The following is a 144,179-nucleotide window of genomic DNA, read 5'->3' as shown; positions in this document are numbered from 1 at the left end:
CTCAGGTTAAGTACTTAATTCGTTCCGGAGGTCTGTACTTAACCTGAAACTGTTCTTAACCACTTTAGCTAATTGGGCCTCCTACTGCTGCCGGGCCGCCGGAGCACGATTTCTGTTCTCATCCTGAAGCAAAGTTCTTAACCCGAGGTAATATTTCTGGGTTAACGGAGTCTGTAACCTGAAGCATATGTAACCTGAAGCATATGTAACCCAAGGTACCACTGTATATTGCAGCTTCTATAGCCTACATATAGTAGGGGTATTTAAAATGAGAGTCGTCATAGTGTCCTCTTTTGGGCTCTTCAAAATATAGCAACCCTATCCAGGCTTCATGGGGATTTGAACCCGGTAGCCTCTATCCAATTACCGCCCAGTTTCGAATCTTCTGTTCCTGGGTAAGGTGATTGAGAGAGCAGTTGCTGAACAGCTTGGTGGGTTTCTGGATGAAACATTGGCTCTGGATCCATTCCAGTCCGGCTTCCGCGCTGGTCATGGGACCAAGACGGCTCTGGTTGCCCTAACAGATGATCTTCGTAGACAGCTGGATCGAGGCGGGTCGGGGCTGTTGATTCTTCTAGATCTGTCAGCAGCTTCCGACATGGTCGATCACGAACTTCTGGACCACCGCCTTGCCGATGTGGGGATCCAGGGCACAGTCCTTCAGTGGCTGCGCTCGTTTCTCTCTGGTCGGGGACAGAGGGTGGTGCTTGGGGGGGAATTGTCATCGCGCCACTCCTTGGTGTGTGGAGTACCTCAGGGTGCGATACTCTCCCCGATGCTTTTCAACATCTTTATGCGCCCCCTCACCCAGCTTGTTCGGAGTTTTGGGCTGGGTTGCCATCAGTATGCCGATGACACCCAACTCTATCTGTTGATGGATGGCCATCCTGACTCGGCCCCAGACACACTGACCAGATGTTTGGAAGCTGTGGCTGGATGGTTACGTGGGAGCCAGTTGAAGCTAACTCCTTCGAAGACAGAGGTCCTGTGGCTGAAACGGGGCGATATGGGATTGGGGGGGGCAACTCCCATCTCTTGCGGGGGCGCAATTAGTGCCAGCACCGTCCGTTAAGAGTTTGGGTGTAATCTTCGACACCTCCCTTTCCATGAAGGCGCAGATTGCAGCTATAACAAAGGCGGCATTTTTCCATCTCCGCCAAGCTAAGCAGTTGGCTCCTTACCTCTCTAGCCCTGACCTAGCCACTGTGATCCATGCGACGGTCACCTCCAGACTGGTTTATTGTAACTCGCTCTACATGGGGCTGCCCTTGAGACTGACCCAGAAACTCCAGCGGGTGCAGAATGCTGCAGCGAGACTCCTTACGAGGTCTTTGCTGCAAGATCACATTCACCCGGTGCTATACCAGCTGCACTGACTCCCGGTGGAGTACAGGATCAGGTTTAAGGTGCTGGTTTTAACCTTTAAAGCCCTATACGGCCTAGGACCCTCGTACCTACGGGACCACCTCTCCTGGTATGCCCCACAGAGAAACTTACGGTCTTCAAATAAAAGCATCTTGAAGGTCCCAGGCCACAGAGAAGTTAGGCTGGCCTCAACTAGAGCCAGGGCTTTTTCGACTGTGGCTCCGATCTGGTGGAACACTCTGTCACAAGAGACCAGGGCCCTGTGGGACTTGACATCTTTCCGCAGAGCCTGCAAGACAGGGCTGTTCTACCAGGCCTTTGGCCAGGGCACAGCCTGACTCCCTCCCTCGGCAATCTTCGCGGAGCTCTGGCCCAATGGTTGCCAGTGGCTTCAATTAATTAATTTTATAATGAATGATTTTAGAGTGTTGTTTATGCTGTACTTTTGTACTGTTTTATTGTTGTTAGCCGCCCTGAGCCCGGCTTCGGCTGGGGAGGGCGGGATATAAATAAAATTTATTATTATTATTAGTAGTAGTAGTAGTAGTATTAGTATTATTATTAGTATTATTATTATTATTATTATTACACAATATTGGCTAGCTCACCTGGACACTTTTATTATATCTCATTTATCAAGGAAGACCCACTACCCCTCTATCAAATACAGACATTCAACAACATCCAGATACTGTGTGTAACAACGAGTATTTTCTGCTGTGACACTGTGATTGTGGAATGACTCCATGAGGTAGGGGTGTCTGTGATCGCTTTACCTGTCCTTTGGTAGGCAGCATAATGTTCACTGAATAAAAAAAACAATTTCTCACAAAAATGTATATATCATACATGCATTCACAATTAATATCCATCTAAATAGCCACTCAATAAATATTACTTTATTCATATTGCATAAATTATGCTGAAGACTGACATTTTATGAATTTACTGTTGTTTGTTTAATAGTTATAACATTTTTTATTCTTGCTGATTTTTATATTAAGTCTCTTTTTTAAAAAAAGTTTGTTTCTTTTCACATTCCCTTTTAAAAGGGAAAAATAGGGTAAAAGGACTTGGAACTAATTAGCATTTGTAGAAGGTTTTCTGCATTCAGCCCTTTTTGTTTTCAAAAGAACAAGAGTTTCATGAGGACCTGGGGATTTATTCTTCGGTTGTGGGCCCCAGCACAACATCCCTCTTCAGTATTCCTACCAGCAGATGACTGCAAAGCATCCTGCTTTTATTGTGGCAAATTGTCATTACCCAAGTCAAAGGAATGAAGAAACAAAAATAGATAAACATGACAAATAAATTTCCTGCTCAGCAAGTTATTCATGTTGACAAGCTCTACAACATTTATGACTTTATCATAACTTTTACCTGCTTTCCATATTTCCATATCTTTTCTTCTTCTTCTCAAGATTCAAATGAAATTCCTCAGATAGGTATCACGTTCCAAAGTGGAAAATATACAGCAATAATACATTGTCAGAATGTGCTGTCTGTAGAGGTTTACGACATACAAAATGATGGTTTATGAAAAGCAGACGGCTCTGAAATGTGTGGTGTTACAATATTAGCATAACTTAGATGAAAGCTGTTCTCAGCCCAGATGCAAACACAAACTGCACTATCTGAGGTACAGTTCACAAAAACTAAGAAGCTATATATAACGCAAGCACATAAAATTACCTTATGCCCACCTAGATGCCAAGCCAATATGCTTATTTAGAGCACTATACCTACCATGTCCATCTGAATGGGTTGCCCCAGACACTCTGGGTGGCTATATATATATATATATATATATATATATATATATATATAAACATTAAACATTTTTTTTAAAACCTTCCCTATACAGGTCTGCCTTCAGACGTCTTCTAAAGGTTGTATAGTTACTTAACTCCTTGGCTTAGAGGTCATACAACTCCATATGTTCCAACATGTCTCCACTGAAAACAGGGAGATCCTAAGGACAAGCAGGACATTCTGGGATCAAATCAGGATCCAGGATGGCTTGTGTAAATCCGAGACTGTCCTTGGAAAACAGAGACACTTGAAGGGTCTGTATACCTCATTTTAACGGGCTTAATGTTTTATGTTGGTTCTGCAGAACTCTCATCACCCAGGTGCCATTTATATTTGTGGCAAACCGTACATTTTTATTGAAATAGGAGTTAATCGCACTAAATGCAATGCCGACATTTTAATGGGAACTTTGATGTCATGGGTTGCTATCAAAAGCCTTTTGCACTCAGCAGGAGTGTTTCTGGACAGATTAGCAAGGTTGAAATCAATTTTTCATGTTGCTCTTGGTTTCCTTTCTTTTTTCCTTTTTTTCCTGACAAAACCTCTAGTGGAAGAACCAAATGGGCGCAATCTAATTGAGGGCTGGTAACTAGTTCAGCTCTGGAAATAATTGAAGATATTTTTACCATCACAATGCACAGTTTCTTAAGCTTTGGCGGGGGGAATTGCTCAGAACAGAAGCACAATAAATATATTATTCAAAACTGTAATTTGCAAATACTGTTATTGAGCATTTGCCAGATATTTTCCAAGTATGCAGGTATTTGCTGAATATTCCTTGAATACTTGTAAACTGGTGGAGTTTGATTTCAGAATTTCAGAAAGAAAGCTACGGGGGTTTTCTTACAAGGACAGATGTTGCAGTTTGGGGATCTGCTCCATTTCCCTACTGGAAAATCCAAAAGCACCTTTTCACAGAAGCTGATGAAATTCAGAGGCAGAAGAGCTGTGCTTTAAGTAGATTGAGCAAGCAAATATGTCCAGGAGTATTTGTGCTCAACACCGCAGCAATGTCATTTTACAATACACACACACACACAGAGAGAGAGAGAGAGAGAGAGAGAGAGAGAGAGAGAGAGAGAGAGAGAGAGAGAGAGAGAGTCTCCTAACATCCCCCCCCCCCGGGTCTGGATGACATTTGCAGGGAAGTTCACCCTTTCTGAACCATTACATTTTCAGGGTAGGGAGAAAAATAGAATCACTTTGATGTGTAGATGGATTCAGGCCTGCCCCAAGACCAAGATTCAGCTCAAAAAGGAGTTATTGGAACATCAGGAACAAGAACAAGGCTGAAAAGGGGCAATTGGAGTCCAGATGGGGCCCAAATCACCTCCTAAGAAATAACTTCCATTTCTGGTACAGAAGTTGCCAGTTGTATATCTCCTTCATATTCTAAACCCTGAATAGACATAGCTCCAGGATGAACTAGATGAGGAGGAATTGGCTGTGTGCACTTAGACAAATTCTCCAAACACTACTCCAAAGAGTCTGAAAACAGATTCTTTAAAAATGTTGCTCTTGTTCTTTTCAGTAGTTCTTTTCTCCCCATTCTGCAGATGAAAGGTTTCTGTAATCTCCCAGTATTGACTGTCCCTATTCTTCAACCATGCTATTAACTACTATTATGTCTTCTCAAGCCAAACCATGTATCTGCCTGTCTGAATTTTATCTGACACTCCTGCCAACACACTGTCCAGTAAGTAGTTCTCATACTGGGAAATGTGTGGGCAGAAAAGGCACTCAGACAGAAGATAAACATAAGTGAGGTTCTCTGTGCAGTTTAAAAAGGACTCTGTTTCTGACATGTGGTTTGAGTTTTAATGCCAGTGAGGAGTGTCAGTAATAATGGCTCTAACGGGCAAGTGCCACATTCCTATTAGATTTCAGAAGTTTGCTGTTTTCCCATTTGCTTTAATCTACTGCTGTCATTTTTCATATCCCTGACTGTGTTCAAAGACACAACAGGAGCGGCAAGCCCCAGCTTTCAGAACAGAGAGGCTTTTGAATTTAGATTTTATTATTATTATTGCAGTTGGAAGCAAGCAGACATTTAAATGAACAAAGGGCCAGTGGAAACTGAATCAAAAATAATTTTTACCCATCCAAGAAGATTCCCACCACTCCTGAGCAGTGCACATGGGGGCAGGGCTAGCCGCCCTCAGCTAGCGTCCCAGGGGGGCGGGGCAGCAATGTCGCTACCCCTCAGGGATGACACCTGGGGCAGGCCGCACTCACCGCACACCCCTTCCTCTGCCAGTGCTCCTGAGCTGCTATTTGTCTAAGTCATTAATTGTTTAAGCATGGGGATCATCTTCTCATCAACGTGCTAAACGTACTTGGTTTGAAATGGCTCATCAGTCAGTCAGTCTCGAAAATGGAAAGCAGTTACATCTGATAGGAAGGCATCAGCTGTATCTAGGGGAAAGGATGTAGCTCAGTGGCAGAGCAAATGCTATGCATGTAAAACACCCCAGGCTCCTCTCTGGAACCTTGGGGAACCACTGCCAGCCCCTGTCTATTGGGAGCAAGGCAATTTGTGGCTCTCCAGGCCTTGCTAGACTCCAATGTTAAGGAAAGGGTTTATTGGGTTAATTTCACATGAGTTGCTGGCTCATTATTGCAAATATTAATACTGTGCAGTTTGAAGCAACTGGAAGCATAAGAACTGACTCCTTTTGGAAGAAATCTTCATGCAGAACAATGAAAATATTATTCAAACTTTAACTCGCAGAACTTTCTTCGTAACAGAATTAAAATATCAGATGTACCTCAAAATTATCCATACAATATCTTATGCTGTCCAGCACAAGCTCAGCCTCTTAGAAAATATGAAATAATCCAAACAGACCTACAAGCAAAGGTCACTTTCTGTCTTTAGCAGCTTCCATTTCACCTGAAACTGTTTTCCTCGAGAGCTTCATTTACATCTTCACTCCACAGTCTTGAAACAAGACTCCCTTCAAAAAGGAGATTTGCAGCCAATACCTCTGTCACCTGATCTAAGGTTACAACACTCGCATGTTAGCAAGCAGAAAATGACAATTAGTTAATTATCAACTCAGCAAGAGCTCAGAGTGCTCTTCTTGCTCTTCCAAAGCTTCAATGGAATCTCCCCATGTTAAACCTTTTCACCAATACACAGGCATTCCCATGTCAGTGTCAATTAAACCAATTATACCTAACACTCATGCCCCCACAATGTACCTGGCTGAATCTGGTGACTTTCTTATCTATGTTACTGGGGAGATTTGGCAAGTAACTTTGTGTATAAAAGGGCTCAGGTCACAACCTACAGTGTGCATTGTGATGGGATATTGCAGGATTCATGTGAAGGCTTTTTGAAAAGATCATCCGAGAAGAAGTTGAAGAATTGCCAGACTTCAGAACTCAGAGACATCTGTCAGATGCAGGACTCTGAGCAACTGGACCTAGAACATGCTAATGGGCTTTGGCTCAGGAAGGACTTTAAAGTACAGTTATACCTTGGGTTATGAACTTAATTCGTTCCGGAGTTCCATTCTTAACCCGAAACCATTTTTAACCTGAGGTGTGCTTTTGCTAATGGGGTCTCCCGCTGCCGCCACGCAATTTCCGTTCTCATCCTGGGGCAAAGTTCTCAACCCGAGGTACTACTTCCGGGTTAGCAGAGTTTGTAACCCAAAGTGTTTGTAACCCGAGGTACCATTGTACACAACCCTCTCTGGGAAGAGGGGGGAGGGAGCCTTCGTGTAACCTGTATATAGTGTGTGTGTAAATACAGAGTGTGTGTTTTGTGTGTGCCAAGTAAAACAACTTCTAAAAACAACTGTTTAATGTTGGTGAGCTTTACCACTTTACTGAAGCTCCCATGGCACGCACACAGGGAACAAGATGCATAAGAGGAAGATAAGCACACACCCCCAACATCCCATTCCCACCAGCCCAGTCAGCATTGCCAATGGTCAAAGAAGATGAGAGATGAACAACAGGAAGCCCCATCCTGTTGTAGACAATACTAAATTGGATAATAGTATGACACAGCATCAAGCAATTTCCTATATACCAAGCCTTTTGAAAATTGGAGCATTACATGACTTTTTATAAATTGCTGTTATCTCTCTTTTCCCCCTCTTCTAGGGAGTGTTTCTTTTCCTTCTCTTTTCCAGTTCAGACCCAAACAGAAACAAAGGGCACCATCCACTGAAAAGAAGATGCCTACACAGCTACCATTAATTCATTTTACAGTGATTTCACCCTTGTTGAAAGCTTCATTCACTTGTTGAAAGCTCCATAGCCACAGAATCCATTGTATGCTATTGTACAAGTTCTGTGTGTGACCTAGTTGTACAAAATCATCCTGGAATTAAAGGGAAATGGGTGGCAGTAACTAGCTGCTACTGTGTATATAAGAAACTGTAGTCTAGGTACTTCTAGGAAGACTGCCATTTCTATTCTTTGTCTTATATGCACAGAAGTAGGACAAGGATATGTATGTGTAACCCTTGCTTCTCATTATCCTTACCTCTAGTATTCTTCCAAGTAATTTTTTTTTTTTAAAGACAGCAATGGACTCATCCCTCAGCAGTAATCTGTGCTTAAATTCTTAAATGAAACAAAAGGTTCTGGAGCTGAGGTCTGCCTGCTAGCTCTGCAGCAGCGCCCAGACCCTGCTAATCTCTTCTGCTGCTTTGATGTCCTACTCCTGCCCACCTGAGGCAGGTGACAACTGGGTATAGAGCATTTCCAGATGTACTGCCCCAAGAGGCCCATACTGTTATCCTTTGAGCATAAAGCAAAGTGACCGGCAGTTTACAATATGACTTTTTTATTCTTTCAAGCATAGAGTTCAGATTTATCATTTTAATAAAACAAAAATTAATAAATAAAATAAATGTACCTACTTAATATGGTGTGTTTTTTTGTTTTGTTTTTTTTAAGGAGTATCCTGCATATCTCCTCCCAAGTTGCCAGAACTAAGGACTCAAGAAGACTCCTGGTGGAATATGTTGTGCACATTTCTGGAGGTTAAGTGCTACAGCTATGTGGGTTTCCATTTTGATCCGCCACACAACAGAAAGGAGTACAGTGGTACCTCGGGTTACAGATGCTTCAGGTTATAGACGCTTCAGGTTACAGACTCTGCTAACCCAGAAATAGTACTTCGGGTTAAGAACTTTGCTTCAGGATGAGAACAGAAATTGCTCAGCGGCAGTGCGGCGGCAGCAGGAGGCCCCATTAGCTAAAGTGGTACCTCGGGTTAAGAACAGTTTCAGGTTAAGAACGGACCTCCAGAACGAATTAAATTCTTAACCCGAGGTACCACTGTAGCAGCCTTCTTACTTTCAGTAGACCTACCATAGCTGATCAAAGAGCTGAGTCAATCCAAGATTCTTGTATTTGCGTGCAATACTTTGTTGTTGTTTTTTTGAAACACACACATACTTTGAGGACATAAATGCCGTATTATATACTTGCTGTGTCTGGGAAAGGACAAAACGAAAGCACTCTTATATTACATTAACTTTCCCTCTGAAAATCCCGGGAACTGTAGTTAATGGTGCTGGGAAATGTATTTTAACTCCTCCCAGCACACTTAAGAAAGTGCAGTTCCCAGAGTTCTTTGGGGGAAGCCGTGACTGTTCAAGTGGCATAAAAGTGCTTTAGATGCAGGGCTTTTTTCCAGGGGGAACTCACCAGAGCTCAGTTCTGGCAGCTCTCCTGAACTTCTCAGGCAGATGCCATTGCCATTCTAAGAGAAAAAGGGAGACATTCATGGTGAGTTCCAGCACATCTTTTTTGAGAAAATGAGCACTGTTTAAATGTATGATAATGCAGATAGATAAAAAGCACCACATGCACACACAAAACAGTAATTCTAACTAGGGAACTTTAGACCAAATAAAAGCTTCCCAGAAGCAGAGTTGTTCTCACTCCTGGTTTAAGCTGATATGTTGTACTGTAGCATAACAAAGAGGTAATCTTATGAGCCAGTTCTTAGCTTATCTGTCCTAAACGGAAATAAAATGGAACTGTTTTATTGTGTATGATTCCCATTGGAAGTCTTCTTAAGCGCTGTAAGTAAGTTTAATAACTGTAAATCTTCCATGATACTCTCAGAAATGTCGTCTTGGTATTTTGGTATTCCTCAATGCCACTGTTCAATGTGGCTTCTTTATTAGATAAGGGAATGCATTTCCATTTAACAACAAACAGGGCATGGAACAGTACAGGCTAGAAGAAAAGGCTCACCAGAAATCAAGGAGCATAACTTTAAAAAAATAAAATAAACAGAAGCATTTTCTCTGCTCTTTTTCCCCCTCTCTCAATGGGAAGGGGCTGGTTTCTCCTCGGCCTGCTTCTCTTCAAGGAACTGCTCTGTCTCTTTCTGTTCTTATTTTGTCCTGGCTTTATGTGATAAGAATTGTATCAAACTAAAAGCTTTTTAAAGAAACTCCCAAGAGACTGTCAAAGCAGAACTTAGCTGTGTGACTGCAGGGTTTCCTGAGCACTGCTTCGCTGAAGAGCTTTTCTGTTCTCCTATCGTTCTTTGATAGTCAGTTCCTAATTTTCTTCCCTGTCACAGTTGTCTTAAGCAAGACCAGGAATTAAGCGGGAATGGGATTTGTGATAATTTTGACAATAAAGAAATAAATAAGGCCCAGCTTTTCTGTGACTGTCAAAATTGTCTTTTTGTCTCAAGGATTCGTTTAAAGGAGAGCCAGGACTCTTGAGGGCATTATTTTTTAGGTCTGTTAAAAAGAGTTGTTGGAACAAATGCACAAACAGGCATGGTTCCAATGTACAGCAAGACTACAAATGTTAAAAAAATGTTAAAAATGTCAAAAGGCCATCTTAGTGGTATTATCATGTTACACATCTGAGAATGGGGGAGAAAAGCAATATTGCATTATAATGAGAAACTAACCGATTTGCACTTCTCAAACCAATATATAAACCAAAACACAGTTGTCTTCTAAAATTCACACTTCTCCAAGTTTTGCAATGTAGTTCTCCAGCAAAGTAACCTGTACAAAAATGTGTACGAAAAACGATCCTTTATGAAGTGGGAAGGTTTCAGTGAGGCAGGCTATTCAACAGAAGAGAGATCTTTCAGGACCTCTTTACATCTAAAAACAGTGCTTTCCTAGCTCTCCAAGACAGTGGGCTACTGGTGTTTACTGAGAGGGAGAATGGGGGAGCAAGGCATTGAGAGTTTGGCACTGTTTGGTGTGGTAGAGAAGGAACATTGGATCGGCTCCACCACTATGCATAGTGGTGGTATCCCCATGCTTCAGCCCTCTGTTTCAGAACACACCAGTGGCCCAATATTGGGAAGCCAGAAGAGGAATGGGCACCAGCAGCACCGCCTCACCCACCGCTGCTGAGCATGCTATTCCTCTTTGGTGGGGTGTGGAATCTTTTTCACTCTATAAGGGTCTTTCAGAGTATTCCTATCTAGATATCTTCCATCCAGTTAAATATAAAGAAGGAACAGCGGGCTTGCATCAGATATGCTGGTAATTTGTAGGTAGCACATAAAGGGCAAGATTTAACAAGATAAAAACACATGACCAAGCTGCATGTTATGCTTAATGCACAGTGCACAGCTATGCCTCTGGTTTGCCTTTAATTAATTATGGGCATGGTGGAGGTTGGCTGTTATCACAGCATGCAGAGAAGGGAGCCCAGGTGCTTCTTGGAGCATGCGGCAGGTGCTGGGCTTTGAAGCTTTGCTTAGCAGCTTTAGGCTACAAAGCGAGAACGAAAATATTTGCGGCAAAGGCTGTTCTCAGATGCCCTCCTCAAAATGTAAGCAGTCGAACTGTGCAAGGGAAAGGTTTGCAGATCAGCTGACAAAACTGCTGATCTGTGTTCTCCTCCAAGCACTAGTTTAAGGGAAACAAAACAGAAGTTAGTTTCAAATTGCAGAATGAACAAACTCCTCCATCCCTAAAAAAAGTAGGAAGTTCCACAAACAAGATGTCCCAGTTGCAATGGACCTCTCACTAGTGGTGGGCAGGTAAGTCTATTTTTGGTCCATGTCAGTTTCATGGGCATTCGTTCATAAATCCATTCCATCCCATTTCCAGATTAATTGGTGAAATTTAAATCAAAAGTCTGCATACACACACATTGTATTTAAATACATATTTTATCTCAACATGTTCACTTCTAAAAGTATATTAACCTAAAACATACACTTAAATAGATGTTATCTGAAAATAGGATGTCAGGGAACTGACTTCGGAGCTAGAGGTGGAGGGAAGGCTCTCAAATGATGCTGGAGAAGGGCCCAGCAGGGAGAGAGGCAGCTCAACAGATGGGGAAGCAAATCAGCGCAACACCAGGGATAAAGGGGGGCAGATGGGGGAATCGGCGACAGGGCTCCAGGACTCTTCACCGGACACCAGCGGGGAGAGCACAGGTCCTCCGCTACCCACGCCCTCCCTGCGCAGAAGACGTCCACGCAGGGAGAGTAGGAGGAGACTTGGCGTCAAACAACTTTTATGTTGGAAAAGGTTTAAGAAACGCCCACTGACAGATTCTGCTAGCGACTGAGGCAGACACGAAGTGAAGGGCTGTCCAGACAGAAAGGTTTAACCAGGCAACATAGCCAGGAGAGGCGGCAACTTACGCACGAGCAACCCATACTCATTACATATGCATTTTAGTGTTTTCTTTTCAAAAAAATGAGAATTTGTCTCCATGAAATGACCTTTAATAAGTACAAAAACGCAAATCATCTGCTTGGAACTGAGGTTGGGCTTTCTGGAAACCTCCCCTGTTACAGGCCAAGCTGATCTTGACGATCTTCTGAGGAAATCCTGGTGGCCATTCTACAAACAGTGTAGGATGCAGGTGGTGCTGTGGTCTAAACCACTGAGCCTCTTAGGCTTGCCAATCAGAAGATCGGCTGTTCAAATCCACGCAATGGGGTGAGCTCCCGCTTTGTCCCAGCTTCTGCTTGGCTGAGACAAAAATAAAATCATTCAGATATAGAGTTAAAGTACATACCTGTGCCAGGAAAGTGTGGTGCAAAAGGAAGTCAAGATGAGTCCTTTGTGATAACACAGAAGCTGGCCTTCTTCGTGATTTAGTATCCTACAGAATGCCTCCCTTTGGTAATTTGTGAGGTGAAGAAAGTAATTACCTTTAAGTGCTTTTTTAATCAAGCTTTCCTGGACTCTACTAATGTTTATTTTATTTTATCCTTATTCTTTATAGACTGCTCAGTTTTATTTGTGATCTACAACTGCCTTTTGTTTTTATCTCATTTTTATCAAGTTTTTTAGGAAACTTTATTGAAGGATGCTGTCTTTTTATGGAGCTTCTGAATAAACCCCTCAGAGATTTTATTACGTGGCATGCATTTTGCAAGATAAATAAGCGACGTGTGTACTCAGCCACTGAGTACACCTCTTTCCCATTCGTTTTATACCGTTCTGATGGCACAACACAAAGGGAAGGAAGAGGCAGTAGAAATTACATGCCAAATAGCTTCCTTGCCTTGATGCCTGCAGAGGGAACAGAAAGTCTTCTGTGGAACCAGGGTTCAAAGCCCATAAAGAGAAGGAAAGAGTCGGGCCAGGCTGGGAAAGGAATCCCACTGCAGGGGAAAGCTGAAACCAGAGGAGAATTTAGGGCAGTGTGAGTGGTGCGGCTGCACTGGGCACACAACTAAGTGCTACCCCAGCTTTGGGACGGAGGTGGGAGGGCTCTAGGACCCTGCCAGAGCCTCACACTTCCTTCCCAAGGCCAAAGCCCAGCTTAAGCCAGTGCCATAAGGATGTCAAATGTTGACCTTGCACAGGATGGCATATTGCCAGGATCCCAGGATCCCCAGCACCAGCAGATCCATCCTCCAAGCTATGCACTGCCTACTGCTGGCAGTGACAGCTTTGCTACAATCCTTGGAGACTGGATCTGCCATCTCCTTGTACCCCCCCCCATGCCGCACACAATGCCACCTCTACAGCAGCCTCTTGGTGAATAGGAGGCACTGCTGATCTCCTCTCACTGCGAGGGAGGAAATGGCAGGGTCTGCCCTCTGGGGTCTTCTGGGTCTGCACCCGCTTGGTGTGATTTAGAGCGGATCTCTTTCCCTCCCTGCCATATGATTCCCACTTCAAATATTGGGTAAGGTTGATTTGATTCCCTGCTCCCTGTTCCTGATGTAGGTCTTTATTCCCTCTTGTTCCTAATGTAGATCTTCACTCACTCCTACTTCCCTGGTGGGATGGGGAATGCCATTTTGTGGTTCTCCTCAGGTGTCCAAATGTCTTGGGCTGGCGCTGACTACATGAATCACCATGGTCAACTATAGCCAGTTCCCAGCAATTCACCAGTCTTTGCATAGCCACCACTCCCAAAAATGGAATCGCTGCTCAATTACCTTTCCTACCCCCCAGGCATGAAATTTTTCCCCCTCCTCACCACACCATGTTATTTCTAAGCTTTAGAAGTGTCAAAGTGACTCTGCAAACACACACACACACACACACACAGAGAGAGAGAGGGGGGGAGGGAGACCTCTTATCTGCTCCTGCTAGACAACTGCTATACAACAGCTACCCACAGTTGTATAGCGCAATGGCTGCAGCCCTACTGAAATTGTTGTGCACTGCTCACACTTTTCATGACACACCCATTCCCTTGTCTATTTTCAGTGGAAATCTGTTATGTACTAAGCTTGGCTCCTAGAACAATAGGCAAGTAGGATCCTAGAATGCAACAACTGATTGGCCTGCAGGAAAAGACCAATCAGGCTCCAGGAGGGAAGCAGAATCAGCCAATCAGATGGGACTCATTGTGTAAATAATGTATATAAAAGCCTGAGGCTTGAGAGGCAATTCAATCATTGTTTTACAAGCTGCAATAAAGAGCATGAAATCACTACAGGGGTATATTTCAAAATCATAGATTAAATCATCCATTCTTTGCTTGGAATGCTTCATCATATTCATTCTCCAAGCAGATCAGTCTCAGACCTGTAATTAGACCAAACTGTTCAATGGAGAAGCCTTCATTGTGTTTCCCACAATAGACATAAAACAATTGCTTCTGATTATTCTGCCTGTGCTCAACTTTTGGGGTTGTTCTGTGAGCATCCATCCTGCTGCTGCTGTTTTTCCTGCACAGAGCAGAACTCTTTATCCCCAGTAAATCTGAATAAGTCATTTATTATTTACTTTCTTTGGGGCATTTTGGCAAGTGATTATATAAACATCTGCATGGAGGAGAGGAGACAAAAAGTTGCTCTGGAGTCTGTAAACAAATTAGTGTTAAGGAAACTATATGTGGGCAGAGAAGCTTTTATTTCTGCCTTGAGTAGATCATGCTTTGGTCCAAATAAATATATTGCCAAACTGCTTTATGTGTATGATGGGGTCCCCCCCATGACTGCCTTTGCATTTTTTGGTATGACAACCATCTTAGCTAAGGAAACTAATGATTTGCAATTTCAAAACCCTAAGCCATGTTCTTCTTTCTTCTAACATATTTCCTCAACAGTACAGGATAAATGCTATTGCTATGTATTCCCATTATTTCTCTCTGTGTAGGGAATCGTGTCACAATACCTCCATAACTGTACTTAGATGTGCTGTGAGGAGATAGATATCTTTGCCATACTCTGAAATCTTGTCCTTTATAGGACTCTGTCAGCTCCCTAACTGACAAATTTAAAAGGCCAGTTAGCTAGCTGACAGGGAATATTGCTGCAAATGTATTAGCTGCTGTTCTTTTATGGGAAGGGGGGACGGTGAGAAGCTAGCACCTTTGCCTTCCTACATAAAATCAGACATGTTAACGGGGACATTTCACTGAGCTGCAGGCAAAAGGGCTATCTTGATGAAACCTTTGTCTGATCATCTGTCTACTACGGAGCTGAGCTGAAATTTCTCATAAGACACATTCTTCTGAGAAAATTTCTGAGATTTATTTTGTGGCTGTGGCTACCATTTCCTCCCCACAATGCCCTGGGACAACAATACAAAATGGTAGCCAGATTGCGAACACAGTGGCTGTTGCTGCCTTTTGAAGTACCTCCACACACAAAGGATGACAAAAAGGCTTTGCTTGTTCCACTGCTAATAGTGATACAATCCCCAAGAAACTATTGGAGAATTTCTCTGCTGCCTGGATAAATGGTTCACCCACATTCTCTACGCAAAACAGGGTGGAGAATTTTGAGAGGTCTTCTATGCACACTTCTAGAAACACAAAAGGTATCCCGGCTAAAATTGAAGTATTTAAATCAACAGCATGGATGTTGTGCCTGGCTGAAAGGGTACAATTTGTCTGAGCCAAAAGAACTTGTTCTGAGATGATTTCACCTTAGCATATCATCTTAGACTGTTAGCTTTCCTTATTCCTTGAGTCACACTGGCATCTAGTGGTGATGGGTTGAGTGGATTCAACTAAGCAAATAAACATGAGCAAATAGTAATGTTCAAGGGTGTATATTTTATGATGGGTTTAATAGCACTACTGAGTAGAGCTGAAGTTATTAAAATCTGATAAGAGCATCAGAGGACAAACCACAGATGATTCAGATAGTTGCAAAAATTATAAATGTGCAGCCTCCTAAGGATTCTTCCATGGAAGTCTCACGGAAGTCACTGGGACTTCTGAATACTGTATGCTGTTGGTGGCAAGGAAAAAAATATAAGTATAGAAGGAGAAATCCCTGGATGCCAAGATCCAGGTTTGAGGCAAACACTCTTTGGTGAGAGAACCCCAGCAGAGACTTAAAATCACAAATTATGCAGCAGTAAAGCATGGAAATATAGGGTGTTAGACCTTTAAAATATGCCCTTTTAAGTTCCTCCCAAAGTTCCCCTCTTCCTCTAGCATAAAAGGATGATGCATCTGCTAAGTTAAAAAATGGTTTAACTTACAAACTTTCCAAAGGTCAGATTAATGTGCTTTTCCATACAGCATTCAGGAAAAAAGTTGCACAGGCAGTAAAATTTGGCTTAGTTACAGCGGTGAAAGTTCCTAAATTATTGGTACAGGAGCTCAATGAAGGCTTGCTAGACTCATGTAGTCTGAGCTTGGAGCAATGAACTCAGAACCTCTTCACCCTCTGAGCTTCTAAGGTAGACAGAAAAGGAACAATGGGTTGGTTATCCCAAAGATGTATGGTTAGGATGGACATGGAACTGCTAGAAAACAGCAGGTTAAGTTTTACCTATCGATTCTTACAAATAAAACTGCATCACCCCAGTGAATCTCCCACATTACAAAAGACCACTTAACAAGTCTCCCAAATGAATGCCTAGATAGCTTTGACTGTGGGGAAACAGGAAATATTTTTGTGAGTAATCACAGTAGCACACAGCAATGTGCTACTAGTGACACCTGGTGGCAGCATGTTTTATTTCAAATTATAATGAAACTTCTCCCATCAGAATGAACATACAGTACTGATGAAAGGATCATGAAATTTGGAGAAGCGGAGAATGAAATCAAGCCACATATATTTAAAAGAAATATTGGCCACTGGTATTGTACTCTGATAGGGTCTTGCATAGGAAAATTTACTGATGTTAAAATCAGTGTTGACATTTTAAATGCAGCTTAAGTGGGTAGATAGGGAGATACAAACGCACAATAATTTCTCTAGCTTTTACAAATGATCTCTAGCTTTTACAAAATTCATCACAGACATGTTTATGCAGAAGTAAATTTGAATGTTTAGGATTGGCACCTGTAGGTCTGAGATCCTACTAAAAGGTGGTATAAAATTAATAGATTTTTAAAACTATTCCCCGACTCCATTTTAAAAAGAATTTAAGGGCAACATTTGACCAGAATTAACTACATTCAAGTCCCTTTTTCTTATAGTGTGGAGTTCAGCACACATTAAAATTTATCCGTAGAAAAGCGAATATTTTGTTTTAGCTCAATAGAACCTTTTAATTTTATAGTACTGCATGCAATGGATCAGTGGTGTATTTCAAATGAAATCTGAAGTTCCATGTGCCAGACCTATTGATTTCATTGGAATTTGTCAATTTTTTCCAAACCTTCCCTGGAATGGAACCAATATCACAAAATTACACTCATGCAATTTGCATGTGATGGGGGGGAGTAAAGGGTAGCTATTTAAAAGTTATTGGGCAGTATCCAGCATCATCCCCAAATCTGCTTTGGAGGGAGGTGAAAACCCCAAAACAGAGTGGGCACACAGGGAGAGAAAAGGGATGGGGAGTTTTGTTGTGAGCCAGAAGTCCTTGCACTAGTAGAACGACTTCATTAGGTACCACCAAGAATTATTTTGCAGCTCATCATTTTCATGATGTCAAAATTTTGTGTATTTCCACACTGGGACCTTTGGGTGAAATGGTAGTTGAATGGTGGACAAGCACAGGTTATATCTGGAAACTGTACACAATTATTTAATGAACTTATATCCCTCCTGAAGGAGCCCAGGACAACAACGATTGCTCATATGCATCTACTATCCTGTCACAAGACCAAACCCAGCCACCATTTTGCCACATGATTAGTGGATAAGCACAACACAAGATTGGTAAAGAAGAGTCCTCTTTCTTTGCCAACTTAGCTTAGGCCCTTTGAAAGCGTGAAGACTTGGGTCAGATATGAAGTTGGTACACATGGAGGTCAGTTCCAAATGTTTAGTCTTTGTGCAGGGCTGGCCCTACTATTAGGCAGGCCACAGATGCTGCTGCTGAAGTGACAGTGAGGTGCTGGAGCACATAACTGTGTGTGCCACTTAGCTTACTTCAAATTAGCGTGCCACTCTCAGGTGTTCTGGACAACACTGTCCCAACATCAATGTGCAAAGTAAGATTCAACTACCAGTCTAGTTGGCATCTGTACGCAGAATGGGGAAGACACCATCTTCATCTCAGACAATGATATGCATTGCACTGGCCTTCTTCCTGTGCTTCTTCCAGTGCCAGATTTACGTATAAGCTAAACAAGATATAGTTTAGGGCCCCACTCTCTTGCCCCCCCCCAAAAAATATACTTCTTAATTGTATTTCACTATTAATATAATTCTTCTTAATTGCATTTCAATTCAACAATTACTTTGATAAAATATATATTTTGTTATGTGCAAATGGCTTTAGATACCTATTAGGTCCATAAATTACCATATAGCATATATTCAACACAAAAAACAGTGACAATTTGTTGTTGACAAAGACCAGCTGGACATATAAAGCGCCCCATTACCTTCAGTAGCTTAGGGCCTCATCAAACCTAAATCCAGCTCTAGCTTCTTCCATCATTATTTTTCTTTTATTTGGAGAAATGATTATTTATCTAAGATGCATATGAATCACCCTTCATTAGAAATGATTCACAAGCAGTTCAGAATGATTTCTGTGTGTGTGTGTATATATATATATGTGTGTGTGTGTGTGTGTGTGTGTGTGTGTGTGTGTGTATATATATATATATATATATATATATATATATATATATATATACACAGTGGTGCCCCGCAAGACGAATGCCTCGCAAGACGGAAAACCCGCTAGATGAAAGGGTTTTCCGTTTTGGAGGTGCTTCGCAAAACAAATTTCCTATGGGCTTGCTTCGCAAGACGAAAATGTCTTGCAAGTTCCTGCGGGGGGTTTTCCCTCCCCCCCCCTTTTTCCCAAGCCACTAAGCCGCTTATGAGCTGATCCTAAGCCGCTTAACAGCTGATCCGCTAACCCGCTTATCAGCTGATCCGCTAAGCCGCTTAACAGCTGATCCGCTAAGCTGCTTATCAGCTGACCCGCTAAGCCCGCTAAGCCGCTAATGGGCTTGCTTCGCAAGACGACAAAACCGCAAGACGAAGAGACTCGCGGAACGGATTCTTTTCGTCTTGCGAGGCACCACTATATATATATATATATATGTGTGTGTGTGTGTGTGTGTGTGTGTGTATAGTGCTGATCATACTTATCTACCAGACTCAGCAGTAATCAATTTCTTCTTCTTGCTATTGCCATTGTTACTTTTCTTTTTGTTATTCCTGTTCTTACTATGATATGTATTTTGTGTTTTCATCTTGTATGTATAAACTGTCCTGTGATCTTCGGATGAAGGGTGGTATGTAAATCTAAATAATAATAATAATAATAATAATAATAATAATAATAATAATAATAATTTTGCCATCTGTCTTCAAACCCTTTAACACAGGGTCAGCAAGTTACACAAGGCAGATGCATTGCTCAGCTCTGGCATCAGTATGCCAGAGACCTTACTCTCAGGGTGAACATGTTGGAATCAGCCCAGAGTTAACTTGGCAGATGGGTATAAATATTGCCTTTAAAATGACAAAGTAATATGATGTAGCTCCAACTCATTAAACCCATGGATGTTGAAATATGTCTGCAGAACCTTGCCTGCCCTAATCACTTTTCTCTGGAGTGTTTTTACCAGTTTTCTCAACCTATCTATCCTTCATTAGACATGTGGCCCATCATGTCTGCCTTAGTATAAACTGAATAAATTTATGTCCCAGTGCAAGTGCTATTTTTAGTGGTCCCTTTGATTAATTTTTATTGATTTCCACTTTTGTGTGAAATTGCTTTAAGGGGTAAAGTGCAGTTCCTTCTGTGTTGGAGCTTTGTGTTAACTAATGATGGAGTGATGACTCACCGTCTAGATACGGAAGGAAAACACCCTACTTGAGATTAGTGATGGTACATAATGAAAACTTATCCTTTACTAGACAACAGTGACAAAGTCATTAACTGCAATTTACAATATCCTTTTAGCATAGCAATGCTGACAGCAGCATAAATATGACTCGCGGCATTTGTTTATTATAACGGTAATGCAGTATGAAGGCATATCGGTATTGCTCAGCAGATGCAAAATAAATTGCTGCATATGGAATTTTAGTTTATGGCTCAAAGATGTATTTCTCAAGTGCTAGTAATATTCAGAGTACTCAATACAATGCAGCAATATTCAGAGTGCCTATTTACACTCTTAGAGTGCACACTTCTTAAAAGCAAGTATTGACTGTAAAGATATAGGTAAGCTGGCATTCATCAATAGCTAAATTGGAAAATGACTGTGATCACGAACAGGATTAAGGCAGATACCCAGATCCAGCTAGAAGCAACTGAGAGCAAACTTCCACCATTCCTATCCCCAATGGGAAGAAGAATCATACATGCAAATCAAAGTGCTGTTCCCAAGATTCCCTTTCCCAATGAATGGTTATGGTAATAATAATAATAATAATAATAAATTTTATTTATATCCCGCCCTCCCCAGCCAAAGCCGGGCTCAGGGCGGCTAACAACAATCAAATAATCAGTCAAATAATCACACAATCTAAAAATATTTCATTATAAAAATTAATTAAATCAAATTGATGGCAACCAATTAAGCAGAATTATGTGCAGGTTGCCAGAGGAGGGAGTCAGGCTGCGCCCTGACCAAAGGCCTGGTGGAACAACTCTGTCTTGCAGGCCCTGCGGAAAGATGTCAGGTCCCGCAGGGCCCTAGTCTCTTTTGACAGAGCATTCCACCAGTTTGGAGCTGCAGCCGAGAAGGCCCTGGCTCTAGTTGAGGCCAGCCTAACCTCTCTGAGGCCTGGGACCTTGAGGATGTTATTATTTGCAGACCGTAGGTTTCTCTGAGGGGCATACCAGGAGAGGCGGTCCCGTAGGTACGAGGGTCCTAGGCCGTATAGGGCTTTAAAGGTTAAAACCAGCACCTTAAACCTGATCCTGTACTCCACCGGGAGCCAGTGCAGCTGGTATAATACCGGATGAATGTGCTCTCGCAGCGAAGACCCCATAAGGAGTCTCGCCGCGGCATTCTGCACCCGCTGGAGTTTCTGGGTCAGTCTCAAGGGCAGCCCCACGTAGAGCGAGTTACAATAATCCAGTCTGGAGGTGACCGTCGCATGGATCACAGTGGCTAGGTCAGGACGAGAGAGATAAGGGGCCAACTGCTTAGCTTGGCGGAGATGAAAAAATGCCGCCTTTGTTATAGCTGTAATCTGCGACTCCATAGAGAGGGAGGTATCGAAGATTACACCCAAACTCTTAACGGCCGGTGCTGGCACTAATTGCACCCCCGCAAGAGATGGGAGTTGCCCCCTCGATCCCATATCGTCCCGCCCCAGCCAGAGGACCTCTGTCTTCGAAGGATTTAACTTCAACCGGCTCCCACGTAACCATCCAGCCACAGCTTCCAGACATCTGGTCAGTGTGTCTGGGGCCGAGTCAGGATGGCCATCCATCAACAGATAGAGTTGGGTGTCATCAGCATACTGATGGCAACCCAGCCCAAAACTCCGGACAAGCTGGGCGAGGGGGCGCATAAAGATGTTAAAAAGCATCGGGGAGAGAATTGCACCCTGAGGCACTCCACACACCAAGGAGTGGCGTGATGACAATTCCCCCCCAAGCGCCAGAATATTTCTCTTTAGACAAGCTCAGAAATAAAGTTCAGGGGCTCACAGAAACCTACTTCAAGTGAGAGGGTTGTTTTTAGAGCCCTCAAGTTCTAATCTGGCTTAGATCAAAATCTGAACCAGGAAAGAATCATTGATGCCTTACCCCATCAGTTCTCGTTTTCCCAATTTCTTCCTATCTCCACCCAAACATAGTTCCAAACCTACTAAAATGAATGGGCCAAAATTGGCAATGCCCATTAATTCCTTTGGGTCTACTCTGGGTAGGACTAACATGTGATATAACCCCCAATCTATCACTACAGATCTTACTTCCAGTGTTGTTATTTCATTACATCTCACCATTTAGGTGAAAAAAATGGTGAAAAAATACATATATAGCATATAAGAATTTGGGGGCATGCGTTTAAAAAAGTTTAGACAAACGAAATCTTTGTTTATTTCTGTTTTCTTTATGATTTTAAACTATTCCTAGTGGTGGTGGGTGATGTACTCATGAACCTGTTCTACAATTATTGTTGTGTGTGTGTCTTCATGTAAACTGTTTTGGACGTTTGTGATGTGTGACTGTTTAGCGGGGAATGTTGCCAAATATTGTCCTGTTTCAAAATGCAACCCCACAAGAACAAGAACATTCTTTGGCATTAATCACAGTCAAACGGGCATGGCTGTATAGCAAATGTGGCACTGCATTAACTGAGACAGCCTTTGAAAATATCCAGGGGGGCCACTAGGGGGCGTATCGGAAGATGGCTGTCAATAACATCTTTCCGACCCACACGAGGTAATTTGGAGGCTATGATGGGGGTAATTAGCCTCCTTAACCCCCCCCCCAGGATTGTGGGGGGGGGATGGCCCTTGCCTGCTGTGCCCTATACCACCCCCGAATTTGTGGGGGTGGGGGGCACTAGGCACAAAGCCCTCCTGTGGGATTTCGGCACTCCTCGAAGCCGTCCCTGATTCGCGCCACTAGATGCAAGAACTTCAAAAGAAACAATTTGGATGAAAGGAATGCACATATTTCAAGAGAGAAGGGGGAGTAAAGACTGCTAACAGAAGAGATCTCTTCTGTTACAAGATAAGAATAAAACATGAGAAACAAGATAAGAATAAAACATGAGAAGATACGCCAAGACAAGGTACGGCAAATGACTGAGGGGGGAGGGGGAAAACTCTCCCTACTTTTCTTATGTGATTAAACAAGAATCCCCTCCCCTCACGAGTCAGAAATGTCGTGTTAAGGACTTAAGCTGTGGATTTAAGGCTGTGTGGAGATAAACTTTCGAACCAAAGCACGTTTTAAGAAGAGCATGGAAAGTGTAAGAGCTTTGAAATGACACAGTTAAAAATGCCGTCGCCATATTGGGAAGTTCTGTCGGAGGTCTTGAGTCTGGGAGGAGAGAGAGAGAAATAGAGTTGTTTATATATTGTGGTTAAACTCCTCAGTGGGACTCAAGCGACAGTTTTACGAGACTATGATGGATAGAGCGATGTTATCTATGAAGGAGATGATATATGGAAACCATCTCGATTTGAGGATTGGAAGAATGGAAAATTCACACAGGACTATTATTACTATTGGTGTTTACCGGCTTAAGGAGACTATCAGAAGAGATCATAAAGAAAAAAGAGAAAATATATGAAGAAGATGTGATGTAGAAACAGCAAGATAAGATGGGATAGAATTATGAACTCTGTTTGAACTGATTTGGACTGATTGGGACATTAACGCAGCAGCAAGAAGATGATCAGAATTCCCCTTCGGATCTTGAAATATGGGTCCCCCCAACAAAATTTAAAAATTTGGCTTTGTAATTCGGAATTTATGTGATATGATTTAATTTGATGTGATTGGCCAGTTAATAAAAATTATTTTTTTAAAAAAAAGCCTTTGAAAATATCCAAGTTAAAATGGTAAATTGCCTCAAATCGCATTTACAAAGTGAAACTTGGATCAGGATTGACTGAAATGAAGAAACTGTCCCAGCTATAAAAGAGCAACCCTATCCTCAATGTACACCATGGGTAGGCAAACTAAGGCCCGGGGGCTGGATCTGGCCCAATCGCCTTCTAAATCCGGCCCATGGACAGTCCAGGAATCAGCGTGTTTCTACATGAGTAGAATGTGTCCTTTTATTTAAAATGCACCTCTGGGTTATTTCTTTTAACAGGGACTCATTGTTTTGTAAAGAGTTAATAAAGTTTGCGTGCCCTATAACATTTCTCCAATGAAAATAGGGGTTGTTGTTGTTGTTGTTGTTGTTGTTGTTGTTGTTGTTATTCTCCACCCATTTGGCTGGGCAGCTACCAACATATATAAAAACATAATAAAACATTAAGCATTAAAAAAAACCTTCCCTATAGAGGGCTGCCTTCAGACGGCTGGAGTGTCAGATAACTCCATACCCTCCAACATTTCTCCAATGAAAATAGGAACGTCCTGAGGAAAAGAGGGACATTCCACAATCAAATCAGAAACCAGGACGGCTTCTGTAAACCTGGAACTGTCCCTGGAAAATAGAGACACTTGCAGGGTCTGAGTTTATTTTATGTTTATGGACATCATGGATTTTGAAAGGTATTAATATTAGAACAGCACAGTAACCACTGTGCTGTAAGACACATCTGAAAAGAAAAGTTGGGCATCACATTGAATCTTCACGTCCCGACAATTGACAATTTCTTCAGACAACTCTAAAGTAACAAACGTTGCTCCTGCACAATTTCTGCCATGAGTCTCCAGTGTCAGTGTATGAACCATCTGGCAAACTCCTTGGCTTGTACATAGATGTAATGTTCAGTGGTGCACCAGAACAACTTCCACTGTCTGCAAACAAGAATAATCCCAGCAGCCCTGAGCTCAACCCTGTTAGATGATTACATGGCCACAGCCCATTGACTTTGGTCTGAGAACATAAGCCCAATATAGACCTTGGAATAACTCTTTTTTTACTCAGTTTTTAGTTATTTTGTGGCTTCTAGTGAATAAATCTCCCTTTGCTGCCCTGTCAGGATGATCTGCGTTGACAGTATTGTGATAACTGACACGCTGCCACTGCAGGAAGCATTGTTCATACATACATGTGGACCTCAATTTAAATAAGAATTTGGCAAGATCCCCATGTGCAATGAGTTGTTGTTGAATGGGGTGAACTCCATATCAATAGACAGTTACTTCTGAAACCCATGTGCAGAATAATTATGCAGAATAACTGCTTTTTAAAGGAGACATGTATTCAAAGGCTGCTGACACAGCAGAGCCCAACTTTCCACGTAATGCTGCTCATTAGATCAAGGTCATGGTTTCAATAAATAATCACAGCAGCTGCATATTCCTCATGAATGCACCTGTGGTTTGGAGAGCATCTGAAACAAATATTCCACAGCTCCCACCTCTTTCTCTGTGGTCCCCCTGAACAATATCCCTTCACTTTACCAGCATAACCCTCGTGCAGCAGAAGGATGTAATCAGACATGGAAGGGGGACGGACCTAGACATGTGTCTATCTGCCTGACACAAAGCTGAAAATGGCACCCCCTTAACATGGGAAGAACTGCTAATTTCAATTTAGAGTCCAACAGATGGAGCCCCCCCCCCTCTATGATCTTCGTAAAAGTCATGGTGGTGGCCTTGGCCCAGTAGACCTGAAGGAGCATCTGCACCCCCGTCATTCAGCCAGGCCACTGAGGTCCACCTCCGAGGGCCTTCTGGCAGTTACAGGGAAGTTGCAGGGAACCAGGCAGAGGACCTTCTCAGCAGTGGCACCCTCCCTGAGGAACACCCTCCCATCAGATGTCAAGGAGATAAAGAACTACACAACTTTTAGAAGACATCTAAAGGCAGCCCTGTATCAGAGAATTTTTAATGTTTGATGTTTCATTATGTGGAAGCCGCCCAGAGTGGCTGGGGAAACCCAGCCAGATGGGTGGGGTATACTACTATTTGTTAATGTTAATGTTAATGTTAATGTTAATGTTAATGTTAATGTTAATGTTAATGTTAATGTTAATGTTAATGTTAATGTTAATGTTAATGTTAATGTTAATGTTGAAGAGGATAGCGCTAGTAGGAAATGACTAGAAGTTTCAGTGGTAGTTGCTAAATTCCGCTTTTAAGAAGCCTGGATTAGAAGTGGATTAGAGATGGAGCACACCTTTTGGGAATTGAAGGTGGCTTGGATATGAGCCCCACTGCTCATGATTTCATGAGTATCACTACTCGGAACAATGGGGAAAGAGGTGCTGATTACCCAGCTGTCTGTTGTACCTGTTAGAGGCAAAGCAGCCCTGCTAGGACAGAGAAATTGGCAATTATATGTCTTGACTGGAGAACAATTTCTGTGTGTTGACTGCTGAATTCAATTTGCCCTTGATCTTGTTCAATAAATGCCATGATTGTGTCAAGGAGTCTGCATGCCAGTGATGCTTAGCAGACAAGGAACCCTCACCTTGTTACTCCACTGAGTTGTCTTCATGCTGGGGCAGATATAATGGAAATGTAGCAGATAGTTTTCTACTACAATACCTCACTGTGGGATCTGAATTTTGCCCGTTGTGTTAGCCAAGTGTCTGCTTCAGTTTCAAAAGTGTTTACCTGAAAGTACACCTTATGCTCATAGATTTTGCCAAGAGTGGCAATGGTTACTGGGGGCCAGGAAGCCCTTCCATTCCTGCAACCCTCCTAGAATGCTTGCTCCATATTTCATTGGAAAAGTTCTATCTCTTCCGTGGGTACTGCTCCTGGCTCCTGGCTGTGAATCCAAACTGAATCCATTCTGCTAGCTTGTATGCCCATTGGTTTGAAAACAGGACCCAATATTACATTGTCAGCTGAAATGATCGATAAGAAAAACATCGTACTGCAGCTTGACAGCACGATGACAGTTTTATATGCTGCTCTTCCAGTAATTAAATTGCTGTCAGCTGGAAGGAGTGGCGTTAATTGCCCAGATGCTTGTTGCCAGTTGTGAGTGTCCCAAATCCTGATTGAGCCAACTGGCTTCGTTCTTGTTTCTGGCTTTCCCTTCGATGTGTCCTGGCTTCTCTTCAAAACTGCCTTAGTTCAGAAGCTGGAAAGGAACTGAAGCTGTTTATGGTTGCATCCTTGACTATGAAGGCAGATTGCCAGGGACTCCTATACTTTGGGTCCAACTGTGGGCCACTGTGAGCTTGTATCTGTATGGAAACAAAGGGTAAGAAAATCAGGATCAGTTAGTGGGTGGACTGCTGAACCCTTCATACTTCCTGTCAAGTTCCAGCTCCAAGCTTCAGTAAAACTAGCCATCTTTTCCTATGGTGGTCATGTGTTCCTCTGTTGGGTTGGGATGCAGAGAGAAAACAATACATAGCCAGGCCTTCAAGCACAACCTTGCTTGATTACAACATAACCAGACTGAATGGAAAACTCCTTGTGTGGAAGAACCACAGGAGTCAAATCAGGGCAGAAAGCACTAGCATTAGCCTACAGAACACCTGCTTTATTCTGAAATATTTCTGTTTGAAGTGCAGGGTGTCAGTCTCCTATTGGAAGGGCTCTGTATTTGAATGGATGTCTGGTCCAAGCCCAGTTTAAAGATAAAGAGCCTTAAAAGGGAGAGCAGAAGCAATTGAAGTTATTCACTGACAGTCAGAACCTGGACAGGAGACTGAACAGGATGAGATGTGCTGTATTTCTATTTAAAATATAACTCCCTTTTGCCAGAGACAGTATCTGTGCTTCACTTGAGCCATCCAGAACTCTGAAATGACCGCATTCTCACTTTGACAGGCGATTTATCTGACTGTCTTTGGATGACAAAGTATTTTGTTCTCTTCTAAGTTTTTTAAGTGTTAAAAGTCCATAACATTCAAAATGCATCCATGCAATAAAGTTGGAATGTCATCAGAAATTTGTTTGGCTATGATGTCTACACACACTGTGTGTGTGTGTGTGTGTGTGTGTGTGTGTGTGTGTATTTGCAGGGCCATTTATAGATCGGTGCTTGTGATTATAAATGTAACTGTTTTCCATTCAAAAAAAGTGCCAGATGTTACTCTTTGAAAATATTTCTTCACTGGGAATTTATTTTAGGTGTCCTTTGAAGTGGTCAGTTTCTGTATGGCACATTTTTTAATCAAGAAACATTTTTAAACAAGCAGGGCACTTGGGTCTTGTTTCAAAATGCAGCACCACAGACAGCCATAACAGTAAAAGTCAGCTTCTATCTTAACAATATACCAGGATATACACAAGCACTGTAAAATAAATCAGTACACAGCATGTTAAATGTGCTATAACAGCCTAACCATTTCCTGAGACAATTATTTCCCATTTCCCATTCTAGTTCATTTACAGAGAATGCAAGCCCATGCGTGGGGTTGGAGGCCGCCTTAAGCCCACAATCCTTATTTTTATTTTTTGCACCCATGGTATGATTCCAATCCCACTTTGAAAGTGTCTATAAATAGTCCACCTGGAATAATTTAGTACCAGAAGGCACTCCCTATCCAAAATGTATCTTGGAATCTCACTGGAGAATGTTTAACATTTGGATATTCAGGACAGAATTGGATTCTCTTGTAAAAACTGATCAAAGAAGGCAAGTTCTCTAACCAGGTGCCAAAATGATTTATACGGTCAAATTACAAATTATAAGAAACATGGGAAGGTTCCTCAAACAAACACTCCATTTCAAACTGACAACTCTGTATTACAAGGTTAGTATTACAGGTGCCAGCCAGATGTTTTTGACAATGACACCCATCACCCCAACCAGCATGGGATGCTGGGAGTTGCAGTTCTTAATATCTGGCTGTTGGATACCCCTGATGTATTATGCAATGTGGCTCACTGCCTGTCCTGATCTCCTTAAATTGAGCATTTCCTTGTCCCTACCAGTAGCAGCCAATGAAGCGGAGTTGAAGGTAGGGTACTGACATCTCGGCAGCTCTTGAAGACAAACATTGCCCTAATGTCCTGACTTGAATCTCCAGCTTCAATTGTTGCCTTAGCTGTTATACTGTTTTAATGGGCTGGTTCATTATATATTTTAATTATGGGTGTTTTAATGTAGTTGTATTACTATGTATTTTAATTGTCGGCAGTTATACTTTTATAAACTAGTTTTATTCTTGTTATTTTGTTGTTTATTTTTATTTGTTTGTGAACTGTCATGGTATTGCTTCTTGAAATGAAAGATGGTATAATAATAATAATAATAATAATAATAATAATAATAATACTTGTGTGTATATACTGTGTGTGTGTGTGTGTGTGTTACATACATTGAGAAACATTTACTTATTTATTGAACATTTTCTTTTAAAACCAAGCCATCTTTATTCATACTGCTGGAAATACTGGTGAAATTGCTGGTGCAACATATACAAACTGGGTCCCAAATGCACAGCTCAGACTCTGAATTGGGAGATCGTAATTACAGTACAGGGCACAAGAGTTCCAGCTTCAAAGCACATGAACTAGCTAGATGCTTTTTTGTAGTACAGTCGCACCTTGGATCCCAAACGCCTTGGTACTCCCGAACGCCGCAAACCCAGAAGTGAGTGTTCCGGTTTGCGAACATTATTTGGAAGCCAAACGTCTTAGGGGGCTTTCGCTTCCTGCAGCCAATCAGAAGCCTTGCTTTGGTTTCCAAACGTTTTGGAAGTCGAACGGACTTCTGGAACAGATTCCATTCAACTTCCAAGGTACGCCTGTACAATGATAGCTCATTAGTAGAAGAAGGTTAGGGCTAAACAGGAGAATATGTTGATAAGGAACCCAGAAATCCCTAAGCCAGAAAGCGTGGGTGCTCTGGACCGGGAGTTGACAACCAAGCGCTGTGTGTAGATCCTGGCCTAATTTCATGCAAACAAGAGAGAAAAAATAGGGGGAAAGATGGCAGGAGAGAGAGAGAGAGAGAGAGAGAGAGAGAGAGAGAAGGAAATAACAGAAAGCGAGAAAAGGAGTTCCTCTGTCTTGTCTGGATGTAGCTCAAACTAGCCAAAACCATTTCCCTTGAAGTCAAACCTAGATGGAAGATTGTTATCTGAAATAGCAATCACCCACCAAAAACGTGGAATCGGGATGGTTGTCACAAGGAAGCACCCCTAGCTTTCATAGATGATAGAACTAAGCAGAAGGACTTGCAGTGTGCACTGCGGTTCTCAACACATTCACTGATGCCCTTGACAAAATATTATGATCTACATTGTACATTTCCTCTTCCTACTAAGACTTACCCTGCTGTGCTGTTACATTTCAACGGGAGGTGTTATGCTCCTACAACAGTTAAGATTGTATGCCCCCTACTCCTCTGTGCCCTTCTGGTTAGTGCAAATTGATGCAAACTACTGAACACTACCAGGAGTTCAGTCAGCCTGGCTGTAGGTAATTTGTACTTGTCAGTCAAGCATAGCAAGAGAGAAGGAAGTATGAGCTGCAGCCTGAGGATAAAATTTTATTCTTTCGAGTTCCCTTTGGGTTCTATCCATTGCAATGCAGAGTAGGCCTTTTAAGGGTCCTGCGACAACGGATCAAAATAATATTGATTTTATCTTGAAAGAAGATTACAATCAAGCTTTCTTAGTTCAATGTTATCCCACTAGAGTGGGGAGGTCTAAGATTTCGACTGCCCAAGGTAAAGAAAAAGTGATTTCCAAAATGTGTATAAACTATTATTAGAATGGGAAACAAAAGATCATAGCTGGTAAAATCAACTATGATTCACTGGGCAAGAGACCTAGGTCATAGTATAGAGATGAGTGCTTGGGAGAAACTGTAGGAAAAAAAGATTTAAAATTTACAGCATGTTTCACACTGAAGGAGAATTTTATGAAAATGATATATAGGTAGCATCTGACACTGAGTAAATTAGTTTCGATGTAAAAACTGAATCAAATATCTGCTGGAAATGTAAAGAAAAAGAAGGTACTTTGTATCATATGTGGTGGACATGCAAAAAGGCTAAGAACTTCTGGGAAATTGTATATAATGAGCTGAAAAAATATTTTTCTTTTCTTTTAAGTATAATTGATGCAAGTATATCTAGGGATCATAAATCTCTTTTTATGTATGCAACTACAGCAGGCCTTAGGTGTATGCCAGTGATGGCCAAACTTGGTCCTCCAGCTATTTTGGGACTACAATTCCCATCATCCCAGACCACAGGTGCTGTTAGCTAGGGATGATGGGAGTTGTGGTCCCTAAACAGCTGGGGGGGCCAAGTTTGGCCATCACTGGTATATGCTCAGAAGTGGAAGGAGGATACAATACTGACAAATGTCAGGTGGAGGTATGGCAGATGAAGTTAACAGAATATATAGAAATGCCAAGATTGACAAATAAAATATCAGGATTAAAAAGTATGCAAAGAAGATTGGAAATGCTTTTTAGATTATTTGGAAACTTACTGTAAACATATTAAAAAGTTAACAGTAAAAGAATAAATTCAGCAGTAAGAAATATTGAGATATAAAACTGAGGAAAAAATAAGATATGGGGAAAATTAGAATATGGAGTGGAAAAGAAATTAACAAAATGAACCATGGAAGGGGAGTTAATATCAATTGTGTGTTTTGTATGTGAAGTACTGTTAGTGTTTCAAGTGTAAAAGTGAGAATGAAAAATAAAATATTTTTTTAAAAAAATATTTTGACTGCCTAGGAACCTCCACAGGGTTTAATATGGCACTGCATGACTGTTTGAAGTGGTAAGATTAAACCAGTATCTGTATAGTGCAGATGGAACCGAACTTAGGTTATACTGTGGGAAGCTGCCAACTCAGACAGACTTAAGGAATGTTCCTATAAACTCCCCTTATATGGTGATGAATTAGAGGACTGCACCCTGCCACTACTTCCATCTGCATGTTGTCATGCCTCCTACCAGTCAAGTGTTCAGCCAGCATATGATGAGTCTGTACACACATGCTAACATTTGCACATAGAGATCCTTCACAGGTATATGTTGGTTTGCATGTGAACATGGTGTAGCTATTATTGTTGTTGTTGTTGTTGTTGTTGTTGTTGTTGTTGTTGTTGTTGTTGTTGTTGTTGTTAAAAATGTATACCGTCCTTCATCCATAGATCTTAGACAGTTCACAACATAAAATTAAAATATAAAAGACACAAAATACATAATAAAAATAAGAACAAAAAAACCCCCAATAATCCCACACACTCAGTCACTCTCATGTCCACTGGATGTGTGGGGTTGGCAACTGAATGTCCCCAGTCATGCACAGCCCACTCTGCTGTTCCCTGGCAACCATTTGGCCCAATAAAGGTCAGGGCTGCTGCCTCACTCCAGTGCTGCACCAACACGATAACTGAATGGAGTTATTTTAATACTGTACTAGTTGAAACCACCTTGAAACACTCATCAAAGCAAGAGCCATAATTGTGATGAAATGTAGCTTCGCACGCATGTTCTCCATAGGCACAATCTATCTGAACGGACAAGCCGAAAAGCTAGTGGTTCTGTGAACTGGCCTGCTGCCACCTTCACAGTCACCACCCCAGCCTAGGGCAGCTCCTTCTCTCGCTATGAAATATGGGTTGTTACGGGAATTATTTGCTCTCAGCAGAAGCCACTGACTGACAGGAAGGCTCTCAAGCTTCAAGGTTTGCCCTACAGCATGCAAACATGCTTCAGAGGGAGCTTCTGCTAATGCTTAAGGCTTCTGGTGGCGTTTCCCCCATGCTGGGAGATGCCACGAGTGGGAAGAGAAGAGTGAAGCAGCTATCATGAACAGAACAACAGACACATGCAGTTTCAGAGTCTTGACAATGCAGTCACCACACACCCCTCATTCACAATCTGGAAATGGCAGAGCATCTTCTCAGGTGGGCATGTGATGTGCCCTACCTACAGAGACTAGTCCTCTTTTTGAAGGTCTGTCCTGTCCAAGTCCCACTGAAAGAAACAAAACCATAAGAACAGAAACCGGAGATGCCTTGAAGTTGTCCAACTATTAGTTCATGGACAGCAGACTGAGCAAGCACACTGGTCCCCTGGTCACAATCTTCCCTGCTAGGGTAAGTTATATTTCTATGTAAATTACCGCAGATCTTTGGTCCCCCCTTTTTAGTGATGCATGGAGCTGGGGCTGATGGGAAGGGTGATGGGATTCCCTGCTATAGAGAAACACAGAAACACAGTTGTGTGTTTCTGCTCTCACAGGTTCTAAGTATTTGTGTCAACTGTATACATTCTGAGCTTAAACACTACATGGTGAAAGTTAATTAATACTTCAAAGAGGTCTTTGGACAGTGGACACTTCTACAAAGATATTAAGCATCTTGGATAATGACCAGGACTGCACATTTTTTTGAGTCTATAGTTTGCTATCAGCTTCAAAGAAATAGAGGCCAAGCAATTAGGCCTTTGAAATCTAGAAATAATCACAGATAATTGCAGATGCAGAGTAATAAAGGGCAATGATAATATCTTGCACTGCCTGGAGCTTTCCCTGGTAGTATCTCAAGGAGGTTTCAATACATACCGTTCAGAGATGCACTTTACAAAAAAGAAAATTAGAACACTTAAATTGTACAGTCAGTGGGTATGAACGGTAGATTGAAGCATGATAGGTGTTTATAGATGACTGCTTTACCACACTGCTAGATGAGCCATAATGATGATGATAAAAAGAATATCTGTACCGCATGGCAGGATGAAACCTCTTGAAGCATTCTACTTGTGTGAAACAGCAGCATGCATTCAGAGAGAACAGTGACTAAACACTCTCCTCCAGGGGTGCCAACTTGAATGGCAATGTCCATAAACATTTTGGGGGGGTTGACACCTCAAATATTTTGTGGGGGAGGGTGTGAAGTGACCTCGGCCCCTAGGAGTTGGCTCCTATGTTCTCTTCCCATTGTCCTCCCCACACAATTTTGAATTCTGAGTTCTAATAACACAAGGATCTCCACAAGTGCAGGAGGCCCCCTGAATGAGATGTTTCTCATTAGGGCTGCCATACGCTCAGCAAAATGGCGTCCAGGTGGATTATTGCTTAACCAGCAAAATGTCCAGGAAAACCTGGACATATGGCAAGTTGGGCTATTTTATTTAAAAATTTCTGGTAAAAAAAATCAAAGAACCCCCCCCCCCTAAGAAAGCTCAACAATTTTGACATAAAAAAAAGAAAATATGGCAACCCTATTTCCCATTCCTCAACTTATGGAGGGCAACAGTTAAACCACAGAGCCTAGGACTTGCCGATCAGAAGGTCGGCGGTTCGAATCCCCGCGATGGGGTGAGCTCCCGTTGCTTGGTCCCTGCTCCTGCCAACCTAGCAGTTCGATAGCACAAAAGTGCTAGTAGATAAATAGGTACCGCTCCAGTGGGAAGGTAAATGGCGTTTCTGTGTGCTGCTCTGGTTCGCCAGAAGTGGCTTAGTCATGCTAGCCACATATCCCAGAAGCTGTACAACGGCTCCCTCAGCCAATAAAGCGAGATGAGTGCCGCAACCCCAGAGTCGGCCACGACTGGACCTAATGGTCAGGGGTCCCTTTACCTTTGCCTTAGCACAACTCAACCACACTCTTTCCACCAGTGTGTTGCCTTTTCATGCTCCAAAACACCTGATTGAGCCCTCGATCGGGTAAGAGGGCCTGTGTGCAGTCCCAGTTTGAAATCCTTGTTGATATTTTGCCATTTCTCACACTACCATGTTTAGTAGCATTTTCATTCACCCAAACCACCAAATTGCCCAGATGTTTAAACAGATGCAGGAATTTGACACGCACACCCACCCACCCAGTGACGTTGTATAGTGTAGTCTGGCATCCTTTGATGTAATAAACATCTGTGTCTCTAAAGCTAATCCCATATAGTAATTTGACTTAAGTAATATTAAATTTATCCATGAGAACCACAATAGTTTTGCAGAACTCAACTAAAAGACCTACAAATAAAAATTCCTTGCCAGATGCCATTGATTACATCTGTCAAGCGACAGTCTTGGTTTGTTTGCTAAGGGAGAAGGAATATTGGGCATAATGTGAGATCATCTTCTAAGGCCCTCCTTCGTATGCCTTCTCTTCGAAAGGTCTGGAGGGTGGCAACACGAGAACGGGCCTTCTCTGCAGTGACTCACTGTCTATGGAATGCTCTCCCCAGGGAAGTTCGCCTGGCACCTTCATTATACACCTTTAGGCACCAGGCAAAAACATTCTTCTTTAACCAGGCCTTTGGTTGATCTGATTGACATCCTATGCCCTTTAAAAATGTGGCTCCTTTTGGGGGGAGGGGCGTTATTGTGTTGTTTTTATTTTGATTATATATATTGTGGTTTTTATATTGATCTTTTCTATGAAGCACCTTGAGACCTCCAGGTATAGGGCGGTATATAAATTCAATTAATACTATTGATGATGATGATGATGATGATGTGATGATGTTTGAGGAGTATTATTTCAATGAAATTTGCAGTGGATAACCTTGTGGTCAGCTGCATGCTTGATTCCAGTGAGACTCCAGCCACATGCAACCTTAATTTGCTCAGAGACTTACATTTGCATGTGTACATTTAAAACTGCATATGCAATTTTATTATTATTATTATTATTATTACTTATTAAATTGGTGTGCCACCCTTCATCTGTAGTTCTTAGAGCAGTTCACAACATAAAATTACAAAATAATTGTTTCATGGCCTGTGCCCTGCATATTTTATTTCCCTAGCAATGTTCCTGATGAAGTGTTTGGAGGAGAGGGGCTTAGAGAAAGAGCTGGGATACTTGTAGGTAGGGACTGTTGTTGTTGTTTAGTCGTTTAGTCGTGTCCGACTCTTCGTGACCATTTTTTACCATGAACCCCAGCAAATTTGTTAAGCATGCATGCAATTATTGATAGTTTTCCTAGCAACTTAATCTTTTTGCCTTCCTAAATGAGCACAGTACACATTTTACAACTCGTTTTCCCATATTGGACCATATGGGTATGTATACATGTGCATATGCACATACAAAAGTAATTATTTTTAACAGACATTTATAGTCAGTTGGGCTGTAATCCAGAGAACAAGATGGAAACTATTTAGTTAATGACTTGGGTATTTTTGGTTTTGGTTTTCAAAATCATCCTCATAGTCTAAACTCCCATGATGGCTTCCCCAACATATTGAGAGTTAATATGCACAGTTTATTGTTTCAAATTATAAGAGAGATGTGATGAATCCCCAAATACAGCACTGGTCACTTTTGAGCCAAGAAAGTGTTCCAGGATACATTTTGTGGATGCTCGTGGATTTTAAATGCCAGCAGTCCAGTAGGTTTTTAATTACCAGTTTAAAATTGTGGATGGCAAAGGATGCAGGAAATATATATATTTGTGCACATATGGGACTTTTATTTTTTTTATGTGTGTAATTTTGCATTTGGTAAAGAATGGAAATAAAGGAAGTAAAGCCTGTTTATAGTGGCTAGCATCCAATCCAAGGGTAGCTTTGAATAAACAATTTTGAACACCAGTTCTCCTTATCATATCACCCATTTTTAAAGCTTCTTTCCAGTTCCAAATGGTTTTCATAAAGAATGAGGGCCTGCTTTTTTTAAAAAAGAAGCAATTTTTTTTAATGGCATTGAGCATTTGCAACTAAATCTATAGTTCTTTGGATCCTGAAGTTAATTTTCTTTTTAAATAAGCAACACCCAAAAGTTAATTTAGCAGTAAGAAGGCCTCTGACTATTGAATTCTTTTCTTTTTTAATAGAAAATAAAGTTCAAGTAGTGTTGGGCATGGGCCCACCCATATGTATTTGGAAGGAGGTGGTAAATTATATAGTGTTGTGACTTGGGTTGTGTGCGGACTCTACTGGAAGATCCCATTGTTGAATTAGCCTGTCACGGTTCTGTTCACGGGCGATCGAAGTCCTGGCAGGGGACGTCAGGACCGGGGGCAAGATGGCTGGGTGAGAGCAGTCCAGAAGCCAGGAGTCGGGAGGCCAAGAGTCTGATGGTCAGAGAGCTGGGAGTCAAGAAGTGAAGGGTTCGAGGGTCAGGAAGCAAGGAGTCACAAGGGCAGGGGTCCAAGGATCAAGAAGCAAGGGGTCATGAGTCAAAGGTCCGAGGAGCAAGGAGTCAATGAACCAAATGCAGCAAGGCAGGGAACATGTTGCTTTGGCAAAGAGCTGAAGGGAAATGCTGACCTTATATCCCTTCCCAGCTCTTGCCACCAGGTGCTGTGAGTTACCAATCAGCCTCACCTGTGAGGCTGTGCCTTGCCTCTTCAGAACAAACTTAGGAAGGCCCCAGTCCTGGTCACAGGGCCTGGCTCCTGCATGCACACCTGACATAGCCAGGCAAGGATCATAATGGCCTTAAGTATGGGTCATCAGTATAACAAAGGATGTGGCTCTGTGCCAGAGGGCAAATGGGTGGGCCCCGCCCCTCACCTGGCTGGTAGTTAGTAGGACAAAAGCCAGAGTTGGGTGTGTGAGAGAGAGCTGGGCTAATAAGCAAGCAGAAGCCTGAGAATGAGAGCCATGCTTGATTTCTGCTTGATGCCAAGGCTGTGGCTATGGGAAAAGAAGGCCGTCTGGGGTGTCAATGCTGTGAAGCCCTCCATCATAGGCTCAGATTGTAAATATTGTGGGATATAATATCACTGAAGCAGTCAAATACAACATTTCCTGTTTGCCCAGAGTGGACACACAGGAGAATGTTGCTCCAGCCAGGAGGACTTCCTGTCACACCTGGTCTGGAACATCCTCCCCCTGCATGTGACCAGGTAGATGGGCATGACCCTAGCAGAGCCTATAAAGGGGCTAGTCATGCAGCCATCTTCCTCTTGACTCTCTTGATCCTATCTCTTCTTGATGCCTTTTGCTGTCTGCTCTCAGCCAGCATCACATGTGCTCATCCCTCACAGAGGTTGAATCCACACTTTTCTCTGTAACTACAAGCTAAAGCTGCATTCAGGACCATACTTCGAACTGAATGTAGGTAAACCTTATCATTACTTTTAAAAGAAGACTGTTGTGTCATTATTGTTTTTAAAAGGGGATTTACCAGGAACAACCCAATCTGGACAAGCCAAACTGGCTTGCTTAACTCGAATGGTTCTAATGAATCCAGCAACTAGCTTCCAGCAACGTGCAAGGGAATGTGCTCTGTTACTAGCTCACTAGCTTGAGTGAGGAAGGATAATATTTAATCAATATATCCTCTCCTGCTATCCTCAACATTCCCACAAATATATGTAAATAAACCATATATCCTAAGGACACCACAGTCTCTGCTGTGCCTCATTCCAAGGATCCAAACCCTGGGTAAGTATTGAAACCTATGGAATCTTGCACTGCTCAGAGATTGGGATGGTGTGCAACAATATGTAGGCTCCGTTCATATTTCATGCAGCCTGTATATATTTGGTACTTGGACATACTACTAAAAATAGAATGAGAACCAGACCTAAGCCTTTCTTAGAACAGCTGTTTTAATATTTGGAAAGATTTGAACTTGTTCAAATTCAGATCTCTGCACAATATGCATTCCTGACACTATCTTAGAGACATTCCCAATTTCTAATGCAGATAGTAAGAAAAAAGAAAAGGGTGTGTTAGGGATGTTTAGAAGATGAGTAGGAGATCCAGATGTTGGGTTCAAGCCAACTCTGTCTGCATTTAGCCTTACTTCCCTGCGTATATCGCTTTTCATTCTCCATTGCTGAACTGTAGCTGTCTTCCTAGCTGCTCATTTTATTGAGATCATTTTGAATCCTGGTTTGTCAAATTTATTAGCTATCCCCAGGCCATTCCACAGAATGAGGTCGTAATGTACATGATGGCTCCAGAATCTTCAGTTGCTAGCTTCTGCATTCTCTCTCTCTCTCCCCCACCCCCCTTAAATCTCTTTGCAAGCTATAAAGGAGGTAAGAACAGGCAAAAGGAGTGGGGAAATGAAAAGGGAAGACCTTACAGCTACCACAGGCATCATGTGATATGTACCCTCCAGTTGTTGATGGACTCCATCTCACATCAGGCTCAGTCAACAAGACCAATGGCCAGGGATGGTTGGAGTTGTAATCCAACAACATCTGGGAGGAACCAGCGTTCCTGCTATCCCTGACCACCAAAAGGAGGGCATGGAAGGAAAGGTAAGGAGTATTTGATCCAGGAAAGAAGTAGCCTCCATACTGTGCAAATCTAGTAGTGTCAAAGAACTTTCACAAAGAAAATGCTTGCAGTTTTTGGGTAGAGAATTCTACTCCTGCCAAGCCCCAGAATATAAACTAATCAATAATGCACAGTCATTCTAATACAAGAACTAAACAAAGAGAACCTTTTTGGGAAATTACTTTATAAATGAGCAGGAGTATTGATTGCATGTCTGCACTGCATCATGGAGACAGCCCCGAAGTTGCAGACACAGTTAATATTTAATATCCACCTATCCAAGGGATCTCATTTTGACCCACAATGTTAAAAAGCAAAGCTGGAGAAGTATTCACTGGTGACCTTCTGCATTTGCAAACATGACGGGAAAGAGATCAGTGTTTGGAATTTTGATTTTGAAACAGTCAGTTCAGACTTGGAGGGCCTCCTGTTTGTTATTACATCCCATGGGACCACAGTGCATCCATCATACTAGCCAGCTTGGAAGATTCATGGCTAACTCAAGCATGTCCAGAATGATTAGGAATCTGGAGTCTGCCCCAAAGCCAATATTCACCTTTAGAAAGTATTGCAATTATCAGTAATTTATTGATAGGAAGTATCTAATGAGAAATTTTCCTTCACAATCCCACAATAAATTCTGTTTTGAAGTGGAGGAGCTGATAATGGGAACAAATTCTCCAAGAATGCGTAGCATGTTAAATAGCTGAATTAGAGAACACTCTTGTGCAGTACCACTGAATTCAATGTGACTCACTCACAGTTAAGTGTGTACGGGGCGGTGGGGGTGGAATAGCCACAGCCCAAAAGTGGCCCATCAAACCACTTCAAGTGGCCGGCCAACCCTTTACAAAACTGAGCACTTCATCTTTCATGGTGCTACAGCTAAAAAGACTTAGCACTTAGAAAACTCCTTTGTGTTAAAACCTCCTAAAATGGCACTTCAGAAGAGGGGAAAGAGGCACGTTTACAAGGCAAGTATCATAGGTGCCTGCTCTAGGGGGCCCTTGGTGCCAGGGCACTCGCAAAATTTAATATGGGAACCCGAGGCGACCTCCCAGATGACGTCCAAGGCCCCTGTGAACCTTGGAACACAACTTCCGGTTTCTATTGGAAGTCGCGTCAGAGGTGTCACAAGGCCTCGGATGTGACCTCCGAGACCCTGCGAGGCCTCAGAAAGTGCTGCTGTGCCACTGCCTCAATGTGATGTCACAACATCATGATGTCACATTACGTCACGGGCGCCATTGGGCACCCAGAACCTGGGGCCCAAGTCAGCACCTCTGGCAAGTAGAGGGCTGCCCTCTCCATCTCAGGGCTGGGCTGGGAAGAAATATTCTCCTCCTCCTGGCCCAGTGCTGCAATGAAAACTATCCACGTGGCATGAGTGTGGATGTTGTCAGTCTGGTAGTTTCATCTAAGGTATGTGAACTCAACTGAATTTCTCCTCCATCCCTAGTCATGATATGATGCTGGTGCAACAGTGCAAAGCTGAGCAGAGGCATTTTGCTGCCTTAAGCAAAGGACAAGGTGGTGGTGCCCCACTCCATTTACAGACACAAGCTGACTGAACTAGCAGCTGAACATTGCTGCAACATTGGTCAGTATCCTCCACTGCACCTGAGGGCAGCAGGCTTAGCAGATTAGTTAAGGAGATGCAAGGGCAGGTGATGTCCTCCAGCATTTTGCCACCACTCTCTCAGCATCCGTTGCCTGAGGCAGCTGCCTCACTTTACCTAATGGGAGGTTCGGACTTGCAACAGGGGTGCAATGCTGTCATAAGTCCTCTGCCAGCATACTAGCCCCTCATTATATGGATTGACACTGAAGGTACTAGGCTTTCTCATATCAGAAGAGAAATTCACATTGATTGTACATGATCTTTAGTTTAATTTGTCCCCTATCAGTTTTAGCTGATTATACATCGGAACTTAAGTACTGCATCTTGCGATTGGAATTAAAGAAATCAATTGATAATTTATTTTTTAGTAGGTGATAGATGCTTAAGGGCATTTTTCTTCTCCCTTAATTGGGCTATTTAAACACTGCACAAGATTTTCTGGCAGAGAAGTTTTAGGCTATAAAAAATCAATCCTTTAATTACTGGGGGGGGGGCGTTGCTTGTGTGTGGGGGTTTTTCTTTTTGGTTTTTTATTATTATTACTTTTCCAACACTCTGAATCTAAAGATGTATGTTGCAATTATATGGCAATTATTCCTTTCATCTCTACTGGCTGAAACACTGCCAGTTTTTAACCTTTTTAAGTGTTTTATCACACTGCAAGTCAAATGGTGCAACTTTAACTAAATGGAGAAACTCACACTTGGTGATCAGCAAGTTCTGCAGCTTGTACCTGCTAAAATGCATTAGGATCCAGCCTATATTTCCATTCAGGATTAGACCACAGCCAAGTAGACATAAGGCTCACCTACCTGACATCAATCAGAATAAGGAAGGCCTCAGATAATAATAATAATAATAATTTATTATTTGTACCCCGCCCATCTGGCTGGGTTTCCCCAGCCACTCTGGGCGGCTTCCACAGAAACCAAAAAACACTAAAATATCATACATTAAAAGCTTCCCTGAATAGGGCCGCCTTAAGATGTCTTCTGAATGTCAGGTAGTTGTCCATCACCTTGACATCCGATGGGAGGGCATTCCACAGGGCGGGCGCCACCACCGAAAAGGCCCTCTGTCTGGTTCCCTGTAGCTTCGCTTCTCGCAATGAGGGAACTGCCAGAAGGCCCTCGGCGCTGGACCTCAGTGTCCGGGCAGAACGATGGGGGTGGAGACGCTCCTTCAGGTATACTGGGCCGAAGCCGTTTAGGGCTTTAAAGGTCAACACCAGCACTTTGAATTGTGCTCGGAAACATACTGGGAGCCAATGTAGGTCTTTCAAGACCGGTGTTATGTGGTCTCGGCGGCCGCCCCCAGTCACCAGTCTAGCTGCCGCATTCTGGATTAGCTGTAGTTTCCGAGTCACCTTCAAAGGTAGCCCCACGTAGAGCGCATTGCAGTAGTCCAAGCGGGAGATAACCAGAGCATGCACCACTCTGGCCAGACAGTCCGCGGGCAGGTAGGGTCTTAGCCTGCGTACCAGGTGGAGTTGGTAGACAGCTGCCCTGGATACAGAATTGACCTGCGCCTCCATGGACAGCTGTGAGTCCAAAATGACTCCCAGGCTACGCACCTGGTCCTTCAGGGGCACAGTTACCCTATTCAGGACCAGGGAGTCCTCCACACCAGCCCGCCCCCTGTCCCCCAAAAACAGTACTTCTGTCTTGTCAGGATTCAACTTCAATCCATTAGCCGCCATCCATCCTCCAACCGCCTCCAGGCACTCACACAGGACCTTCACCGCCTTCACTGGTTCTGATTTGAAAGAAAGGTAGAGCTGGGTATCATCGGCATATTGATGGACACCCAGTCCAAACCCCCTGATGATCTCTCCCAGCGGCTTCATATAGATGTTAAAAAGCATGGGGGAGAGGACGGAACCCTGAGGCACCCCACAAGTGAGGGCCCAAGGGTCTGAACACTCATCCCCCACCACCACTTTCTGAACACGGCCCAGGAGGAAGGAGCGAAACCACTGTATAACAGTGCCCCCAGCTCCCAACCCCTCTAGACGGTCCAGAAGGATGTTATGGTCGATTGTATCAAAGGCCGCTGAGAGATCCAGCAGAACTAGGAAGCAACTCTCACCTTTGTCCCTAGCCCGCCGGAGATCATCAACCAGTGCGACCAAGGCAGTTTCAGTCCCATGATGAGGCCTGAACCCTGATTGGAAGGGATCCAAATGGTCCGCATCCTCCAGGCGTGCCTGGAGTTGTTCAGCAACCACACGCTCAATCACCTTGCCCAAGAATGGAAGATTTGAGACTGGGCGATAGTTGGCCATACTGGCCGGGTCTAAAGATGGTTTTTTAAGAAGCGGTTTAATGACCGCCTCTTTCAGCGGATCTGGGAATGTTCCCTCAAAGAGGGAAGCATTCACCACCCCGCAGAGCCCATCACCCAGCCCTTCCCGGCTTGCTTTTATTAGCCAGGATGGGCAAGGATCAAGGAGACAGGTGGTTGGTTTCACGCGTCCAAGCAGCCTGTCCACATCCTCGGGGGTAACGGATTGAAATTGATTCCATGCAACTTGACCAGACAGGGCTCTAGCACTCTCCCGCCCCGGCCCTGCTCCCACGGTGGTGTCTAGCTCCTTCCGAATATGAGTGATTTTATCTGCAAAAAACTTTGCAAAATCGTTGCAGGAGATCTTGGGGTCTTTACAAGGCCCCGGTGGTAAAGGTGGTTCCGTTAAATTGCGGACCACCTGAAAGAGTCTCCTGCTACTATTTTCTGCAGATGCAATAGAGGCGGTGAAGAAAGTCTTCTTCGCCGTCGCTATCGCCACTTGGTAGGCTCGACGTTGAGCTCTAACCTGTGTCCGGTCAGATTCGGAGTGAGTTTTCTGCCACCGACGCTCTAGCCGTCTCAGCGAATGTTTCATCGCCCTCAGCTCCGAAGAAAACCACGGGGCTGTCCAGGCTCCATGCAATCGGAGAGGGCGCTTCGGAGCCAGACAGTCGATAGCCCTGGTTAACTCCGCATTCCAGCGGGCCACCAGGGAATCAGCTGAAAGGCCATCAACATGGGATAAAGCATCCCCTACCACTCTCTGGAAACCATTTGGATCCATTAAGTGGCGGGGGCGGACCATCCGAATTGGTCCCACCTCCCTGCAGAGGGGAAGGGTCGCGGAGAAGTCCAGTTGCACCAGGAAGTGATCTGACCATGGCACTTCTTTGGTTTCACTTTTACTTAGTGTCAGATCACCCACGTCACAGATAATGGCTTAGAACCTAATTTAGGTGGGAGTATCCTGTCGGGGGAATTCTGCTAATGAGGTTATCCCACCAGCAGAAACAGGGTGACACTTTTTGTATGACTCTCCCTTTCCCTTTGCAGCCCCATCACCAGAAAGTTGGAGGGCATGAGCTCTCTCACATACACATTCAATGAACAAAGAAAAGGGAGCAGGGGCCAGGAGACATGGTATGAGAGCCAGTAGTCAGAACCAAAAGACAAATCAGGAAGTGCAGGCAAGGAACAAACCAGAAGTCAGGTCTGTAGACCAAGTCTAGGCCAAAAGACAAACAAGGATCAAGGATCAGGGCCAAAGGCTCATCAAAATGGGAGCACACAGGGTCAAGGATACAGGAAATCAGGGCCAAAGGCTAATCCTGTCCTGAGCACAATGGGTCATATTTCTGAGGAGGATTGCATCCTTAGCACCTACAGGCTGCTTCTGGCAAGTAGCAACTAATATGCATGCAAAATCCACTAACAACACAAAGGAAAGCAATGGCCCTTCTGTTAAAACAGCAATAGTGAATATGTAAATAGCCAAGTGATTTGCCCTTATATTTACAAATACTGTGTGCATGTTTTTTTAACTTTCATGGCACAGAACTAAGGTGAGAAGCATTCGTAGCAAAAGGCCATTCCGTGATAGGGATCAAATGGGAGGACAGAAGGAAATCTGCTTGAGAGTCCATTTTCAATGGATTTCTCTCACATCCTGAGTGCAGATATGGTCCCCATGCAGCCATATGCAGTTCTACTGCAGATTTATCAAATATGTAACATTAGGAGTTGTGCTGGATTCATATTAATGTGCAGCCCAGTATTACATGGCTCGTGTGCATTTCAGGCATTTCTGAAGGGCAATTCTTAAAGCCCACACAAAGTTCTCTTTTTCCTTTCCCCTTGTTGCTCCGTCACCTTTCTGTATTTTTACAGGTGCTTTGGGCTTTTGCACTGATATATTAACCCCCCAAGTATCAATACACAGAGACATTAGCAGCACCCAACCACAGCCACACCTGCACCAATCTACAATGCTCTCCATTGAAGGCGTTTTACAACTCTTTTAAACAGCCAGCATTGAACATGGAGAATGCTATAAATGCGGATTATTAAAATGTTGCTGTTGGATGGTTGTTTTACAGCTACACTTGGCAGTGGCTTGGGAAAGGAGTCCTAACTAGTTTATTGCTGTGGTTTTCCACATCTTAAAAAGCCACATTATTAACGGATTGTGTGAAAAAACAACAACCCAACAACAACTAGAAGATGTGCATTGTGCTTTTTATTTTCATTTTACTGTTTGCACACAATTTTGGATGTAATTTGTGATGTCTCAGCAGCTTTTTACATAGCCAAGTATGTTGTGAACTGCACTGCGTGCTGTTTTGCTTTGCAGATTTTGCGATATGAAAACTACCCCACCCTCGCCTCAGTTCTTTGGCACTCGTCTTCGTAGCGAACATGTGCCAGCCCTTAGAGAGCCAGCTCCACAGATGAATCTTCTGCTGCTAACACCTCTAGCCATTCTTTTATGTCAATACATACCTAGAAGGCTGCACATTCTGGGCATGATCCAGAGAAATGTTGGCAGAGTGAACACCCATTACATTTGGATCTGAAGGACACCTCGGTGATGCTCCCGCTTCATCTATTGTTGTTAATTTGCTGAAAAGTCCACAGAGAAGTTGATGCCACTAAAAAGAGCTCCACTGTCTGGTCCAGCATCCTTTTTCTCGCTGCGATCAAGCAGATGCCCCTGGAAAGCCCGCAAGCAGGACATGAGCACAACAGCCCTGTCCCAGTGACTGGTGTTCCAAGGCATGTGGCATGTTATCCTGGAGGTAGTATATAGTTGCCATAACTATGAGAGTCTTATCCTCCATGAATTTGCCTTTCACAGAACATCTATGTAATTCCACCTCTATTTTTTTTAAAAAACACCAAGCCTTTCAAAATCCACTTTGTGTTTGTGGTTTGTTGCTTACTGTGCAACATGTCTGCTCGAAAACAAGCCCTACTTAGTTCCAGGGGTGCCAACTTGAACAAAACAATGGGGGAGGGCAGGTAAGCCCCGCCCCACATAATCCATCATATGACATGGTGCAAACTCACAATCTGAATGACAATGTCCATCAACTTTGTGGGGACCTGGCCCCCTCAATTATTTTATGGGAGGGCAAAGACCCATTGGCCCCTAGGAGTTGACTCCTATGCTTAGTTTAATGTTCCCAGTTAAGTAGGTGTAGGATAGGGTTGCCATATTTCAAAAAGTAAAAACCAGGACATCCCCAAAATTGTTGAGCTTTCCTGGTGATGTCCGGGGGAAACCAGACGTATGGCAGTTCTCGTATAGGCTATCATAGGGTGAGAGGAGATTCAGTGGAGGTTGTTCCAACACATCCAAGACCTAGCAGCTCACAGTGGACAGGGTGGGATGTAGAATTTATTTCTCTTCTCTCTCTTTTTAGCCATTTCTGGTTCCTCCTTCCCAACACCAACACCCTCCCATGGACCATTATGGCAGTGAAATTACCAGGGACATGCCCTCTGTCAGTGAACTCCGTGAATCTTGGGATATGAATAAAACGTCTAGGATTATGCCTGGTTGTGACAGCCCTCTAACAGAAAAGCTACTCTATTCTTAGTGGTGGAAGCGTTTCACAGTGTTATCCTATTGCATGCCATTTTGTACTATTATGCTACTTTAGAATGCTGAAGTAGGGAGTCAAGAGATAAAAGGAACAATGGGCAAGTTTGGCCTTGGAGTTCAAAACGAAGCAGGGCAAAGGCTAATAGAGTTCTGCCAAGAGAACAAGCTGGTCATCACACACACTCTTTTCCAACAACACAAGAGACGACTCTACACATGGACATCACCTCTGAGTGCTCACTGGAAGGACAGATCCTGAAGCTGAGGCTCCAGTACTTTGGCTACCTCATGAGAAGAGAAGACTCCCTGGGAAAGACCCTGATGTTGGAAAAGATGGAGGGCACAAGGAGAAGAGGACGACAGAGGACGACAGAGGACGAGACGGTTAGATAGTGTTCTCGAAGCTACCAACATGAGTTTGACCAAGCTGCGGGAGGCAGTGGAAGACAGGAGTGCCTGGCATGCTCTGTTCCATGGGGTCACGAAGAGTCGGACACAACTAAATGACTAAACAACAAGAACTTCTTGTGAAATAGAAAATTGCTTACTCAACAACTGTCCTTCCCTGAAGGAGCGTCTCCACCTCCATCAAACAGGCCAAAAACTGAGGTCCAGCTCCAAGGGTCTTCTGGTAGTTCCCCCACTGCAAGAAGTGAAGTTACAGGGAACTAGGCAGAGGGCTTTCTAGGTAGTGAAGCAGATAAATAGCTATACAACATTCCAAAGACATCAGAAGGCAGCCCTGTATCAGGAAGTTTTTAATGTTTGATGTTTTGCTGTGTTTTTATTATATTGGAAGCTGCCCAGAGTAGCTGCCCCATCAGTGGCAGAGCTTCATGCTCCGGCACCGGGGGGCGGAGAGCAGGCGGGGGTTGGGCTGGCGATCATCCCGGGGGGGCACTGCCTGCAGGGGCTTGGTGCACGTCCTGGGCAGCCCCGATGGCACCCTACCGGGATCGTGCTGCCAGGGGCGGAGCGCTCCCCCCACACTCCTCTTCCTCCACCAGTGTGCCTCACTAAGTTCCCACCAGTCTCTTGTAATTTAGTTTGTAAACTCCTTATGCTAAGGACCTGACATGTTTTTGCTTTCGCTGATGTTACTTTGTGAAGCTCCATAATCAAAGAGAGAAAATGTTACGTTGTGATACGGAGACATGGCGGCATAATCACCAGGCAGGGTCAATGTTTTAAAGTCAACACAACTCAGTTTGGTTTTAACATGCAAAGAGTGGTTGCAGAAACTGAGCCTTGCATTAAGAGTGGCCTGGAACAAGCCTGAGGTTGCAACTTCCCTAAAACCTAATGTGAAATGTATAACACAGCAGTCTGACTGGAAGTTGTGCTTACAGGGTAGTTGTGGACTTTGGGATATATGGCGTCTAAGGTCAGCTCCAAGTAAGAACAAAAGCTGAAGGTGGCTTAAATCCCAACACCACACACAAGACATTCTGAAGCCATCTCTTATTGCAGCCTGGCCAGTGCCTACAAGTCAGTTGCCCAGAAGAGTCCAGCCGTGATTCCTTGTCAAATATCGCCACCAGGTGGCTTAATAATAGAAGAGGTCTTACTGGTGAAAAGAAACGAGAAAGCCTTTTGGCACTTGTAAAAACCATTAAAAACAGTTCTCCACAAAGCTATTAAGCAAATATGTGGTTTGGAATAGAGGATTAGCCTACATCAAAGCCATTTTATCTAGCTCTTCAAAAGCTTAAATCAACACAATTAACTTTTCCTCCTTGATAGGTATATTCAATTATTCAGTCATGTGATGTATTATTTCTCTCTCTCTCTCTCTCTTTCTCAAATCAAGAGAACAAAAGAGGAAAATTACCTCCAAAAATAACAGATACTTCAGGTTATTATGTGGACACTAATTTTTTTATTATTATTTGTTGCCTTTACACGCCAACTTTTTCTCCAAAGAGCAGAAAGTGACATACATGGTTTTCCCCCATCTCATTTAATCCCCACAACAACCCTCTGAGGTAGGCTAGGCTGTGAGACAGGCTCAAGGTCACCCAGTGAGCTTCACAGGCAAGGAGTATTTGAACCCTGGTCTCCCAGGTCCTAGTCTGACACTCAAACCACTACACCACACTGAGGGTGTTATGCATTTTGATAATGTTAGCATGCCTATCGTGACCTGCTATGGGGAAGAATGGTATGGAACTAAACTTAAATTTAAACCACATTCACCTCTCATTTCTGAGATACAGTTCATTTTGGTCATTCTTTGCCAGAGAACGGAAATTGAGGCAGAAGACTTTAGCTCTCTGAAGGTGTTATGAACTCAGCGCTTCTGACAGAGTGAGGATGTGTTTAACCACATCCACCTCGCATTTCTGAGACACATAACATCCTGGTTATTCTCTTCCTCTGCTTTCCTCAGAGAACAGAAACTGAGGCACGACATTCTTAAGTGTCACAGCCACCAGTGAGCCAGACAGTTTTTGAAACTCCAACAGTGTGTGTGTATATGTGTGAGTATGCATATAATACCAGAATATCTGGTGAAGCAGCAAACTAGTAGAAATAGAAATAGTGTTCCTGTGCTTACCAGAAACTGACAGGAAATGGCAATAGAGTCAAGGGGTGTCTCAGTCAGCACCATGCAGGCACATGGTTGCTGACTGGCATGACTCAAATTGGTTATTTTTGTTGTTGTATATATTTCAACAATCCCAAAGTTACAACTGATGTTGTGAAGGTGTGGTGATCTGTCATGGAACAACCCCTTTGAAGAAGAGTGCCCTCTCTGTGGAACACCCTCCCCGATGTCAAGGAGATAAAGGATTACACAACTTTTAGAAGACATCTGAAGGTGGCCCTGTACAGTGGTGCCTCGGGTTACATACGCTTCAGGTTACATACGCTTCAGGTTACATACGCTTCAGGTTACAGACTCTGCTAACACAGAAATAGTACCTCGGGTTAAGAACTTTGTTTCAGGATGAGAACAGTAATCATGCTCTGGTGGCGAGGCAGCAGCAGGAGGCCCCATTAGCTAAAGTGGTGCTTCAGGTTAAGAACAGTTTCAGGTTAAGAACGGACCTCCGGAATGAATTAAGTACTTAACCCGAGTTACCACTGTATCAGGAAGCTTTTAATGTTTGACATTTTATTATGTTTTTATATGTGCTGGAAGTGCCCAGAGTGGCTGGGGAAACCCAGCCAGATGGGCAGGGTCTAAATAATAAAATGGTTGTTGTTGTTACCCAGGCTGTGTTGCTTATTGTGAAGGGGGCCCCATGACAGTTCAAGCTTCAGGGCCCAAAAAATGTAGGTCCACCTACAGGTAAGGGGAAGCCTGAATAAAATAGATAAAAAGCATAGGCTGGCATTTTTATTATGACAATGTCACATGGACACCAGGGAATGGGGCTTAACTTGTGTGCATGAGAAGCCCTGAATCCAGGATAAACTCCCATCTGGAAGTATCATACACACTTCATGGATGTATACACACACACACACACACACACACACACACACACATTCCTACTGTCTCACCCAGCTAGAGACCACAGAAACTTGGCCCACAGCACTGGATCAGCAAATAAGTGCTTTAGCTAGGGAATTTAGAAATCCTTTGGGGTATTTCTATGTGAGCTAAGTCTTCAGTTAGGGTAGGAAATAAAAGCCTAGGATTCTTATTCATATTACTCTGAGTGTTTTGTCAGTGCAGACACCATGCTATTCTCATGTTCCATTCTTCATCTGTGTTATATTCTAAGTTGCCATATTTCAAAATGGGAAAACTTTGCAAAGAGGTTTGGCATGTCTCCTAAAGTCTGGGCACTCGTAATGAATTCAGCATGTGGTTAATTTACAGTGCAGTGGTATACATGTCTACTTCAAAGTAAGTTTCTTTGCATTTAATGGGGCTTACTCCCAGCTACAGGATTGCAGCCCAGACTTGTTTAATGAGAAAGGGGCAGAGAAACGTTCATGGGTAGAGAAAGGTTCCATGTTCACGCCAACCTGGGATTAAGCTTAGTTGAACACCAGTGGAATTTATGCATCTGAATATACAACAGATTAAGACCGGTTGAAGTCTTGGCACTGTACTGCAGGGACAGAAGAAACATGTTCATTGCAATAGGAAGATGCATCACTCTGGCTAAAGGTAGCAAAAACTGATGTCCATCCTACAAGTGTTAAATTTCCTTTTGCAGCCATTTCATACCTCTTTCTGTATCTTCACAAGCTATGCGTGGTAGGTTGGGCTGGTGGTTGGCTGGCCCAAGGCAGGAAGTGAGAAAAGACAACAATGAGTTAAATCAGTTTAAAATGTGAAACTGCACCTTTTCAGAGCGTAGTTGCCAAACTGGTTTTTTGTTTTGTTCGCTGTAAAAAACAACAAACCAGATATGGTAGGCATCAATCAAAGCATGGGGGCGAAGATGCCTGGCATTGTATGTGTTTTGACTTCCAATGTCTCATCACCTCTCCCTATTTTAACCTGTCAATGGTATGACTAAATTACAAATTATAGTAAGATAGCTGTTGAGGTAATCCAATATTATGTTGCTGTAGTTTTTACTCCGAGCATGCCAAGAATATAACAGGGGAATGGTGGGAAATGTTCACTGTGTGCTTCACAGCTGAAGTGTTGCCATTCAATACCTTGCTGCATTTCAAGAGACTGGCTAAGTTAAATTGATTGTGCAGGGAAGATTGATTACTCATGAGGAGGGGGATATGGGGGTTATTTGGGGGTGGGTTGTTGTTGCTGGTATAAACACTTAAATAGGTTGTTGCTGTTACATTCATTATTATATAATTATATTCCACCTCTCCTCCAAAGAGTTCAAGGTGTGGTGGGTGGTTTTCCCACTATTTGTTTTGTCCTCACAATAACCCCCAGAGGTAAGTTAAGCTAAGAGACAGTGACTGGCCTGAAGTCACCCAATGAGCTTCATGGCTAAGTTAGGATTTCAAATACTTTTTGGTCAAAAAGGAAAAGGAATTACAACATTTGTTGTTGTTGTTGTTGTTGTTGTTGTTGTTGTTGTTGTTGTTGTTGTTGTTGCTGCTGCTGCTGCTATCATTATGTAACTCCAGCAAATGGATACACTGCTTATTTTTTTAAATCACCCAAGCGTCAGCATCCAATGATTTTCTCTAAATCTATCAATTGCTTTTAGTGGGATAGTAGAGCTGGGGGGAAAATCACATCTGGCAACCAATGGACCAATTTGGTTTCAGATGGTACATGGGTAGCGGAGTCTAAAAAGTCCAGGACACAAATTTTCAGGGCCCTCTTGCAGCTATGGTGGCTCCCTTACCTGAAGTAATGTATTTAGAGTTAACTCTAGAAGTGTATACTTGATTCTGACCAAACTAAGCCTCTAGGAGAATTGAGTATACTGTACACTTCCATAGTTAACCCTAAATACATTACTTCCGGTAAATGAGCCAACATAGTTGCTTGAGGGCCATGAAAATTTGTGTCCCAACTCCCGGGCTTTTCAGACTTATCTACCCATGTAATGCTACTAAGATGAGTTTGATGAAACTCCGGGACGCAGTGGAAGACAGGAGTGCTCTGGTCCATGGGGTCACAAAGAGTCGGACATGACTAAATGATGAAACAACATCCATGTAATATCTGAAACCAAAGGGGTGCATTGGTTGGCAGACATGAAGTTTATTGACATTATTTTCAGCTCTCCTACCCCATTATTTGGAATCTCCACCCATCCACTCTCCATCTGAAATGCCATGGCTGGCCTTGCACTGAGTGCAGCATTCCCAACCTAAGATCAGCTGGTGGAGGACCTGCAGCAGCATGACTTGTTTATAACTCACAATTTGCTGTGCATCTGATAAGATCTGATTCAGAGGTAAGATTGGATTTTCACAAAGCCCAGCCACAGAACAACAAGAAAAGCTCTTGGGCCTTGGGGAATTCATCAGCACACCACATAGTCAAGATATGGGTCAAGCAAAAGTGTGGATGAACCCTTAGTCTACATTTTAATTCGAATTAGTTGTTATTAAACAATTTGAGGTAATAAATTAACAGAACAACTATGGTAGCAACTAATTAAAATATGTTTAAATTAATAGGAGCTGTGCTTTAGTGGAATTTTTTTTTTAAAAAACTGCTTTTGTTGTCAAAATCAACACTTAATAATTTAATGCAATGACATCAACTTAAGGACAATTCTCTGAATCACAGAAGGTGGAGAAGTGTTCTTGTTCTATTAGATCTGGGTCAGCTCTGCTTTCAGTATTCAGCATGAATCTACATATGAGTAAGTCTCAATTTGATTGCTGTCGGAGCTGGCTGTCTATAAATAGTGCAAGTCATCAGCATTTAGCAGAGTCTCCTTTTTAACCTGCTGAAGCAGCTTTTCCTGTGGGGCGGGGGAAGAATGCGTGTTTTAAGCTTCCTCTTTGCTCACATCTGTGAGTCTTGTAAATGGCAAAGAAAGAAGGCAGACAGAGCATTATTATTTCTGATGGAAGGAACAGAATGCATATATCGGTGGAACTCTACTGTTAGACAGCATTAATACTGGTGCTTAGATAATGTCATCACTGTAGAGATTAAAATACATTCATTCATTTATTTCTCTTTCTGCCTGTTTTTCTTCCTAAAAGTGAAGCACAGGGTCAACAAATTCATCTAGCCAGATTTCTATCCTACGCACACTAGCTTGACAGTAAAACCTCAGGAGCAGGTTACCTGAAAGACTACGTTTTCTTTCAGAGACCTAGACATGCTCCTGACTGATGGGGTGGCCCAGGTGGGGCTGTGTTGCTGATCTGGCTTGCCAAGGGTGCATGTCACTGCCAGTAACTCAGAGGAGACAGGCAAGGCAGTGGGGAGCTTGCTGAAGTGCAGGCACAGTGGTGGAGCCAATCCATCAGTTCCGTGGCTGCATCCATACAGTGTCCATCTCCCGGCTGCTTGGCTCTGCCTCCTCTCAGGAACTATCATGCACTGTTGGGAAGCCAGGTTAGTAATGCAGCCCCATTCACACCACCCTGCCAACTTCTACTGACTATATGGTCACTTGGAGCATCTGGGGGAAATTGTGGTACTGCACCCTACAGAATTTATAGGGTGGCAACCCAAAAATGGGCATTTCCCACTATTGCCGCTCTGTTGTGGAATGCCTTGCCCTCTGTCATATGTGAAGCATATCTTCCTGCATAGGCTTTCCCTGAGCCATAAGATTGGACCCTGGTTTTGTCCGTAAGCATTTTCCAAAATTTTTAAAGTATGCATTTATACTTCTGTTTTACTGGTTTTATGTTATATTATTGTATTATTATTATTATTTATTAAATTCCCTGAATTCCTTTTAAAAGTATGCTTTTATGCTTCCATTTTACTGGTTCTATGTTGTATTCTTATATTATTATTATTATTATTATTATTATTATTATTATTATTATTATTTGTATACTGCCCACCCACAGATCTCAGGGTGGCTCATAATGTAAAAATGCAACATAAACACTAAATACCTGATAAAAACATGAACAAAAAACAAATCAGTAACACCCCCCCCCCAGTGCATTACTCTGATTAAAGACGCTGAAGGGGGGGAGCAGATAATAAATATTTTTAAATAAATGAATTAAATAAGTAATGCTGAGTAAATTTGCTTAAGATCAGGCTGAGGCTTTGTTTTCACTTGTGCCAAATACTCACCCTTTCATGGGGTGATGCGGGTGTGAATTTTAATATTTTTTATTTCCATTAAATACAAGGTGACCTTCAACCATGTTTTACTTAGAGCAGACCTGCTGAAATTAGTGGATCTGACTTAGTCATGTTCATTCACTTCAGTTAGTCTGCTCTGAGTAAAACTTAGTTGAAGACCACCCAAGCTGGGATTTTCTTTTTCCTCTTGACTTGTTTTTAAATCAAAACAAACCTTGCCACCCCTTTCAAGCAGCAGCTTGCTTGCTTGCTTGCTTTCAGCCTCCAAACTTCACTCCTGGGCAAAATGCCCCATGAGCAGGGAAATGCATTTAATTTGCCCCTGAACGCAAATGTCCCAAACTCACAGTTTCAGTATCAATATACGCACCTTGCCATTAAAACGTTCACTCCTAATTGTGCAATGCAGTTCTCCAGACAAAGAATGCTGGAGACAATTTTTGTGAAAATTATATTAAAAAGTGCATACCAGCTGTATTTAAAAAATGTATATTAGGAGAAATGTGCAGGGGAATGCATATAGAATTTCTTGTAGACTTTATTTTAATTGCAATGGACCAAAGCAAACCTGAGATTGGAAAACAAACAGAAATTAAGAGAGACGGGAATTGCCAGATATGTCCATCCCTATCCACAGGAATGACATTTGACCACCTTGCATTTAAAGGTAAGGTGAAAATTTGTTTTTGTTACCTATTATCAAAACTCTAAATGTAAAAAAAAAAAAAATGTTTCATTAGCAGGTAATGTTATCCTCATTAGTAATCTCCAGTTATCATTTTTGTTGTTCTATTCACATGTTTGGAAAAGATTGCCTGTGGAAGATCCGTTATCAGCTACATAACAGGAATGTTCTTTTTCCTACGTCTCAATTCTACAAGAAAGATTTCCTCCTCCTCCTCCTCCCCCTCCTCTCTGCACCTGACACTCTCAGGCAGCTGACGCCTGTATCAGGTTAGTTATCAACTGCCACTTAGGATTTTCCACCTCAGAGTTCCTGACATAATACTTCCCTGGGGCTTTCGGGGAAATAAAAAAGGCCCACTGTGTGGCTGGCACCACCTTAATATTCCTTAAATCAGTGCCCTGCAGTAGTTGCCACCAGGTAAAGAAGGGTGATCGCCAAAGAATTGATGCTTTTGAATTATGGTGCTGGAGTAGACTCTTGAGAGTCCCATGGACTGCAAGAAGATCAAACCTAACCATTCTTAAGGAAATCAGACCTGAGTGCTCACTGGAAGGACAGATCCTGAAGCTGAGGCTCCAGTACTTTGGCCACCTCATGAGAAGAGAAGACTCCCTGGAAAAGACCCTGATGTTGGGGAAGATGGAGGGCACAAGGAGAAGGGGACGACAGAGGACGAGATGGTTGGACAGTGTTCTCGAAGCTACCAGCATGAGTTTGACCAAACTGCAGGAGGCAGTGGAAGACAGGAGTGCCTGGTGTGCTCTGATCCATGGGGTCACGAAGAGTTGGACACGACTAAACAACAAGCTAATGGCTGGGGGTCCACCATCTTGGGAAGGAACCCACAGAGGGCATGTATTCCTGAGCACCCTCTCAAACATGGAACCAGCCCTGCTTGTACTCTACTCCACTTGGAACTCTCTGAAAGCAAGCTGGCAGTGTTAAGTGAATTATCAACCAAGCATGATGAAAACCTCACATGCTCTATGCAGCATTTCCCAACCTTGGGTCCCCAGCTGTTTTTGGACTACGATTCCCATAATCCCTGAACACTAGTCTTGCTAGCTAGGGATGATGGGAGTTGTAGTCCAAAAACAACTGTAGACCCAAGGTTGGGAAACACCTCTCTAGAGGACACAGACAAGGCAGCTATTCGACCCACCAGTGTTTTTCATGAACCCATCCCTATCTAGTCTGTAACAAGTTTACAACTGGGGAGGGGGTGGGGACCCAAATAAAATGTAATCCCCACATCAGCCTCAGTTGAAAGCAGGCAGGCGGGGAAGACAGCAGGGTCATCTCCTGTACAAACCCTATTGAATGAACACAAGTCTACAGCTGTGATGCTGCATAACTCCCATTAATTTAAATATGGCTCATGTGAGACACATTCTGAGTGGATGGTACCAACTAACTCCTCAATAAATGAGATCAGTGGATGTAACCCACATCCCATTGCAGTCAGCAGCAAAATGACCATTGATTGTAATAGATTTGGATTGCACACAGCTCCCTCCTACTGTTCTACCTGTAGAGAATAATCGAAAACTGCAAATAGAAATAAATTGCATGGAATCCAGTGTGGTTTCTAGGTACTCTCACAATAACTATAAAGGCAGCACCTGCCACATTCATTCAAAACTGACTTTCAGCTAGCAGGATGTGGGATTTGCTTAAAATTATATCTAAGTAATATTCTATTGAATGTGTCAGTTGTTGGCCTCCATTTCCATCTTTCAGACCACTTTATGGAATATATTGCTTTTTACCTAAGAACACAGGGGTTTTGTTCCTATAAAAAGAAAGCCTTGATGCTTATAAATTCCTGCATGTGCATACTGTGTGTGTGTGTGTTCAGTATATTTAAGGAAGCATTTATTTAATTAGATTTGCAGCCTTCCTTCAAATTAGAAAGAAGAACAAAATGAAGGCTTACGTACGTACAGCAGCATAAAACAAAAAGGGTTGAGAGGCATGCTAAACCTAGATGCACCATGGGAGAAGGAATGATCTATGGACTGAACAGAAGGATAAAAGGAACCCAACTATTTCATGAAGGGTCAAGGTTGGGGACAGCAGCAAAAACATGTTCAAGAAATAAGATCGTTATAATCCTTAACCTTTGTATTGCACTTTGAAGTGTTCAAAATATGTCATCTTCATTATCTATTATCTGTGGTATAGTGGTTACAGTGTCAGACTATGACGGGGGAGAACAGGGTTCAAATCCCTATTTGACTATGAAGCTCACTTGGTGACCTTGGACCAGTCACTTCCTCTCAGCCCAACCTTCCTCACAGCGACAAATACATCATAAAATGGACATGGCTTTAAAACCAACAAAACCCCCTCAATATATCTTCACTTTGAAAAGATGCCATGAAAAAAAATTGTACCTTTTTCTTTTTTTATGTCCTTCCTCTTCTAATTTTCTCTAAGTGCAAGCCTCCAAGGATGGAATGATATCATTTCTTGTATCTCCTTCCAAGACTTGGCAACAAGACTGCTTTATTATTATTACTATAAGGGCACAGAAGGAAACTGTGAAGCGTGAGGCTTATTTTTTAGCCTAATACAATGAAAATCCAAAACAGGAAAAAGGAAGAGTATGAATTTATTGGCAGGAAAGTTACAAAGTACGCTCCAATGAAAGGCAAGGGAGGGTACCATGTGCTAACCTATATCTCCTGCCTGTGATTGATGCAGGAATTAGAGGAAACATACTAGATGTTCCATCATGCAAAAATAGCCAGTATTTTCTGAAGAAACAATTGTCTCTTAAGTGCTGATTTGGGCATATTTGGGCATATGCTTATAAAAACCCCAAGAAAGCAAAGGAAGAGGTTGAGCCTCCAAATATAAGGAATCAATCTTTATCAATGTAGAATTTTTAAATACCCAAAAGTGCAGTGTGCTTTGGCTGAAAACAACCTTCCTAAGATGCGCTGGAAAAAATACACATAAAAATAAATAAATGAGCCATAATACAGATAATTATAAACATAGAAGTGCATTTGGGGTGGGAAAATAGGTCAATTTCAGCCACAGCAGGCGCTGTGATTCTCCAGTGGTTTGATTTCATCCTCAGAAGCGCACTTCATTCTCTCTCAAGACAGACAGGTGCCAACAACATTCAAATAATTTTGTACCCTTAGTGGTATTATCCTCTTGGAATTGAGGTTTGGACTGTTTTTATCTGTCATCATACCCTCTAGACAAGAATAAGATAATCATACATCCATACCACACATTCAAAGCACGGCGCTTCCTCCAAAAGAATCATGGGAACTGTTGTTTACCCTCACACAGAGCTATGCTTCCATTAACAAACTACAGTTTCCAATAATTTTAGGAGGGAGCCATGTGTATGGTGCAGATATGACCACAGTCAATCAGTTGGAGACTGGATCAGTATCTTTGCTACATCAGGGATATCTATCCTGTAAAGGGAGCCCTGACCATTAGGTCCAGTCGTCGCCGACTCTGGGGTTGCGGCGCTCATCTCGCTTTATTGGCCGAGGGAGCCGGTGTACAGCTTCCAGGTCATGTGGCCAGCATGACTAAGCCACTTCTGGCAAACCAGAGCAGCGCACAGAAACACCGTTTACCTTCCCACTGGAGCGGTACCTATTTATCTACTTGCACTGGCGTGCTTTTGAACTGCTAGGTTAGCAGGAGCAGGTACTGAGCAATGGGAGCTCACCCAGTCACAGGGATTCAAACCGCTGACCACCTGATCGGCAAGTCCTAGGCTCTGTGGTTTAACCCACAGCGCCACCCACTGGTCTTCAACTCCCATGGGAGTTATAGCCCCACAACTTCTAGGAGGCCACAGGTTAGTTATGTGCCTTTTTAAAAAAATAGTGTTCTTTGTCATGGAACAGGGAAAGAAATCATTAACACCACCATTTTATTTTATTTTAAACTGCAGAATCAGGTGCTTTATTTTTATTTAAACACCCAGCTCAATACAAGCAAGTTTAATTTGGTTCTAAAATAAACTTCTACTTTCCCTTCTTCTACCCTTGTTCAAGCAATAATTTCTGGACTTTTAGTGGTGTGCTGTGAGTAATTAGAACTGACATGCAATTTCTTTCACTTCTGCAGTCCTTCTGTATCAATCTGCTCTGAAGAGAAAGAAGAGGAGCTGCTCAAAGCGAGGCTGCAAATGTCAACTTGCAGAAGGCTCCCCCAAATGCATTTTCTCTCATCTTGGTCTCTGCCTTGACCTGTGCCATCCAAATCATGGCTGCTGCTTTCTTTGTCACTGTGAAGCAGACTCGCCATAAAATTAGAAGTGTCATTTTATTTCAGTATTCTGTTCCTAAGATGGTTTCTCAGGGCCAGTCTTCAGTCTTAATTCACATTCATATCTAAGACAGATTGGTGAGAGGTATGACCTCACTAGATTCTTGAAGCCATTTGCAAAATATCACCAGCAGTTCTTCAGTATTTTCTGTGGGACATACTCTAAAATCAAAAGGGGATGAGCTACCCAAAAGCTGCTTTATGAGATTTTGTTAAATTGATGTGCCTGTCTGGTTCCCCCAAAATTTACAGTACAATCCTATGCATGTCTGTTCAGATGCAAGCCCCACTGAGCTCATTAAGTAAAGGGGTATAAGACTGCAGCTGAGAAGTATATCTAATATTATTACATTTATATCCCCCCTTCTAAGGAGCACAGGGTGGTGTGTGTGGCTCTCTTCCTTCCCATTTTATTCATGCAACAACCCTGTGAGGTGGGTTAGGCTGAAAGACAAGGCCACCCAGTCAGCTTCATGGCTGAGTGGAGATTTGAACCCTGGTCTCCCAGGTCCCAATCCAATACTCTAACCACTACACCATCAGCATCCACTTTGCAGGACAGCATATGTCTTTTATGGCCCAGTGCAAGTGTAGTCAACATGATGTCCTGGGGATGTTGTGGACACAAACTCATAGAATCATAGAATCATAGAATCATAGAGTTGGAAGAGACCACAAGGGCCATCGAGTCCAACCCCCTGCCAAGCAGGAAACACCATCAGAGCACTCCTGACATATGGTTGTCAAGCCTCTGCTTAAAGACCTCCAAAGTAGGAGATTCCACCACACTCCTTGGCAGCAAATTCCACTGTCGAACAGCTCTTACTGTCAGGAAGTTCTTCCTAATGTTTAGGTGGAATCTTCTTTCTTGTAGTTTGGATCCATTGCTCCGTGTCCGCTTCTCTGGAGCAGCAGAAAACAACCTTTCTCCCTCCTCTATGTGACATCCTTTTATATATTTGAACATGGCTATCATATCACCCCTTAACCTCCTCTTCTACAGGCTAAACATGCCCAGCTCCCTTAGCCGTTCCTCATAAGGCATCATTTCCAGGCCTTTGACCATTTTGGTTGCCCTCCTCTGGACACGTTCCAGTTTGTCAGTGTCCTTCTTGAACTGTGGTGCCCAGAACTGGACACAGTACTCCAGGTGAGGTCTGACCAGAGCAGAATACAGTGGCACTATTACTTCCCTTGATCTAGATGCTATACTCCTATTGATGCAGCCCAGAATTGCATTGGCTTTTTTAGCTGCCGCGTCACACTGTTGGCTCATGTCAAGTTTGTGGTCAACCAAGACTCCTAGATCCTTTTCACATGTACTGCTCTCAAGCCAGGTGTCCCCCATCTTGTATTTGTGCCTCTCATTTTTTTTGCCCAAGTGCAATACTTTACATTTCTCCCTGTTAAAATTCATCTTGTTTGTTTTGGCCCAGTTCTCTAATCTGTCAACTCCCATTGTCCCTGACCATTGCTCATGCTGGCTGTGTTGCTGGGTGGGTGGGAGTCCACAATATCTGGAGGGCATGACATAGGCCACCCCTGGCTCACTGAAACATGGGATAGTTAGCACTAGTTTGGGTCTTCACCCTGCCGGGTATGCAGTGTGATGTACATTCGAAATGATTGGAACAGGTTAAAAACAAACAACCTGCCCATTAAACAGTATTAGATATACTTGTTCTGGTGCTTTTTGTTGTAATGCAACAAGTCTTGTAATAAGGTACCTGAATTGATGGGGTGTGAGTGTGTGATATATGGGAAAATCCTTAGTGTTCCCCATGGGGAAATCCTTGGTGTAATAAAAGCCTTCACGCCCCTGAAGAAAAATATAAGCAGTTGTTCCAAAAGAATGAATAAGACTGCAACTTTTCATACACTTGCCTGGGAGAAAGCCCAATTTAAATGAATGGGGTTTTCTGCTGAATAGACATGTTTATCGCTGTAATATAAGTCACACTATTTGTGCTTTTAAATTTAGAGATTAAAGGGCTCAAATACCTTCCCACTTAGCTAGACATTGTTGTCTGCTTTTCCCTCAAATCATTCAAATGCAGTATTTGATTCCTGCCCCCTCTCCAAATCCTTGGAGATTTATTCATCAGGAAAGGTCATGAACAAGTACAATGCACACTTCCACAATTTTCTAAGGCAGAACCTTTCACCTAGAAACACACTTCAGCAGGAAGCATATGGATTTTCTCGGTCGATTTTCTACACACAATACCAAGTTGGTCAGATAACAGCAAAAACGGGTGGGGTGAGGAGCTTATGGAACACTTTGTTTCTGCCCATAACAAGATAAGTATATCATTTAAAACAAAATATCCTAGTTGGTGCCTATAAATGCTTATTTATCCGTATGGTCGTATTTGTGAACAAAATTTCCTCTTGCAAGTTTGTGTGCACCCAGTGGAACTCCTATGGTAGGAGTCAATGGATTTGTTTGCATTTCTCTAAGATACAGTCTCACCAAGAGCTAATGCAGTAACCCAAAATGTTACTGAAAAACTAGGGGGGGAGAGCCAGTTCATACCTATTAAATAAATAAGTATAACTGAACTCAGTGGGCCTTACTTCTAGGTAAGTGTGTATAGAATTATGGCCTAAGCATCCAAACTCAGAGCAGCTGTTGCTCAACATGAAAAGTAATATGTTAGCAAATGGTTCAGTACCTGGAAAATGACACCTTTTACACTGAAAACGATGCACAAAGATTAGGCCTAGCTCTGATAGAAACCCACAGCAGCACCTATACAGCAGTCTGGAAATATAATACGAAGTATTTTCAGACGCGGTACACCACATCCCTTTTTTTCTCCTTTACAGGTCTATTTTTCTCAGAAGATAAGAAAACAAGTGCTTTGTACTCCAGCGAAGGAAAAAGGCTTGGTCACTCTGCCGCAGACCAAAGAACAGAAGCATTTCCTTGCTAGATCAAATGATTGTTGTGACTCATTCAGTACTGCAGGCAGGCTGGGATCCTGCACACATTCACCTGGGACTTGCTACTGAACCTAGTGAGGGGTAGGGATCCAGAAGGTTGAGATAGAAGGAGTGAAGATTATGAGGAGGCTGGGGGTGGGTAATGTCACAGTACTTTCTTCTTTTAACTTATAGCAAAAGGTGCTTTGGATAATGAGAGGAAGGAAAACTACATGCAGCTGGAAGCAAGTTTCCCTCACATTTTAAAAGAGTGTTTTTAGATTTTTTGGCAATCAAAGAAATACATGAATTGAAAAACTCATGTCATGTGGTGTGGCTCAGTTTCTAAATAAGAGATATGGAGTCTGAAAATAATATTTGGGTCCTCTGAAAGGGAAGCTCATTCCCTGCCCATAGATGTGCAGAGAATCATTGATTTTATTTTTTTTAGAGAAGACAATGGCACTCTGCAGATGTGTAATGGCATGCTTTCCTAAATAAGTGATGTACAAGTCCTACTGTGATGAAAACAGCAATGTTAAAAATAGCAATCCTACCAAGTCAAAATGTTACCGGCCATCACTGCACATACGTATATTCTGAGATGTGCCCATCTTGGGCAAACATCTTTAAAACGGTTAAGAGTCACCCTTTCAGCATATCCGTAGATTGATGTCAAAGTCTGGTGCCTGCACTTCTTAGAAAATTCAAAATATTCTCACCTTCAAGCTGAATGTTATCACTCAATCTAGCAGCAGCAGCGATCACATTATTTCTGCTTCTTTAAGTGCAGGCATGAACCGAATAAAAAACTATTTTTCTCCCTCCTGCTGTGAAGGCTGAAGCTACTAAAAGTTTCTGAACAGCCTCAGAGTTATCTAGCTCTGAAGTGCTCATCCGTCCTAAAGACAGTATTTTAACATGGTGATAGGATGAGCTCTTTCCGTGCAAAAATCCTTTAGAAACACATCTTTTGTATGATTGCCATTTGTTGCAGGTGGCAGAAGTGAGGCAATGAATATTTAAATTTGTGGGGAAATCTTCTGAAACTTGAAAATTGAATGTTTCTGCATCAATTTGATGGCTCACTTTGCTGCTTTAAAGCAAATAATTTGGAGATGCTGATTTTCCTGGCTACTGTCTTGTTTTGCAAACTTTCATCGGATCTAAGCATCCTAAGTACCAGAACTGCAATCAGAGTCCTTTTTTCCCCCTCAGGGGGGGTGGAACTTCACTTTTTCTGACTGTTTTCATCAGCATCTTAAGAGTTCAATTCATTTACAGTAGTACCTCGGGTTACAGACGCTTCAGGTTACAGACATCGCTAACCCAGAAATAGTACCTTGGGTTAAGAACTTTGCTTCAGGATGAGAACAGAAATCGTGCTCCAGCAGCACAGCAGCAGCGGGAGGCCCCCATTAGCTAAAGTGGTGCTTCAGGTTAAGAACAGTTTCAGGTTAAGAACGGACTTCCAGAACAAATTGAGTTCTTAACCCGAGGTACCACTCTATTATTGCAGAAGCCGTGGCCAAAATACATTAAAATAATATATATTTTTAAAATCCACCCTCTCAAAGAGGCCACAGATGGTTAGTAAGGGGTCAAAGAGGTTAAAGAGGAAAGTTTTTGCCTAGTGCCTAAATATATATAATGATATATAATGACTCGTGAGTGGGTGTAAAGCCAAAGTCACTGTCACCAAAACCCTATGTTCCCATGACATATTTATTTTACTTAACAAGAATTAATTCTACATGCCCATTTAATATTTTCAATTTTTTAGCTAGGTTGCAAGCTTCTTGGGACAGAGACATGCCCCCTTTTGTTGTTACACTAGAAAGCTTGAGGCACATCGATTGTGCTATGCAAATAACAATAATAACTTGGATTAGACTGCCTAAACATTGCAGCATTGCTACATGTCTGGAAACAAAGTTCCACCTGCAATAAATATAATATGTAAAAGGTGAGTGGTGGAGAAGGCGAATCAAACGACAAGCCCACACTGGAAATGTCACCACAGATGAGGGATGAAGACCAGCAGAACAACTGAAAAGACAAAACAGCAACATATCATTCATATGACAAATATAATGACAATCATTTGTTATCTTTCAGCTGGAGAGGATAGTAACCTGGAGGAAATGCATTGTAGTCCTGTGACCTAGAATTCATCTTTCTTTCTTTCTTTCTTTCTTTCTTTCTTTCTTTCTTTCTTTCTTTCTTTCTTTCTTTCTTTCTTTCTTTCTTAGCCTACAGATGTTTCTAGGCTACCTGGGGAAAAACTAGTTTGCTTTACATTTAAAGTTGATTTTTATGTCATTGTTCATGCCTTAACCATTGTCAATCAACTTGTTGGAAAAGTCCAGGAACTACAGTTCAGACATCTTATGAAAATAACTATTTCCTTTAGAAAAGAATGGCATGCAGCCATGTAGGATAAGGCTATCAGTGGCTGCTAGTCACAATGGCTGTGTTCTACCTCCACTGCCAGAGGCAGGAAGCCTCTGAATACCAGTTGCTGGTACAGTGATACCTCGGCTGTTGAACGCAATCCATTCCAGAAGACTGCTCGACTTCCGAAACGTTCGACAACGAGGCGCAATGGGTGGTTGGCAAATTCCATTGAGAAAATGGAGAAACGCACCTTGGGAGCTGTTCGACAATGGAAGCATTCACTTCCGGGTTTTGGCATTCGGCTTCTGAATCGTTCGGCTTCTGAGAGGCTCGAAAACCAAGGTTCTGCTGTAATCACAAGTTGGGATAGGGCCATAGCTATCAACTTTTCCCTTTCCGTGTGAGGAATCCTATTCGGAATAAGGGAATGTCCCTTTAAAAAAGGGAAAAGTTGACAGCTATGGATAGGGCCCTTGCACTCAGGTCATGTTTGATGGCTTCCCAAAGGTATCTGGTTGGCCTTTGCTGGACCATGTGGGCCATGAGCCTGATCTAGCAGGAGCTTTCTATTTGTAAACAGCACCAAAAGGAAGCGATTAGAGAGGTCCATTTTGCAGATGACACACTTACTACACAGAAAAAAAGGAATGTGGTATCCAAGCAGCACATTCTCCCTCTTTCTGTCATAAACCCTGGGCAATGCCACACCCTCCAACATTTCTCTGATACAAATAGGGACGTCCCATTCCATAATGATAAGTTTACTATTTACAGTATATCCCACACATCTTATTGGGTTGCCCCAGCACTCTGGACAGCTTCCAACACATATGAAAACATAATAAAACATTAAACATTAAAAAGAATACCTTCCCTATACAGGATTGCCTTCAGACAGCTCAAGGGTTGGATAAATCCATACCCTCCAACATTTCTCCAATGAAAATAGGGACAACCTAAGGAAAAGCAGGACATTATGGGATCAAATAAGAAACAGGGATGGCTTCTCTGACTCAGGAACGTCCCTGGAAAATAGGGACACTTGGAGAGTCTGCAGTGTTCAAAGTGGGGCAGGGTGAGACGCCATCCTGGCTTCTTTTCAGGCAGACCTAAGACAACCCATCTTCTTTTCAGCAGTCACAGTCTAATTTGGCTTGATTTGAAGCACAACCAACCTATTTCCTTCCCCACAACTCCCATCTCAAATGCTGTGAGTGTTCACCAGGCAACACAGCATCATTGTGTTCTGAATCTTCCCGTTAACCATTGGCTAATTCTACTGGAAATAAAACAATGTGGCCAGGCTGTGTCACATGCTGAGTATTCCTAGATATGACAGCAAGGAGGGGGAGAACTCGCCATAGGGATGTCCTTTTCAGAGTCATCTCCTTGGTTAATTTTAAATATGACGTGCCTCAAATCTCCATACGGAGAGGAAAGTGGGAATCTATGAGCGTATATGAGAGTTTTACCTTTGAACATGTTTGTTTTGTCTTGTCAGCATTGGGGATCTATAGAGAAGATGACTGAAATCAGATAACCTCTGCTCCAAATAATATTTTGACTATTTGATTAGCAAGGGTGCATAAGATTCCCCACACCTGAACATCTTGGGAGGTTCAGGGCCTCATTTGGAAGAGGTTCTGCATGCAGGGTCTGCTGTGGTGAATGGATCACCCTTGTTGAATCAGAGCTAATCTCCTTAAAATCTTGTATTTCCAAACATACACAAAAGCAAGCACATGATTGAACTTTGATGCACAAAATAGACTTCTGTGGCAAGAAGGTGCATGTAATAGAACACAGCTTTGTCTAGTGACAGACTTAAATTTACTGTCATGTTATTTGCTTGTACACATATTAAATAAGAATGTTTTGAATGAATATTAGTGTGAAACACTGACTAGCATATAGTAGATGTCATCTACCTGAAATGAAGAGAACAGTCTTTACGAATTAAAACTAATAGTCATTTAAGTGTATCATCAGGTCAAGAAAAGACTAGGATTTCTCTAGCTAATGCTGTTTTCTGGATGTCATTTCTCATAAGGCTTACTGAGAATGAGGTAATTTCCCCCTGATTTCATCCTCTTTTAAAGCAGCGATCGTTGTCTTCGAACTCCCAGGTGAATAAACTTTAGTAGCAAGGTATCGTGCATCATGACTCCTGCTTTTAAGCCGCTGTTTAATTCATGACTTTGCTATTACTCTTTTAAATATACATTTCCTCAAAGCAACCTCTTTCATTAATAATAGAAAAATCCCTGCCCGTAATATACTTCATTTTTATGCAGCAAAGTTATCATGGTTGACATTCTCTGATGTCCTTTACCCAGATGTTTCTATTTACATATTCTGAGGTAGTGAAGCCTAACAGGCAAGATTTGCTGGTCATTTTTAAAGGATACCATGAATTTAGAATGTGATCTCATAGAGGACATTTCGTCAAAACCAATCTTTGACCAATAGCATGTCCTTTCCTGGTTGCCTTTTCATTTTCCCTATTTCTCATTCTTCCATCAAAGGCTGTGTATACACTCCTGTTTATTCTGCATCCAGTGCCCTCCCATCACTGGTTTGAGAAGTGGAGTACATGCAATATAGATACATCTAACTCCATTCTATAGCCACCTTGTAGAACCTTTTCTAAATCAAGCACTCTTTCAAAAGGTCCTCAGATGGGGCTCCCCTAACATCATTACTGTATCATTATCATCAATACCATCATCATTATCATCATCATTATTTGCAATTTTAACCAAGAAAGGGCAAGGATGCTTGATCCAAAATATAAATCTCAACGTGTACAACAGTAGTAGTAAGATGTAGCTCTCCACATGTTGTGGGACTCCAACTCCCATCAGTCAGGGATGATAAGAACTGTAGTCCTGCAACATCTCAAGGGTCACAGGTTCCTCACTCCTGCTGTTTTGCATCATAAAATCCATCATTTAAGACAATTTTCAAGCAGCGTAAGTTTTACTCTTCTTCCCACTTCCCAGAAGACACTTGTTTGTACAAAATCTTATTGCGTCCCTCCGTAAGGATGTTCGAATCTGAAATGTCTCATTTCATTTCTTATGTATCATTTCCCCCCATCCAGTGAGTTACTGAGAATGAAATTTCAAACTGTGCAAGTGTCATGAGCGATAGACCCGAGGCTCAAAGTACACCTATTATGATATTACCAATTGTCACCTCATTGTCTTGCAGGGAGAGTGAGAAAGGCAGGATGTGAATTTAATGCCTAAGGCTCCTTTTCTTTTTCATTTCCGTGAACAGGGAATTTGTATGACTCTTACACCATCCTCATGATTACTGCTCTTGGACACAGGGAGGGAGAAAAGACTGGTGTTTTACAAGATGGGACATAACCTGTCAACTATAAAAAGCTACCATTAGGCATAAAGATATGCCTAAAAATGTTTCAATAATTGATATCTAGCTTCTTGAATTTATTAAAATATGAGCACTTTTTTTTTTGCTTGGGCCAGTGAATTGTTGCAGATCAGAAACTATCTCCTCTAAAACTTTCTAAATTTGCTACGTATTTCATTTATGTACTTGCCTTTGAAAGACTACGTCAGAGTAAAAGTTAGGAAACAATCTATAGTATATAACCAAATACAATTGGTATCGGTGGGATGCGGACTGTACCCTGATGTCACAATCCAGAGATCACTTCACCAAAGTTGCTACTTCAGCCCACAGTCCTGAGAATCACCATCACCACTTTGGGCTAGCGTTCAAACAGTTTTCAGCTTGTGGGATACATGGCTGGAAAATGCTTACCTCCAGTTTTAGGGAGGGGGAACCAAAACCCGAAAGGCATCCGCCTGCAATTGGTTCCTTCGAAAATATCCCAGTCTTTTTTTGTATTTAGATGTATCATCTGCACTGTATAATGTTCTTTTCAAAAGCTTGCTTAAGTAGTGTTAGCAATTGTTTCTTAAATGCATGCAAGTGGCTTGTGGAGAAACCAGGAATCCACTTTTATGATGAAATGAAGGTCATGCCCGCAACTTGAGTCTCTTTAAGATACATGATTCAACATTTCATTGTCTTAATCTCGTCTATCCTGCACATTCTACTGCCATTTCCTCATTTTTTTATCCTGAATGAATGGAGGGAGGGGAGAGAACATGTGCAAAAATTTGTTTGGTACAAAGGCCAGAAGTCTGTATTTTTAGGACCAGAAATAGCAGAATGGTCACATGTGTATAGTGTAGTGTGATTAAACCAGTAGTCAAGGAATTGTGCTTACACCCTAGAGACTTCAGTAAGAATCTTTTTCCACTTGAGCATTGAGAACACCAGGGACACAGCATATAACCAGGCTCTGTTTTCTTGGGATGGAGATTATAGGAGAATTATGGTGAGATAAGGTTTCTCTCTCTCTCTCTCTCTCTCTCTCTCTCTCTCTCTCTCTCTCTCTCTCTTTAACAACCAGGGTTGGGGCAGGAAGCTGCTTGAGATATCTGTCAGGCCAATACCTCTAATATACAACAGTACCATTACCTTGGCATCAACTTTCCATCTGTAAAGTGGGAATAGGGATGAGCCATCTCACAGGAATGCTATAAGGATTAATAAGATGTGGAATTTTGTTCTCCAATAAGGAATAAGAATCAGGGTAAAAGTATATACGGTAAGTTTTACTACTATAATGAAGGGTGGGTGGAAGGAGCAATAGAAAGGCTGTTTCCATCTCTTTGGTTTCCTTTCCACTTTTCACCATGCGCCTCCAGCAGTGGGGTTTTGTTGGTTTGCTTTTTGGGGTTTTTTATAACTACTCCACCACCCCTCCAAAGCAAAAGAAGATGAATAGAGATCAGCACCAGCTGCACTTGCCCCATGTAACAGTAACCGGAGACTCCAAATCTCTTCTAGGAAGTGGTCTGAAGTTCTCTACCTGGTCCAGTTTTGGACCGTGCTTGACTTGCTCTTAGTGGCATTCCTTTCACAGCCATAAATGAAGAGTGAAGTGTTTTCGGAGTATCTCAATGCCACTTTTGTCATTTATACATAATGAACAGCAATACATAATGTGGTAATGTTTATATTTTCAAGGGATTTTATAACTTGCATAAGTATTTTGATAAAACACTGAATTCTGAATACGAATGGAAGGATGCAATAGGCCCAAGCTGGCAAAGTCAGAAATCCAAGATGAAACACGAAGTATGTTTTTGGAATTGCAATTTAAATGTCAAGCGTAATTAATGTTATTTTTAAATGGTGAGACAGTTGCCTGCTATTAAAAGAATGTGCTGCCTCTGTGAGGTGCCAGTGAATTAGACACCATTTGAATCTCTCCTGTCTTTAATCAGTACAAAGGAATGTTGGGTCACAACACTTCGAAACAAAACACATTTGGCATCAGCTTTGTATCACAGCTCCCCATTTTGAGAAGACCTTCAGAAAGGAAGGAGGCGAGGGAGGGGAAAGCAAAAGGTTTGGAGCTGTTCAGCTGAGAGAAAAATTGAGCAAAAGGAAACATCACAGAGTTATATAAAACTATGCATGGCATGGAAAAAGTGGATAGAGAAACAAGCTTCCCCCACTATCATAATATTAGAACTTGCGGACATTTATGAAGCTGGATGTTGGAAGATTCAGGACAGACAAATTAAAGGACTTCTTCACACTGCACATAGACTATGGAATTCCCTCCCCAAAGAAGTGATGGCCACCAATGAATGGCTTTAAAAAGGATTGGACAAATTCATGGAGGTTAAGGCTACCAATGGCTGCTAAGGACAAGCTGAACCATTGGCTGGATCCAGCAGGTTGTTCTTGCTTTTAAAGTTGAGAGAAGTGGTAGTTGCTGGAATTATCTGTGCAGAACTTCTCCGGGAGCAAAACATATCAAGCTGATACAAGTCCAAGATTGTTTAAGAAGCAACATGTTTTGTTGTTCCCTCTCTAGAGAGCTCAGCCACACTTCAGTAGAACAGAAAACAGTGATGAGTGAGACAAATACAGGGTGGCATGGGTAATGATTCCTTCTTAAAGCCATACTCTGGTCAATACAGTGGTACCTCAGGTTAAGTACTTAATTCGTTCCAGAGGTCCATACTTAACCTGAAACTGTTCTTAACCTGAAGCACCACTTTAGCTAATGGGGCCTCCTGCTGCTGCCGAGCTGCCAGAGCACGATTTCTGTTCTCATCCTGAAGCAAAGTTCTTAACCTGAAGCACTATTTCTGGGTTAGCGGAGTCTGTAACCTGAAGCGTATGTAACCTGAAGCGTATGTAACCTGAGGTACCACTGTATGCCTCATCTGGCTGCTTGCTCCTCTTTGGGGAACTTGTGTGTTCCTGGAAACACAGACGGGAACACTCTAACACAAATGGCTGTAGCCAGTCTGGCCCACGAAATCGCAACTTCATGTGGGAGATAGGAAGTGAGAGAGGTAGGATACAGCGAAACATGAAGGAATCTAAATGGAGGACCGAGCATTGTGTTGAATGAAAAAGCGGAACTGGGGAGTCGAGCTAGAGCTATGTTTAGATATTATGGAGAAAGAGGTCAAATGTTGCTGCTATTTGATGGATTTTTAAAGATGTGTACAATTTCAAAATTCATTCTTCGTTCACACCGCACTTTAGGAATTATTTTATGCTGAAAAATACAGAATTGGGCATCAAATTAAAGAGAAAAATTGATGATGAATAATGGCAAACGTGGCTGTTACATACCAAAAACACTCAGTCTATCAGATACCATTATATATGCATGCATAGAAGTGTGTAGGGTGGAAAGAGCTTTTTGCAAAAGTATAATAAACGTTCCCACATGTCTCTTTATTTTCTGTTAATTGCTGTAATTTGACTCGTTCACAGATTTTCCTCCCCCTCTAGGAAACATGCACCATCTGCCCCGTTAGTCTGTTTTCTTGATATCATGCCCATTTAAGCCTTCCCAGTTTCTGTCTATTTTAAGTAAAACACTCATTAAGGACAGTCACAGCTGCAACAGAATGGCATTTGAAAGGAAGTATTCTCCTTTAACTTGTATGCCAAGAAAATAAGAATATCACCTTTGTCTGATAATTAAAATTCTCTTCTCTCCTGAATCTTATCTACCTTTATTTGTATTGCCCTGCATCCTACATAAGGTAAGCAACCACAAGTCCTTTAAAGCTTTTTTTTTTTAAATGGCAATAACAAGAAGCACATAAGGTATAGCGTGGTATTTGAATGTTTTATATTCCCTTTAGAAGGCTGCAGATTTAAAAGCCCCTTTTTATTTCCAGATTCCTGATATGGGAATACATATAGGTATTTCTGATTTGTTTTTCCTTGACAGTGCAAGCAAAGCTCTATACCATGGGTAGGCAAACTAAGGCCCGGGGGCCGGATCCAGCCCAATCACCTTCTAAATCTGGCCCGCAGACCGTCCAGGGAATCAGCGTGTTTTTACATGAGTAGAATGTGTCTTTTTATTTAAAATGCATCTCTGAGTTATTTGTGGGGCATGGGAATTCGTTCATTCCTCCCCCCCCAAAAAAATATAGTCTGGCCCCCCACAAAGTCTGAGGGACAGTGGACCGGCCCCCTGCTGAAAAAGTTTGCTGAACCCTGCTCTGTACAGTACTATATCCCAAACTGCTTTTGATCCCCTCCCCTCACTTTCAAAAGCAGTGTGTTATTTGACATGGGGAAAGACTTTTAAGAGAACTCTAAGGCAGATGGACCATGCTACAGTTATTTGGATCCTAGCCAATAGACTTGTGCATACTTGTTGAAGTTAATGCATGTATTTGTCATAATGTTAAGGAAATCATTTTATATTGTTTCAGTTTTTGAACAGCAGTATTCCAGCATAACCTACTTACCGGCATTTATTTTGCAAATTGCTGTGTTCATTGTATTTTTAGTGGTACATTCTCTTACTTTTCCAAAGTTCTCCCTGTAAAGTTTGTATTTAAAAGCTCATGGTATATTGTACCTTAAAATAGCATCTCATGAAGAATTCATTTCTTGCTATACAGTATTTTTACACTACCTGAATTGAGTCAAGCACTCTACATTATATATTGGAAGTCATGTGACAACAGCCATTTTGGATCTCTAGAGAACGGTAAATGGACCACAACTTAACTGTAACATAATTAATAACATCTCACAAGTGTTTAGTGCTTTGAAAGTTTAATGGTACCGTAGGGGTATGATTAAATATAATGGTATGTGCATTAATATTTTACACGCAACCAAAGGAAGAATCAAGAAAAACAAGCCTACAGGCAAATAATGCATCTTTGTAAATCAGAGTGGTTATATTGCTAACAATCAACGTACGGCTTAATAGGCAATATATTTTACTCATTCTAACAGCAGTTCTCAGAGCAGAATGGGCAAACAAGCTTAGTGTTAGTGACCACTGCCCCCCACCAAAAAAACCCCAAAAATGAAAAGTAGGGGAGACACACGCACACATATACATATATATCGTATGTATAGTGTGCATATCTTATATTTTACATATGTGTGTGTGTATGTATATATGTGTGCGTGTGTTTTCCCTACTTTTCATTTTTGGGGTTTTTTGGGTGTATATATGTATGTATGTATGTATGTATGTATGTATATATATATTCTCATGTGGAAAGCCAATGTAGCATTACACATGGAACATAAGTCTGCAACTTTTTAATTCATGCTCTGAGAAGAGATTTTATGTCGCTGATAGATGTGTGTGTGTGTGATATGGGCATGGACACATACCAAGCCTGTATCAGCATTTAACAGTATTTTCCAACACACCCATCTACCGTATCCCCCAAGTTATCTTTTACACTCCGCTGAATTTCAAAGGAGTGGAGAAGAGCTGCTACAGGAAAATGTCTTGATGAGTGACAATGTTAGGTGCCATGCTCATGGTCTTTTTGGTGCCAGATGAAGAAGACATGTTTCTACGACCAAGCCTTTTAAACTTCTGCTTTTCATCTGGGCCTCTCAATCTTATGTAAACATCCAAGTTTATGCCACTTTGTTTTGTATTACATTTTAAATTTGTACTTTTGGGGTACTCTACGTGACACCCATGGGTAACATGCTACCTTCAGATATCCTTTAGTGTTTGTTTGTTTTAACCTTGAGTAGCTTTGGGTTGATTGGAATGTGGAATGAAGGCATCAAGCAACCCCATTCGCCTTCTCCCAGAATGCCCTGGGGCTCTATGTAGGCTCAGTATTCTTCATTGGAAACAAAGAAGGCGGAAAAACTGGTGCATGGTCCTTGACATTCAGTTCCCTGCTGAAACCCTTCACAAAGGAAAATGGTTCCTGTTGCTGAATAGCAAGTTTGGAGGAGAGGAAGAAGGGTACCTTGACTACTGGGAGAAGGAATTATTTTCCTGGATGTTTCGTTTTAGGATGTGTATTACCTGCTTTTTTGACTTTGCTGGTTTGGGTTGAGGGTAGTTTACCTTTTGTTTGTTTCGGGGCTGTTACGGACATGTGTGTTTTGTGTTGCATGCTTTTTTGGGGAGAGTGAGCATCACCAGTTTTCTTCTGTAAAACACACATTTTGTGGTACCCACAATGGTTTCCAAATGTGCCCCTGGGCCCAGAAAAGCTTGGAGACCCCTGTTGCTATGTATTTTTTTTATTTTTGTGACCTATGGTATATTATTTTGTGTATATTATTGGGCTACCATATACGTTATAGAGTGAACATTTTTGTTTTATACTAGGTGGTGCTGGGTTTGTTGGAAAGAAAAGTGCGGCCAGCCAGTTAATATTTTACTTATTTAAAATATTTGTTAAACTGTTTTTCATCATAACAGGCTTTGCTGTGTGAATCAATAAATCATATTTTGCAACCAGGCTAAAGTTGGGAAGAAAGAGAGAAATGAGTTGGGTTGGTGCAAATTGGCTGATTGGAGAGGGGTAGGTGGCACTGGCAGTTTGGACATATCGGTGGTCCTGCACCATGCTGACCTTCACATTACTGACCAGAGTGAAATGACATCACTGTGGTGAAATGACATCACTGTGGCACCAATCTTGTCATTTGGGAGGCAATTCCATAAATGAGGTGCAAGAGCAGAAAAAATGACTTACTTGGTGCCACAGGATGTACCCTTTAGTAGACTGTGGCAGAACCAAGGGGGCCGGTGAATCAGTAAATAAATGCATCCACACTGTTGCCTGCCTGCCGATACCATACCTTTGCAGTTTACATGGTGTTTCTAAAATACATATTTTTTGATTCCTTTAAATTGCCTTAGGGGAAATAACTGAAAATGAAGACAGACACAATACCATCACCACTGTACTCAGAAAAAAACACAGTATTCATTCAAATGCTGTATATGTAACAATACCCTCTTCTTTTTAATGTGTGAACTCTGTTGAGACTGAAGAAACATAGTATATACCAACTTGTGTTGCATAATTTTTGCAGTGTAACCAGAATACTAGATGAATTTGAAATTTGCCAACCTACAAATTTTATTTGCCTGATCCTCCTTCCTGCAAAATCTGCTACTGCTCTTATAAATTGACAGTTATTTTGTTTACTAAGCAGGGCAACAGTTAATCTACTGCGACATCTGTCATAAAATCTAACACTATCTAGGTCAGACAGCATCTAACACATCAAAAGGAGACAGGAAAGAAAGAAGCATGTTGCTGTATTGTGACTGTCCAGCTTCTTCAGTTGCCCTTTCTTTTAGCACTACAGTTTGCATGTGTGGAGACTGGCCCATGCTTTTCTTTATACAACTGTACTAGTTATGTACTTAGGAGGCCGGAGTAGAAAAAAAATAAACGTGTTTGAAGTCACAATATTTCCCTTGCAAAGTTGAATATTACATGTAATGTTTCAAGGTGCTGTATATCAACAAAGCTAAAAGTACTCAGATTATGAGTCTACTGCGCTACCAGTGCAGAATAAACTGCATATTTATCCATCTGCAAACACACACAGATAGAATTTTCAGAGTACAAATTTCATCCCCATGCTTGTACCAAAACACTAATATGCCAGGCGTTTTCAACTCAGTACTTTTCCTCCGTTCATGTAAATTTACAAATAACCATCAAATTAACCCAAATGGAGAAAATAATTCATCTTCTAGGTACAAGAACAAGTTCTACAGTGCTTCAGATTTGTGTCTCCCTCCATTATTTCTCAATTTTCTTTGTTCATGCCCAATTAACTTTTTAATTGTTATACGAAGTCATAATTTAATCCTGAGTATAACACAGGTTTTGTTATTCTTGTTAAGCTTTAACGTTTCCTATAAATTATTCTTTTCTTGTGCAATTATTCCAATAGACCAAAAATCTAATCTCCCAACCCTGCCCTATTTTGAAGAGTTGCATGTTTGGCAGTTCTGTTTGCGGTTTTGGAATCATATTCCTCTTTCTTTATTTATCTATGCACAAAATATATTGAGGAAATGCCATTGCTTAGCAATGACAGGGTGCTTCTGGAATGAAATACCACTTTCCACCCCAATTTGCTGATCATAAATATGAATTAAAAATTCAAGGTGTGGCATTTGGAGTAGTTTCTGAGTAGAGATAAAAGAAAAGAAGGCCTTTAAATACTTTCAGTCTGAAGATACATGAATGAAATAAGCATCATAAAACAGCGCCCAGTGCAAATCAACCTCAAGAATACTATTTGAGAGCACTAATTAAATCTAGTAAACAATAATGCTAGGTAATAGCACAATGGCCATCTAAACTCCAATAAAGTTATTTATTCATGGATGTTGATGTATAACGATAGACTCGGAGGCACTTGAGATGATATCGGTTCGAATACTTGGAGATGCTGTTGACTTTCCTAGCAGCAAAAAAACAGAAAACAACACACAGTAAGAAAAGAATCTTGTGATACCTTTTTTAAAAAAAGAGTTTGACAAACAACAACTGCGGGACGCAGTTTTGCGTACTCTAGTCTGCTTCATGCATCCATGTGCTGGCGGGCTCGACTCCATGAAAGCTGATGCCTACAAAGTCTTTTTCAGGCTGCATCTACTACTGCCAGCAAGTTTAAATGGGAGCAAACCCCTCTGAGCGCAACAGGAGTAAACTTCGGAATAGACGCGCGCAGAGGGTCGCGCAGCCGAGTCCCTCCGCCTCTTTCGCAAACGTGTGCTGAGTTCCGGGGCCGTCAAGGAGCCCTGGCAGCACTGCAATGTGTGTGTGTGTGTCATAAGAACAGGCACCACCCTCGGTCGCCCTCCTGGCACACAAGGCAGAGCGCGAGGGAAGAAGAGAGCGCTACCTTGCCGAGCCGCCTCCTTCCAAAGAGCCTTCGCTTGCGGAAAGCGGCCAGCACCTTCACTGGAGGGACAGGCGCGCATGCGCTTTCCGAAGAGGCGGCGGCGGCGGCGGCCGTGAGGAGGGGGGAGTTAGCGGGTGGGGGGTAAAGCGAGACGGCGGCGACAGTGGCAGCCGAGGAACAAGGGAGGCGCTGCCCCCGCCCACCGGGCGAGCGCGTGCGAAGCCGTTCAGGAGGGGACGAAACGCCGCGCCGGGTGTTTACCTCAGCGCACCAGGACTGACTGAGCGGGCGGCGAGGTCTTTGGGCGGGCACTCCCATTGTTCCCATTCAGCGCCTAAAGAGGCGGCGGCGGCGGCTTTTCCTGAAGCTCCTCCCCGCGGAGGTAGAAGGAGGCCGTTGGTCCGTCGTCCGCCCCCCCCCCTCCCGCCGCCTCTCTCCCCCTCTGTCCCTTTGTCGCCTCCTCCCGGCCGCGCGCTGCCTCAGCAGCAGGGGCGGGGAAGGGGTGGGGCGAGCCGGAGCAGCATGATGGCGGCGGCCGAAGCGGGTGGCGAAGAGGGCGGCTCGGGAGCGGCCGGAGAGCCCAGCGGGCATTGCCCTCCCGCCGCCGCTGCCGCCGCCGCCTCTCGGAGCAACAAGAGCGCCGCCGCCGCTTTCCTGGGCAGCTCGGGCCCAAGCGGCGCCTGCCCCGCGGCGTCGCTCCCCTCGGTGGGCTCCAGGCCTGCCCCTCCTGCGGAGATGTCCAAGGGCCTGTCTCCGCCGGCGGCGATCCCGCTCCTGGAGGGCGGCGGCGGGGGTACCGCTGCCGGCGGTTTCCCTCCGCTGCCGCCGCCCCCGCAGCCGCCGCTTCCGGCCGGAGGGCTGAGCACAGTGGACGAAGGCGACTCGCTGGACGGGCCCGAGTACGAGGAGGAGGAGGTGGCCATCCCGCTGAACGCGCCCCCCACGAACCAGTGAGTAGCGCCTTCTGGTCTCCTTCTTCGCCTCTCTCTCTTTTCCCCAACCCGATCCCCTTTCTCTCTCCCCCCCCCCCCAAATCCCAGGAATGGGGATCCGGCTGATTCAGCCCCGGCACCGCACCCAGTTGTGAAGTCGGCGTTGGTGCGTGTGTGTCAAACTCCGGGCAACTCCTGAAAGTTTCCCTGTTGCGCCCGCCTCTTTTCCTCCTCCCGCATCCCCTTCGAAGCAGCCTCCTCGGTTGGCTTAGTCAGCTGCCTGCTTTCTGCTTGGAAAAACTGAGAACTTCGGACTAAAAAAACCCTTTCCCTTCTCCCTAAAATAAATGCTAATAATCGACTCGCCACCAAATATGGAGGCTGTCCTTCAGAGCCCTCGAAAGCAGTGCTTTTCTGCGTGAAAAAATGAAAAGGTGCCAGTACTCGCCATGAAGTTGTTACAGCAAGTGCCAGATTTCTAACCAGTGCTTTTTTTCTAGGAAAAAAGGCTACTGTATTGCATACCCTTGAGTACCCCTAGAAAAAAGGCACTGCTCAAAAGTGCCCCTAAGTGCACATTTCCCAAAAGTGTGGCCATATTTTTCACAACCATTTTCTCTTGTTCGATTATCTTCATCCCCGCTCCCCATCTTTAATCTTGACCCCTTTCCGTTTCTTTTTACCTTGCCAGGTACAGTGGTACCTTGGTTCCGAAACGGCTTAGTTGTCGAACAAATCAGCTCCCGAATGCCGCAAACCCGGAAGTAAGTGTTCCGGTTTGTGAACGTTTTTCAGTAGCCAAACCTACAGCCAATCGGAAGCTGTGCCTTGGTTTTCTAACAGTTTCGGGAGTCGAACCAAGGTACCACTGTACTCCTTTATTTGCAGCTATAGAAAATATTCATACCCTTCTATCCTTTAGTACATAGGAAGGTGCTTCTGCTTAGGAGCAAGTTACCATGGCTTCCTGGCTTTCTAAGCCCTATCTGGAGATGCTAGCAATTGAATCCAGGACCTCCTGCACACAAAGCATTGTCATTGAGCTTCCTAGTTATGGCAGAGAGAGCCTCTTTGCAGATGCTTATATATGTTAGAAGAAGAAGTTGTAGCTATCAAAATTCCTAATTTGACATAACTGTCAGAGGTAAAGGAATGCTGTCATATTTTGTATTTCTGTGGTCACCCTTTTTGCTTTCTCTGAATGTCCTTTTAAAAGGCATTAAAAATAGTGCTGATGCCATTGGCACAGACTATCATGACACAGCCTGTCTTTTCAGACACTTTTTACTCAGATAAAAGCTGAAGTCCACAATATATACATAGGAGGTGTGTGTTTGAAAATAAATGAAAGGGAAATATCAACATACAGTGGTACCTCGGGTTACAGATGCTTCAGGTTACAGATGCTTCAGGTTACAGACACCGCTAACCCAGAAATAGTACCTTGGGTTAAGAACTTTGCTTTAGGATGAGAACAGAAATCGCGCGGCAGCGGGAGGCCCCATTAGCTAAAGTGGTGCTTCAGGTTAAGAACAGTTTCAGGTTAAGAACGGACCTCCGGAACGAATTAAGTTCTTAACCCAAGGTATTCTAAATATGCACACTGAAGATAAATTTTGTATGGGTTAGTTTTAACACCCTACAATAAGTCTTTGACCAGTTCTTCCGAATCCACAGGTGGGTTGCAGCAAAGCTATTACTGCCATTTAACCCTCAGCCAAGCCTCCTCACATTGGCCTGGTCTTCTCCAGCCTTGCTCTCACCTTCCCACTCCCTGGGGGAACATACTGTTTAGCTTGGAAGGGGGCTATTCATCTTATTTCTGTAATTTCACTGAATCACAGAGATTTGTGAGAGCAGTGGCAGTCTTTGAGGTTTAAAATTTCAGCAGTGCCCGGTGTGATGTCTAAATTTGGCACCACTCACACACTCAAACACACACTCCAACACACAAACACTCCAGTCTGGAAAGGAATTCCTGTTTCTACCGTTGTATTGCTGGATTTCTTGAGGAATTTACTCTAGTAGTAAGGCTTCTTGGGTTCAACCATGGCAGGGCTTTTCTTTTTACTCCCATGTTAAAGTGCATGACATGAATAGGGATTGTACTGTTGCCACTTGCAACCCAATTCTTCCTGTGCTCTTCTTTGGGAGTAACTTTCCCTGGGTTCAGCCATGGACGGAGCTTTACTCTCAAGTAAGTGTGCACAAGACTGCAGTTTAATATTCAGTACTGATTTGGAATGCAATTTAGTTTTATTTAATTGCTTTTTTAAAGGAATTGTAAAATGCCAAGATTTTGCAAACTAAAAGGAATAAACTTTCTTTTTTTGGAAGTACAACTATATGTTACTTTAGTGTGGGAGAATCTGAAGAGTAGTTTCTTCAAACATCGTCATCCTACAAAGGGGCAACAGAAAACAGCTGCTGCCTCTATTGGGCTCTGGGGATGATGAATTTTTCCAAGAATTTTTGTTCATTTTTATTTCAGCAGGTTGCCATTAGAAGGGGGCAAGAGCACAGAGGGGTGAATTAAAGTGTAGAGAGGGTGACACAAGTTGGAAGAAAGGGAGCAGAGTGAAAAGGAATGTGAGATGAAGACAGAAAGGTATTACTAGCAAGTTAAAGTAGAATAAGGTGAGAAAAAGAATGGGTAGAAATGCAAGAAGGAAGGGAGAGAAAAGGGTAGCAGCGAGTCACAGAAATGGAAAGGAGGTGGTGAAAGTTATAGGAAGTGATAGAAAGGCATAGATGGTGATGATGACCTGCCCTCTTGCTCAGTTTCAACCACAAGCTTCACTGAAGAGAAAACCACCGGAAATCAAAGAGGATACAACTACTAAAAGAGTTCAAAAGTTTTACCAATAATACATGAAATAATGGTTCGCTTGTATTGAAAAAATATTATTCCAATGCTGTTTTTTGTTGTATCTAATATATGGTGAGGCGCTAACACTGTTAAGTTTAAATCAACAGTGGGTCCCATGCTCCTGGTTGGGAATCGGACGTAGGTCTCAGGCCTGGACTGGTTGGAGACCACTGCCTTACATTATTCAGAAGGATGTTTAAAATATGTAACAGTCATAGTAATACAGACTTACAGTAGAATAGAGATTTCAGTATGTTTTAGGCTGCAATCCTACTTATGTGGAAGGACGTCTCATCTCATTAAATTTGTTGGGATATGTTTCTGAGAAAAGGTGCATAAGATCAGTCTGTACATGAATTATTTTAATGCCAGCAGACAAGCATTTGATTTTATGAGTCTTCTTGCTCTTTCCAAGATTCACAGGGTAAATTGATTTTCATATGTTTTTCTTCATAGAGTTGTAGCTATAGAAAAGGTTAGTGCTGGTATGCAAAATCTGACTTTTTTAAGGGGAAAAAGTGGTTTGGAGCAAGTAGGAACCTTATCTATTCATGACCCTTGCCAAAAATTGTGGCTGCCAATTCATCCCTGTCTTCTTTCCCGTCTTGGAAGATGGAGATTGCTCAACTGCAACCGTGGAAGCTCTGCCTTGCTATTGTAGAGGGTGGGGAAGAGAAGCAGTGAGCATTCTGGTTTCAGTAACTGCTTGCTGAAGTCCCTAAAGGCTCCACCATGGAGCAGTGACTGAAGATGCCCCACTACCTTTCTTTCAGCTGAAGAATGTATGCTTTAGCCCACGGGTAGGCAGACTAATGCCTGGGGTCTAGATTCAGCCCAATCGCCTTCTAAATGCGGCCCGCGGACAGTCTGGGAATCAGTGTGTTTTTACATGAGTAGAATGTGTCCTTTTATTTAAAATGCATCTCTGGGTTATTTGTGGGGAATAGGAATTCGTTCATTATTATTTTTTCCAAAATATAATCCGGCCCCCCACAAGGTCTGAGGGACAGTGGACCGGCCCCCTGCTGAAAAAGTTTGCTAACCCCTGCTTTAGCCAGTGGTATGCTGCTGTATTTAGAGTGCTGACAAGCAGTAACTGAAGAACCTTCTGTTTCACTTTCCATGTGTCTGATGTCAGCACGCCCTCCATGGCCCTGAACACATTTTTGAGAGGGTGTGTGACCAGGCAGCTTCCCCAGCATCTACTTCATTGGAGCCTGGCTCTCGCCCAGCCACAGCTCTGATCCCAGGCCAGTCTGACCCAGGGGCGGAGTTGAGGAGAGGCAGCATAAGCTGCGTTGCCTCTCTCCTGTACAGGGCTGTGCGTGTCCAGCCACAGCTCTGCTCCTGGGTCAGGTCTGACCTGAGAGAAGGAGGAGAGTCGCGGCAGCATTGCAGCCCCTTTCCTCGGCTGGGCAGTGCCACACGAGGATGCTGCCATGGCGCAAAAAATTGTGGGCGCCCAGCCCCTTCATGGGGAATGTTGTGGTGGCTGGAGCACCCAGGGCCCGCCCACATCCAATGCCTATGGTAGTAGGTGATTCTGTGGCAATCAGGAGGGCAGTCTGGCTGGAGTAGGCTCTGGTGACATTTTTGCCTGTCCTTTTTGCTCTGTTTTACCGGTATATCCCATGGGGTGCTTAGTGGTAGTGGTAGATTGCCCTTTGTGGTGTGGGGGAAAACAATCTGCATTTTTCCACAAAGAGACAGGAGTGCAGTTCTATATACTGTACTGTCGTTTACTGCATAGAGGAAGTCTGCTAACTAGTTTTCTGTGTTCTTTTCCTGCTGTCACTTCTGGTAGCATTTTGCTACAATCTGTACAGTGGTGCCCTGCAAGACGAATGCCTCGCAAGACGAAAAACTCGCTAGACGAAAGGGTTTTGCGGTTTTTGAGCTGCTTCGCAAGACGAATTTCCCTATGGGCTTGCTTCGCAAGACGAAAACATCTTGTGTTTTTTGCAAGTTTGTTTCCTTTTTCTTAACACCCTTAATACAGTTGCGACTTGACTTCGAGGAGCAACTCATAGAACGCGGTGTGGTAGCCTTTTTTGCGGTTTTTGGTGATTTTTGAAGCTTTTCCAAAACTTTTCCGACACCGTGCTTCGCAAGACGGAAAATTCACTAGACGAAAAAACTCGCGGAACAAATTAATTTCGTCTTGCGAGGCACCACTGTATATGTTATTTGCACCATGATGCATGCTAGATCAATGGATTGAAAGTGCTGGTATATAAATTTCTAACCTTGTTAGGCAAAACTCTCAAAGCAGTTTACGAGGGTCTTGCAGAAGGGCCTTAGATGCTGAATTTAATGTCTGGGCACGTATATGTGCGGGGTGGTGATCCTTTAGGTACTTGGTACCAAGATGTTTTAAAGAGATGCTTCATATGCTTTTTTCTTTTCCACAGTTTTGTAATGGTTTTAGAGTAATCCATACAAACTAGAATAAATATTTATGGAACTGTGTGGTTTTGATTTAGAGTTGGTCCTTCAACCAGATATTTACCGTACTGGAATCTAATAAAACATATGAAGCAGGTATTTGAGATCTGTTAGGATTATGTTTTGAAGTTTTCTCTGCCCTAGAATTTTAGGACAGTGGGTGTTTGTAACATATTGTCTGCTTTGGCCCCAGCAAAGTAAAACCCAACATGGTTTTACATGGGGAAACTCTATTCTTTGAGTGCTCTGAACTAAACCGATTATACAACTGCTTTTGTTGCTTCTTGACAGTTTCAGTTACCAGTAAGATATCATAGTTTGTACCCTTGAGTGGAATGAGATATTCAATCACAACAGCCCTGGAAAGAAAGAAAAAGAAATTCTGGGAGGCAGATTAGCAATAGTCCTGTTGCCTTTGAGGATCATGCATGAAATAAAACCTTATACAAAACATGCATGGTGTTGTACTGCTTCTGAGTAGTCATTGCTTGGGGAATTAATATTATACCATAGATATACTTCATCCAAACCATAGTTTGACCATCAAATCTGATCCTTGGACTTGCATGCTGATTCCTTCCCTCACAAACTGCAGCTTGCCCACTTCGGATGTAGCAATAAACTGGCTGCCGCAGATCAGAAACCTGGGAAGGGAATTAGCTTGTGAGTCTCTGCCCCCCTTGTACACTTTAGTTCCCATTCCAGTACACTGAGCACAAGGACAAGAATATATCTGTTTGCAAAACAAATGGGAAGTAATTGGACAAACAAATATTTGAAAATAATATTTAAAGTGGTGTTTCAACTTCTTTGTTTAAATGCCCTTCCTCACCTGCCTAGGGCATGCCACTGCTTGCTAACATCCTTCAGAAGTAATTTAGTGAGGAAGAAATGAAGGCTGCTCAGCAAGAACTGAAGATTTTCAAATACTGTATGCACTGTTTACTTTTGTGAATACATTTTAACTTGATGGCTATTAATCTTTTTCTTTTCTTTTTTGAGATATTTAAATCTTTTGGTACCTTCTGAAAACTTATTTATTCTCCCAAGCCTTTGCTGTCAGTTAATACCAGTCTTTACTTAATTTGTTTGCTTTGGATTTTACTGTTTGTTGTTGTTTTTTATTGCATAGGTGTTGATTTTACTGTAATTTTGGTGTACAGCACTTCAATTTTTAAGTGAAAAGTGGTATAAAAACATTTAAAAATAAACCTTTGATGTAAATTGACTATGCCCTTCCTCAGTAGTTGCTGTGTTTAAAATTATGGTGTTAAATGTAGAATGTTTTATTGCAGTACCAGGAGAAGGCAGCTGTTGGTTACTATATCAAACCTGCAGAACTCCTTCTGACCCTTCCTGCATATTTCTTTCTTTCTTGTATATCCTGTTCTTGATGACCATTGGTTATGTTACTATATTATGAATTGGGAATCGTTACTGCTGACTCAGTAGTTCTTTCCCAGTCCTGCTTTCCAGAGCAACGTGAGAAAAAAACAGTAGGCAAGCTCATGTATGCTAATGAAACAGGAAATCTGCTGTACTTTCTGGACATTGGAAATACTGTAGGAAGCCCTAAAAAATAGGAGTTTGTGTCTGGCTAACTAGTACTCAGAATAGAGCTTGAAATCAATCAACTATTGATTTCAGTGAGTCTACTCAGAATATGACTTAATTGCATATAACTCAGAGCCTCTTTGTGTAAACAGTTTCCATAATTCCTAACCATTGGCTATGATGGCTGGGGCTTATTGAAATTATAGTTCAGAACAGCTGGAGGGCACCAGGTTTGTGAAAGCTGGTTAAGATTCTGTCTCTTCCCTTCCGCCCCCCCCCCCCCCGATTAGTTGTTGGATTCTTCTTGTGCAGAGGATTTGATTAATCATTACTACAAACCAAACAACATCTATTCAGTTATTGAACTTGCATATTCCTCATGTGGGTCCCCATCACATCTTTTTCTTCAAGCAGTGGAACTGCTAATAACACCTGTGTCTGTCTGGTGTGTAACTAGACTTGTCGCATAACAGGTCTAGCTAATTCAGATAGTGGGTGTGTTAGAATACCTACAATGTTGTAAATATTTAAAGGTAGTTGGAATATGATATAATCAAGACACTAATGATAGGCTTTTTAAAACAATCTACATAAAGGGATAATTGACATTTTCCCAATGGCTCTCATGTCATCCAAACTAATAATGCTGTGGGGCAGAGATTTCTTGATTCCAGGCAAAATGCCATGCTTCTGGGGACATCTGGCCGACAACAGGAGACACTGTACTGGCTTCCCATCTTCTACTGAACCCAGGATCAAGGTTCTTGTATTGATTTACAAAGCCTGGAACATAGGTCCTGAACCCTTATGTTCCAGCTCAGTCACTGAGATAGTCTCCCAGGGTGTTGCTTGTGATCCCCTGAGTTGGCAAGCTCATTTGACAACAATAAGGAACCTAGCCTTTAGTTTCATCAACCCATTAATGTGGCTTAACAGAGATTCTAACAGAGATTCAACAGGTGCCTCCTGTTTCAATTTTTTAAACACCTGCTGAATACTTACCTATTCCATTAGGCTTATGCAAGCAATGAACAGTACATTACAGAATAGTTATCTGACTTCTAATTTTAACATTTTCATTATATGGTTTTATGTACACTTGTGAACCATGATATTATCTTTATGAATTAGTGATATATAAGTATTTTTATAAATTAAAAAAGTTACAATATAGGAGTATTCTGGTTGATACATGTGCATACATGGGTACAGGCAATATGCAAAACAAAAGTTAACTTTTTAGAAGGTGAGGTTCAAATACTGTTTCAATATGAAACCCAAAGTATTCATTAGAAGAAGAATAAATGAAAAGTGTTTATACTTGGAACATGATGTTAATATTTATCTTGTGAGCCAAAGCTAAGCATCCCAGAGAAAACTTTGAGGGCTTGTTGATCACATCACCAGAATGATGCTTAGAGCACACATACAGTGTGTGTGTGTGTGAGAGAGAGAGAGAGAGAGAGATTTTTTTCCCCCTCCTCTGGAAGGAGAAGGGTAAAGGTAGCAGAAAGTCATCCAGAAACCAGCAGGCGTATAACTACTTAAAGCAAGCTAACATGCTAGTGCAAGTCTGGGTTTATTGTGTAATGCCAGAGTCAGTAAAATTTATCTTAACTATTAACTTGATCAAAGCATATTAAGATGATTTTTATGTGCTATTTAAAGGTACATAAACATTAGAGTGAAAATGTGCTGAGAAGGTTGAAGAAATATGCTACATATAGAATAAAACAGTAAGGTGTTATTTCTAAATATTGAAATAAATATTGAAACTTTCTTTAAAAAAACAACTAGTTTTATTGATACATTATTGATATTTTTACTCTTAATACTGCCATGTTGTTGTTATTTATTAAATTTGTATACCGCCCATCTGAAGAACACAGGGCAGTTAACAACATAAAAATACTAAATGAAAACACAAAATACACAATAAAAGAGAAAGCAAAAACCCCACTACCACAAGCACATTAAAAAGGCAATAGAATGGTTGAAGAGAAATGTTTTCCCCAGGTGCCTAAAGATATGTAATGAAGGCTCCAGGCAAGCCTCCCTGGGGAGAGCATTGCATAAACAGGGAGCCACCATAGAAACGGCCCATTCTCGTCTTGCCATCCTCCAGACCTCTTGTGGAGGAGGCACACAAAGAAGGGCCTCAGATGATGATTGCAGGGTCCAGATTGCTTGGGAGTTGTGGTCCTCAGCCTTTTAAAGCAGAGTTCAAACTTAGCCAGGCGCATTTTGCACCTGACTATTGGCCACTTGTGACCGAGTAAAGATGCCTGGGCGCCACGATGCGCTTGCCATCCCTGCTCTCTGGAGGTGCATGCCTGGGGATTGTTGGATCTTGACTGTTTTCATAAGCTAATACAGTGGTACCTTGGGTTAAGTACTTAATTCGTTCTGGAGGTCCGTACTTAACCTGAAACTGTTCTTAACCTGAAGCACCACCTTAGCTAATGGGGCCTCCTGCTGCCGCCGCGCCGCTGGAGCACGATTTCGGTTCTCATCCTGAAGCAAAGTTCTTAACCTGAAGCACTATTTCTGGGTTAGCGGAGGCTGTAACCTGAAGCGTATGTAACCTGAAGTGTATGTAACCCGAGGTACCACTGTATCACATCCTATAGAATTCTGTTAGTTACTGTATTTTTCGCTCTATAACACGCACCAGACCATAACACGCACATAGTTTTTAGAGGAGGAAAACAAGAAAAAAAATATTCTAAACGAAACAGTGGATATATGATTTTTGTGGTTCATGCTGTGGCCACAGACATGTGATCTAACAGTGAGTTTGGAGTAGCCCAATGCAAAAATCCTGAGGATCCATGTGGATCCATGCTTTGTAACCACGTTTTTGCACCACCCCAGGCAACAGCAGGTGCATGTTTTTTTGGTGCAAGATGTAGCCATGGACATGCTATGTGATCTGATGGTGAATTTGGGGTGACCCAGTGCAAAAATCCTGAGAATCCTGAGGGGTGTGTGGAGAAGGATGCTGCTAATAATGCAGAAGAGGAGTTTAAGGGGAGAAGGAACACGCGTGGGGTGTGTGGAGAAGGATGCTGCTAATAATGCAGAAGAGGGGTTTAAGGGAAGAAGAAGCATGCATGGGGTGGGTGGAGAAGGATGCTGCTAATAATGAAGAAGAGGGGTATAAGGGGAGAAAGCTCCTCTCCCCTCCCGCTTTGCTCCTTTAAAGAAGCAGGTTCTCTGTCCCTCTCCTCCCCACTCAGCGGCTCTTCTCCCGCTTTGCTGTTTCAAAGCGAGCCACGGAGGAGGGAAGGAAGGGGAACCATGGATCCTCTGCTCGCGACTGCAGCAGATCCCCTCCGCCACCCGCAGGCATTCGCTCCATAACACGCACAGACATTTCCCCTTACTTTCTAGGAGGAAAAAAGTGAGTGTTATGGTGCAAAAAATACGGTATATTTTATATTCACAAGCAGAATGAATTTTAGGGACCAAAATGCTTTTTCTGTGCAGCCTGAGTAGGAGCAGTGAACAACATTATAGTTAATTGTTGTTGCTTGTCTTCACCTACCCCACCTACTGCCCTGCTCACAGTTGTGAAGAATTTTCTTACATTATGAATGCTCTGTGTCACCATTAAGAAAAAGACGTAGGGATAGGCCAGTATATATGTGGATTGTCCTTAAGATAGTGACTTTTCTTATTTAAGGTCTCAGGGTTCTTAATTCTTAACCAAGCTCAAGGTTGTCTGAACTAGCCAGGTGTTTAACTGATAATCAACCACAGTCAGTCTGTCATTTGAAAAATAAGAGTTTAGAGCCGACTTGCCCCAAAATGGCAACTAGACGTTCTGTTTTGATGACTGTAACCTTGGTTCAAGAAGCCATTTGGCCCCTGGATTATATATTTGGCTTTCTAACACTGTTTTAAAGACTTTATAGGTCAAAACCAGCACTTTGAATTGGGCCCCGAAACTAATTGGCAGCCAGGCCAGGGTTGGCCTTATATGCTCAAAGGGAGCATCTTTTCACCTCACTTTGTACCAGATTTTCTGTGAAAGAAAAACGGGTGCAAGTCTTTTCTGCTTCTTCAAAGCTCAGCATAAAAGATGAGGTTGTAGCTTCCATCCCTCAAGTTATTTACATGGAGCTGAGACTGTGGGAAGGAGAATAGTTCTTAGCTACATGACGTAGTAAGAGAACTTCCAGAAAACTAATAGTGTCAGTCCAGAGTTGGGTTTTTCTATGCTAGGTTTCCATTGCGAACATCTACTGTATGTGGATTTCCCAGAAAAATTTCTACAAAGTTGTTCTCTGCCCTTAAATTAAGATCTGTTGTAGCATGTTTATTTGACATATTTAATAATAAAAAGTATTCTATATTTTATGTAAGGGACGCGGGTGGCGCTGTGGGTAAAACCTCAGTGCCTAGGACTTAGAATCATAGAATCATAGAGTTGGAAGAGACCACAAGGGCCATCGAGTCCAACCCCCTGCCAAGCAGGAAACCCCATCAGAGCACTCCTGACATATGGTTGTCAAGCCTCTGCTTAAAGACCTCCAAAGAAGGAGACTCCACCACACTCCTTGGCAGCAAATTCCACTGTCGAACAGCTCTTACTGTCAGGAAGTTCTTCCTAATGTTTAGGTGGAATCTTCTTTCTTGTAGTTTGGATCCATTGCTCCGTGTCCGCTTCTCTGGAGCAGCAGAAAACAACCTTTCTCCCTCCTCTATGTGACATCCTTTTATATATTTGAACATGGCTATCATATCACCCCTTAACCTCCTCTTCTCCAGGCTAAACATGCCCAGCTCCCTTAGCCGTTCCTCATAAGGCATCGTTTCCAGGCCTTTGACCATTTTGGTTGCCCTCCTCTGGACACGTTCCAGTTTGTCAGTGTCCTTCTTGAATTGTGGTGCCCAGAACTGGAATTGTGGTGCCCAGAACTTGCTGATCGCATGGTCGGCGGTTCAAATCCCTGCGGCGGGGTGAGCTCCCGTCGTTCGGTCCCAGCTCCTGCCCACCTAGCAGTTCAAAACCACCCTTAAGTGCAAGTAGATAAATAGGTACCGCTTTATAGCAGGAAGGTAAACGGCGTTTTTGTGTGCTGCGCTGGTTCTGGCTCGCCAGCTGCAGCTTCGTCACGCTGGCCACATGACCTGGAAGTGTCTTCGGACAGCGCCGGCTCACGGCCTCTTGAGCGAGATGAGCACGCAACCCTAGAGTCGGACACGACTGGCCCATATGGGCAGGGGTACATTTACCTTTACCTTTATATTTTATGTGCCGTATATATTAAATAATTATTCTAACAGCCAAAAATAATTGAAATTGAAGTAGTGTGGTTTTTAATGATTTCAAAGTTTTATTTATAAATTACTTTTAATGGGCTAGTTGTAACAAAATATTTATATCCAGATGACACATATTTGGATCCATAATCAAGCATTGTGATGTCCCACGGTAAAAACTGGATTTCCTAAGAGGAAGAGTATTTCCTAAAATGAAAAGGGAAAGGTATGGTAGTACTAGTGCTAGTGGGTTTTTTTTATTTTACTACCTACTATGAATTATGGACACAAAGATATGTGAGCTTTTGTGTATATTCCCTAAACTCAAATGGTGGTTATATATTTACTAGTGGTACCAGTGCTTCCTGGAAAATTGGGGTGGGGGATACAGCAATGAACATTTTCCATGCCATGTAGCGCTCTCTCTCTGTGTGTGTGTATATTAATCAGATATATCTTTCTATCTTAATACTTTTATTGGATTCATATCTGGCTAGGATTGGGCTGATAGCTTGTGATCTAGTGTATATTTGCTTGGAAGGAAGTGCCATTGAAGGCAGGGGGACTTGTTTCTGAATAAAAGCATGTTTAGGATTATGTTTTAAGTTTTAGAAAAACTGTCACAAGTCCAATCTTATTTTGTAGCTTTCCAGCACTGTTGTATTATTTTGATGTCTAAGAAATGAAGCTGCCCCTCACTTCCCTCACCCCCCCCAAAGAACTTTGCTTACCAAAGAAAGTTTCAAAGGCTGGCATTTCAGTGTATATCCTGTTTTCTAGAGAAGTGTGTTATCTACAGGAGTTTCCTCAGGATATTTGCTAGAACAGTGCGCTGCCATGTTTGCAAAGTATAACCTACTTCCATGGTCTATTCTATTTTTCCAATCAATTTTTAGCCAAAATTATCCCAAGGCATGCTTGCATGAATAATGTAAGAAAATAAAAACACAACAGGGTTCTATTTTATTATATAGAGAATGTCTCAGGACCACAGTATCTCAAGGACTTCCTCTCCCCATGTATACTGAGCTGGACCTTGCAGTCATCATCTGAGGCCCTTCCTCCATGAGAAGTCTTGGAGGGTGGCAAAATGGAGGGTGGCAAAATTTCTGTGGTGGCTTCTTGCTTGTGGAATGCTCTCCCCAGGGATGATCATCTGGCCCCATCATTACATATCTTTAGGCACCAGGCAAAAACCTTATTCTCCTCCCAGACCTTTTGCTAATTAAACAATCTATGGCTTTTTAAACTGTGTTGGTGGGGGTTATTGTTTTTGTTTGTTACTATGTTATGTACTTTTGTGTTTTTATATTGTAAACCACCCTGTAATCCTCGGATGAAGGGCAGTATAGGAAATGAATAGAATAGAATAGAATAGAATAGAATAGAATAGAATAGAATAGAATAGAGAAATATACCACCTGGTGTTATTTTTCCAAACACATTGGTTAGTTTTCGTAACAACCCAAACATTTTAATAAATAAATTAAAAAACTAGTGTGTAACATTTCTTGCCACAGCATTTATAGCTTCTTCCATAGATCATTGACAGCTTTATCAAGCAAAGGTGAATCGCTCGCAGAAACCATTTTTTTTTTACAACAGGGTTTGTTTCTAGAAGGGGGCTGCCTTGCACTAAATTAAATTATGCACGTTGTTTCCCCAGCTTGATCCTTGCCTATGTGACTGTGTCAGTTTTCCAGTTCAGTAATGTGTGTAATTCCCAACATTCATAGATAGTATCACACCACCCTCCTACAGGTGATTAATGCTGGAAACTGGATGAAAGTCTTCCCTTGGTATTATGTTGCCCTATGTTATGAGGAAAATGCATTTCTAAAATCTGTACAAAGTGCCTGCAAAATGCATACAATTTAAAAGTGAGTTTTTTTCATTCTTTTTTCAAAACAAAATTGGACACAGCAGGTTTACAATTGGAATCAAAATTAGGTGGCTCATTCTGTCCCTGGGTTAAACTGTCAGACCCAATACAGTGGTACCTCCGGTTGCGGATGTTATCCATTCCGGAGCTCCAGTTGGATCCTGGGGTTTCCGCAACTGGAGGGACCGTTTCTGCGCATGCACATGCAGCAAAAACCGGAAAAATACTTCCGGATTTGCCGCATTCACATCCTGAAGGATACGCAACCGGAGGTGTTTGTATCCAGAGGTACCACTGTAGAGGTTTAACTTTATCCATTAAACAGAAACAACTTTCCAGCATAGTAGCTCATTGGGTGATTCCTTCCTCGTCAAATGTTCTGAATTTATTTATTATTTATTTATATTTGACTAAACTTTAATTTATTGATAAATAAACCATTTATTATTTCTTTCTTTCTGTTGCCTCTACCAGGCTGCCTCGGGGCAGCTGTGATTGCAGGAGGTGCAGGCAAGAGATAATGCTAGACAGTGCAACAAGTGACAATATTTTCCTATTTAGTGCCACATTTCTACCCAAGTGGCTTTATGTTCCAGAAAGTGGGGTGGCTAGATGTGTGCAGCAGGCCAACCTTCATTCTTCCTGTGGCAGCGCCACACCACAATTGATGAGCTGTAATTTCTCCCCCTCCCTTTTTTCTTGAGAATGGCTTCATGTTTGTTGCCTTAATTGATACCATCTTACATTTGCATTACTCTGTACTGATGTCTTTGGAGAGGAAAAATACTGTGTGGCCTTTCCTAGGGAAATCTGTTACACCCTTGGTCGATTACCTTGAGTAACCTCTAAAGTTAGAAGGTCATTCCTCCTGTGCAGCATGGTCTCGAGCATGGGAGGTTGCCTTTTGATGTTTGAGGTCATTTTCAAACTTTATCTTCAGTTTCTTGAGAAGATTCACCTTATGCTAGTGACCTCTCATCATGGGAGATGATGGATGGAATCTAGTTGGTGGACTTGCATTTACAGAAGGTATTTCGTTTCAACAGAAGAAGAAGGGAGACAATCTCAGGCTTCCATACCCGCAGCACCTCCTGAAAATCACTCAAGAGGGTTGGGGGACTTTCCAGAACAAGGTCGAAGGTGGTCTTGGTGGGGTTTGTAGGGGAAAGTGACAAAACTCCTCCTCTCTTCCTTTTCTATTAGCAGAGGTGTCTGCTTGATCAAAAACCCTTCGGTGAGCACAAGAACACCAATTGGATTCCACCCAATAGAGGAAGCCTGTTCCATAGCCTCTGGGTCATTTCTTCATTGAATGCTCTGTTCTTTAAGTTGAACTCCATTTTGGACAATCTTTTTGTAGGCTTTGTGTACTCCTTGCATCCTGTGGAGAAATGAGGCATGGAGTACATTTTATTAACAAAGCACAAAAACATTGCATGGAACTGTGTGTGTGACAACACACAGTCAATGCCTGTGTTAAATTGTATTAACTTACTTGGTATCAATCTGTTTAAGATTCTAGCTCCCTTTGTTTATTATTCCTTGTGAAGAGGCTCCATGCTATGAAAGGGTCATGGGGCTTTGCTGCTTGCTCTTGCCCCAGCCCACTTAAGTAAAGTCAACTTCCACAGCGCACATTTAGGTATTCTCTGGAACATCTCCAAACTTAACGCCCACTCTCTGTGGATTCTGCTCTGCTTATGCTTGCAGTGCTTCCTCCAGAGTCTTTCCCCCCAGACTTTGTCTGCTTGGGCAGTCCACATGCAGAAGCCAAGTAATGAAAACTTTGCCTAGAACAAGGCTTTAATGAATGCAGAGGACTTCAGTAAAAGTCATACATGGAAGTTTTGTTAACTTTTGTAGAATTGTGTCTTTTTTGCAACTGTTTTGCAACTGACCATGGGAGTATAGAAATTCATTGGAAGATTGACTTACTGTGGAAGCAGCCACCACAGGCCTTCTGTAGAGCTTGTAACTGAGCCCCTTCATTTTTATAAATGTTTGTCTTTGCTCCAGACTATGCTGTGATGGTTCATGGCTGATAGTTGTGGGTTTTTTTTAACCCAGATGTCTATATCCACATGCTTTTCACTTTATTCAGTTGGTTGAAGCTTACATGCAGCATTTTTATGCTTTGTGTTCCAGATGGTATCATGGGAAGCTTGACAGAACAATTGCAGAAGAACGCCTTCGGCAAGCAGGGAAACCTGGAAGTTATCTTATCCGAGAGAGTGATCGAAGGCCCGGATCATTTGTGCTTTCATTCCTTAGTAAAACCAATGTTGTTAATCACTTTAGGTGAGAGTTGATTTAATATTGTTGAAAAAGCTGTTTAAAGATGTGGGTTTTGAAGCTTAGCAGGTGTCTTGTGAATGAGTTGGAGTGAGAGACTCTCTTTCCTCCCCCGAAAAATTCAAAGTGGCATCATCATTGACTGAATTGGCATTTTCTTCTTTCAGAAGACACTTTACATATTGATTATCCAGGAAGCCCTATATGTGACAGAATTCTGGGCACATGTTCTATTCATTCAGGGTATGGGCCAGGTCCATTGGGCCCAGTTGTGTTCCTGCTGCAAAAACTGAAGATATGGCCTGGAACATTCCCCTGCAATTCAGATGAGATTGCATTAGCTTGTAATTCATCCTCTGTTATATTTCCTGTTACTCTGCTCCAACACCGTTCCTTGCTTTAAATCACCTCATTTTCCATTCCCTCCCTCGCCATTCATCTTTCACAATACTTAAGAGAACAGGACTAAAAGGTAGAGTTGTGGAGAGCTACTTCCTTGGTGAAATGCTGTAGTAGCCTGACTTATTTCCATTTGGCTGGTGGCTTGCTCTGTGGCATTCAGTTACCTTTTCCTCTGCAGAGGGGGAATGTATGTCTGGAGTATGCAAGGTAGATACTTAAGTGGCTGGTAGCTTCTAAGCAATGGTGGCTTTCTAAACTGTATACTCCTAACTTGAAAGCACAGAGAGAGCCAGGCAGGGTTGCTGTTGCTGCTTGGAACCTGGCAGCTGCCAAGGCATTGACCATGTGCTCCACAGCTGTCATTTCTCTCTCTGCCTTGAATGTAGCTTTGTTTTGTAAGCCTGATTTTTGGAGATAGTGCTCACAGCTTTTCATTCCCCACCTTCCAGAGAAGCAGAGGGCTAAGTTGATCTGCAGCTTGATAGCTTTCTTATAGCTCTTAAAGGCTGGAAAAGAGGATAAACACTCATCTGGCTGCATGCAGCTGTTCTTACCAGTCTAGGTAGCCAGCATTGACTGATTTGTTCAGTATTATATACCTGCCATCCCCCTGCATCTGCAGATCAATAGGGATTGGCATAGATTCTAAATAACATAGTTCAAAAACTACAACTGTTTGGCTGCTTGATGAGTACAGTTGCTTCACACCACAAACAGGCAAATTGGAAACTGCTCTGGATATAGTGTTTAAATTAGGTTTTTAGGCTTAATTTTATCAAATTGTGCATGGAGCTTTCTAAAATAGTAGTCAAAACTTATCTGAGCCCCCCCCCCCCGGCATTTATTTCAAGTATATTTGTGGTTTGAATGAAACATATTCTTTATTACATGAAAAGTGAAACTTTGGCCCGCTAGATGTTGCTGTACTATAACTCCCATTGTCTCTAACCATTGACCATTCTAGCAGGGGCTGATGGGAGCTGGAGAGCAACATTTGGAGAGCCACAGATTTCAATCCCTACTTTATACGATGGATGTTTGTTCAAATAAGGCTTGGGAATGTTAGGAAGTGGGGTTTCTCTTTTGTTCTATTAAGTAGAGATAGACCGAATTGCTGTCAGTGTGAATATGTATACATCCTTTAATATCCTAAAAACACAGTCAGTTTAATATTTATTCTTTCAAGTTTTAAAAAACTAACATTCCAGAAAGACTGAAATACCGACGTATATATTTTTGAATTTATTCATGCTATAATTCTTAATATTTTCTACTAATGTAGGTCATAATCTTTCTTAACAGGATTATTGCAATGTGTGGTGACTATTATATTGGCGGGAGACGGTTTTCTTCACTTTCTGACCTAATAGGTTATTACAGCCATGTATCTTGTTTGCTTAAGGGGGAAAAATTGTTGTTTCCTGTAGCACCTCCAGAGGTATGTACTATTTTTTTAAAGCAAATGTTTCTGTGCTCCTATTAAAATCATCTTTACAGAAATACCCTTTTTAATTTGGAAATGTGAAATGAGTTACATATTTGTGGATGGATAACTGGATACTATATAGCTCCATCCAAATCTATATATTAGTATTCAATCATAGAAGAGATTATTTATTTAGAAACTTAGACTTTGCTGTATTAGAGAAATAATTTGGTACTGTGACATACACTGTATGGTTGAAAAATACGATTGGATACTTGGTTTAGAAACCTCTGAAACGAATCCGCTTGCCTCTCTTCCTCCGTGCATGAAAGCAGGAAGCAGAGAAGAAAATTTTTCATCCTGCTGGGTTCCAAATAGCCGGGGGGGGGGGGGGGACAGCTCCCATCCCTTCCTCTCTCTCTCTTTCTGGGAGAGAAGGTAAGCACTATAGAGCAAAGAACAACATTTATCTAAGTTCTCAGTGTGATTGAAGCTCAGGGCCTTCATCTTTTCTTCCCACCCTGGTGGGAAATGATGAGAGAAAAGGGTGAAAAATCCCACCCTGCCTGATCTTAAAAGAATAGAAGAGAAAGCCTTGTGTTGATAAAAGACCTCTGATCTTACTGTTTGCTTATGAGTGCTTTGGGCACATTGACAAGTAGAAAATTGGAAATGGAAGTGATGGTAGATCTCATTTAATGGGTTGAATCTAGATTTTCCATAGGTGAAATTCTACCCTTGGGGTGCTCTGCTGGAGGAGGGGGGAACAACAACATTTCTGCCAATTTCTCCACCGGTCCCTTGTGCCCCCCTGAACAACCTCTGTGGAGGGTCAGGGATGCTTCAGAACAGTGTGGGAGGTAGCACCAGGGGAATTAGTAAACATAATACCATCTCCTAAACTGAAGAAGCCTTTCAATTTGTGGAAATGAGCCTGAATCCAACCCATACCACTGATATGGGAGCTCAAGTTTGAATAAAAATAAGTAATGATAAAAAATTTGGTAGTAGCAATATAGTACGTTCTGCTTACTTTCTAAGGGCAGAACAGTTTAGCCATAAAGCTAGTGCTTATGCCACACTCACACAAAACTAATTCATGTTAGTATCTTAACACAAATAGTGACAATATTTCGTCTGTTCAAGTTACGCCATAATCTAGAAAGCTACTTAGTGTACTCAAACTTAAAACTAAATCCATTTTTAATTAACTTGAAATAAAGAGACTTCTGTTCCACTCTGATCCATATTTTGAACTTATTATTGCTCAATAAGCAGTTAGTCTAAATATTTGACTAAATATTGTGACTTTAAAAAGCATCCAGGCATTGGCCTACTGGATCTAATTGTGTTATTAGAGGTAATCAGCAGTCTATGGAGATCCTATTTTGCTGCAAAATATGATCCAGTTAGTATAGTGGATATTTTGTCTTGAAATCGTATTGCTCACATTGCAGTCCAGATTTTAAGTCCTGCATCACAGCAGAACATCTTTGTTTTTTATAGCCAGTGGAGGACCGCAGGAGAGTCCGAGCCATTCTGCCATACACTAAAGTGCCAGAAACAGATGAAATAAGGTATATTTCATAAGAATTACAAATCCTACGTGGGGTGAAATTATTTATTTGTACAAAATATTGATATACCACTATAGAAAGGAAAAGGAGTGAGAAGGGTGAAGGCAAAAGCAAAATCAGGCATTAGCTCTTAGTTACATCATTCTTGTAATGACCAGCTGGAATAGAAAAATGTGGAGAGAAGGCAAAAGTTGCAGATTTTTCAGATACTGCAGGTCTCTCTCCCCCTCACCTGTAGTGGAAAGAAAGACTGCTGGTAGATGATTCAGTATGGTCAGGAAGACAGATTAAAAATGAATACTTCAATAGTACATACCACACAATATGGTGATACTTGCCACTTTATATGATTTTTAGAAGGATTGGACAAATTCATGGAGGAATAGGTGTAGAAAAGTCTTACTAGTCAGGATAATTAAATGGGGTCTTGAATCTGAAGCATGCCCTGTTGATTGCTACCATGCCTTGCATGTTAGTGTCTAGACATTTATAGTTTAGAGCGCTAGTCTGTAGTAGTAAAACATACATCCTCTGGTTAAAAACACAGAACCTGTGGTACTGTAGAGACTAGAAAAACCAACCGTAACAGAAGCTTTTGTCGGGTTTGTAAAATGCATGAAATGCTTTCCTTCTTGGTGTGTGTGTATGTATACATTTATCTATCTATATAGATGCATACATGATTTCAGAATAAAGGTACTAATAAATAATGGCCTCAAAAGCCTGTTAAATTAAATGGGTAGCAACAGATGTGTCACATTTTGTATAGCTACAGATATATAGAAGATAAATTTGGCTTTGCATACAAATGTGCCACACTTGCTGCTGACTCTTAATATTTCCTGTTTGTTTGGTTTTTTTTGTTTTGTTTTGCCTCTCTACATGTGCATTGATAAACCTGCCAATTAAGAGTAACATTTCATGCATTTGGCAAAATGGCTGTAGTCAACAAAAGCTGAAGCGGCAACTAATTTGCTTGTGTTTAAGATTCCGTAGTACTTTTTAAAGTCTGTAGATGACTACTCCTGGGAGAAAATGCTGAACTATATTATCCAACAAGTATGTTTCTTTCGTTTTTACTGATAATCAGGTTCACAGATAAAACAGTACATGTGGGGACCAATACATTTGTGGCTCTTGCTTTGTGTGTGTGTTTATTATAAAAAGGCAGTCATAATCAATTGACCATTTGAAATAAAAGTTTCCAGCCTGGTTTAGTTAGTTGGGATTTCTCCCTTCATCTGAAACAAGCAGTTCTTTGAAGATAAATGGAGAAAGAAGAAATGTCAATAACAGAAAACCTCTTCCTTCCCCACTCCCTCATTTTCTCCAGTTTCCAGAAAATTTAGCAGTTTCCTTGCCTCAGTAGGAAGAGAGAGAACTTAAAAGTTCTCCTGAGTTGTTGAAGCAGTTATATTTAGGTATTCACTTCCATTTTGTGTTCAAGGCAATTAAATGATTTGTAAGTTCAAGTTAAGTCATGACTCAAAGAAAACTTCTCTGAATTGGTTTCGGTGTTTGGTTTCACATTGAGTTTGATTCTTTGCCTAAGAATCTGGTGATGTTCTGGTATAATTCTAAAATTTATTTTGAAGAGCTCGTTTAATTTCCAGAGACATTGGAGAAAATCAGGGAATACTTGTAAGTGTATAATTTAATGTGCCAGACTTGGTATAATGGGAATCTGTTTCATAATTTTATCTTAATTACATATAGCTTCCTTAAAGGAGACATGTTTATTGTCCACAATGAATTAGATGATGGATGGATGTGGGTTACAAACCTACGTACGGATGAGCAAGGACTTATAGTAGAAGACCTAGTGGAGGAAGTGGTAAGTTACTTTATACAAGGAGTATCTTAGTATTAAGATAAAAGCACAATAATAAAAGTATGTAAGAGCTGGCTTACTCAGCAAAGTACTGAACAAATGCAACTGATTCTCCAGTCTGTTATTTCTGTGTCTTGAAAAGGAGATCATATATATTGTCTTATTTCCATCTATGGGTCAGTTTATAATCAAGACTTGGGTATGCTTCCATCTTCCTTGGCACATGCTCCTTAATTGGGTATTACTAGTATACATCTGGACTGGCAAACTATAGTTTGTGTTTGCTCTACAACCTAGGGTTTGATCCTGGTTTGCAGGGTGAGTTAAAACCATAGTTTCCTAGTTCAGATGCAATAGTAAATTGTGGTTTGCTACAAATCACGAAGTAATGAACTAAGCAGAGTGCATTATGGAATTGGGTATGTAAGCTCAGCATTCATGTTCATATTACCAGACCGTGATTTCGCATTGTGTGTGAACTGACTCAGTAAATTTAATATGTGTGGCCAGATTCATGAATACAGCCTGGATCATTTTTAATGTAATTTTTGAGGGAGAAGAATCCTGAAAATTTGATACTGTTTTGTATGCTATGGGTGAGTGAGCTTAGAAACCATTCAGTAAGGGTACTCATCAGTGGCATTTGGGGTACAGAAAAAGAGGGAGAGAGAGAGTCAAAACTTTCAAAAGAAAGTAGTTTTCTAAACTTCTACGGCTGGATGTAGATTTGGATGTCCAGTTCTCTCTCTCTCTCTCTCTCTCTCTCTCTCTCTCTCTCTCTCTCTCTGTGTGTGTGTGTGTGTGTGTGTGTGTGTGTCTTAGGGTGGTGGCGAGGGTTGCAGGTGTGTTCCAGTTTTTCTTTTTTTTAACTTTTCTACAGAAAAAGGTTTTGTTGATATTTGACTCTATAAGGCTTGGCAGGCTCTTATTAGGTGTATGGCACTCAGCTGTCTATCATTCTACCTATAGTTTCTGGAAGTTGAGAGCAAGCCTTTTTCAGTTGCATGGTTTGTTTTCTGAGGCAGACATAAAATAGTTTAGTGTTGTAGGTTGCTATTCTATGCACAGTTTCTTGTGAGCAAATCCCACTGAGCGTGATGAAATTTAATAGGTTGCATGTTAATTTCAGAAATCCGAAATGGTTCAGATTTCAAAATTATTTTTATATTTTATATGCTTACAACATTCTGTAAACTTTAGGAAATGCGTTATCTGTATCACTCTGTTGTGTTGGTAACAGTTGTATGTTTTCATTAGGGTCGAGAAGAAGATCCACATGAAGGAAAAATGTAAGTGTGTCTTCTGGAATAAATTATAACTTATCATAAGGGTCTGAATACTGTGTTATTCTAGAATTGAACTCCTTGATTTCTTAATATGCAAAATGCATTATTCCAGTTGATCTTATTATTCAGGAGTTATGTGATGCACATAATAAGTAAGATTCTTTGATGCTGTGTCCCAAAAGTCCAGTACTATATTAAAGTGAGGAGAGTAGCATTGTTTTCAAGACCCTTGATAAAATGTACTACTTTAATCTAGACTTGTAAGAATTTCTTGGATTTCGCTGTTCAGTTCTGAACACAATAGCTGAAAATGGATGTGCACAATTTTGAAAGGATTTATAACAACTACAAGGATGTTAAAATGTCTAGGAATATGAATATGTTAATGTAGATAAAAGAAGAGCAAGGGATATTTTCCCATAGTTTTTGAAATATTTCCTGAACAGTTTGGTGATATAGTGAGTTATTGAAAGCAATTTCAATTTTATTTGACTGAGGACAAATAATTGGATCATTTGAGTTGTTGCTTACCAGATCTTGCTGATATTAACAACACTTGGTTTTACAGCAAATGTTTATTAATGGTGTGAATAATCATTGTGGGGGGGGGGGGGTGCACACACGCATACACACATAAATGCACACACACACACCGCCTGTATCATCTGAATTTAAACATTGTTACATATTAGCAAAAATAGAAATCCATAGGGTGATTGGTTTAAGCCCCACATTGGGCAAACGGTTCCTGCATTGCAGGGTGTTGGGCTAGATCAGGCTTCCTCAACCTCGGCCCTCCAGATGTTTTTGGCCTACAACTCCCATGATCCCTAGCTAGCAGGACCAATGGTCAGGGATGACGGGAATTTTAGTCTCAAAACATCTAGAGGGCCGAGGTTGAGGAAGCCTGGGCAAGATGACCCTTGTGGTCCCTTCCAATGCTACAGTTCTATGATTCTATAGAGGTCATTCCTAAGTGCACTTGTGTTCTATCATGTAAGTCAGGATTGGCGAACCTCCAGTTCGCAGGCCTCTTTGTACAGCCCTCAGGACTCTTACCACACCATGCCCCCCATCTCTCAGCTGTGCCCTTCACCAGCTTTGTTCCATGTGCTAGAGTGATGACTGCTTGAACCGTGATGATGCCTTTTGCTTGCCTGGATGGGGTGTGTGTGTGTGTGTGTGTGTGTGTGTGTGTGTGTGTAAAAACTATGGCTTTTGCGTGGCTGGAATGCAGCCTACTCTACAAAGGTAAGAGTTGCATCTATTGTTATGCATTGACCCTGCCCGCCATTGGCATTCTATCCCCAGAAGGTTACCCAGGAAGTAATGAAGTTTTCAAGCTGAAAAAGGTTCCTCTTCACTAATCTAAGTAGAGGAGATCACCAATTTAAGCATGGTGTTTCTAATATTTTCTCATTTATCCGATTCTCTAAGATGGTTCCATGGGAAGATCTCTAAACAAGAGGCTTACGGCTTGCTGATGACAGGTATGTCATGTGTAAATGTACTTAATAAAATATGTATTACACCACTTCTGCATTAACTTCACTACTTAACTGTGTAATATTTTAAGAAGAAAGGCTGTTACAGGGCTTAAAACAATTTTAAAAACCATTCCTAAGGCAAATAAAACCAATTTTATTTTTAGTATTTGCTTAGATGGTCTACTATAAAAGTTCATCGTAGTAATAATGATAATAATAGTAGTAATTTTATTATTTATGCCCCACCCATCTGGCTGGGTTTCCCCAGCCACTCTGGGTGGCTTACAGCATATATAAAGCATAGTAAAACCTCAAACATTAAAAACTTCCCGAGCAGGCTGTCTTCAGGTGTCTTCTAAGAGTTATGTAGTTCTTTTATCTCCTTGACATTTGAAGGGAGAGCATTCCACAGGGAGGGCGCAACTACCAAGAAGGCCCTCTGCCTGGTTCCTTGCAATTTCACTTCTCACAGTGAGGGAACCACCGAGGAGGACAACAGTGTCTGAGTTGAACAATGGGAGTGGAGACACTCCTTCAGGTATACCAGGCCACGGCTGTTTAGGGCTTTAAAGGTCAGCACCAACACTTTGAATTGTGCTCGGAAACATACTGGGAGCCAGTGAAGATCCTTTAGAACTGGTGTTATGTACTCCCGGGGGCCACTCCCAGTCACCAGTCTAGCTGCCACATTCTGGATTAGTTGTAGTTTCCGAGTCACCTTCAGAGGTAGCCCCACGTAGAGCACATTGCAGTAGTCCAAGCAGCATGCACCACCTTAGCGAGACAGTCTGCAGGCAGGTAGAGTCTCAGCTGGTGTACCAGATGGAGCTTGTAGACAGCTGCCCTGGACACAGAATTCACCTGCTTTTCCATGGACAGCTGTGAGTCCAAAATGACTCCCATGCTGCACACCTGGTCCTTCAGGGGCACAGTTACACCATTCAGGACCAGGGAGTCCCCCCAACCCCGCCCCCACAAAACAGTACTTCTGTCTTGTCAGGATTCAACCTAAATCCATTAGCCACCATCCATCCTCCAACTGCCTCCACACACACACAAAGGGCATTCACTTTACTTATATTAGTAAAGGTTTTGTTTCTGAGTACCAGTACACTTCAGGATATGGAAGGGATCATTTGCAGTAAGACTTGTCTTATCTTTCAGGAAGGATTCTTGTAACTTGGCATTGATTAACAGACCATACACTGTGCGAACTGTTAAAGCTGGCTTCCTGCAACTGGCCAAATTTTTAGTTTGCCTACCAAATTCCAGATAACTTGAGTAAAGCTGCTATATTAACACTGAGAAAGTAAAATATTGGTAAGGAGCTAAGTGTTCTTTCCTTTCCTTTCTGTAATTAGTTGGCCAGGTGTCAAGTTTTCTTGTGAGACCTTCTGATAACACGCCTGGGGATTACTCTCTCTACTTTCGAACCAGTGAAAACATACAGCGTTTTAAAATATGCCCAACACCAAACAACCAGTTTATGATGGGGGGCAGGTACTATAACAGGTAAGTTGTAAACAGGCCTTGATAGTCTACAAGTTGGGTGCTGTCATGTGTGCTGCTACTTTTTTTGCTTGGTATATCGTTGTTTAACTCTGTCTTTTCTTTGTAGTACAATCAACACTGGATTGTTTATAGTTTTCATTATGAATTTAGGAGATTCAAAGTTCAACACGAGGAACAAGTGAAATAGAAACTGTGTGTGCATATCTAAAAAATGATCAAGAATATATGTTTTTTCTGAGACCTTTCATGATAAGTTATAAAGAAAGCCTGGTCTGTTGATACAATAGCAGAGATTCTAGTGGGGGAAACAATCTCATGTTTCTGGAAAAAATAACCATTGACTTTTCTTGTTGGATAACATAGAACCTATCTTTTAATGTGAACATAAATTTAGGATGGACAGTATTTTGCACCAATATATGCCTGCCTTTATATTAATAATTTAAGTTCTAAAAGACATGACAACCCTTAATGTGCTGAAGAGCTGTTCTTAGTAGTGATGAGTTTAGCTCCCTCTTCCAAAGGAGAGGGCTGTTGCCTAACCCACAGATGATGGAAATTGCCAAACCTTAACCAGGGAATTTATATCCATCCCAACCGAGAATTTCTCTCGCTTCCAGCTTGGCTTCTGAAATGGTTAGAGATCCTGCAGCTGGTGTGACTGAGAAAGTATCAAGTTCTCCTAGCTGAGAAGTTCATTGGACTGTCATAGGACTTCAAGTGGAAGATGCTGTGAGGCTAAAAATTGGATCCTTTTGCATAGCCCACATACAAGCTACTTGAGTACCTTCTTCATTAAATCTGTCTGGCCTCCAGACATCCTCATTGAAAATCCAGCTAGCAGCCTTTGTAAAGGTAAACTATCTTTTGCCCATTACCTAGTTTGTTAGGGTTATGGCAGTATAAGCCTTCCATTAGAAGACCATGACATGTATGGAACAGGATTCCAAAGTTCTCCTACATTATTTAGTAAAATAAATCCTATTTTCTTAGGATTGGAATTGCTTAATATTCATCAGTCTGCTTTGCAAGAGAGCCCCTTGATTTGCGTTAATTCTGTCCTCCTGCTGCAGTCCCCTATGCCTCATTCTTCCCTGATCTTCAGGAGCTGTTGTCAGAGGCATAGGAAGTGGGGGGAGGAGAGTCTCATTGTGTGAAAGAACCTCCATTCTCTGGATCCATTACTTCCTCCTCTCCATCTTTCCAGTAAGATAAAAAGCATAAAACTAGGGTGGGGTGACTGAATGGGTCAAGGATATGGTAAACATATCTTTACATGATATAATGTTGCCCACAGCCCTTAAAGAGGTGGTATTATGTCCACTTCTTAAAAAGCCCACTCTGGACCCAATGGCATGTAACAACTATAGTCCAGTTACCAACACCCCATTATTGGCAAAAGGTGGCGGTGAGGGTGATTGAGGAGCAACTGCAGGTATTTCTGGGTGAAACTGATTATCTATATGCACTTCAAACTGATTTCAGTTTCCAAAGGAGTTAGTGATATGGTATGAGAATCTACTTAAAGCAACAACAACAACAACACTGTGCACCAGCAAGCTTGGGTCCGTCTTAGTAGCTCTTTGGATCCCCACCAAAAAATATTTTTCTAAAGTACTTATTTCTATAGATCAGTTGCTCTATATGAACGTAGATGAATTCCTGTTTACTCCTTTGATCAACTTCCACTTGATTCAGTTCAACTTCCAACCCTTACTTACTGATTTAATACACAGTTGATCCACACCACAAGCACCTCATACAGTGGTACCTCGGAAGACGAATGCCTCGCAAGACGAAAAACGCGCAAGACGAAAGAGTTTTCCGGTTTTTGAGTCGTTCCGCAATACGAATTTCCCTATGGGCTTGCTTCGCAAGACGAAACGTCTTGCGAGTTCTTGCGAGTTTGTTTCCTTTTTCTTAAAGCCGCTAAGCCATTAATAGCCGCTAAGCTGTTAATAGCCGCTAATAGCCGCTAAGCCGCTAATAGCCGTGCTTCGCAAGACGAAAAAACCGCAAGACGAAGAGACTCGCGGAACGGATTAATTTCGTCTTGCGAGGCACCACTGTAATTTTGTTAATGGTTTGAGTTAATGATTTTCTGGTGACATCATTTCTTCCTTATTAGTCTGTTACTTTATCACTGAGGTGTCTCCCTTGTTTGCCAAGGGGAAGCGTTTATGATCACCAGTAGCTGTGAAAGTATAGAAATACCTTTCTCATCTACATTTTTAAAGAACTACTGCTGGCCAAGTAGCTCTAGGAATCACTTTGTTAGTTAAAAGCTGTATTCCTGCCCCCTTTTTGCATGTGCTGTTATGTAATTTAGAACTTAGAAAGCAGAGAGAAAATATATTCTAGTACCTGGAAGGCTATTCAGATCTATAAAAGTTTTGCTACAAAGTATATTATTATATGACACATTAAGAGTGTGCTAAAGTAGAGGTTATATAGTATGTAATCTATATTGGATATAACTGTCAAATAAGGGTGGAACATGCATTTCTGTTTTGACTAGTGTCTTATGGATTGGTGAGAAGTAAGTTGCTTTCTTTATTTTTCTATGTGCCTCAAAATTCCTGTTGTACAAATGTCTCTTGAGATGTTTCATTGTATCTTTATCACATTTATGATTGATAATCCTTGAGGTTACAGTTACTTTAGCAAGAAAAGTAACCAGAAGTGTGGATAAAAGGAAACTTTTAAAACTATGATACAAACATTTAGTATGTCATTGAATCCGTGATTTTTTAAATTTAAGAACTCTTTTTGTAAGAAACAATCTTATTAATTACTAAGCTCAAATTTGAAAAGGGCAGTATCGAGTAATATTTATTCATTCTTGTAAATTATTGATTATTGGAAAAAGGCAACTGGGAAATGTTTTAGTGAACAAGAAAGCTCTTCTCAGATAAGTCTTCAAATACTTTATTGTACTGTATTTACTCAAGTCTAATATGCCATTGACTCTAATGCACACCTTAATTTTCACAATATAATTTGGCCAAAAAAGGTGTGCATTAGATTTGAGTAAATATGTTATAACTATTGCAATATTAAGCAAGCTTACAGTATGTAAAATTCTTATTGTAAAATAAGCATTGCATAAGTATGGTAGATACCAACCTTGAAAACCAAGTGAGGTAAGGAATTTATTGGACCAAATCTGTAGAAGTATTGGAAGCATGTTTTTTATTTTATCACTGATTTGCTAAAATAATGTGTCCATTATTATATTTAAGTACATGGGTAACAAATTTGTGGAAGAGTAATTTAAGCTATAAGTCTGGTCAGAAATGCTATGTTGACTGAACTTCACATTTCTATTCATTATATAAATTTTTATATTGAAAATGTGTTCTTTCCCTATGATTGTGTTACATGTGGAGGTTTACTTTGAGAATGCAATGAACAGAATGTCTAAATAGACTATGCTCACTTACTCAATATGTTCATTCATTTAATAAGAATGACGTATAAAAGAGTAAAATACATGGAATGTCAGGTTTCCTCCAGACCTCTTTCAATCTGTGTCCTTCGAAATGTAATTTTATCCTGACTCTGTGTGGTATCTGGAATATAGGATTTTGTTTAAAATATCACTACTTAAGACTACTTAATATAACATGATTACCATATTTTTTGCTCTATAAGACTCACTTTTTCCCTCCTAAAAAGTAAGGGGAAATGTGTGTGCGTCTTATGGAGCGAATGCAAGCTGCGCAGCTATCCCAGAAGCCAAAACAGCAAAAGGGATTGCTGCTTTCACTGCGCAGCAATCCCTCTTGCTGTTCTGGCTTCTGAGATTCAGAATATTTTTTTTCTTGTTTTCCTCCTCCAAAAACCAGGTGTGTCTTGTGGTCTGGTGCGTCTTATAGAGCGAAAAATACAGTACAGTGGTACCCCGCAAGACGAACGCCTCGCGAGACGAAAAACTCGCAAAACGAAAGGTTTTTTCGTTTTCGAGTTGCCTCGCAAGACGAATTTCCCTATGGGCTTGCTTCGCAAAACGAAGCTTGCCCTGCAAGCTCCAGGGACAGCGGGTCTTCCCGCTGTCCCCGGACCTCTTTTGAAGCAAGGGGCGGCGTGGAGAAGCGATCTCCCCGCAGCCCCTTGCTTCAAAAGAGGTCTGGGGACAGCGGGGAAGAAGCGATCTTCTCCCCGCAGCCCCAGGTCTGGGGACAGCGGGAAGCGCTTCCCGCTGTCCCCGGACCTCTTTTGAAGCAAGGGGCGGCGGGGAGAAGCGATCTTCTCCCCACAGCCCCAGGTCCGGAGACAGCGGGAAGCTTCTTCCCCGCTGTCCCCGGACTTCTTTTGAAGCAAGGGGCTGCGGGGAGATCGCTTCTCCATGCCGCCCCTTGCTTCAAAAGAGGTCCGGGGACAACGGGAAGTGCTTCCCGCTGTCCCCGGACCTGGGGCTGCAGGGAGAAGATCGCTTCTTCCCCGCTGTCCCCGGACTTCTTTTGAAGCAAGGGGCTGCGGGGAGATCGCTTCTCCACGCCGCCCCTTGCTTCAAAAGAGGTCCGGGGACAGCGGGAAGCGCTTCCCGCTGTCCCCGGACCTGGGGCTGCAGGGAGAAGATCGCTTCTTCCCCGCTGTCCCCGGACTTCTTTTGAAGCAAGGGGCTGCGGGGAGATCACTGTCCTCCGCTGTCCCGGGGCGATTTTAAAATGCCACCCGCCAGCATTTTAAGATCGCCCGGACAGCGGAGAAGTCCTCCGCTGTCCCGGGTTTTTTTAAAATGCTGGGGGTGGGAAGAAAAGCCTTTGTCCCCCCCCCCCCGCCTTCAGAAGAGGTCCGGGGACAGACTGTCCCCGGACCTGGTCTGAAGGCGGTTTCCCTAGGAACGCATTAATTGATTTTCAATGCATTCCTATGGGAAACCGTGCATCGCAAGACGAAAAACTCGCAAGACGAAGAGACTTGCGGAACGAATTAATTTCGTCTTGCGAGGCACCACTGTACTTATAGTTTCAAAATGCAGTCTGCATGATACCTGTTAAGGTCTTTCTCTATTTCACATTCCTACTGTCTTAGAAATAAATTGCTTTGAATGCTAAAGTGATTCCCATTCATCTTCTCTAGTTTCATAGAAATATAGGGAGTTACTGCTAAGAAACTTAGAACTTTCAGCCTGTTGGGAACTCTTTTGCCGTATCTTGAATATGGAGAAAGTTTGTTGATCTCTGATGCTTTGGAATATTTGTTATAAAATCAGATTATTTTAAAATTGTTGAGTTCTTTACTAGTAATGGCTTACTGAATACTCAGGTCTTCTGCTGTGGTACTGATTTTTTGGATGAGAAAATATGTGTTTTAAAGTTTGATTTTTACATTTGGGGCAAAAATATTTTTACTTTACATCAGTTCTGAGCACAGTCTTAGAAGCAAGTTGCGATGATTGCGTATTTTATTAAATATATTCTTAAGTAAATAAGTTTAGGGTTTCAACTGTCATTTCATGTTCAGTTTTATAAACTAGCATTTACTTTATTCAGAGCTACCTGTTTGTTTTTGTTTTTAACAGTATTGCTGACATCATTGAGCATTATAGAAAAGAGCAAATTGTTGAAGGCTACTATCTTAAAGATCCTGTTCCAATGCAGGTGAGACATTGCATTCTATCTAATACTAACATTAGCATTTCAAATGCAGAGCACTACCAGTGAAAAGACTGTATCTCAGCACTGCCCTACGCACCTCAGATAGCAGAGTGATCTATAGGCAGACCTCTGAAGAAGACAACAACATCTCAAAAAGGGTCATGTGGAACCAAGCAGCCCTTGGTTCAACCCCATTCTGTTATTTAACTAGTTTTCACTCTGCTTTTAATCTGGTGGTTCTGTGGGGGTGAACAGGGCAACAAAAAGAGTTGTGCTTTTAGGCTGAGCAAAATGTATAGAAATACTGCTGTAGTAATCACAGATCTGTTAGCTTAATCCAACTTGGGCTCACATCTGCCTTTCTTTTAATTTTCAAAAGCAGCATTGCTTTTCAAAAGTAGTCCCAGGAGTTCTAAGGTGTAAGAACTCACAACAAATGTTTTGAAGCACCAAGGACTGACATAAGCTGTGGGAAAATGTTGTGTACTATATGTATTTATTTAAAATCATACCTATACTGCTTTTCACATAAAAATAAACCCCGAGGCAGTTGGTTTACAGCAATAAAATAGTAACAATAACAATAAAACTGTAAACAACAAAACAATAAAACACCACAATTATAGTACCAGAGTTGTTAAAAATTGGCATCATCCATTGGGAAATGCTTCTGCAAAAATTAGCTTTTTAGAAAATAATGGAAACATTGGTGCCGCCACACTGCAGAGGGGAGATCATTCCACCACAGAGGACCACTTCCATATCACCCCAAGGTGAAATTCTGAAGCTCACTGCATGGCTAGCATGACCTTCTCCGAAGATCTTAGTGCTTAGGTAGCTCTGTTTGGGAGAAGGTGTCCCCCCCCCCCCATAATTGGTCCCAAGTTTTTTAACACAATAATTACGTATGCAGTAAGATGCTCCACATAGATGCCTAGCCAGTGTGTTCTGCACCAGATGCAGCTTCTGAACCAGCCTTAAGGGAGCCCCACATATGGCATGCTACAATAGCTTGTAGTGTTGTTAAACCGTAGAGTTATTTTTGTTTCATATTGGAAAATGTATGCCTATTTGTTTCCTCTGCAGCATCAAGGACAAGTGCTTAATGACACAGTGGATGGGAAAGAAATTTATAATACAATCCGTCGTAAAACAAAGGATGCTTTCTATAAAAATATTGTTAAAAAAGGATACCTTCTGAAGAAAAGTAAGTGGGGTAAACCACTGTGTAGATACACTGTGGATACATACCACCTGAATCTCCTGTCCTTAAGGCCTTACATGGCAAGGTGCTCCACTGGCAGTATTAAGTCTAGTAATATCTCTCATGCTTACAAGTCTCATAATGACTCTCTTTTGTAGTCCCCACATTCCAGCAGTCTTATACAGACCATCTGTGTTTTTGTGCTTACTGAAATTGTCTAAAGTGTCATATATATTTTTGCAACTTTTCTAAATAGTTTGAATCCATTGTGATTTTTTTTCTTTTTGTGTTGCACTTATAGAAGTAGGCACATATTTTTTTTGGAAATGGGGGTGTACAGACAGCAATGTTTGAATCAGGCCCTGATTTGATGGTTTGAAAACCAGCCTGATTCATTTCTGAAACTGATTTGTAGACAGTTTGACTCATGTCAAGACTCCACTCAGTATTATTGGTCTTTCTTTCTTTCTTTCTTTCTTTCTTTCTTTCTTTCTTTCTTTCTTTCTTTCTTGCTATTGCCCCTTCTGAGTGGGTAAAGCCTACCAAATTTATGACAAATGTCTCTGGTGTGGGGGTGGATTGTACGTTAGATTTTTTTTAAATGAGCCTTTACAACAATAGTATCTTCTGAAGGGAAGAATATCTCCAAATTTCAGAAGGATAACTGCAGCACAGACTTGACAGTTTTGTGCTTTTTATACAAATATTCACTCTCTTCTATTGTTTTCTGGTAGCATATATCAGAAAGGTGCCCCTAGGTATGAAAACTGCCAAATATCAGAAAGATAGTTACATGGGTTTAAAGTTGCTTTTTTCATAATTGGGGACAGAACTAAATAGAATTTGCTTTCATCCATATGGTTTTGTGGGCAATTGTGGGTTGTTGTTTTTTAGGGTTTTTTTTAATGAAAATGGCCTACATTGTAGAGGTGGACCTAGGAAAGTAACTTACAAAATTTCATAAGGATAGGTGCCAGAGATAAGGAGTTGTGGTGAATGAAAAACAGCATCAAGCTTGTTTTTTGTTTGGTTGACATCAAAAGTCAAAGAAAGAAAGTTCAGAACTGATGCTTATTTGACAGGAATGATTGTAACAGCATATGACACAGAGACAGAAGGACTTGCATGTCCAGTATTTTCCAAGTAAATCCTACCAACAGAACTAGTAAAAATCACAGGAAAAAAATAAATACAAGGTGCTACATTACAGTAACATTACAGTCCTAAAGCACTGTAATTGCAGAGCTGTAGTGAAATCATTCCCTCAGTTTAGAATGCAGACCCATTAGTCACAGAAGAGCTCTCCCCTCTTTCTCTTTTCAACCTAGTGTTTAATTTACATGGCACACTTCCTGCAGAGTTTTCAATCCAATTCACTTTGAAGGTCTCTGTTTTGGAGAGCATGGAAGAGATCCTGCATTTGTTCAGAAAAGTCCCAAATGTTTATGAACTCATCCTAATTTGATGCATACTTCTAATTGGCAATATGAACACACATTATCGTGTAATATGATAAAAAGTTATTTTACTTGTATTCATTTCTATTCGGGTTCATAAAGCATAACACCAAAAGTGTGGGGTAGGGAATCTTGCTACTTAGTTGCCTAACTCCTGGAAAGTTAATTGACAGTCAGGAATTTGACATGTGTTTTCTCCATCCATCTCTAAATTACTGTGGTTGTTTTACAGGTAAAGGAAAACGGTGGAAGAACTTGTATTTTATTTTAGAGGGGAATGATGCTCAACTTATTTATTTTGAAAGTGAAAAGCGAGCCACTAAACCCAAAGGACTAATCGATCTTAGTGTGTGTTCTGTCTATGGTGTTCATGATAGTCTGTTTGGCAGGTAAGACAGAAGCTACTAGTTTTAATCATGAAACTATAAAAGTCAGGTCCTTTTTAATAGAGTAGTTAATGAATAACCCTATTAACACAAATGCATGTATGAAATTTTTGCTTTTCATTTAAAAGGGCTAATTTTAACAACATTCCTTTGTTCTCAGTGACCTTGTTACAAATGATTATGCGTAAAATGTATTTGGTGAGGTCCAATATTAGTCTGAATAGACCCATTGAAATGAAATTACTTAAATCAATTAATTTCATTGGCCCTACTATGCCTAATATTGTATACCACTCCCTGCCTTTAATTTGATGTCCTGAACATGCCACTAATTTGTATGGGTGCTATTTGTTATATTTAGGTTTTTGTATTGTTAAGGAAAGTTTTTTGCCTAAAAGTCAAAGTACTTTATCCATTGTCATAAATCTCTTTCATTCACTGATACTTGAAAGCTTTTGTGTGTGTGTGAAAACCTATTGAAAAGTTTAGCTTTCCCAAAGAGTGTATGTGTGGAGGAGTATTGTCTTCAATTTTTTATTATTTTAAAAGTGTACTGTCTGTACATAAACTATAAATACGCCAAGTTTAGGCCTGGTACTAGGTGCTGATGCTGATGTGTCAACATCTCAGTAACCTTTTCTTAAAGCACTTTGTCCCCTTCCCTCCACATCTTGTTCAAGAAACAAATGAACTAGTACCAATAAATTTACCAAATGTGCTGTGAAAATGCTTTATTCAAAACAGCCCAGTTCTGCGCTTCATTAGTTGAAAGTCACATTCGCAATGTATGCTCACGAGTAACCGTGCATGTTTTATATAAAACTGTCCATGTTTTATATTCTCCTTAATATGGAAGAATATACATCATTCACTCTGATGTGCATATTGGTTTCTCTTTGCATTCGCAGCAGTGATATAATAATATTGCTTATGAATACTGTACTCATTAACCTAGGAGTAGAAAGCCTATGTGAGATCTTGCAGGCCCATCCTGAGTTCCCACAAAAGCATCCCATAGTCCAGTAAGCTCTTTGTGCACCGGGAAAACCCAGAACAAAATTAACTTTAGAACTCCACACCTTGCATGCAATTCATTTGCAGCTTTTCAACTGGCTGGCTTTCAACTGTGTAAGGTTGAAATCACGCAAGTTAATTGTGTGCAAGATGTGATCGTATTGTACTACTCCCAAGTAACTGTGACTAGGTTTGTTGTCAGAGACTATTAAATTAATACCAAACCTTTGTGAATTTGGAAGAATTGCGTGTGATAAGGTTGAGTAGCAATGTTGCCATTCTGTTAATAGTATTCTGTTCTATTTTGTTTTTCTTCTCTTTAAATAGGCCAAACTGTTTTCAGATAGTAGTTCAGCACTTTAGTGAAGAGCATTACATCTTTTACTTTGCAGGAGAAACTCCAGAACAAGCACAGGTAAGCAATTTTTCCTTGAGTTAACATTGTCCTAAAGAGTGCTATGATGGATGTTTCTTTTTATTAAAAAAAAAGTGCTGTTGTAAATTGTCTACTCTTATGTTCTTATGTTGGACATGCACTATAAATTGTTTGGATCCAAACTTGTGTGAGCTCATTGAACAGGTTTCTCATTTCGGCTGTGCCACTGTAGTACCCTATATCCGCTACAAGCTGTTCTAGGTTGGGAGATACTTGGAATTAAGTAGGATATGGCAAAGGTGGCTGCAGCAGAAAGGTGTCAGTAGTAAAAATTGGGGATCCTCTGTTATGTGAGCCACTGCTTTCTGCTTGGCCGAGTGTGCCATATGGATTCTCTATGCGTGATCAGGGCATTACAAAAGAAATTAAACTCAGGTTTATATTTACCAGCTGGAATGAACTTGTTCAGGTAGTTGTTGGAACTGCTGCCAGGAATAGACAAATGCAGCTAGTGTCTCAACAGAGCCAGCTGAATGGCTCTGCTTCCCTTCTGTCCCTCTGCCCTAGCCAGATGGAATGATGACTGCTATGTATTTTCTAGCCAAAGACAGTTGGTTTCTCAGCAAATGACACTACTGCAGCATGTTGGAATCGCTGTGTTCACTGTGTTAGGACTGCAGCTTACGCAATAGCTAGCTTTGTGGGGGTTGCACATGCAAAGTCAGAGCAACCTCCAGAACCGCCCCCACCTTCCAAGATCTTGTAAGATTGGGACTGTATGAAATCTCACAAAATCTTCTGGGAGCCTTCCAAAGCCTCATAAATAAGCAAGGTGGAGGAAGAGCTTTTATGCCTTTCACCTTTCTTACCAGTATCTAGGAGGCTCCCTCAAGATACTGTGAAGGCCTCCAGACCCCATGTATGGCATTCACAGAGCCTGTAAGCAAGGCAGAGGGATTAAAAACTTCCCACACCAGGAAAATTAAAGTGGAAAGAGCTTTCAAGCTCTCTGCCTTGCTTACCGGGCTCTGGGAGGTTCCCACAAGATCTCACAAAGCCTCCAGAACAAGGCTTTCCTGCCCCCTTTCCAATTATTTATCTATTGACAATCTGCATAAAGCTGCAATTGCATAAGTAAAATTCTTTCAAGTTGTGGTCCCATTGTATATAATCAATTAAATTGATTTGCTACTACTTTCCCCCTGGGAATCCTGAACCTTTGTAGTGTGCTAGGGTGCTCTCACAGAAAAGTACAATTCCAAGATTTCAATGGAAAGCCATGAAATGCAACTGAAAGCTGCACCATGATAGTTTCCTGTCTCCATACTTACTGGTCAACTACCGCCCACCTTAAGTTGGACAGTCCCTGGTCAGTAAAGTGCTGATCCGCCACTGTCTGTCTACCTCAATGGGTGCTTGGAACTTAGAGTATCACTCGGACCAAACTACTGCACCAAGCAAAAAGGAAAAGAAAGAAACCCTCTAGTGTCTAGAAACCTAGAACATCAGGACCATTTGTCCTGGCTTGTCCACTGACCTGCTGCAGGTCAACAACTCACAGAAGACAGCCATCATTGACCGTGAGCTGAAAATGCTCAACAGAGCTGCTGCTGTACAGGATACCAGACTCGCTTTGAGTGGCAAGATCCAAGAAAGAGTTACACTGTTTTCTGGCAAAGATGGCATCCAGAAGAACCATGTGTTCATAGATCAGAGACTCAGAATGCTTGCTTTCCCTCCTCCTCTCAACCATCTCTGGTCTGGTTAACATCTTAAACATCCACTATGTGCTCTGACATATAGACCAAGCACCAGTTCTGCGAGGAACTAGACCAAGTTGTCAGGAGGGTCCCAACCTGTGAACACCTATTCCTGCTAGGAGATTTCATTGCCAAGAGTTGGTGGCAATCATCACACATGGGACAACTTGCATAGGCCACTTTGGTATTGGCAGCATAAATGAGAACGGACAAAGGATGCTTGAACTGTGCTTGAATCACAGACTCGGGCACAGAGTTACTCTATGATTCATCTGTTAATAAGCCCAAATTACTCTTTTGTGCTTTTAGTCAGGAAATGCAATGAAATAGCTTTTAGCTATTAACTCAGCTTGTGTTTATTAGTAGATCATGATTCCAATGACTGATGACTGGGGGAGTGGGGGGAGGAGATACATAGAGAAGAATGAAAATGAATGTGGGTGGTGTTTTACTTCTAAGTAAACTGGGTCAAATTTGTTTAATAATTATTTAATAATTGCTATTTCATTAGCCAAAACAGTATTGATAAGTTAATTTATTATTTGTTAGGACTGGATGAAAGCTTTGCAAACATTTTGCAATTTACGAAAAACTAGTCCAGGAACATCAAATAAGCGTCTACGTCAGGTAGAGTAATGCATTTTTGCTACTATGGGATTTGTTTTCTACGTTGGTTGAGATAATACGTACTTGTAATCAAACATTCTTTGATAAAAATATTACGTTGTTAAACATGCTATAAAATAATGTTAATTTTTATTTTTTACCCAAAATGAGCTCATAGATTTTACCACTTTTAACATTAAATGTACCATACAGCTTCAGTTAGTAGTTCTGTAGGGCCCAAAGCAATAGAGCTGTTCACTGAATCTAATACCAGCCACTCAGATGACACTGTGAAAGTTTGTCCCTTCACAGCAAGCTTAGTAAGTAGTTACTTTCCTTTTCCCATATAGGGCCCCCTCCTTTCGGTTCAGCATAGTTTGGCATTTTGCAGGGGTGGTGCATTTCATTTTGCTGCAGGAGGTGAAACAGGAAATGGCTTGCTGCTGTCACACCACCCACTGCCGCTGGCACTGCTTCCTGCTGGCGCTGCCCACTGCTGGCAGAGAAGTGGAGCCAGTACCAGTGCTGATTGCTGGCGAGATTTCATCAAAATCTCATGAGAACTCTCATGCTTCATGAAATCTCACCAGAAATCAGCATGGGGGGGGGGGCTGCAGAGGCACTTTTTGGGGGGCTTCCGCTATCTGAGGTGGCTGCTTCACCCTGCTTCATGGGTGGGCCAAGCCTGCCATCCCACCATGTACCTTCAATAAGTTATCCAAAAAAATTGCATGTAGGTGCAGAACCATATGTGTAACTGCACAGGTGACTTTGGTCAGAGGTTCACGGTCTGTTTTTTGTTGCTGGTACTAAAATAGTGGATGCAATTCTGCCTTCCTTATATAGAAGCAAGGAATTTGATAGTAACCAGAATCTAAAATCAAAGCCCTCCTATACTAATTCGTTCTTTAACCACTTTTTATTTAACTTCACCCTGTGTGCTGTGGTTTGCATTTCTCACTTAAATAAGTACCCACACCTATTTACTTCTGGGTATGGTCTCACTACGTAAAACAAAGTTTTGAATTCCATTTTGTATACTTTCTCTAGGTCAGCAGTCTTATACTACATGTTGAAGAAGCCCATACACTTCCAGCAAAACATTTTACTAATCCTTACTGTAATATCTACCTGAATAGTGTACAGGTAGCAAAAACGCATGTACGAGAAGGACAGAACCCTGTGTGGTCAGAAGAATTTGTGTTTGAGTAAGTCTTCTGCTACTTAAATTTGTTGCATTTAAAAAGAAAAATTCTAAAGTCCTTCTTGGTGACGGCGTAATATAATTTTATTTTCTTTGCTTTTGGCAACAGTAACTGAATATTTTTAATGACTTATTTTGTCACAAATGTGTAATTGTACAGTAGAAAAGCAAATGGCTGACTTTTGGTTGTAGCTTTATATAATGAAATTAAATCTAAATAAAATATCATCATTTTAATTTAGAATGTCAAAGCAGGAGTACAAATGTGAATTGTATTTTTCTGTATTTTTTCCTAGCGATCTTTCATCTGACATCAATAGATTTGAAATAACTCTTAGTAACAAAACAAAGAAGAGTAAAGATCCAGATATATGTAAGTTCTGTTATTTTTGAAAAAAGTTTTTACAGTTGTAGTGCAAGCGTATTTCTCTTTTACATATTTATCCCACTTGTTGAAACAGTCATTGTTTGTATCTCTTTCCTATCCAAATGGTTGGAACATGACAGCTTTTCACTGCTGTAAACTTATGTGTGTTTTTAAGGGCACTTCCCTTAACCTTCTAAGCATGTACTGAATTCTTTCATTTGAGGGTGGCTCACTACCTGCAATTTACTTGCACTGCCCTTCTATCCAGCATGGTCAAAGAAGGCCCAAGTATGCAATAAAATATTTGATAGGGTGCTCAAGAACCCTTAAGGTTTCTCATTAGTATAAATAACTGACAGAATTACCTATTTAGCTATTTCTGTATTTTCTGTATTATTAATTTGCCTGATGTACTATCATTTGTTATCTTTTTCTTCTCACTTTAATTAATGTAATGTAGTTTAGAAACTCTTTTTAAAATTCTAATGACTCTTGTTGGAGAATTCAGTGTTCTAAGAAACAGGAGAAAGTGAATACTATCATCCTGGTGCTCCTTTTTATATATGAAAATTATCGTTGCAACTCTTTTCTTCTTCTCATTCTGAGAGAACTTACAGCATGAGAGTTGTTGGTGTTTTTTTTTTTAAAAAAAATCTTCAGATCCAGTGGATTTTATAAGCTCATTTTGGCTTATACTCTCATATATGGCATTCTGTCCAAAGATTAACTTCTCTCTGAATATTTCTTTCAAGTGTTCATGCGATGCCAACTGAGCCGACTACAGAAAGGGCAGGCAACAGATGAATGGTTTCAGCTCAGTTCACACATACCTCTGAAAGGTATTGAACCAGGCTCTCTGCGTGTCCGTGCACGATATTCTATGGAGAAAATAATGCCAGAAGAAGAGTACAGTGAATTTAAGGAGGTATTGAGTCCCTGCATTTTAATTTGAAAGTGGCTTGAAATAAATATTAAAACACTTTAAAAGTTGCCTGTCAGTGCCTGAAGGCAAGGGTGGTTCTTCCAAAGAATATATGCTCTTTTATAGCTTGCCCAGACGGTGTTCGAGGTAGATTTGGGCCCCTCATAAATTACATAGCCTTTGAAAGGAGAACTTATTTATTTCAGGAAATAATTACACTCTTTATTTTGTGGTACACTCTTGGAGTAAGTTCATAGTTACTGTTTACTTAGTACTTTGCCATCTCTGTTTTTCAGTTGGTCCTGCAAAAAGAGCTGCATGTGGTCTACGCTTTATCCATCGTATGTGGACAGGATCGAACACTGCTTGCTAGCATTCTACTGAAGATTTTTCTTCATGAAAAACTGGAGGCATTATTGTTGCGAACACTAAATGACAGGGAAATATGTGTGGAAGGTACAGTATAAGTATGTTACTGAAAATAATTTTTCAGATCATTCCCCTCCTCCATTTCCACTATCCACAGGCATTTCCTTCTCAATAATCTTATTTCCTCATTTAAATTCAACAGAGCTGAAAATTTAATATTTATATCTGGTGGTTTTGTTTGTTCAGATGAAGCTACTACCTTATTCCGTGCCACCACACTGGCAAGTACACTTATGGAGCAGTATATGAAAGCTACAGCCACACGTTTTGTTCACCATGCACTAAAGGACTCTATTTTAAAGATAATGGAGAGCAAGCAGTCTTGTGAGGTAAGAAGTTATGACTAATGAACTAAACCACAAACAGTTTAGAAATGTTTGAAAAATAGGTATAACTTGGATCCCTCCAGAATGCTTAGAGCAACATTTTAGCCACAGAGAAACCTTGCGATGTAGGTCTGGCATTTGCAGGTCACACCAAACCACTGTTTAATATGATAAACACGGAGAAGGATGAGTTGCAACAAGTCTCAGGTTGCATACTACCCTTTTTCCTCCCACACAGCTGGAATGAGGTTTTGCTAACTGCAGTTTGTCACGTCATCCTGACCTAATGATGGCAATTTTAAAACAGATCTTCAGAAACCATGCTTTGAAGCTGGCGTATTTAAACTGGCTGGATCTAGTATCAGCTGCATTTCGAGGTCCTGAGAACGTGGCACGCTATGGTTAACTAAAAGTGGAAGCAGAAGCTTCTGCATTCCTCTGCCTTGCCATGGGAACGGCATGTGAGCCCTGCATTCACTGCAACTTGTTCCTGCTCTTGCATATCAGACTAAAATGTTGTTTAGCATCATGTGCAGCGTGGACTGCTGAATCACCCAAGGCTGTGCAGTAAGCTTTGTGGCTGAGAGTGGTTTTAAACCTGACTTCCTATTGCACATCTAGCAATTTCTGTATTTTGCCTTTGAACTGTGTAGTCAATGATGGTTTTATCTTTTGTCAGCATTTCAAGTATCTTGCAAAAAACAGGCATGCTACTTGAGGCTTTGAGGTGATATCATAGAGATTCCCTGCAATCTACAACCTGTGTGGTGGCTGCTGAAGCTAGGAGTCCTAGATGCCACCCAATCAGTCTAACCTTTTCAATAAGTTTGTTTGTTTTTACATTGAGTAAACTTTGCTGGTTATCTTTTGAAGATATATTTCATTTATGTCTTATGGCTCTACATTTCAGTTAAATCCTTCAAAGTTAGAAAAAAATGAAGATGTAAATACTAATTTAGCACACCTGCTGAGTATCCTTTCGGAGCTGGTGGAGAAAATATTCATGGCTGCAGAAATATTGCCTCCGTAAGTTCACCAATATTTTTTTTAAAGCCTCTTTAGAACTTCCCATTTCAGTCCTATATCATCCTTTGTTGTGATAAAATTTAAAAAGTTTTATTGTTTGGCCAAAATTTTCCTAGTACTGTATTGGCCTGAGTGTAAGCCTCACTTTTCCCCCCAAATTCTGACTCTGAAAAGTTAAAGTCCAGCTTAAATTCACGACCTTACAAGAATTGGCTTTTACAATATTGCTGCTGAAACAGACATACGGTAAAACAGAAAAAAAAATGTTTTGTTGCCGATTTGTGAGCTTGAGACTGTTCATTTGCCATTTACGGGTGTGAGTACCTGCAGAATTGTAGCAATTGAATAGCTTTTTGCTATTTTAGCAATTGTATGGTAACTTTTGCAGGCTTGCAAGATCAAAGGCTTAAATTAACTGAGAATCACAATTCTACCAACCTTAGCGATTTTAATCTGTAACCCAATTTTAAGGGAGGGGCTTATATTCGGGTATTGTCTTTTTTTCTTCCCCCCTTGAATTTTCAAGGTGCGGCTTATTTGTGGTTGCACCTTATATTCGGGCCAATATGGTATTCCGAATACTTATAGTCCAAAGTATATTTCAATAAATTGATTTTCAGAACCTGGCCTAGGAAAAAATAAAATAAAATTGTCAGCCCAAGCACTTGGAGAGGATGGAACTACAAGATTTTTCATTATCCTAGCTTTGTACAGTAACATTGTCATTGTTTTCAATTAAAAATAAATGTTTATTAAATGCCCCCACCCCCAGAGCTTATTAACTCTTTTCTAACAATTATTGTACAGGTGACATTGTAATATAATGTAGCACATGTACATGGAACATTCATAAACAGCTCCGCTTCACCATAAATTCCATCAACTAAAAGTAGAATAAATCCTTGCTCTAAGCCTGTCACTAGATGTATAGTTGCATAAGCAATAGCATCTGTATGATGGGAAGAACAAACAAATTCAAATTGATTTAGAAGTTGTTAGCTATATTGACTTTTCAACTGTTTCTTGTTCTTGCATAGCCTGAGAAAAAGCAATTTTTGTTGTCAGGACTGCAAAAGGCCTAATCCCCTCAGCTAGGTGCTGTAGTCTTCTGACCACTGCAACATGCCTATTATTTATATATATATTTAAAGATACATGAATCTTGAAGTGATAGGTTTAGCTTGTGAAGTCATACCTCATGTTATGTCGACCATGTTATGTTTTTTCATGTTGCATCCCGCGGCAACCCAGAAGTACCAGAAAGGGTTACTTCTGGGTTTTGCCGCATGCGCAGTAGTACTAAATTGTGCTTCGCGCATGCGCACAAGCACCAAATTGTGTCGCACACATGTGCAGATATGGCGCTTCAGGTTGCAGGCTTTTCACGTTGCGAACGGGACTCCGGAACGGATCACAGTACTTTGTCCTAACATCTTCCTTAAATTGCAACAAAAGATTCCCCTTACTCCCATTATCAATGGAATTGGCACTACTACAAGCTCCACATAACACCTGTTCCGTATTTGTAAGAGCTCCTTTAGTGTGGCAGCACCTACACTTTGGAACTCCCTGCCTATTGAAATCAACCAGGTGCCTTAACTCTATTCTTTTCAGTGCCTGCTAACACAGACTTACTCAGACGCTTAGAAAGCAGAGGTAATTTTTATCTGTTTTAGTATTTTAACTTGTTAAAATACTGAGATCCCTCATTCAGTGATCTAAGGTTGCCAGGAACAGTATCCTTCAGCCACCAAATACCTGGGTAAACAGGAATATTTCAAATTCCTCTGAAGTCAGTAACAACAGAGACAGATGCACCTCACCAGGGGAGGCATTCCACAAATGGGGAACCATAACTGTAAATGCACAGTTTAGTATAGTAATCTAAAGTAATTTGATATGCTAAGGTTCTTAATTGTATTATTTTGACAGGACATTGAGGTATATTTATGGCTGTTTACAGAAGTCTGTTCAAAACAAGTGGCCAGCCAACACAACCATGAGAACAAGAGTGGTTAGGTAAGGTGTTCTCTTCATTACTGTTGTTATTCTTTAGATGGTGCAGCTCAGAATGTTATGCTGCAGAGTGGTGACATATTTTCAAAGCTGATTTCAGCATCTCACAACTATGTTTAGAACATTGTTGTTTCGTAGTTACTGCTAGAGACATACTGTTGCTCATAAATACCACCCCAAACCTAAAAAGAAACACGGCAGCAATAAGCAGTATGTAATACTACAACCCAGCAAGACAAGCAGTGCTTGCAAACCAGTGTAAAGAAAGGAATTCAGCAGTTGGTTCTCAGAGATCATTAAAAAAAATTTTTTAATGCCCTTGCCTTAAAAATACCAACAAGGAGAAAGTGGTACAAGTTTCCCTTGTAAAGGAGTTACATTGCATCAGGGAGCAGCAAAAACAAAAAAGACTCTACCTTGATGGAATCTAAAGTCCTTAAGACCATGAAGATTCATATTGGAGGTTATTAAATTGGGCAGGTTCTATCGACTTACTCCACAAGACTCTGGATGGATACATTTGCAAAGTGGTAAATTACCATGAGTGCTTGTAGCTACTTAGTAAACTGCCTGTCTAAATGGATACAAATTACAATTTTACTATCCTTTCACACTTGATAAGGCAATAGTGTGAAAGATCTCCCCTATTGAACATTTTTTTGGACTTTTGTATTATCCTGCCAAGTAGTAGAGAATTTTACTGCATACCAGGTACAGGGCTGTGGTGAAAAAGTCCTCTATTTCTCTAATATTTTGGATTGGAATTGCCATGACCCACCATATGAGAAAAGACAACCATGAGTTTCGAATAGAGTTCTTATTAATCATTGGTATCCTTAGTAGTATTTTCAAATATATTTTAGTGATGTTTGTGATCAAGTACCAAGTCAAGACATGCTTTTGCTTCCCTCTTTCAGTGGTTTTGTTTTCCTTCGGCTGATCTGCCCTGCCATTCTGAATCCAAGGATGTTTAATATCATCTCAGGTAAGTTCTTTAGATACTGATAAAACCATCTATAATGTTAAGATAGCAAGTTGACTGTATTTAGTTCTTAATACACTGCAGAGAGAATAAATTCTGGCTGCTTAGTATAGAACTGGGATGGGTAGCCTTTTTGAGGTTGAGGGCTGCATAATGGTGGTGGGCCATCAAAGCCCAAAGTGGGCAAGGATGCACATTCACACAGGCAGAAACTGCTTCCCCCAGCCAGCTTGCTTGCTAAATTTCCTTTGGGACCCCTACTAACTCCATTCAACCATCATCCACTCACTACCTTTCCTGCACATGCACACACACATTTCCCTTGCTAGCCCCCTCCACTGCTGCCATCCTCTCTTCACTGAATGCATCCCTTCCTGCTGCAGCTGCCACGGTTGGTCCTGCTGCCACTGAAGGAAAAAATGGCAGACAGGCATTACTTCACATGTGAGGGTACAGAACTATTGAGGAGTTCCAGAGGTCCACCCTGTGCCTGACAACCATTCTTTCCCCCAGTAGCAGCAAGAAGATAAAGAGGGCCGTACTGACAGGGAGTTGCATCCAAGCCACAGATTGCCCACTTCTGGTATAGAAAGAAGCACTGCTAATGTGGCGTGACTCTAACCATTGGAAGTGTGGGGAAAGATAATGGGCTTGTATTAAATATTTTGTGGTGGGTTGGTCTGCATATGAACCATCAGCTATCAACTTTAAACCACTACTTTGAACCTTCTCGAGTCCTTTGTTTACAGCAACTGGAACTTTTAATTCCCTTCTGCTCCCCCACTGGTGGAGACCAAGAGATCTGGGCAGGGTTGGGCAGATCTAAATCTTCATCTAAATCCCCTCAAGCATGGGGAATAACGCTTCCTATTATTTTTCTTTGTCTCTCTTAGAAGAGGAAGTGCTCTGGTTTGGGGACTGTGCTTAATCAGCTATGAGTGCATCACTTGAGGTTGTGGTGAGGAGCTTGAATTGGCCTTAGGAGGGAGAGAGGAAGTGCTTTAGCTGCTTACATCTGTATTTTGCACTTCATTGTCCTGCCAGTGAGTCTGGTTATCAACTGCTGTACTAGGCTATAATCTCAGTTGACATCAATTGTGATTTTCAAATTGTTTATCTCAGATTCTCCTTCTCCCACTGCTGCAAGAACACTGACGCTGGTCGCCAAGTCTGTGCAGAATTTGGCAAATTTAGTTGAGTTTGGAGCTAAGGTAAATATAAATCTTAGAAGTTAATTCCCCCCCACACGTGTTCTTTGCTCTCAGTGAAAGAACATGTGTAATCATGCCCCCCTCTGCCTGTACAAGTCAGTATGAGTCTGGAATGACAGGAGGGGCCATAGCTCCATAGCAGAGTGCACACAAGAGATCCTAAATTCACTCCTTGGCATTACCACTGAAAAGGATCTTTGGTAGCTAGGCAGGAAAGAGACTGCTTGAGACCCTGTAGAGTCACTGTTAGTCGGAGTTAACAGGACTGGACTAAGTAAACCATTGACTGACTTAGTATGGAAGAGCTTCATTTGTTCACATAGAATAGGCTCCCTTTCAATACAACAGGACAGTAGAGTCAGCATAGTATATAGTACATAATATTGTCGGTACAGACAGCAGCATTTGGAAAGAGCATTTAAAACTCTCAAGTTATCTCCATTCTTAGCAAGGTGTTTGAGCTCGTTTAAATATCAGTTTTCGTTCTTTCTGTATGTGGTTGGTCTTCTTCATCCTGACTGGTCAGGGAAAAGCCACAGCCATCAAAGAGATTATGGAAATAATGTGTTAGGGTGACGATTGTGCAATAGTTCAGCAGTAACATCCAGGTTTGACTGTTGGAAGATGCTCTTCAATGGACTTTACTTGAAGATGACATGGAAGTAGCTGCAAAATGTCACACCTTGCCTTGGTCAGCAGTAACATAGTGCAGCCAGTGCAAATACAGTTACAAATACAAATAAACTAATTGCCAGTTTGCTTTCATGCCCAATTTTAAAATCCTGATTTTTAACCTTGAAGGCCTTGCACAGCCTGAAGTCTTTCTACCTTAAGGGCCATTTCTCCTCAATTGAAATGACTTGCCAGTAGGGGCAGACTGGCTTTTCTTGTCTGCTTTTCCTCCAGGACAGATTTTTAAGGTGATGCCAGGGTTAGGGTCCTTTCTGCTAACATCTCAAAACTTTGGAACCTCTTCCTAAAAAAGGTTAGGACTGGGGTAGCCAGTGTGGTTTTCTCCCTATATTATTGGACTGTAACTTCCACCAGCCTCAGCCAACATGGTCAATGATCTGTAGGGCACTCCATGCTGGCTATCCCAAGGTTAGGAAGATATCAACATTGTCATCAGTTTATAAAAGCTGTAAAACATCCTGCTTTGTCAAATCTTTAAAAGGATTTAAATTTTCTGTAGCAGCTTTATCTTATGTGATGTATTTTATTGTGGTTTTCAATGGTGTTTAAATTATATTTGTGTTTTAGCATACACCAACATGAGCATTGTGGAAAGTGGTGTAAAATACATTAAGAATAATTCAGAAGCCATCACATGGAGGATTAAAATAAAAAAATTCCTTCCAGTAGCACCTTAAAGACCAACTAAGTTAGTTCTTGGTATGAGCTTTCGTGTGCATGCACACTTCTTCAGATTTGCACACGAAAGCTCATACCAAGAACTAACTTAGTTGGTCTTTAAGGTGCTACTGGAAGGAATTTTTTTATTTTGACTATGGCAGACCAACACGGCTACCTATCTGTAAATGGAGGATTAAAGTGATACAAATTTTGTGGTTTTATTTTAGGAGCCATATATGGAAGGTGTAAATCCTTTTATCAAGAGTAACAAACACCAGATGATCATGTTTTTAGATGAACTTGGGGTAAGAACACTTCTTTCTTAATTTTGTAAATATAGAGACTGTAAGTATTTGCTTCAGAAAATACAGGGGAAGGACCCTGTTAAAAAAAGGGCTTTGGGAACCATATCTCAACCATTTCTGGACCAGGATTCAAGGTGGCTTCCACAAATAAAGCAAGACAGATAATCAGTGTAAAAAAATAATTATACTCTAATAAATAATAATAATAAATTTTATTTATATCCCGCCCTCCCCAGCCGAAGCCGGGCTCAGGGCGGCTAACAACAATCAAATAAACAAACAATCAAATAATCAAATAATCCAACATTCTAAAAACATTTCATTATAAAAATTAATTAAAATCAAATTAATGGCAACCGTTAAGCAAAATTCTGTGCAGGTTGCCAGAGGAGGGAGTCAGGCTGCACCCTGACCAAAGGCCTGGTGGAACAACTCTGTCTTGCAGGCCCTGCGGAAAGATGTCAAGTCCTGCTGGGCCCTAGTCTCTTGTGACAGAGCGTTCCACCAGATTGGAGCCGCAGCCGAGAAAGCCCTGGCTTTAGTTGAGGCCAGCCTAACCTCTCTGAGGCCTGGGACCTTCAGGATGTTTTTATTTGCAGACCGTAGGTTCCTCTGTGGGGCATACCAGGAGAGGCGGTCCCGTAGGTACGAGGGTCCTAGGCCTTATAGGGCTTTAAAGGTTAAAACCAGCACCTTAAACCTGATCCTGTACTCCACCGGGAGCCAGTGCAGCTGGTATAGTACCGGATGAATGTGATCTCACAGCGAAGACCCCATAAGGAGTCTCGCCGCGGCATTCTGCACCCGCTGGAGTTTCTGGGTCAGTCTCAAGGGCAACCCCACGTAGAGCGAGTTACAATAATTCAGTCTGGAGGTGACCGTCGTGTGGATCACAGTGGCTAGGTCAGGGCAAGAGAGATAAGGGGCCAACTGCTTAGCTTGGCGGAGATGAAAAAATGCCGCCTTTGTTATAGCTGTAATCTGCGCCTCCATAGAGAGGGAGGTATCGAAGATTACACCCAAACTCTTAACGGACGGTGCTGGCACTAATTGCACCCCCACAAGAGATGGGAGTTGCCTCCCCAATCCCATATTGTCCCGTCCCAGCCAGAGGACCTCTGTCTTCGAAGGATTTAACTTCAACCGGCTTCCACGTAACCATCCAGCCACAGCTTCCAAACATCTGGTCAGTGTGTCTGGGGCCGAGTCAGGATGGCCATCCATCAACAGATAGAGTTGGGTGTCATCGGCATACTGATGGCAACCCAGCCCAAAACTCCAGACAAGCTGGGCGAGGGGGCGCCCTTAAAGATGTTAAAAAGCATCGGGGAGAGTATCGCACCCTGAGGCACTCCACACACCAAGGAGTGGTGCGATGACAATTCCCCCCCAAGCGCCACCCTCTGTCCCCAACCAGAGAGAAACGAGCGCAGCCATTGGAGGACTGTGCCCTGGATCCCCATGTCGGCAAGGCGGTGGTCCAGGAGTTCGTGATCGACCATGTCGAAGGCTGCTGACAGGTCTAGAAGAATCAGCAGCCCCGACCCGCCTCGATCCAGCTGCCTGCGGAGATCATCTGTTAGGGCGACCAGAGCCATCTCGGTCCCAGGACCAGCGCGGAAGCCGGACTGGAATGGATCCAGAGCTGATGTTTCATCCAGAAACCTACCAAGCTGTTCAGCAACCGCTCTCTCAATCACCTTACCCAGGAACGGAAGATTCGAAACCGGGCGGTAATTGGATAGATCTAAGGGATCTAATGATGTTTTCTTTAAGAGCGGGCGCACCACTGCCTCCTTCAATTCCCCTGGGAATATCCCAGTGCCAAGGGACAAATTGATGATATCCCCCAGGGGGGCCTGCACCTCGTCTGGACACGCTCTAATCAGCCAAGACGGGCATGGGTCAAGAGGACAGGTGGTGGGCTTTCCAGCTTGGAGGAGTCTGTCCACATCGGCTGGGGATATCCGGTCAAAGTGGTCCAATACTGGACCCGAGGACAGTCGAGGGGCCTCCAGTTCCTTTATTGTATCCAAATTGGCAGGGAGTTCATGGCGGAGCAACAGGACCTTCTCCGCAAAAAAGCTCGCAAATGCCTCACAGCTGTGTGTCAGATTGTTATTTGAATTTGGCTGTCCTTCAAGGGACGTTAAAGACCTAATTATACTAAATAATTGCGCCGGGCGAGAGCTAGCGGATGCAATGGAGGCCGAGAAGTAAGACTTCTTAGCGGCCTTTACTGCCATCTCATAGCTTTTCATAAAAACCCTATAAGATGTTCTTGAGGCTCCGTCACGGGCATCCCACCATACTCGCTCTAGCCGTCTGAGGTCCCGCTTCATTTTCCGAAGCTCCTTGGTAAACCAGGGAGCCCGGTTTCTGCGGGGTCGCAGAGGGCGCTTAGGTGCGATCTCATCGATGGCTGCCAGGAGCTGGATATTCCAGCCATCAACAAGCTCAGTCAATGAGTCGCCAGGTCCTGCAAGGCTTGACGGAATTTATCAGGGTCCATCAGCCTCTGCGGGCTCGCCACCTAAGCAGGGTGGGGGTGAAAAGTCAATCCTGGCTTTCAGAGCGTAGTGATCAGACCATGGACCTTCATCGAAGGAGACATGATCACATCTATACCGGCGCCAAAGATCAATTTTTTGGGGGGGGGGGATTAGGACTGCATCTTTAATAATATATATATATTTTAAAAGATATTTATTAAAGTTTTTAAAGTATAACAGTAAAAATGAAAAATAAAAAAACACATACAAAATAAAAACAGTTTAAAAACACATTGATTTTCCATAACATATCTTCCTTACACTTATTTCCCCGGACCTCCTCGTACCTCCCTTTTTTGTATTCCACTTCAGTTTGTTAGTTCAGCAAATCCTTACCATTAAGCTTTTACCCTTTTGTATCAAATCCAGCGTGTGGCCTGCTTGATGTGTGGGGCCCAAAACAAACTGGGAGAGCCCTAGTGTCGCCATAGAAGACACCAGGTCCAGAGCCTGTGAGGAGGGAGTGGCATCAGCATGGATGTTGAAAGTCCCCCAATACCAATAGGTTAGGGAACTCCAAGGCCCAGCCGGCCACCGCCTCTAGCAGGCCTGACAGGGTGGCTGCTGGTGCGCTACGTGGCCGGTACACCAGCCAGACAGCCAAGCTCACCTCAGAGCCCCACACTAGGCCAACACATTCAATGCCGGGGATCAATGGCGATGGTAGAGCCCTGAAAGAACAATCTTCCCGGATTAATAATGCCACCCCTTCCCCCCGGCCCACAGTCCGTGACTGGTGGAGGACGGAGAAACCCGGGGGCGCCATCTCTCGTAAGGTAACAGTTTCCCCTTCGCGCACCCAGGTCTCCGTCACACAAGCCAGGTCGACCCCCTGCGAGGTAAAGAAATCTCGCAGAGTGGCGGTTTTGTTGCCTATAGACCTGGCATTGCACAACACCAGTGACGGAGGTGAGTAATCCTTGCTCACCCTACCCTCGTCCCTCGGGATGGGGCGCAGATTGGAAGGGGTACAAGCATATCCGTATCTCGATCCCCTTCGCCTATAACATCTGCCCCCACCGCCATACCTCCCTCACCCCTCCACGGTAGCAATCCCAAAATTGAAACAGTATAAAAAACAAATCTATTAAAATACAGATAATTAGCACAGCACTATTAAAAAGCCCTTTCCTTGAGAAACAGACAATTCCCAAAGGCCTGTTGAGATAAAACAGTCTTTACCTGCTGGTGGAAGGAGCCAGTATGTATCTCTCTAAGGGAGTTCCAAAGTCTAGGAGCGGCCACTGAGAAGGGCTTCCCATGTATGCCTATGATGGTGGCAGGACTGAGAGAATGGCCTGCACAAAGATCTCAGAGCAGAGACAGGAGGTATGGCTCCACTCTTCTCCAATGTTTGTCAAGGAGAAACATCTGGAGTACCTGTAACCTGCCAGATATTGCTTGGCTGCAGCTCCCTCATTAGCCATGCTGGCTGGGGTTGATAGAAACTGTAGTCCAACCAAGCCTGGATGTTGCTCATCCTTGCCACTGAGCTATAATAGCCAACCAAAAACTAGTTCATTTCTCAAGTAAGCATAGCTGGGCCTCACTTCTCTCTATGCTTAAGAAGCTATACTCCTGCTTTACTGGAAATTGCAGACATACTCCCCTCTCCCTTGCAAGCCAAAGCTGACAGGTGGGCGGGGCCATGAAGATGTCAGGTGATAATTGTCAACGCATCATGCAGGGCTTGCAAAGTTCAGTTTAATTTTCACCTATGGACTACTTGTGTATTCGAAACAAGCATTCCCATTGCTCTTTAGGTGTTATATTCCCTGCAAGCAGAGTAGTAGTGGCTGCACTCCTTATCTGAATGGTAAACAGTGTAAGTTTTTTTCAGCTACCATGGTACTGTTTTATGAAAGGTGGTTCTAAACATTATTATTATTCTTGCTCTAGAATGTACCTGAACTTCCAGACACTACAGAGCCCTCTAGAACTGACTTGTCACGTGATCTAGCAGCCCTCCATGAAATTTGTGTGGCACATTCAGATGAGCTTCGAACACTCAGTAATGAGCGAGGGGCAATGCAGGTAAGACCTGTTATAGAAAGAGGGTTTTCCTGATAGTTACAGCAGCGTTGGTTTAACCTGCAGCCCTCCCTATGCTGCTGGATTATAGCTCCCATCATCTCTTGACTATTGGCCATCATGACTGGGGCTCATGGAGTCCAACATTATCTAGAGGGCCCTGAGGACTTATAAACACTAAAATAGAGGGCTGCAGTTGAATGCACAAAGTGTGAATGTATATTAAGGATGCAATCAAAGTGGTAGACATGAAGGAGCTACTTTGAAACAGTTTAGTAAAACAGTATGTGCAGTGGTGGTGCATTTTGAGTGCAATTATTCCAATTATTATTTATGCATAAGTTATGCTCCCTGACCTACTTATTTAAATGTTTACATAATAGCAAACAGTAACTTGTTTTCCTTGGATTCATTAAAAGCTGTAGAGTCAATTCCAGCATGGTAAAATTAACATATTTACTATTCAGTAACTATAACTATTAACGTATTTAGCTATTCAGGCTGTGCTACAGGACTTGTGAATTGCATCTATGGAAAGGAAATCCTAAGGACAAAGGGGGGAAATAAAATAAGTTTACATTTCAAGAAAAGCTGTGAACCAATTGGGAACAAGTATAGTTCTTTTAAATCATACAGAAAAACTTTGCTGCTGAGCTAATGATCTTCCTTTTTAAAACAGCATGTGCTAAAGAAGCTGCTGGCAATTACAGAACTTCTTCAACAAAAGCAAAATCAGTATTCAGTGTCTAACAGCATCAGGTAGCAGCTTTCTGCATGTTCCAGCATGTCCAACATGACAACTTTCACCAATATCACTTCCTTTTTTGCTCTTGCCAAAAATAGCACACACATTTCACATTTCCAGTGATGTGTGAACTATGCAAAAAACAAAACAAAGAACCTGTTGGTGACTGACCATAACAACAGCTTTAAGCTATGTGTGCAGGACACTTGCACTTTCTTCCACTTGGAACCAATTTTCACAACCTCTGAGCCTTGGTGTACAGATCACCTTCCACAAAGAAAATACTGTGACTGTCTCTTTGAACTTTAAAGTTATTTCAACACCTCCAATTGCCAAAGTCTTGCTGTGTTTTGGATAAAATTAGAGTCAACTGCCAAGGAAATGTTTTGACAGCAAAGTATAACTGGATAGAACACACGTCTTACTGCAATTTGATTGGTTACAACTATATTAGGACTGTTCAAACACTTTAATTTGTATTTACAGCTTCCAGAGTTTGATAGGAAATCTTTGCTGTACACTTTTTATACCATTCTATTTCTCTCGTTTAGAGTTGTGCTGAAAGAATATGCAGACTGGATTTTGTCAGCTTTTTTTTAATGTGCCACATTGTTTTGAATAATTTTCCATCAAGGACTGTATATCCAGATAAATCATGATGCTTTTTAAAAAATGTTTACAACAGTAAATAATTTGAACTCAGTAAATTTATTGATCATTGTATTAGGCATGCATGCATTATTAAACAGTTTTATAGCATACATCTGGCTGCTTTTTCTGCCTAGTGATTCAATATTTGGATATTTCCAAAGAAGAAAAATACAGTGCCTCTAGGTGATTAGAAAACGATTTGTCTTGCCTGCATTTTCCTATTTTTTTGTTTGGTCAGTGATCAGTTCTGATCCAGTCTCAGTGCTTGTAAGTATGAATAATAAATGTCTTTTTTTGTGTGGAAAGGAAGAGGCTAGAATAAGACCCCCCCCCAACCTAACCCACCCTGTCAGCAAACCAAACCTCTTCAGGGGTTAAGCCTGTTGCATACAATGCGAAAACAGCACTAGCAGGAGGAACCCATGAAGTAAGTACTCTACTGTCCACCAATGTTCTTTTCTGCCAAAGGCTGAGCCCAAAGAATTAAGCCAGTAGTACCTTCAACAGACCCAAGGATGAACTATTGCCACCTGAAAGTTTGTTTTCCTAATCACCACAAATATCAGAAACTAGTGCATTTCAAAAAAATTCCAATGTATCTCAAGTAATACCTATGAATATGTGGTGCTTATATTTTAGATATTTTGACATTGCTTTTCAGCTTTTGGCTGGTATCCAAAACACGCTACCAGAAAACAGGTTACAGCCAATTAAAATCCAAAAGAACAGTGACAGTTTTTACCAATACCATTTAAGTAATTTCAAATATTCCACTCACACTGTAAAATAACTGCTTTATTTACATTTGTCATATTTTTTCACTGCAGTAGTGGAATGTGCAACATGTTCTCAGGCATTAAAGTTCCATTTAAGTATTCAGGATTTCATCAGTGGAGACATCCAGTCAGTCAATGAAATCATCATCTGTCCATTCATCCTAAACAAAAGAAAAAGGAACTCCAATCTTTTAACTTGTTAGAAGATGTGCAAAAAAACAAAACCCATCCTATGAATCAAGTATGGCTGATGGGAAAATTAACAACTGCAAAATTAGAAATATACAATCTCAGCTTCTATGCTTGCCTTTATTGAGGATTAAGGTCCTCTTTGATGTAAGGCAGAAAACAAATAAAACAATGTTTAGAAGAAAGTATCAACCTAGTTTAGCGTTATCTGGTGACTCCTAAAACATTCAGCTGCCTGTTGTATGAATAGCAGATGATGTAAGATTATGTACTTTTTTAAAAAAAAAACAACCCAGCCCAATCCTATGAAAATGTACTGTTTGCTATAGTGTAAGCAGCGACTTCCACAAATTAAGCTAAACCTTGATCACTGCATTTGACAGGTTAGAGGTTAGTGAAACATTTCTGCATCACCCTTTATTGTGCCCATGAACCAAATAAGTCTTTACAGGATCCTAAGTCTTAAACAGCACTATCAGTACAGTGCTGTGTTGCGGTCAAGGAAGCATAGTAGTACTGATGAACCACCAAGGCTACTTATCAACTCTGTCAGTGATACAATCTTTACTCCGGTTCCTATGAACTTCTGCAACCAGCAAGGCAGGTAACTGGATTTGGCCAACTGTGGATAAGGGGAATAAAAGTACACCTAGAAGATTCTGCTGGTTAATTGATTAGATTATCATAATTTTAAAATAGATTAAAGTGTGCTCCCTGTTAATTGGCATTATCTTAAATTTGCATATAGAACTAAGTTTTATGTTCTCAAACATATACAGATTTATCCAGTTACTCAAAGTACACAAATCCACTAACCTCCTCCATTTTTGGTTTCTTTGTTACGTAGTCTTCATCTTCATAACCTTTTCTCTTCTTTCTAAAACCAACCCCATAATACTAATATTAGATAGTATGTTCCCGTTCCAATAAGAAGATCTTTTCTTCAACTTCATATTTTATATTGGAGAAATTGGTATGACATCTAATAAACGATTGAAACCTTTTACTGGTATTTGAAGTGAACTGACTATTCAGCACTAGAGGCTTCTTAGAGCTATTGATAAAACACTGTTTTACAAGAACCAAGTCTTGCAGCTTCTTAAACAGATTATATTCAGTTGTTTCATATATATCCATATGCTGTAGAATAAAATTCTCAACAGTGAGGTCAGATGAAAAATGTTCAGTATGCCACATTAGTGACAGTTACGTTAAAGCTTACGTTATGGAAAACAAACACAGTGAATACAACTAAACTTTGCAGGCTCTTCCCCCCTTTCATTTCCCACTGACCTCATGGTTCACATTTGTTCTCCACACCCATGGATATATGTTGTAACTTATGATGAAATGAACTTCAGGTATGGGCAATAGCTATAGCTATGATCCAAACAGGTGCTCTTCCACTCACAGATTTGCAATCTTAGATCCAGTGGAAGAGTGCCGCATGAATAACTCCAAATCCAGTGAAGTTCTATTTATATAAGACTTTGAACAAACACATTCAATACTTTGTTCAACTGGAATTTATATGCTATTTGCAGTCTACTATACTGCAATCCAGCCCCCAATACATTGCAAGAAGTCATCTGCTAGCTTCCAAAAGAGCTTGTGGAACAGCATTATATATTTTTTCTATTGCTACTTTCCCCCCCTTTCACCCACATTTCTTTGAATCCAAGTCAATACTTGTCTGAGAAGAAATTACTGACCAATGACTGGAACAGACCCTGGCTTCAAATCTCTGATAAAGTAAGATTATATCATAACATTTGCACAGGATTTCCTGGTAATCAAATTTTTCAAAATTAGCTTATTGGTCCTCATACAGTATATGCTGTCATAATCATTTTTAGGAAAGCTAGCACTGAGGTACGATGTAGCTTTAAATTGTTACTTACACATTTGTATTAAGAGCAAGTTCTGGGCTGTGGCATTTCTCTAACTTCTGTTTCAGAAGAGCAACTCCTTCTGGATGCGGTAGCTCATATTTCTTTACCAGATTTTTCATGCCTACAAAGGAGCAATAAAACACTTTCAAAACGCTTTAATTAAGTGTACTATATACCAATTAATCTGAACCCCAATAAGATATGTACATTATCAAAAGTAGATCCAAATGAATTCTAGTGATATAGGTAGCCTAATCACACTCAAACCCAACTGATTAGATATGGCACATTCCAACTAGTTTTGATTCTACAGACCTGGCTATAAAGCTTTCTGTGTGTATGTAAGGTTACAGCACAACAGGGAATGTTTAAGTATGATCTAATTGCTGTGAGTTGTACATGAAGCTGAGGAACACTTTAGCCAAGCTATAGTATATTTTGACCAGTTGTAGCCATGAACACACAGGATTAATTGTGCAAAGGTGTGTCTGGAGAGGGGGCATTCTAACAAAAAGTACACCCAGCTCTCAAAAAGCCAGGCTACAGTGCAAAATACTTTGCAGATTTTCTATGAAAAGCAAGTCCTCTTGTAGAACAAGTGTTAAAGACAATTGAGATGTGCTCCAGATTTCTTTGAAATAAGTTCCACAAAGTCTTAGCTTAAATTTGCCACATAATACTATTTCCCCCTTTACAGAAGCTCAGATTACATTTGTAAGACTCTTAGCTGTCATCTTATATCAGAGGATTTATGCTAAGGAATGTCAAGACACAGCAAAAGTGTGAAGTAAAGAACTCTACTAAACTAGTTGTTCACATGGTTTTTTTTTTTATTTCCTGGAGGCTAACGGATAATGCAGTGTTAGCACTACTGTCCCAGGGAAACCTTCAGACGCAGGCACATTTTGCATATCAAGTCTTCAAAATACAGATCAACTGAAGGCTGTGTTGTGTTTGATGCAAGCATAAAAGCAGTATCAAGGACAGTCTTGCAAGCACCAGTCTACTGAAAGACTGAATACACATTTTTATGTGCCCTGGACTACAGGTTAGAGGCTATGAACACCGTCAAAGGCAGAAGAAGTTATCAAATATCCCCTTTTACTTGCTTATGCTAAAGACAGCTACCAAGTTTTGTTCTTCATTTGAAACATTCCCCTTGCTTTGCTGAAAATTCTGGTCTCATTTGACCTAGAAGACATTGTATTGCATCCATCACTATCCCCATTCACTATCTTTGATCCAGAGGGGCTTCCATAAATGGAATGTGGATGGAGACAATTTTTGCATATTTTCCCATTCCTGCACCAGCACTCAAGTTGTTCCAGAGAATCCCCAAACCCCCTAGAGCAGATTTTAGAGGCTCAAGGGAGAAGGATGAAACAGTGAAGATTGCTGATTGGCAACGGGAATGTGTCTTCAAAGGATGTTGCTGTAACCCAACAGTCAGCTGATTGGTGGTTACAGCAACCTCCTTTGAAGTTAAGAGTCTGTTTTACAAGCAGTGGGGATACAATTGTGCTAAGAAAAGAATAGGCAATGGCTCTCCGTGGTTTTTTTTGGACTCCAACTCACATTTAGCCCCAGCCAACATGGTCACTGTTCAGGGATAATGAGTCTCATATTCCAGCAACATGGAGGGTCACTAGTTCACATCCCTGAACTACGCCATATTTCTTTTTTCCTGTCACTTTATACCATTTGTGGGGGAGCAGAAGGGACAAAAATGCCCACTTAAATTCCTTTTTATTAATAGTTGGATACAAGTTTAAATATGTGTCCCAATTATTCAGAAAAGTAAATAAAATAAAATAATAATAATAATAATAATAAATTTTATTTATATCCCGCCCTCCCCAGCCGAAGCCGGGCTCAGGGCGGCTAACAACAATAAAACAGTACAAAAGTACAACATAAACAACATTCTAAAATCATTCATTATAAAAATTAATTAATTAATTAATTAATTAAAAATTAATTAATTAAAAATAAATCTTTCAAACGGATAAAGGCTTTTGCAACCCTCGGATAAAGGCTTTTGCAACCCTCGGATAAAGGCTTTTGCAACCGTCTTCCATACTTTTAAAGAATACTTTAAAATAAATATGTGTATGGTACCTCATTCTCAGAATCTTTACTTACATTTCATCCCATCCAGTAACTGGGAGAGGGAAGCTTTGTTCTCTTTCAGCATTAAGCATTCTGACAAGTAACTGTCAAAAGATAGTGAAAATTAGATCTCAGTACCACTGTTTGGATGCAGAGAAAAGTGAACATCTATGAAGAACACTTACATTAACATACACCCCATAAAGAGAATGACATTTAGCTAAACGTTAGGTGATGGGAAGGAATTTTTCAAAATATATTAAAAAAACAAAAACTTAGCACGCATTATAAAGAGTAACAATACAAAGCCAATGTCAAAAATGCTAAAAGTTAAATTAATGATGATTAGAATACTCTACAGCAATTTCTTTCATTCTCAAAAACCCCCACACCCCTCCAGGAATCAAAGATAACCTTCCGAAAGCAAAACAATGGTATTCTAACATGAAGTAGTAGTCTGGAAACATGAGCTTCTTTTGATAGTGTAAGATAGATGTTTTAAAAAGCTGTAAAAGTAACCATTTTATAGGCAGCTGACATATGACAAGTTGAAGGAACAAAAAATTTAGGGTTGTATGCAACTAAATCATTGTGTGCAGATAATAGACTTCCACAATTGACAGGGAAGGTTCCCCTCTACTCCCACCCTGCACCCTCCTCTCTGTGCAAGACAGTTGGGGGAACCCCCAGAGCAGGTTTGTGGGTGCACCGGGGGGCGGGGAGAGACAAGAGACGTTTCACTATACTCACATACATAGAATCATAGAGTTGGAAGGGACCCCAAGGACCATCTATTCCAAACCCCCTGCAATGCATCATTCCACAGAGTCATTTAGTTGATACAACCTTTATTGCTTGGCGGGGGGACCCAACATAGTAATTTAAATAGTGAAATGGTAGGATTCAGTAAGCTATTTTCCTTCCCTCTGCCACACATTTACAGGTTAAGCAGCTGATCAGGTTGGCCACCAGTGTTTGAATCTGTGTGGACGATTCTTGAACAATAAACTCTTAATCCACGTTGACGCAAAGTCTTAACAACACCACAGATAGAGCTTTGGAAGGATGTACAGCGTCAGCACAAAAACCTACTAACTTAATCTGTAAGTCCAATGCTTGGAATATTATCTACCTTTCCATATTAATTCCTGCTCTCGATGCGCTGGACAAGATGGCAGTGAGAGCAATCTGAGACGGTGTATAAAGAAGGCAGGCATCTGTTAAAGCAACCCGATTGAGAAAGTCATCAGCAGTCTTCCTCAGTGTCTCAGGATTCTCAAGCAACGGGTAACGAGTCTAGAAAAATATGCAGAATTGCTGAGTTCCTTTTTCTAGCTCAAGTATTTTAGGATCAAACAGGCATGCTGGGATACTTAAGAACTAATCTGCTCTAGTACAGTGCTTGGTACTATTAATGCTTCAACATTTTACAATAGTTACCATCTAAATGTACCATCTAAGGTACATTTTTTAAGCAACAGAAATGATTACCTTTAGATCGATCAAGAAGCCTTCAAATGGTCTGTAAGGGTTGTGCACTATGAGGTGGAAGTTCAGTTGCTGTATAAGTAGCAGTTCATATTCCAAGATCTGTTCCAGGGCCTTTTCCTGTCCTACTGCACTTTCACGAAGGTTGCCCACGAACTGTGTACTGGACACGTTAAATTCGTCTACTTTACATGCCAAGAATGCACATGTTAACCTTAAAAACAAACAGCAAACACATTTGGTTCTAAGGAAGACCATTATATATGAAGTCAGGAAGTATTTTGAACAGCCTAGCCTAAATACTAGGACACAAGAGAAAGCTCCCTCTAATATAAAATCCAGCCCCAAATCCTTGGAAAACTTTTAGAACTTGCAAACTATCAGCAAACATCCAAAGAAAAAAAGTGGACAGAGACAGTTTTATGGGGCAGTTGTTTTACCTTGAGCTGACCTGCATTGTATACTGGGGTAATAGAATGTCTCAAACAAAACCATGTGGGTTCTGTCAGAAGATAACTTTTGTCTGCTTCCCCAGGTTACTTATTGCTGGAAAAGCCTGTGGTTTTTATCCTAACCCAATACATTATTTATTTATTTTAAAAAGAATCTGGCATAGAAAGCTTTGGGGAAAATGTGTGGTCAAATGTCCCAAAATAAAGCTATGTGTGATGTGTCAGAAGAAAGGCATTTAACTGCTTCTCAGTGCAAATTTTAGCATGAAAAAAAGTGAGACTGTTTTTGCCCTGATTCATTTACCTAAACTAAACTAAAACTATTTGATAAATTCTGTTTGGGGACATTGTTTACTATCATTTAGATGATAATAAACCAGGAGAAAAACATTGTTGTTCTGTGTAAATTCTGCAAGTGCAGCCCAGAGTGGATTTCAGCCCTGCTTTTTCATGTGATGCAGTAACTAATTTTTTGGGATTGAAAAATACTCCATTTTTAGGATTCAGTTTGTTTTCATAGGATTTTTTCTGTCTATGACATTTTCTGTACATGACAACTGTAAATGTTAAGTGGTTGAAATGTTGAGACATAGTTTACAACAGTTCAGGCAACAATATCCTTAGACAACATAATAGAATTTCTGTTTGGGGAAAATAATTAAACCACAAGGGTATCCATTACTTACATAATAATCCGAGGATGATACTCCATCACTGAGTTATTGAGGTAAAAACGCTTGAAGTACATGCAAGCTGATCCCTAAAAGGAAACTATAATCAGAAAGTTCATTCACGCAAATAGCATGGCTGTTGTTCTGTGCTGCCACATAGAACACATCATGATCAAATAAATACAAGATATGCTGGGCAAGTCAACTGAAAAACAAAGTAGTGCACAGGTTGACCCAATGTGTATTTATGCAGCAGAAAATTCAAGTTTAGAAGAGCCAGAAGTAGGGGATAAGCAGAAGACAAAGGCCACTGCCAGTTCCAATTGGTGTGCTGACTAATCTACCTCATGTCTATAAAAACTCAAGATGCTATTAGGAGCAGTTTGAACAGAGTCACTAGAATTCCCTTCTAAAAAGCTCGTTTGCATTAGTGTTCCTGCCCCTCTTTGACTCAAAAGAAGAGTACTCCTGAGAAAGTCTCCACAAGTGTCATAACGCCCACAACTTTTATAGTGCCCTCACATGTGCTACATTCTTTAAATATTCAGGGTTGGTACTTTGTTGGCTTGTGCACATCACTGGATCCTGGCTGCAATGAAACATGGCCTTCGGTGGAGATCAAGTGGATGACAAGACAGCTTTTCTGATCCCTATGCCCCTCTCTAATGCTACCTCCCTGGGCTTTTGCTGCAAGAAGCATAGTAGCATTTCCCTTTGTTACAATGGGAACAAAGTTGGAATGGAAAGTTGAATTATTGCTGTGGCAAGCACAGTTGCTACATTATTCTCCCAGCTATTTGCAATAATACTCTGAAAATTATTACAGAAATGTTGGGTGGTTGAGCAGCTATCAGCAGTGGAAGGGCTAATCCAACTGGCTCTTATTAGTTCTGGCTTTTGCTTCTCCTACTCTTAGGAATCCAAGAACAAGACTCCAAGGGAGGTGTCACTGTCCCCATGCAGGCTGGGTCCCACTACCTCATGTTTTTTTTAAAGTGCCTCCCTTGTAGGCATTCTATCTAACAAAAGTCTGGCCAGGAATATCAAGTATATATGGCAACCCAAGTAACATGATTGAAATCTTGAGGGAAGTTTTTCCTTGTTCGCACCATCTCAGTGGCGATCCAGGTGAAAAAAATCCTTACAATGCTCATATTTGCCCCTTAATATGTGTGTCTAGAGGCAGACATGCATTGCTCAGTTATGAAGGCATGGGCATCGTGGGCATTATAAATGAAGGGTGGGAAATATGCAGCCCTCCAGAATGTTACTGGACTACAATTCCAATCATACATAACCAGCGACAAGGCTGACTGGGGCTGATGGGAACTACAATACAAGAATATCTGGAGGGAGTGTTTCCCTGTGTCTAGTGTGAATAAACAATGTTAAACATTACTTGGTGACAAATAACAGTTCAGGGACTTTAGATGCAGGAGGAATGGCCCCAAAGTAGGTGGGGAAAGTTTAGGGGAAAAATGGGGAGTGGGTTGAGAAGAATGAAGTGTGTGTAAATAATTTATATACCGCCCTATACCCGGAGGTCTCAGGGTGGTTTACAGAACAAAATTAAAATATAAAACCACAATATATATATAATAATGATTTAAAAAAAACCAATACCCCCCAAAAGAACCACATTTTAAAAGGGCATAGGATGTCAATCAAATCAACCAAAGGCCTGGTTAAAAAGTGTCGTTAATCATAAATATTTTTACAAAAATAGAGCTTAAAAACCAAAACAAATACTGCTTTCTCAAAGAGAATGTTAGAAACTCACCACCACAGATCTAGGCATCGCTGGCTTGAAAACAGAGCAGAAATCCAATAGCCTTTTTTCATAGTATTTACAAATGGTCAACTCTTCATGCGGCTCAAGAAGAAACGGGTCAGTCTGTTGAACCTTGTGGGAGAACAAAAATTATCTTAACTCTAATCCAGTGGTTCCCAACCTTTTTTGGGCCATGCCCCACCTAAGCATCTCTCAAATCCTGATTGCCACCCCGCCCCCGTGACATATAATTCTTATTATTCAAAAAGTGAACTCCTATTCAGGGGAGGAAGCCTAAAAGGCCATTAACTGTTAACACCTCATTCTTGATTTGCCCCCATAAAAATCAAATTGCCCCCCATGGGTCGTGTGCCCCACGTTGGAAACCACGGCTCTAATCAGAGTCGCCGCCACCAACATACAAAGGTTACAAGTTGTAGTCAGAATTAAAGAACCTTTTAATGAGGGTGAAAGAGAAGAGCGCAAAATATGGTCTGAAGCTCAAAATAAAAAAAACAGAGATCATGGCCACTGGTCCCATCACCTCCTGGCAAATAGAAGGGGAAGAAATGGAGGCAGTGAGAAATTTTACTTTCTTGGGCTCCATGATCACTGCAGATGGTGACAGCAGCCACAAAATTAAAAGACGCCTGCTTCTTGGGAGGAAAGCAATGACAAACCTAGACAGCATCTTTAAAAGCAGGGTCACGAAGCATGGGGTCACGAAGAGTCGGACACGACTAAACGACTAAACAACAACAACAACAACAAAAATAACAAATACAAATCACACGCAGGAGGACTCGGCGTTTGGGCAGCCCGCGCCCTACCTTCCTATTGGCTACAGCTTTGCACCGGAACTTGCGGTTGGCGTCGGCCCGGCGCCGGACCAGCTCCTCTTCGCTGCGGAAGGTCCAGCGCCGCCGCTGCGTGCTGCTGTGATACATGGCCGCGGCAAGGACACCGCACCTGAGTGAGCCCAGGCGCCCGGCGCCCGACTAAGCGCCGCTGAGGCAGCGACAGACGGCCGCTTCCCGCTTCCTCCGTCGGCGCCGCCACCGCGAAACTCCCTTCCGTGATACTCCCGGCGTGCCCCGCGCCAAGGCCACCTCCACGGATTTTTCCCGGCATGCGCCTCTCCCTCAGAAGCGTCGGAAAGCGCTTTTCGCCTAAAGGGGTACGAGAAACTCTTGCCTCCACACTTCCGGAACCGCCATATGCGGGGCAGGAGCGCACAAAAGAAACCCAACTTGATTTAAAACTGGGTAGCCGGGTAACTCGGGCCGTGTCCCGAAGGTTTGAAACAAGTGGATTCGAACTTCAAGTCCGAACGATTTCTGAACGTTGAGTGAACAGGCTCCTACTGTTTCTCCCATTGAAATAAATCGCTGCAACAGGCAATGCATTCCTTGGAAGCCAAATCTGCTGTCCGAGGCGGTTGCCTCACCATGGCTTGTCTCCAAGGGCGGGCCAGCACTGATGGCTACATTCAGTTGAGTCCCATTACTGAGTGGCTAATTTTTCTTAATTCTCGGGCGCAGAGCGGAACAGCGCCCCAATCGCGGTAGTAAGCTGCCATTTGCACGCAGCCCCCTCCCCATGGTGGCCCTTCCATTTCAGCTCTGCCATCGGCGAGGCAAGAACAAAGAGCAGCCGATCTAAACACCTCGCCTCTGCTCCGCGCATCTTCTGTTTATTTACATCGACTTCCCAGCCCGTTCAGTTCGCAACCTGAGTATTTTGACAATTGCACCGGGTCTCTTGAGCCTCGCACTCTCCCGGTGGGGTGGGGGGGTGGGGCGTGCGCTTTACCAATAGGGGGAGGAATTATGGGAATTGTAGTTAATAAGAATGGCGAGTAGGCATTTGCTGCTGCGTCAACGACAAAGAATACCACAGAGATAGAAATGTAGAGTAACGCGCGCCGAGAACTTCCGGGTACACTCGAGAGCGGCTCATCATTTAGCCATGATTATGTGTGGGCGCAAAGCGGCGTTGCATCCCGCCTTTCGACAGTGGGGGGAAAGTAGGAGTGCCTTATTGGAATGCTAGTAGCGGGAGTCAGAGGGAATTTAGACAGTGTGAAAGAGGCGTGACTCTGGGGATGCTTAGTGGGGAGAGTAAGCCCCACGTAGATCTCCGTAGGGGTTACTTTTGAGTAAACCTGCAGAGGATTGGGCTGTAATCTCTCTCTCTGGGAAGCGAGGAAAAGAACCTTCCTTCTCCTCTTTTCTCTTAGCAATTCGATCCTTGTTCGCACAGCAAAGTAAGGCAGAGAAGAGTTGCCAGTCTTGCCCACTCTCAAAGAGGTTTGTTGTTGTTTAGTCGTTTAGTCGTGTCCGACTCTTCATGACCCCATGGACCAGAGCACGCCAGGCACTCCTGTCTTCCACCGCCTCCCGCAGTCTGCTCAAACTCATGCTGGTAGCTTTGAGAACACTGTCCAACCATCTCGTCCTCTGTCGTCCCCTTTTCCTTGTGCCCTCCATCTTTCCCAACATCAGGGTCTTTTCCAGGGAGTCTTCTCTTCTCATGAGGTGGCCAAAGTATTGGAGCCTCAGCTTCACGATCTGTCCTTCCAGTGAGAACTCAGGGCAGATTTCCTTAAGAATGGATAGGTTTGATCTTCTTGCAGTCCATAGGACTCTCAAGAATCTCCTCCAGCACCATAATTCAAAAGCATCAATTCTTCGGTGATCAGCCTTCTTTATGGTCCAGCTCTCACTTTCATATATCACTACTGGGAAAACCATAGCTTTAACTATACGGACCTTTGTCAGTTTACTCCCAGGTAATAAAATATATGTTTGCAGCTGTGGTTAACCCTCCTCCGACCCTTCAAACAGACGTTGCGATGAGCAAACACGCTAGAATCCATGCCTTAAAAAAAAATGTTGTTGTTGTTACATCTCAAAGTGCAATAGGAGAACAGCTGCACAGAGTAGCGACAGTTCAGCAGGGACAAGTATGTACGCATAGCACAATCCTATGCACGTCTGCTCAGAGTCGGAAGTTCATTTCACTTTTAAATTGTATTGCCTTTCCATATTACTTTGCACAAGGCAGTTTGCAAGCTGAAGAAACAACAAAGATCGCACACCTTGTAACAGTCTGAT

General features: G+C 41.8%; 2 protein-coding genes and 2 long non-coding RNA genes across 5 annotated transcripts; 2 read left to right on the top strand and 2 right to left on the bottom strand.

The window, feature by feature from the left end:
- The first annotated feature begins 33,495 nt into the window (after nt 1–33,495).
- On the top strand, nt 33,496–46,075 carry LOC308597595. Of its 2 annotated transcripts, none has more exons than XR_014013075.1 (3): nt 33,496–33,595; nt 35,232–35,293; nt 45,997–46,075. It is a non-coding gene; the product is annotated as an uncharacterized lncRNA (long non-coding RNA). The 2 variants fall into 2 exon arrangements; XR_014013076.1 differs by lacking the exon at nt 33,496–33,595 and adding an exon at nt 34,089–34,149.
- Nucleotides 46,076–75,876: 29,801 nt separating this feature from the next.
- On the bottom strand, nt 75,877–76,827 carry LOC308597588. Its single transcript, XR_014013063.1, has 2 exons — nt 76,688–76,827; nt 75,877–75,982 (listed from the first exon to the last, which is right to left on the bottom strand). It is a non-coding gene; the product is annotated as an uncharacterized lncRNA (long non-coding RNA).
- A 115-nt stretch (nt 76,828–76,942) lies between these two features.
- On the top strand, nt 76,943–131,825 carry RASA1 (RAS p21 protein activator 1). Its single transcript, XM_081213421.1, has 25 exons — nt 76,943–77,376; nt 93,522–93,674; nt 95,373–95,508; nt 97,003–97,073; nt 98,790–98,907; nt 100,162–100,193; nt 101,628–101,680; nt 103,039–103,189; nt 108,717–108,795; nt 109,879–109,999; nt 111,686–111,842; nt 113,181–113,268; nt 115,539–115,616; nt 116,646–116,803; nt 117,096–117,172; nt 117,919–118,091; nt 118,385–118,544; nt 118,704–118,846; nt 119,754–119,869; nt 121,802–121,888; nt 122,803–122,870; nt 123,990–124,078; nt 125,659–125,736; nt 130,188–130,322; nt 130,999–131,825. The coding sequence occupies exons 1-25, from the start codon at nt 76,949–76,951 to the stop codon at nt 131,080–131,082; spliced, it is 3,033 nt and encodes a 1,010-aa protein (XP_081069547.1). The 5' UTR covers nt 76,943–76,948; the 3' UTR covers nt 131,083–131,825.
- A 667-nt stretch (nt 131,826–132,492) lies between these two features.
- On the bottom strand, nt 132,493–142,172 carry CCNH (cyclin H). Its single transcript, XM_081213439.1, has 9 exons — nt 141,894–142,172; nt 141,073–141,195; nt 139,308–139,381; nt 138,173–138,383; nt 137,814–137,977; nt 136,715–136,785; nt 134,582–134,693; nt 133,497–133,557; nt 132,493–132,652 (listed from the first exon to the last, which is right to left on the bottom strand). Exons 1-9 carry the CDS (start codon nt 142,008–142,010, stop codon nt 132,620–132,622), a joined length of 966 nt encoding a protein of 321 aa, XP_081069565.1. The 5' UTR covers nt 142,011–142,172; the 3' UTR covers nt 132,493–132,619.
- Nucleotides 142,173–144,179: the final 2,007 nt, after the last annotated feature.

The sequence above is a fragment of the Podarcis bocagei genome (assembly GCF_964188305.1).
Source record: "Podarcis bocagei genome assembly, chromosome: 11".
In the NCBI taxonomy this organism is placed as follows: domain Eukaryota; kingdom Metazoa; phylum Chordata; class Lepidosauria; order Squamata; family Lacertidae; genus Podarcis; species Podarcis bocagei.
This window is presented reverse-complemented; position numbering and strand designations above follow the sequence as displayed.

Excerpts from the sequence above, each read along its gene's own strand:
- CCNH (XM_081213439.1), bottom strand. The coding sequence starts at position 142,010 with ATGTATCACAGCAGCACGCAGCGGCGGCGCTGGACCTTCCGCAGCGAA. Across the intron at positions 141,196-141,893 it reads AAGCTGTAGCCAATAGGAAG|GTTCAACAGACTGACCCGTT; the intron begins GTAGGGCGCGGG and ends TTCTCCCACAAG. Across the intron at positions 133,558-134,581 it reads CTTGCTCTTAATACAAATGT|AAAGAAGAGAAAAGGTTATG; the intron begins GTAAGTAACAAT and ends GGTTGGTTTTAG.
- RASA1 (XM_081213421.1), top strand. The coding sequence starts at position 76,949 with ATGATGGCGGCGGCCGAAGCGGGTGGCGAAGAGGGCGGCTCGGGAGCG. Across the intron at positions 111,843-113,180 it reads CATGATAGTCTGTTTGGCAG|GCCAAACTGTTTTCAGATAG; the intron begins GTAAGACAGAAG and ends CTCTTTAAATAG. Across the intron at positions 122,871-123,989 it reads GATGTTTAATATCATCTCAG|ATTCTCCTTCTCCCACTGCT; the intron begins GTAAGTTCTTTA and ends TGTTTATCTCAG.